Genomic DNA, 144,179 nt, shown 5'->3' with positions numbered 1-144,179 from the left:
CCCTCTGATTCTGTCTGCATGTCACTTTCTTTCCAGTCAAGACTCCATCTGACCAACACAGCCACCCCCCTGGAGAAGTTTGAGTAAATAGAAGAGTAAACGGAGCCTGATCTGTGTTTCTGCCTGGTAGAGGGCCTAACATCGAGGTGCTTTTCCTATAACATACAAATATCTATGTGATGTCTTATCAAATAGGAATGGATAAGTCTAGATTTCCTTCTGTCATTAAGCCCTCAGATGTTAAAAAATTAAGACTATTCATATGTTAGCTACTACAATACAGTGAAACATGACAGTAGGAGCAGAGCACAGTACCATGATGTGTGGCACCCAGTAACGGCAGGCTAAACTGTATAGCAATAATCTGGTGAAAAACAGAATATCAAACCCCCACAACCCTCCTCCCACTCCAAACCCCCAATCAGGTTGTAGAGTACCCATCTGAAACCTCTTAGAGAATAAAACAACAGGCGGGAACTCTCCTATGGGGGCGTAGTACCACCAGCGTACTCCCCTGCCTGCACAGAGTGGCCAAGAGAACTGCGGAGAGCTGTGCCTATCCCACTAAAATTGAAAATATCCCAGCACATCATAACCAGCAATTCCAAAACAAATTAAGTCAGTGCAGGTTCAAACAGTTGGAGGAACACAGGTCCCAGCCCAACTCAGCACACTGTGCGGGCCGCTATTAAAAATACTGAAGGAAGACAACCACATATAACAGAGAAAAAAGAGACACAGAATTATTCAACACCTCTTCGGAGCATAGTAGGATTCCCATGGGTTCAAACCCATCTCAGTTATAGCAGTTCCAGCAAGGAGCCATGCAGGGCTTGAGTCTCGTCAGTCATTGTCACTTATCCGGGCTTCAACAGAGTCTGCAGAGTTGGAATCATGTTTGGACTTCTTCCCACCGATGTGTTTAGCAAATTTGAGGGCGGACTCAGCATCCATGAAGAAATGTGCGGACCCCTCGTGAGTAACCTTGAGCTTTGCGTGATACAACAGCGAGTAGGGAATCTGGGCCTGCAACAGCATTCGTTTAGCATGGAGAAACTCACACCTCGCCAACTGTACAACAGGTGTGAAATCTGGATAAAAGGAGATGTTGTTACCTTTGTGCGTGATCATCCCTTTCTCTCGGGCCAAGTGCAGGATCAGGTCCTGGTCCTGATAGCTCAAATTTCTAGCCAGGATTGGTCTGGGTGTAGGGCCGACCAGAGGTTTGGGGCCCAAAGCATGGTGCACCTGTGAAAACTGCTGAGAGATTTGGGTCAAATAGCTCCCGAAGTAAGTCTGCTATACAGGTCTCCATCTTAAGGATGGCTGTTGCATCCGGTACACCAGTAATTTGCAGGTTATTGCAGCGTGACCTGGCTTCCAGGTCTTCATTCTTGGTGCAAATTATTCCCAGTTCTCTATCCATATGCTGTAGCTGTTCCTTGGTTTCAACTTGGAGCTCATGGAAGTCTGAGGCCCGGTTCTCCAGCACATCAAGCAGGGTCTTGTGCGAGCTCACCTGCATCTTGACAGCATCCATTTAGGAGGTCAGCGTATCCAACTTGGCGACTATATTACAGAGGCTAGACCTCATCTCGAGCATCAGAGTGAGCAGATCTTCCCCTTGGTCCACCGTCTGCGACTCTGGCAGCCTCTGAGCGCCAACATCTGGCTCCGACTCCGTGAGACTCATGGTCCTCCTCTGGTGGAAGGTCAGCTTCGGTTGTTTCGCATCTTGCTTGCCCATAATTCTCTCAGGTGCTGTCAGGTGCTCCTGCGAGCCCCTGTGGGTAGATATTGAGCAGTTAATCTACGTTGAAGGGGTCCCCAGCGACACTGGTGTGCCAATGCTTCGTCTAATTTACACCGTAGGCATGAAAAGACCCCACATGCAACCCATGCGCCCAGTTCTATTTTGGGAGCAAGCCGCTGTCCAGCTTTCAGGTCCCGCCCAGCTCAGGGCAGCCACCTCTAGTCCAGCACTTCACGTTCTTCCACTTCACCTTTCAGGGACCCAAGACAGCGAGAGCTCCAACAAACAACAAGGACACAAAATGGCGCTTAGGCTTTTATTGCCGGTCGTTCAGAGGCTTCCTCCACCAAATCTCGACATCGCACCCCGTCCCAGAGCACAGGTTCATTTCTGTGAGCTGCCCTCAATTAAATGCCCTGCTCCAGGCCCACAATATTCGTTCCATACATGGGGGTCCCAGAGCAGCGCCTGTTGAGGTGTACAGCGAGCTGATCCCAACCTTGGGAGCCGCTCCCTCCTTGTCGTCTGATTGCCCAGGCTCTCCGTTTACCAGGTGCTCACTCGCCTGCCTTTAAAATGGTGCCCAGACTACGCATTCAGAATCAACCTGGTCCGTGGGGGCTGACGTCGCCCGTGAAGCCGCCATCGGGGATGGTGCTAACACACTCAGTTACACTTAGCCTGAGGTCGGTCCCCTGGTCTTCCGACGTCGCTGCAGTGAGTTTCCCTGGATTCCTCCTGTCCACCTGATTAGCTACACTTGTAGCTGTCACAGTACACCGGATAATGTGTGCCCGTTCTGCCCTACATTCTTTGGCACATATCAACTCAGCAGCTCCTCCCCTCCGGGGCCCCAGCGCCGCACAGCAGTACTTTACTGAGGTTAAGGGGTTGTCCGGCCGATCACTTCATGGCCTGCTGCCCACACCACGGGTGGCGCCCCGGGCTTGATTTTCAAGCCCTCCGCTCTGCCCTCCAAGGGCATAGGTAAGCCTTGCCTCACTCTCCCTCGCCGGAACCTCCCGCTCGTTGCTGGCTCAAGTCCGAGTTCAGCGAACAGATCGCCTGGATCCTTGATTACTAGGCAATGTCTGGGAATGGTATTAGCACAGCAGTGCCTCTCCAATCGCACAAATAAGTGTAGGATTTTGTCTCGGCTGGCAGAGCTCGCTTAGCTAGCGGCGATTCCTCAGCTCAGCAGGCCATGCCCCCCATGTCTCTCCCTTCATGGCTCAAACAGCAGGGTTTTGTAAGGATGAGTGGGCTCATGCATACTCACTGCCATCCATCTACGTGCACACTCACTCACACTGATGCATTCATAAGCACGCTCACATACATCTAATCAATGGAGGGAAGTCTTAGAGGTTCCTGGAACATTGGGACTGCCTTCCTCTATCACTGGCTGACTAGTTCCTTACTCATCACAGAGTGGGGGGGTAGTGAGAATTGCTGACCCCACCCCAAGCTGTGACGAGAGCCTCTGATGGACACTCGTTCTTGGACACTTCATCACATAAAACTGAAGTGCCCAGGTTTGAGTCTAATAGTGACGTGCCCCCTCCAATCTCTTTGCCCGACTGAGGATTTCACGCCCACAGGCTGTGAAATCCTTAGCCCAGCAAAGTTCAGCAGAGGCAGCCAGGCGTCTGTGCATTTAGTGCATGAACATCTATGGCTACCTGACCTGAATAGGAATAGTGCCTGTCAGGTTGACCTTTGCCCTCAGCCTGCCAGACACCCTTCATGTTTTCAAAAAGATAGGGGGCAGGACCTCTCTGCCCTTAAGGACTGCCTGCACCTGCATTTTGCCCTGGAGCTTGTCCGATTACGCTGGCTCATAAAGAGCAAGTGGGGCAAGTACGTCAATTGCAACAAGTCAGATGTCATCTAATCCTGCTAGGTCCAAATGTACTTTACAATGCATACTAACAATCTTATCACCCCCAAAACGTGCTTCGGCTTGAGTTTTCTAAAAATTATGATAAACCATCCTGGTTTAATCATCTTGATGCCAAGGTTCAGGAGGGCCCAACGTATGGAGGCCTTTGAGGACGTTAAATGGGGAACATACATGTTCTTTGGAAACAAGGTCTTGCGTAACACCCACAGCCATATTCGACATTGCACTTACTATTTTTCTCAGGTCTTTCAAAAAGAGACCAGAGACCCCTGTGCCCCTTTCTCTAATACACATTGCACAGGCACAATCTTAGTGTTGGTGCAATTAAAAGTGGATGTACCCTCGTTTACCTTAGGTCATGGTCACATTTAATGAGCTAATCGACTTGCCTGTGAAGTGAGCCATGTTATAGATGCAGATGCTGTGGTGAGCAGTACAGCCTCTTGGGGAATCAGTTTATTGTCCATAGGTGCAGTTCAGGGACTGGGAAGCAGAAAAGGGCTAAAGGGGTCATCAAAAGGATTGAGAGAGCAGTGCCGGGCCCATGGCGAGCAGAACAGCCCACTGAAAGAAAGGTGCAGGGCCCAAGGAGGAGTCATTTGGGGCAGGCAATGTTGGGCCTTGAGGAAGATCCAAACACTGGGGGAGAGGGCTGTGGAGGTGGGGGGATGTTGAGTTGAGCATGCCACATCTTTGCTTTTCCTACATTTCATTCTAGGTCTGTGGTGTTAACTTGCTCCTTTTCTTAATAAAAAGTATAGGATAACATATATTTGTCTCTGCATAGCAGTTTATCTGCTAGTGCGTCTTGACTCCACGTGTGAATGTGACGCACACAACGGAGCAAGTGCAGGGATGATGAACTATATGAGGTGGGTAGAACATAATATTCTCATCAGAGGTGCTTCTACGGGCTCGACCTGCAAGCACCCTTGGAACAAGCTTGACCTTTAAAAATGCGGTCATTTCAAGCAGGCTTGCCATCCCCATTTGATTTCTAACATGGAGGAGGCCTCCAATTCCCAACCATCTTGGCTTACTTGAGCCCTAGATGTCATTATCCCTGCTAGGCAGGTTCCCGTAAAGAAGAAGCCCACTCCTTCCTGGTTTTGTAAAACTTTGGAATGCACCCGGAGGAAAACGTATGACCTCCTACTTAAAGCCCACTATAGATCGGATATTAAATATTACTTATATGAAATCCAGGGCTGACTACTATGACAATACAATCAGTAATAGCAAGAAGCCGATGAATACATTTTTTATCTAGTGAACAACCTTATAAAGCCTGTGCTTTCTGCTGATCCCATTGAAGCATCTAGCCTTCATTCTGAGACATTAGCTGAATATTTTACTAGTAAGATTGATGATATTTGTTCTCACTTTCCTTTGGTGGTTCCAGACATTTGGTCAAACTCCATAATGCAACCAGCAGTCAGCACCCCTACAGTCTTGTTGCATACACTGCCCCGCTGTGCTCATCCTCCTTTTTAGGTTTCGACTGCAAAAAGCTGCGCAAGCAGCTTTTGCGCAGGAGAAATCTAATGATTACAGTATGTTGCTCGGGAATCCGCCCTCTGTTCCATTGGCTAGCTCCACAAATGGAGGCTAGCCATTGGAACAGAGAGGTGTCCGTCATGGCCGGACCAGATTCGGGGGCGTTCCCGAGAACTTTTGGCTTTTGGCTACGTCATGCTACGTCAGCCAAAAGCCGGGAACGCCCCCGAATCTGGTCCGGCCGGGCCGCAAGCAAGCCGGAAGTCCCGCCGCCGCTTGTTCTTTGCCAGGGGAAAAGTGCCCGGGAGAAAGGAGTGCGGCCGCCAGCGAGGCCCCGGTGCAGGAGAGCCCCGCCCGCGGCACCCGAGAAGAGAGCCCAGGCCCCGGCAGAGGAAGGACACCGCAAGCTCCCCCGCCGCCTCCTGGGAGCAGTCCGGTGAGTTTTGAAGTTGATGAGCGTTAGGTATTGTCCTCTGGTGAGTGCCTGCTGCTGTCCTGCCTTCCTCCGTGTCCCTCCTCCTGCCCTCCCCCCTCCCGCTCTCCCCCCTCCCGCTCTCCGTGTGATCGTGCCTTCCTCCGTGTCCCCCCCTCCCGCCGTCCCCCCTCCCCCCCTCCGTGTGCCCGTCCCCCCTCCCGCTCTCCGTGAGCCCGGGGCACATTCTTGTTGTAATATCTGTATATGTGCATCACGTCGCTGCTCAGATTGCTCCATAATGCCTATAATGAGGAGCAGTGAGAGCTAGGTAAAATGTACCCCACCCTTCTGTGTTGGTGACCCCCAGATGTGCAAAGCATGATTTTGAAGGAAGACTTGCATAGTATTAAATGTAACGGCCCACATTGTAGAAAATCTGTGCCGGTTTATACTACAGAGGCCTGAACGTCGCCAGTTTGAACCCCATCAATCTTGCGACATTAGCCAATCAAATGATGATTGTTATTTGCCTGGATACACAGAATACTGGTTATTAACGGGGCTATGAAGGCCCCGACGTGTGGTATGAAGCGCTATATCAAAAAGCAAGTTATCATAATTAGCCCTTATATCGCCCTATTGGAATATCGTTAGCCGTTAATCGGCTTCCGGAAAAACATTTTTAGCTATAATTTTCAGTTCGCACATGTTTCCGTAGCACTATGTATTTTTTCCGTTATGACAAAGCACGGCATTTTTCATGAACTGTAACTGAGAATAGGATAAAAATTATCGAGAAGGGCTCATGTTTACCTGCATTACAGATTTCCCCACATATGCAAGTTGGCCTCCTAGATCAGTGGTCACACCTGACGATATATAGGGTGACCAGGTGTCCCGGATTTGCCCGGACAGTCCCGCATTTTCGCCAGCTGTCCCGGCAAATGATGGCAATTTTGGCTCGTGTCCTGGTTTTTAGAGGGACTCGACTGAATCCAGTGAGGGGCAGTTATTGAATGTTCTATAGTGTGCTACTAAGCAGCTGTTACAAGTGAGCAATTAAATTAACAAGTATGATGCTGGTTTTAGAAATTTCATTTTATTTATTTTATTAATGCTTCTTCTGTGTTCCTATGTTGATAATAGTTGTCATTCTGCGCAGCACCGTTGATGTAAAATTGTATGCCTTCTATTTTTGCAGTGTCCCTGTTTTTGGTTGTCCGGATCTGGTCACCCTAAGTAGGTAGAAATTGTGATCCGCAGCCATGAGGGTGTTTGGTGGTTTACAGCCAAAGTACCTCTTGGGAGCTTGCAAAGCACAGTTTGGCATTAAATGGCTCTATACATTGAGTTTCCTGTGATCCCTGATGCATTGAATGATGCTATACATTACGTTTCTTGTGAGCCCTAATCAGCTTTCGAGATAGGTTCGAGCTTTTACTGGATTTTTTTGTGTAAATGAGATTCTGTGCTTGTGGTATTATGTTAGTAATTTCACAACATCTTATCTAAACATATTCCATTGTGATTATTCGGATCCCCTCCTGTTATTTAGGCAACAGGCAGAAAACGAGGCGTCGGGGACCACCCAGCGGGGCCATCCGGAGCCTGGTAATGAAAGCCTACGAGGTTGTGAAATGAGGCCCATGAATCTGCTACGATATCATGTGAATCTGTCCGGGTGAACTAGCAGAGAACAAGCTTCTCGCATGTACAGACGGAGGACGCCAGGTGGCCTTTATGGAGATGGCGTTTTAATGAAATGTGCAAAATTATAATTGTCGGACCGCAATGAAGCGCAGCCTGTGGGACAGGCAGCCGTGAGCTCTCGGGTGCAGTGTACTTGGTAACGCATTTGCATTTGCTTATGACCCAAAGCGCTATCCTTCTGCAGAGCAGCTCTCTGTGGCCGTGGCTGTGCTTAAATTACTGCCGTCATTATAGACTCTGTTAGTGGTACATGCGACATCGGATGGATCCTGTGTTTATCGTTCCTGCTGCTCTTTCGGGTATAAAACGAGCACTGGTCTGGCTTTACCGTGCGAACGTCGGTTTGGACAGATGTACACAGACTATTGTGGAGTCTCTGTTTGCAACTTACTTCGTTCTGTGCCTCATACCTCTGTGCTCTTTGTTTTAATCATTTCCCAAGTTTGCAGTGCTGCACATGTATTTGAAAACGTTGAGAAATCCACACCTATTAGCTTTACCAGTGCTTGTTACCTGTGCTTGAGCATGTTCTGTCAGGGATTCCTGGAGTGCTTTAGTTCCCCATCTAAGAATGAAGTAAGCAACGCGAGGTGTTAACATGGAAAAGATGCTGCTCAGAGTGACGTGCCATTCCATCCTCCAATCCCAGCGTGGTGCTTCTTTCTGTCAGTACAGCCCGGAATCACCACCTCCGAAGCGCTAATACCTCCTACGTGTAAAAGCAGCACCACTAGAACTAGAGTGACATACGCAGAAGCGAGGATGAATACAACCGGACTTCAACAATAAGAAGCATAGACAAAGCCAGTAGGCCTCACTATTTTAAGAATGTCCACCATTTATAGAAACCGTTACTAACATTCTGCCAATACAGGCATTTCATTGTTTTTGTGAGTGCTACAGTGCTTGGTTGCCTCATTAAAATAGGTTTGCTTTATTAGGCGAATTTGTACTATGCACCTCTATTTATATTAGAAAAGTGTGTTTCCTACTTGGTGTGCTTCAGTAGTGATGGGTGTGAGTGTTGCCGGTAGTGTTATTACTAATCTGTGTGGGGTGTGAAGGTAATGTGTGAAGGTAATGTGTAAAAGTACTCCTGGTAGCGTGTGGATGCTAGCCGGTGAGGGGAGTGAAAATGCTTCCAGTTGTGTGTGACTGCTAGTCTGTGGTGGATGGGGGGGCTTTTAGTTGCATGTGACTACAACATTCGGAGGGTTGTTAGCCCTGCTGGTAGTGTGTTGTGCTAGTCTGTGAGGGGTGTGACTGCTACTCTCGGAGGGCTGTTAGCGCTGCTGGTAGTGTGTGGTGCTAGTCTGTGAGGGGTGTGAGTGCTTGTGATAGTGTGACTGCTACTCTCGGAGGGCTGTTAGCGCTGCTGGAAGTGTGTGGTGCTAGTCTGTGAGGGGTGTGAGTGCTTGTGATAGTGTGACTGCTACTCTCGGAGGGCTGTTAGCGCTGCTGGTAGTGTGTGGTGCTAGTCTGTGAGGGGTGTGAGTGCTTGTGATAGTGTGACTGCTACTCTCGGAGGGTGGTTTGCGCTTCTGGTAGTGTGTGGTGCTAGTCTGTGAGGGGTGTGAGTGCTTGTGATAGTGTGGCTGCTACTCTTGGAGGGTTAGCGCTGCTGGTACTGTGTGGTGCTAGTCTGTGAGGGGTGTGAGTGCTTGTGATAGTGTGACTTCTACTCTTGGAGGGTTATTAGCGCTGCTGGTAGTGTGTGGTGCTAGTCTGTGAGGGGTGTGACTGCTACTCTCGGAGGGTTGTTAGCGCTGCTGGTAGTGTGTGGTGCTTGTCTGTGAGTGCTTGTGATATTGTGACTGCTACTCTGTTAGACTTTTAGTAGAGTAGGGTTGCTGTTCTTTGAGAGGTGGGAAAGTGCTATTGGTAGAGTAGAGAGAGTGCAGAGTAGAGAGAGTCAGAGTAGAGAGAGTGCAGAGTAGAGAGAGTGCAGAGTAGAGAGAGTGCAGAGTGACTAGGGAGTGCTAGGGACTGCAGAGTGACTAGGGAGTGCTAGGGACTGCAGAGTGACTAGGGAGTGCTAGGGAGTGCAGAGTGACTAGGGAGTGCAGAGTGACTAGGGAGTGCTAGGGAGTGCAGAGTGACTAGGGAGTGCTAGGGAGTGCAGAGTGACTAGGGAGTGCTAGGGAGTACAGAGTGACTAGGGAGTGCTAGGGAGTGTTAGGGAGTGCAGAGTGACTGCAAAGTGACTGCTAGAGATTAAGCTAATGGCAATGTAAATGACAATGCCATTTATTTATCTGTTTTCAAAACCAACACATAAATACAAATTTTGTCATTTACAATGCCAATAGCTCTAACTTTTCCAAAGGCGAAACCATTGCATTGTAAATGCTTGTTATTATCTTTTTGTAATTAAGTGAAATTTGGGTCAGCTGAGGACCCTATTAATCTGCATCTTTTAATTAAACTCCAGGAGTTTTTTTGCCTTCTGCCATCGTGCCTACTCTCTGGAAGCACACTAAAGTCAACCCCCTCCTTAAGAAACCAGCTCTGGATGTTTCTAAGCCAGAGCATTTCCATCCTATTTCCCTTTTACCTTTCCTTGCTAAAGTTACGGCGAGACATGTTAACGGCATTCTCACAACGTTTTTGTAATAGAATCATATCCTTGGCTGGCATATAGCACGGAATCCGCTCTTTTTTCAAAACATTGGCTGAGCAGGAGGGTGTGCTCTGGCCTGGTTTGAGGCTTTTCTATTGGGCGCTCATTCCAAGTCTGCTCTTCCCCTCGTGGCTCTCATCTACACACCATACCCCATGGCGTCCCTCAGGGCTAATCTCTGAGCTACACGCTGTTCAATTTATATGTCCAACCATTGGCTAAAATCTTCAGGACTCACGCTGAAGTCGTATGCTGGTGCCACCTAGCTTGTTTTTTGAATCTCTGAAGAAACCAAACAGGATATGGCTATCTTTCGAAAAGGTATTCTTGCGCTGGGAGAGTGGAACTGAAAACTGAAAATCTGATATTGGTAAATATGCTCAATCCTGGGATGTTCACTGGTGGCCTTCTTCTCTTGGTTTTTCTCCTAAGGCCAAGTTCTCTGTAAAAAACTTGGGAGTTTGGATGGACAGCCCTTTGGCATTTGGGACCCAAGCTATAACTGTAGCAAGCACTTGCTTTGGGCTCCTGAGAAGCCTCAAGCCCATGTTGGGCTTCTTTGATTTCTCCACTCAGCAAACCATTATTCAGGGTCTGACTTTGACCCGCTTGGATTATTGCAATGTCCTACATCTGGGAGTCAATACGTCAGTGATCAGAAGACTGTAGCTGGCCTAAAATGCAGTCGCCAGACTGTTTTTTTCACTCCCCAAATATTCATCCGGATTGGGCCTTCTTTGTAAGCTACATTGGCACCCTGTGGATAAACGTATCCACTTCAAGACTTTGGGCATTGCTCATGAGACCTGATACTGCAAGGGGGCCCCCATCCAGTCTAATCTTATTTTTCCTTACCAGCCTTCTAGTTCCCTACGCTCTTCTTACCTTTATAAAACGTTAACATAACATAACATAACAGAGTTCTGCTGTTCATAGTCACAGCTTTTCAACCTCAACCAAAGCCTCGGGGGCCTCCTTTATGAGGCTGTGTGTCACTTTTACGCCGCCGGTACGTCACTTTTTGTGACGCATCAGTGGCGTAAAAAATGTGCCTTGTTGCGCCATATTTACAAAGTGACGCATCTAGGTAGATGCGTCGCTTTGTAAACCCCTGCGTCACATTATACCTGCGCCAGGTATAATGTATGCAAGGGGGGCGTTTTGATGCAAGAAAGGGTCATGGAAGTGACGCAGTGAAATCTATAAGACTTCACTGCGCCGCTTCTAGGACACAAATGCGTAATTTCTTACGCCTGCCTCACAGCAGGCGTAAGATTGACGGCGGCCCTTTCACATGGGGCTTGCCCCATGTGAAAGGACACATTGCTGGAGTTGCGTCTCTTTTGTGACACACTACAGCAATGCGTTACTTTTGCGCCAAACAGATACCTCAGAAATACTGACAATGTAATGCTTGCGCCATGATGATTCATACTGTAAATATGATGCATCATTGGTGTCGCAAGGAGGGCGCTGTGAAAAGTGACGCATCTCTGTTTTCCCTTTTCATAAATGAGGCCCTTAGCGCCTAGCAGCATGGGAGGCTAAGTAGGAAGGCTGACAAGTGAGCAGGCGCGAGATCTTCCCCACCCCAACCAGATGTCACCCACCAAAAACAGGTGAGTTTTGGAAGCTGTGCTAAATAGTATCTGTGAGCCACCTTAACACCTGACAGATGCTTTACCATTAACCTACTGCATGAGTAGTTAAACTCAGGCACCCAACTGGTGTCGCAAGGGATGTAACGCATTTACGAATAACCCATCAGCTACTCCCTGAGTTGTTGGGCACCTCTTGCAGGACACACTGCAAAGTCTCTTTTGAAGCGATGAAAGAACACAATGCAAAATATAAAACCTAACACAAACAGGGAAAACGAGAAGTGGGTTTAGAGCATGCCTTCCTAGATTCGCTGACTTTGTTGAATGAGTAGTTATCTGCTGCTAAAGATCTGACAGAGTGGGGCTGGATGCTCGCTTTAAGAGGCATATTTACAACCTTCTATTGCCGCAGGAACGTCACTTCGTTTTGCTGTTTCCATGTGTGGTGCATTGTGCAACACACATAGAAACAGCAAAAGGCCATTGATTGTTTATGTGCAGCAAGGTGTCTCATCCAGCACATAAAAAATCTTTTAAAAAGTGACATTTTGTAACTTAGAAGTGACAAAACGTCTTTTAAAGTTTGTTTATGTGCCGGAAGGGACACCTTCCGTCACATAAACAATCTTACCTTCAACACAGAAATCCTTGCACTATGGTGAGAGGGTGTCTGCGCTGGCGCTAGGCTACTAAATTTAGCGCCAGGCAGGGGTAAATGCAGGACTGCCCCATATTCTTGTAAATATGGTGCAGCTGTGCGTTTCTAAAGCGACGGAGCGGGTTGTTAGCCTCCTTGGCTTAACCCGTTAACCGCAGCGGTAATTCCGCCGCGGTGCGGGTGTTTTCGTGCGCGGGTGGGGTGCCGTCGGCCAATGGCCGATGGCAGCACTGGGCAGGTAGTGCTGTCGTCGGCCATTGGGCGAGGGCAGCAATTAAGGGGTTAACAACACGCTTCCCCACATTATTTGTAAATATATCCTTAAATTTGCTAGATAAGGTGGACACTCAGCCATACCGAAATACAGGATAAGGCGGACTTCCTTCAAATTTGCCGTTTGCTTATAAGAGCCACCTGTTTCCATGAATATCTTCGTTGCTGTAGTTTTTGAGTGCTGTTCGTACATTAGAATGACCACCGACAGGGCTAGATATGGGCTTTTGCAGTAATCGTAGCAGAAGGATGCCACCACAAAGAGTGGATGACAACAACGTGTTAAAAAATGTAAGTATATAACAGGAAGAAGCGTGTGGGTCTAAACACGTAATAGAGACCGCTTACAACTGCACCTCATAAGGCTCTATACGTTGCAGGTAAATTATATTAGAAGTGACTCAAAAGCACCTGTTCTTGAAAGAAACCATGCACCCTGTAAGCTGCCGTGGAAAAATAACCATGTTACATGAAACAAACTTGAAATTACAACCTTTGTCTTTAATCTAAGCAAACGGTGCTGTTGAGGTTAACAATCACCATCTGTGTGCTGCCTCGGGAAAAATGTGAATAACAGTTAAACGAAAGAAAGCCTCTATTTATTTTTTATGACAAATCTATGTTGTGTCTGCATCCTGCCTCAATAAATAGTATACAGTGCTTCACCTCTATAGTATTTTGTTTGATCCGTTTGACTATGTATTGACGTGAGGTAATGGACAGAACTGCCAATCCTGGAACTGGGGACCAGGTTTGAGTCCCAGCGTCCGCTCAGCATCTTGTGATTCTGTGCAAATCTCAGTCTGCGAGTGGCTAAAAAACACCTTGGGGCAGATTTACAAGCCCCTTGCGTCACTTTTGCAGGGCCGGACAGGCTACCAGGCGGTTGTGTGTGCTGCCGAGTTGGGGGCACATTTCTCTGCGGTGGGGGCGGATTTTGTTGATGGGGACCTGCATGCGCTTTGAAATAAAAAAAGCAAAACGAATTTTGTTCAGCACAGGCAGGTCCCCATCAACGAAATCCGCCCCCAGCTCGGCAGCACACACAACCGCCCGGTAGCCAGTCCGGCCCTGCACTTTTGCGTCACTTTTAAAATGGGAAACGTGACGCAAAAGTGGCGCAAGAGGCTTGTAAATCTGCCCCCTTGTGTGTTGTAATCTGATGCTCATATAAATAGCTCTAATGTTGTTTGCATAATTTAAACCTGATATATACACACACGCACACACATACGCACCCGCGCCTGGGGTGCTTATTCTTCCGGGCTTCATTCGATTGTGAAGTGAATTTATTAACCAGAGCGCCGGTTGGAATACATGTGTATAATTAGCTTCTCACTACAAAAAAATGCGGGGACTTGTTTACAAGCCCATTAAACCGAAACTTGGGCACCGGAGTAAAGCACGTTTGACGAGAAGTGCGAACTGCTCTTTCCTTATCACATGCTCTTTGTGAACCCAAATAGCCTGCTACTATTCGTAACAACAAGATGTAAATCAAAGCTATTTGAAAGAGTTTTTATATTTTCTTTTTGTAGCTATAGGAAAGGGATATTTAAAATAATTTGTGCACCATATGAAAAAATTGAACCAATCAATTTTGCATAATTTTGCCCCGTGTGGAATAGAGCGTGAGTGGCCCAGCATTCGGAGCATTGTAATTACGGATGTGGATGTTTTGCAGCTGGAATGCGGTGTAGTAATATACGAAAATAAGTGTTTCCTTTCCCATTTGCACATATTGCTCCTAATTTTTGGCCAGAATTGTGCCCCCCAGTCATTCATTCATTTAGGTTCTTTATTCTGCATTTTCAGTTAACACCATAAAAGTACATTAACCCGTTCAGTGCTGCGAACGTTCAACGGTCGTCGCGTGCACTACCTCGCTAGTGCTGCGCACGACCGTTGAACGTCCGGATCCCATTAGCGCAATCGAACGTCCGCACTGGGCGGAATTTGCGGCGCGCTTAACGGGTTAAAAAAGTACAGATATAAACAATTTTAAAAAACAACAAGAATAATTACATCGGGGAAAAAACAAGACCTGTTAAGTACACAATCCATATATAATACAGGTACTCGCCCCACCTTCATTCTGTCAGAGTGGCGGTGTATGCTCAGCAAATTCCTCTTGTGTCCCTCAATTTAAGCAATTGTCTTAAAAAATTTGTCACAGCAAATAAAGTCAGGTGATCTTGGGCCATTTGTAAGTATAAAAGAGCTTCCGTTGCATGTCTAAAATTGGCCTTTTTAAGCAGGTTTATTAAAAAACGACACCTGGGAATTACATAAAATGGGCATAGCAATACAAAATGAAGGGTGTCCTGCGGAGATCGTTGATCGCAGCCGCAGGGACCCTTTGACTCAACTGATTTAGTAAAACCTGCCGGCTCAGCGAGCAGGTGATGTAAAAAGTTGAGCCTAAAACGCGTTAATAAAAATCTATCATGGGCATTGTGTATAAGGGCTAGGTAAGGCTCCATTCCCACACAGGACCTTACAAGGGCATGTGCCGTCACTGATTGTTTTTTACTATCCCTCACTTCTCGTGCAGTGGCTTTTTTTGTGAAAAACATATTCTTTACTCTAACCTGGTCCTGTTTTGTTATACAGGACGGTGTCAAAAACAGTTCCTTACATCCGATGCTTTTCAAACCTTCCTTTACGTACTTGAGCCAAGGGATAGTCATTCCCTTCTCCCTTCCCATATAGTCCGTAATAATCTGTTTAGTCATACTGGCTTCTGGGTTGACCCAAATCTTTAGCCATGCAATCAGTGACCTACTCCCAACCCTATCTACTAAAAAATCACAGCCCAGTTCATCATGGATAATAAGAGAGGAAACACATTGGGGGATTTTGAGGAGCCTTCTCATATATTTGTTTTCCTCGATTTGGAGTTTGGCACATCCACCATCCCCCACAGTTCCGCCCCATATGCCACTTTTGAGTAACAGTAATTTCTCCTACTTTATGAACCGATCTGGTAAAAAAAGCCCAACCTGGAGTGTTCCAAGGGGACTTTTTGATCAGGGGCGGCTCCTCCGTAATGGCGGAGCACCACCCCCCTGGTAAAAGAGGCAAAATAAAATGGTAATAAAAGAACTTTATTATCATTTTATTTTTCCTTGTCTGGCAACTGACGATGTGAGTCTTCAGCAGGGCAGGGCCAGGCAATCTTGTGTGACAGGCTTGGCAGAGGGAGGAGTAGTGGGCACTTTTGAGTGTGCATGTCTGTTTGGCCAGATGTTTTAGGCCGACCAAAAAGACATGGGCACTTAGGTTTCTCCAACCCAGCTGTGTTACACTGCAGGGTTGAAGAAACCCCACAGGCTCCCAAGCACTGCCTGAGCGGTAAACAAAGCCACTCAGACCAATCCTAGCACTTCTTTCATGCTGGGAATCCCCAGCAAGAGAGAAGCACTGGGATTCGCATTTGGGAGCCTGCGCAGTGTGCAACCAGAGTCCAGGATCGGAGGAGAGAAGCAATATGGCGCCCGTCGGAGTGGCAGGTCAGTGTAATTTTAATAATTTTAATTGTGTGTTTTGTTTTGATTGTTTCCCCCCTCACCGGTAAGCAATGATAGCAGCCACCACTGCTCATAATCCCAATTCAACTTCTAACTTGTGTTCCCACAGAGTCTGGATTAGCAGCCAACTCATGATGAACCCTGTGGAGATATTGGTAAATTGTAACTGCTGCTTATGTGACATATTTATGGATTTCGAAGGAAACCAAGGGGCTTATTTACAAGAGCTTCCTTTGTTTTTAGACTTTCTGGTGGCGCAGGACTCTCAATCATATGCAAAGCCACTCTGTGAGGCTTTGCATGACTCTAAATTGAGAAAGGATCTCGCACAGCAAAAAGTGATCCAAGCTAGAGGATTATGAAGAATTGTCGTGTGCTGCTAGGGGGAACCACTGTCTGGCCAGGCAGTGTAAAGGGAATAGCTGAAAGAAGGCTCCCCCGCCTAGGGAGAGAACACCCCTGAGCACAACGTTGTAAGGACCAAAGGGTCTGATTCAATAGACATAAAGTAATCAATAGTTCATGTTGAGGATAAAGATCCAGTTATCCATATTTATTTATACATGTAGATGAGAAGAACTCTTTTTGAAGCAAGTATCAACGAATGTAATCCACATGAATGAATTAAGGTATGTTCAATTTCACACATCCCAATGCATTTCGGGCGGAGCCCATCGTCAGGGGATTACTCTACAACAAAAGCAAAAAATCGGGCTGTAATGGCTTAGAATTACAGTAATGCAGCAAACAAAAATCATTCCATATTCAAAAGCATCATAGTAAAGCAAAAGTGGAAGAGAGAGGGTGGAACCCTGAAACTAGGAAAAAATTGTGAATCCCACAAAAATGTGAGACTAAACACTCAGAATACCCAAAAGCGAGTTAGGTGAAAAAAGAAGAGTGGAAAACTGTCCGGTGTTTAGATATTCATGTATCCGTAAACATATCCACGATATGCAAGAATGGAGCGTGAACAGCGAAGAGTGCCAGAGAAAGAGACCAAGTGAACGTGCAGGTAAAGACAGTAGTGCGGTCCCAGACTGGGTACTTACATGTGCGAAAAGACTACGCGGGGACTCCGCGGAGTTCCGTGACATTCAACAGCGGAGTTGTGAAAGGTCAGGCTTAAAAAACCGGGTTAACAAAAGCTAGACAAAAAGAATGGACTGAACAATCTTGGTGAACGAAAGGAAGAGTGAGAGCCATATTGAAAGGTGCAGTGAAAAGGTGAATACTAAAGAAGTAGACAGAAAAAGTGAACAAAAAGGCATCAAGATATTCACAACAAAAACATGGTTATAAATAACAAAGAAACTCCATACGATCATTGAGCCCGACAGGGACCATCGTGGACAAATAACGAATCCAGAAATTCTCGCGTTTCAGTAGGTAGTTCTTATTGTTCAAAGTAATCGAGACTTGTTCCAATATCTGGTATTTCAGCTGTGCCACTGTATGTCTATTTTCCAGGAAGTGCATAGCAACTGTAGATTTTGAGTTCTGAGTGCGAATATTGCTTTTATGTTCTAAAATCCTTGTTCTGATCTTTCTCTCGGTGTGACCGACATAACATTTGCCACATGGGCATTTTAGGACATAAATTACGTTCTTGCTATTGCAAGTGGCATTGACTTTGAGTTTAATGGCATTGCCTTTCATCGGATGATTGATGTAATTTCCTAGGATACAGTTATTGCAATTGCTGCAATTATGACAGGGTTTGAGACCCGTGTAGTTGACAATGGTCTTGGGACCGCTGGAATGGCTCAAGATTTCCTTGATGTTTTTACCCCTGGTGAATGCAAAGATGGGCATCTGGTTGAACAATCCCTTAAAGTCAGGTTCCAAAGACAGGATAGGCCAATGTTTACGGATGATTTTTTGAAAACAATTGGACGCTTTAGAATATTTTGAAACAACTACCATGCGTTCAGAGGTTGTATGCACTTTAGGTTGCAGCAGAGAAACTCTAGTACATTTCTGGCTCCTTTGGGTTGCCAAGTCTAATATGGGGGTAGGATATCCACGTGCTCTCAATTGTTCCAATAGAATTTTTATTTGAGCTTTGCTTTCTTCTTCTTTGGACACAATTCTTTTGACACGGAGAATCTGAGCATAGGGTAGGTTGTTTTTCAATCCCATGCGATGAAAACTTTGGTAGTGTAGGGTAGAATTCCTGTCTGTGGGTTTTCGGAAGATGGTAGTGGACCATTCTCCGGGTTCTCTCAATATCTTCACGTCCAAAAAATGGACACAATGTTCACTGTAATCCCAGGTAAATTGTATCCGCTGGGTGATGTTATTCCATGTGTTTAGAAAGGTGACCAGAGTTTCGGTGGTGCCCTCCCATAAGAGGAATATGTCGTCAATATAGCGTAAGTATAGTCGACCATGGTCTCGCCAGGTGTTTTGGCATAGGATGTGGGATGACTCAAAAATTCTCATATAAGTGTTTGCGTAGCAAGGCGCAGCAGAATTCCCCATGGCCGTGCCGTTGAGTTGCTGAGTTGCAGGAACCATTTGTCGAGGACAGAAAAATAACTGTGGTACAATGTAAATATGGTGAGTTCCATTAGGAACACTTTGAGGTCATGGTCAAGGTCAGACTGTGCCAAAACTTGTTCAATCGCTTCGATTCCTCCGTCATGAGGTATCGAGGTGTACAGCGAACAGACATCCACTGTACACATGATCAGTTGGGAATTTTTAAGTTGGTTCATGACCGGTTCCAATTTGAGTAAAAAATCGGTGGTGTCTTTGATAAATGAATCACTGGTAACAACAAATGATTGGAGATATTTGTCCAAAAATTTGCCCACGTTCTCGTGGATGCTGCCTCTCGTCGACACTATAGGTCGGAAGGGTGGATGTGTCGGGTGTTTGTGCATTTTCGGTAGCATGTACATTACCGGAGGTCTCGGGTTGTTGGGAGTGAGATATCTCTTAGTTTTCTCATTGACCGTGCCATTTTCAAAGGCCTTGTTAATGATAGTTGTTAATTGTTTGGTATAATCCTGGGTGGGATCCCCCGGGAGGACATCATAAATGTCGGGATCCCCAACATGTGTAGTGACCTGTTGTTCATAAAAAGTGGTGTCCATGATGACAAGAGCACCACCCTTGTCAGCATTCTGGCAGATGATGTTCGGATTGTCTGCAATTCTTTGTAAAATGTTTCTTTCTTTGCGGGTCAGGTTCCCACGGGTTGCGGGTTGTAAGAAAGGTAATTTGGAAAGTTCTTGTTTTACCAAATTCTCAAAGGCATCAATGATTTTGCGGCTTTGAGGTGCCAGAAAGGTACTGTGGGGTCGTAATCCTCGAAGCATATCTTCCTCGTTAGTCGAGAAAGGACTGATGTTTTGAAAGTAGTGTCTCAAGCGAATGTTTCGGATAAGCTTAAAGGCGCTTACTTCAAGTTCCAGTGAGTTGGTACCGGTGGTAGGAACAAATGATTGTCCTTTCTGTAAGGTGTTGATCTCATCATCAGACAGTGTAATGGAAGAAATGTTGATAACAAGGTTATCTTCATTGTTTAACGTCTCCCTTTCGGCTTTTTGTTTTTTGTAACTGGCGGTGTTTTTTCTATTTCCTCGGCGGGTTTTTCCCGTCCGGGATCTTTCTGTTGGTCTGGACCTGATCCTAAAAAAGGAACCGCAGGATCAGAGGAGGTGCTTGGAGTCTGAACATCAGTTTCAGGTCTAGCCGGAGTCGGTTGTGGTCTTTGTTCCTCTTCCGAAGATGAAGTTTCATTGGCAGAGAAGGGATTGTAGGGTTTGTTGGGGCGTCGGCGGGCGTACACCTCTGCCCAGGTGTACACCTCGCCGAGCTTATAGTCTATGGTGTCTCTTTTAAACTTTCGTAGTTTTCTCTCTTGTGTTTCTCGAGTGTGTTTATCAAGCTGGGTATTCACATCTTCCAACATTTTTTTAAGTTCTTCCTCGGTCATGGCGTCTTCTAGCTCCTTTTTTACGCAGATAATTTCCTGAGACAATTCATCTAATGTTTTGGCTAATTCTTCCACGATCAGGAGGATAAGATCGAGGGAACATTTATTTAAAATAGCATACCAGCGTTCAACAAATTTGGTATTGTTTTTGCACAATAAAGGTTTTAAGGGGACCCGTAGGCCGCGAGGGATCCGTTGGACACGATGGTACCGGATCAGGGTACTGGCGTGTAGCTTTTGATTCGACTGTTTCTTGAGTAAGTAGAGTAATTGCCGTAGATTGCTCTCCACGCTGCGAGTGTTACCGGAAGCAGTGATGTCATCATGTATCAATTCGTATATTTTGTCTGCATCATCAGTAGCATAAGCAAAGGTACTGGCTTTTTGATCAGTCATTCCTGAGACCGAATCGAAATTCATGATTGAAGCGTGCTGAGGTCCGTGGACAGAAACGGTAGAAATCTAAATTGAGAAAGGATCTCGCACAGCAAAAAGTGATCCAAGCTAGAGGATTATGAAGAATTGTCGTGTGCTGCTAGGGGAACCACTGTCTGGCCAGGCAGTGTAAAGGGAATAGCTGAAAGAAGGCTCCCCCGCCTAGGGAGAGAACACCCCTGAGCACAACTTTGTAAGGACCAATGGGTCTGATTCAATAGACATAAAGTAATCAATAGTTCATGTTGAGGATAAAGATCCAGTTATCCATATTTATTTATACATGTAGATGAGAAGAACTCTTTTTGAAGCAAGTATCAACGAATGTAATCCACATGAATGAATTAAGGTATGTTCAATTTCACACATCCCAATGCATTTCGGGCGGAGCCCATCGTCAGGGGATTACTCTACAACAAAAGCAAAAAATCGGGCTGTAATGGCTTAGAATTACAGTAATGCAGCAAAAAAAAATCATTCCATATTCAAAAGCATCATAGTAAAGCAAAAGTGGAAGAGAGGGGGTGGAACCCTGAAAGTAGGAAAAAATTGTGAATCCCACAAAAATGTGAGACTAAACACTCAGAATACCCAAAAGCGAGTTAGGTGAAAAAAGAAGAGTGGAAAACTGTCCGGTGTTTAGATATTCATGTATCCGTAAACATATCCGCGATATGCAAGAATGGAGCGTGAACAGCGAAGAGTGCCAGAGAAAGAGACCAAGTGAACGTGCAGGTAAAGACAGTAGTGCGGTCCCAGACTGGGTACTTACATGTGCGAAAAGACTACGCGGGGACTCCGTGGAGTTCCGTGACATTCAACAGCGGAGTTGTGAAAGGTCAGGCTTAAAATACAATGTAACAGTGGTACAATGTAAAATATTTACATTGTACCACAGTTATTTTTCTGTCCTCGACAAATGGTTCCTGCAACTCAACGGCACGGCCATGGGGAATTCTGCTGCGCCTTGCTACGCAAACACTTATATGAGAATTTTTGAGTCATCCCACATCCTATGCCAAAACACCTGGCGAGACCATGGTCGACTATACTTACGCTATATTGACGACATATTCCTCTTATGGGAGGGCACCACCGAAACTCTGGTCACCTTTCTAAACACATGGAATAACATCACCCAGCGGATACAATTTACCTGGGATTACAGTGAACATTGTGTCCATTTTTTGGACGTGAAGATATTGAGAGAACCCGGAGAATGGTCCACTACCATCTTCCGAAAACCCACAGACAGGAATTCTACCCTACACTACCAAAGTTTTCATCGCATGGGATTGAAAAACAACCTACCCTATGCTCAGATTCTCCGTGTCAAAAGTATTGTGTCCAAAGAAGAAGAAAGCAAAGCTCAAATAAAAATTCTATTGGAACTATTGAGAGCACGTGGATATCCTACCCCCATATTAGACTTGGCAACCCAAAGGAGCCAGAAATGTACTAGAGTTTCTCTACTGCAACCTAAAGTGCATACAACCTCTGAACGCATGGTAGTTGTTTCAAAATATTCTAAAGCGTCCAATTGTTTTCAAAAAATCATCCGTAAACATTGGCCTATCCTGTCTTTGGAACCTGACTTTAAGGGATTGTTCAACCAGATGCCCATCTTTGCATTCACCAGGGGTAAAAACATCAAGGAAATCTTGAGCCATTCCAGCGGTCCCAAGACCATTGTCAACTACAGGGGTCTCAAACCCTGTCATAATTGCAGCAATTGCAATAACTGTATCCTAGGAAATTACATCAATCATCCGATGAAAGGCAATGCCATTAAACTCAAAGTCAATGCCACTTGCAATAGCAAGAACGTCATTTATGTCCTAAAATGCCCATGTGGCAAATGTTATGTCGGCCACACCGAGAGAAAGATCAGAACAAGGATTTTAGAACATAAAAGCAATATTCGCACTCAGAACTCAAAATCTACAGTTGCTATGCACTTCATGGAAAATAGACATACAGTGGCACAGCTGAAATACCAGATATTGGAAAAAGTCCCGATTACTTTGAACAATAAGAACTACCTACTGAAACGCGAGAATTTCTGGATTCGTTATTTGTCCACGATGGTCCCTCTCGGGCTCAATGATCGTATAGAGTTCCTTTGTTATTTATAACCATGTTTTTGTTGTGAATATCTTGATGCCTTTTTGTTCACTTTTTCTGTCTACTTCATTAGTATTCACCTTTTCACTGCACCTTTCAATATGGCGCTCACTCTTCCTTTCGTTCACCAAGATTGTTCAGTCCTTTCTTTTTGTCTAGCTTTTGTTAACCCGGTTTTTTAAGCCTGACCTTTCACAACTCCGCTGTTGAATGTCACGGAACTCCGCGGAGTCCCCGCGTAGTCTTTTCGCACATGTAAGTACCCAGTCTGGGACCGCACTACTGTCTTTACCTGCACGTTCACTTGGTCTCTTTCTCTGGCACTCTTCGCTGTTCACGCTCCATTCTTGCAAATCGCGGATATGTTTACGGATACATGAATATCTAAACACCGGACAGTTTTCCACTCTTCTTTTTTCACCTAACTCGCTTTTGGGTATTCTGAGTGTTTAGTCTCACATTTTTGTGGGATTCACAATTTTTCCCTAGTTTCAGGGTTCCACCCTCTCTCTTCCACTTTTGCTTTACTATGATGCTTTTGAATATGGAAAGATTTTTGTTTGCTGCATTACTGTAATTCTAAGCCATTACAGCCCGATTTTTTGCTTTTGTTGTAGAGTAATCCCCTGACGATGGGCTCCGCCCGAAATGCATTGGGATGTGTGAAATTGAACATACCTTAATTCATTCATGTGGATTACATTCGTTGATACTTGCTTCAAAAAGAGTTCTTCTCATCTACATGTATAAATAAATATGGATAACTGGATCTTTATCCTCAACATGAACTATTGATTACTTTATGTCTATTGAATCAGACCCTTTGGTCCTTACAACGTTGTGCTCAGGGGTGTTCTCTCCCTAGGCGGGGGAGCCTTCTTTCAGCTATTCCCTTTACACTGCCTGGCCAGACAGTGGTTCCCCTAGCAGCACACGACAATTCTTCATAATCCTCTAGCTTGGATCACTTTTTGCTGTGCGAGATCCTTTCTCAATTTAGATTTCTACAGTTTCTGTCCACGGACCTCAGCACGCTTCAATCATGAATTTCGATTCGGTCTCAGGAATGACCGATCAAAAAGCCAGTACCTTTGCTTATACTACTGATGATGCAGACAAAATATACGAATTGATACATGATGACATCACTGCTTCCGGTAACACTCGCAGCGTGGAGAGCAATCTACGGCAATTACTCTACTTACTCAAGAAACAGTCGAATCAAAAGCTACACGCCAGTACCCTGATCCGGTACCATCGTGTCCAACGGATCCCTCGCGGCCTACGGGTCCCCTTAAAACCTTTATTGTGCAAAAACAATACCAAATTTGTTGAACGCTGGTATGCTATTTTAAATAAATGTTCCCTCGATCTTATCCTCCTGATCGTGAAGAATTAGCCAAAACATTAGATGAATTGTCTCAGGAAATTATCTGCGTAAAAAAGGAGCTAGAAGACGCCATGACCGAGGAAGAACTTAAAAAAATGTTGGAAGATGTGAATACCCAGCTTGATAAACACACTCGAGAAACACAAGAGAGAAAACTACGAAAGTTTAAAAGAGACACCATAGACTATAAGCTCGGCGAGGTGTACACCTGGGCAGAGGTGTACGCCCGCCGACGCCCCAACAAACCCTACAATCCCTTCTCTGCCAATGAAACTTCATCTTCGGAAGAGGAACAAAGACCACGACCGACTCCGGCTAGACCTGAAACTGATGTTCAGACTCCAAGCACCTCCTCTGATCTTGCGGTTCCTTTTTTAGGATCAGGTCCAGACCAACAGAAAGATCCCGGACGGGAAAAACCCGCCGAGGAAATAGAAAAAACACCGCCAGTTACAAAAAAAAAAAGCCGAAAGGGAGACGTTAAACAATGAAGACAACCTTGTTATCAACATTTCTTCCATTACACTGTCTGATGATGAGATCAACACCTTACAGAAAGGACAATCATTTGTTCCTACCACCGGTACCAACTCACTGGAACTTGAAGTAAGCGCCTTTAAGCTTATCCGAAACATTCGCTTGAGACACTGCTTTCAAAACATCAGTCCTTTCTCGACTAACGAGGAAGATATGCTTTGAGGATTACAACCCCACAGTACCTTTCTGGCACCTCAAAGCCACAAATCATTGATGCCTTTGAGAATTTGGTAAAACAAGAACTTTCCAAATTACCTTTCTTACAACCCGCGACCCGTGGGAACCTGACCCGCAAAGAAAGAAACATTTTACAAAGAATTGCAGACAATCCGAACATCATCTGCCAGAATGCTGACAAGGGTGGTGCTCTTGTCATCATGGACACCACTTTTTATGAACAACAGGTCACTACACATGTTGGGGATCCCAACATTTATGATGTCCTCCCGGGGGATCCCACCCAGGATTATACCAAACAATTAACAACTATCATTAACAAGGCCTTTGAAAATGGCACGATCAATGAGAAAACTAAGAGATATCTCACTCCCAACAACCCGAGACCTCCGGTAATGTACATGCTACCGAAAATGCACAAACACCCGACACATCCACCCTTCCGACCTATAGTGTCGACGAGAGGCAGCATCCACGAGAACGTGGGCAAATCTTTGGACAAATATCTCCAATCATTTGTTGTTACCAGTGATTCATTTATCAAAGACACCACCGATTTTTTACTCAAATTGGAACCGGTCATGAACCAACTTAAAAATTCCCAACTGATCATGTGTACAGTGGATGTCTGTTCGCTGTACACCTCGATACCTCATGACGGAGGAATCGAAGCAATTGAACAAGTTTTGGCACAGTCTGACCTTGACCATGACCTCAAAGTGTTCCTAATGGAACTCACCATATTTACATTGTACCACAGTTATTTTTCTGTCCTCGACAAATGGTTCCTGCAACTCAACGGCACGGCCATGGGGAATTCTGCTGCGCCTTGCTACGCAAACACTTATATGAGAATTTTTGAGTCATCCCACATCCTATGCCAAAACACCTGGCGAGACTATGGTCGACTATACTTACGCTATATTGACGACATATTCCTCTTATGGGAGGGCACCACCGAAACTCTGGTCACCTTTCTAAACACATGGAATAACATCACCCAGCGGATACAATTTACCTGGGATTACAGTGAACATTGTGTCCATTTTTTGGACGTGAAGATATTGAGAGAACCCGGAGAATGGTCCACTACCATCTTCCGAAAACCCACAGACAGGAATTCTACCCTACACTACCAAAGTTTTCATCGCATGGGATTGAAAAACAACCTACCCTATGCTCAGATTCTCAGTGTCAAAAGAATTGTGTCCAAAGAAGAAGAAAGCAAAGCTCAAATAAAAATTCTATTGGAACGATTGAGAGCACGTGGATATCCTACCCCCATATTAGACTTGGCAACCCAAAGGAGCCAGAAATGCACTAGAGTTTCTGTACTGCAACCTAAAGTGCATACAACCTCTGAACGCATGGTAGTTGTTTCAAAATATTCTAAAGCGTCCAATTGTTTTCAAAAAATCATCCTTAAACATTGGCCTATCCTGTCTTTGGAACCTGACTTTAAGGGATTGTTCAACCAGATGCCCATCTTTGCATTCACCAGGGGTAAAAACATCAAGGAAATCTTGAGCCATTCCAGCGGTCCCAAGACCATTGTCAACTACACGGGTCTCAAACCCTGTCATAATTGCAGCAATTGCAATAACTGTATCCTAGGAAATTACATCAATCATCCGATGAAAGGCAATGCCATTAAACTCAAAGTCAATGCCACTTGCAATAGCAAGAACATCATTTATGTCCTAAAATGCCCATGTGGCAAATGTTATGTCGGCCACACCGAGAGAAAGATCAGAACAAGGATTTTAGAACATAAAAGCAATATTCGCACTCAGAACTCAAAATCTACAGTTGCTATGCACTTCATGGAAAATAGACATACAGTGGCACAGCTGAAATACCAGATATTGGAACAAGTCCCGATTACTTTGAACAATAAGAACTACCTACTGAAACGCGAGAATTTCTGGATTCGTTATTTGTCCACGATGGTCCCTCTCGGGCTCAATGATCGTATAGAGTTTCTTTGTTATTTATAACCATGTTTTTGTTGTGAATATCTTGATGCCTTTTTGTTCACTTTTTCTGTCTACTTCATTAGTATTCACCTTTTCACTGCACCTTTCAATATGGCGCTCACTCTTCCTTTCGTTCACCAAGATTGTTCAGTCCTTTCTTTTTGTCTAGCTTTTGTTAACCCGGTTTTTTAAGCCTGACCTTTCACAACTCCGCTGTTGAATGTCACGGAACTCCGCGGAGTCCCCGCGTAGTCTTTTCGCACATGTAAGTACCCAGTGTGGGACCGCACTACTGTCTTTACCTGCACATTCACTTGGTCTCTTTCTCTGGCACTCTTAACTGTTCACGCTCCATTCTTGCATATCGCGGATATGTTTACGAATACATGAATATCTAAACACCGGACAGTTTTCCACTCTTCTTTTTTCACCTAACTCGCTTTTGGGTATTCTGAGTGTTTAGTCACACATTTTTGTGGGATTCACAATTTTTTCCTAGTTTCAGGGTTCCACCCTCTCTCTTCCACTTTTGCTTTACTATGATGCTTTTGAATATGGAATGATTTTTTTTTGCTGCATTACTGTAATTCTAAGCCATTACAGCCCGATTTTTTGCTTTTGTTGTAGAGTAATCCCCTGACGATGGGCTCCGCCCGAAATGCATTGGGATGTGTGAAATTGAACATACCTTAATTCATTCATGTGGATTACATTCGTTGATACTTGCTTCAAAAAGAGTTCTTCTCATCTACATGTATAAATAAATATGGATAACTGGATCTTTATCCTCAACATGAACTATTGATTACTTTATGTCTATTGAATCAGACCCTTTGGTCCTTACAACGTTGTGCTCAGGGGTGTTCTATCCCTAGGCGGGGGAGCCTTCTTTCAGGCTTTGCATGACCTCATAGATTTGGAGTAAGGCAGCCCTTACTCTGCAATCAAGGAGGCGTTCCATGGGCATTGCCTGGGTGTTCCCAAGCAACACCAATGGATTTTGATGCTCCTCCAGATTTACAAACCACGTAAACCTGGGGCAGGGCCAAAACCTTACCCCTCCCTAGAGCAGACATAACAAGGAAAAATGATTTCATTTTTCCTCCCATGTGTTCTGATCTGCAGTACACATAGAATGCAGAAAATGCCTCTTGGGATTGTTTTTGTGCAGGAAGGCGCCCCTTCCTGCACAAAAGCAGTCCTGCCAACAGTGCAGACACCCTTGCATCATGGTGCAAGGGTGCCTAAATTGTTGGTAGGAAGCAAATTATGCACTGGCTAAAATGACAGGAATGCACTGTATTTTGTAAATATGGTGCATTTCTGCCCTTTCAAGTTTGCATAGGGCAACACAGCAAAAAGACTTGCAGAGCTGCCCTACACCCATGTCTTGTAAATTAGGCCCCAAGACTGGTAAAACCTATTTTGAAAAGCCCTTTGAGTCAAAGCAATTCACCTTCTCCTCCTCCTGCTGTTCTCTTCTTCATGATTTGGTGCCTTGTTTCAGTTCAAAATATTTTTTAACACCCCATGCCTCTCCCTCTTCGTATCCCCACCACTTTTCATGTGTTTGTGGATGGCTCCCTTTTCTTAACCCTTGCCCTTTCCATGTGCACCTTGTCTCTCTTGTCATATCCCCCATCTGCCTTTTGCTTTGCCTACTTACCCTTAGAGAAAAAGAAATACCAATGCGAGGTAGTACACATGCACTTGGCTGGCACCTTTATTGATGTAAAAATATATACCTGCTACATTTTGCATATTATGAAATGCTTTGGGAGACTTACTTACCTGCCGCCACCGCCGAGAGTCATATCCTGGGACTTGCCTGCACAGATCTGCCAGCCGCCACCGCCGAGAGTCATTCCAGGCCAAAAACAACTCGCCTGAGCTGACGCCCAAGCCGCCACCGCCAAGAGTCATATCTGGGCATTGGTAACCGCGTCGCCGCTCCGGGGGGACTACAACTCCCGGCAGGCATCGCGGCGGCGCGCGGAAGTGACGCGAAACGCGCCAGCAGAGCGCTCACAGGAGAATAAAGGGAGAAGGAGACCGGCAGAGCGGGGGAGACTTACTTACCTGCCGCCACCACCGAGAGTCATATCCTGGGACTTGCCTGCACAGATCTGCCAGCCGCCACCGCCGAGAGTCATTCCAGGCCAAAAACAACTCGCCTGAGCTGACGCCCAAGCCGCCACCGCCGAGAGTCATATCTGGGCATTGGTAACCGCGTCGCCGCTCCGGGGGGACTACAACTCCCGGCAGGCATCGCGGCGGCGCGCGGAAGTGACGCGAAACGCACCAGCAGAGCGCTCACAGGAGAATAAAGGGAGAAGGAGACCCGCGTCGCGGGACGCGAGTGGGACGCCCGGGGCGAAGCCCGGGCAAAGGGCGGGCCGTCTGAGGCCGGCCAAGGTTGGGTTTGGCCAGGGACTCTGCCCAGCTTTCTGCAGGCCTACAGACGGTCACAGTGTTCCTGATCCATCGACCTTCAGGTAAAACAATCACCTCTCATTTTGTTCTGAGCCACGATTATACACCAAGTTCTTAATCCATCTGCATACATGCCTGGTAGAAGGTTAACCCCAGTTACAAACACCATGGAGAACTACCTTGTCCAAGTAGTGGCGAAAATAAATAGCGATAGAAGGTCTTCTCTGGGCTTAGATTCATCTACACAATCTCCACTAGCAGACAAAGACACAGAGGATTCCTTTGATCTGTTAAACAGCAGCCTCTCTGGTGTGGCACATGCTTCTGCTCAGGACACTGTTACCATCCAGCCCAGTGGTATAGTAGCTAGTACTGAAGAAAACAGTGACAATGAAGTAGTGACTGTGACCCCTACGAACAGTGAGTCCATCATCCCTACTACTGTCCCTATTCCTGCACCGAGGGTTACAGGGGGTAAAAGAAAAGCTATACAAAAATGGGTGGGACTAAGGTCAGCTAAAAATAAAATTGCAACGCCACCAAGGAAAACTCTTGATGAGGAGGAGGACGATTTGTCTGGGGAAACTTACGTGACCTTTTCTAATGTTCAATTCCAGAAATTTTGCAGTTTGATGGACACAAAAATCAAAGGGATAGTCAAACCTTTGATAAGTAAAATTGACAAATTATCCGCTGAGGTAATCAAACTTGAAGGTTTACTTGGAAAAACTTTGGGGGAAGTGGCGAAACTCCCAGAAGTCATTACGTCCAGTGTTCAGCCTTTGGTGAATGAAATTCAATCGATTAAATCCAACGGACTGATTCCTACTGTTGTCTCTAACCTCCCAATGGCTCCACTGATAAATCCACCGGATAATACCTTTGGTGCTGTACCCTCTGCCCCTCTTAATGGTGAAACTAATACTTCGAAAGGGTCTTTTGAGCTTGTGGTGGAAGCCTCGCCACTAGTTCTTGTACTAGCAAATGTGCCCCCTCTAGCTCCCGGTGAAGTTGAATCAACATCATCACTTCTAAATAAATCCTTATCTTGGCTAACTAATAACATGGCCATATCTCCGTGGGGCAAACAGCAATTAGCTGAAGAACTGGTAAATGCAAGAAGAGTTGAGTGGATTGGGAACAGGGAAAAAAAGTTCAAGGGAGATTGCGTTGTGCTCAATCTTTCTGACCCTGAGGTTTTACCAAACATCTTGCCTAATATTTTTACTCCACAGAGACGATCTACTTCTATTGTTCCATTGACTCTAGACTTTTTCTCTCCCCGGAAAGGCAGAGGCCCCAATCCAAGCACCCTAAGAACAAAATGGAACGTTGTAACCAAAAGGGGCAGTAAGAATTTTGGCTCCGTAGAGTGGGGTCTAGGTCTGGAAAACAGATTTTCTGCCCTTTCCAATCTAGATGCTTGTGATTGACAAACAACTAATTGCATGCCTCTGCTGCAAATTCCTTCAGTTGCTTGTATAATAGGGGAACATAGTCGAGTTACAGGTACACCAAATGAGTTATGTAATCCTGATGTTGCAGTAGGACTACTTTCTGCAAATGTAAATGACAATGCTAATGTTGACGCAAAATTGAATGGGTCTGATCACAGTTCTGAAATAAGTGCGGTATATGTCTCCGGGAACCTATTATCTTGGAATGTAGCTGGGCTTTGTTCCAAAATGGACTGTGGAGAATGGTTTGAGTTTGTCAGCAAGTATGATGTTTGCATTTTTCAAGAAACATGGGCCTGTGATCCTGTTTTTGCTTTGGGGTATTTGAATTTTTATGTACCGGCCACTAAGGGCCCCAAAGGGAGACCGATGGGGGGACTCACTATATGGGTCCGCCAGTCCCTGAAGATCGTAGTAAAAAATCTGGAGCTTAATCAAAAAGATATTCAGCTCATTAGACTTACGAGGGACTTATCCACCTCCATTGACATCTATAATATATACACTAGAGGAGGAAGTGCAGGTAAATCAGTGGTCCTATCGTCTCTGTATAATTTCCTAGACATTCACTCTTCTGGGAATAACATTATACTGGCAGGAGACCTAAACCGTACTTTTGAACCCCTTGACACGGGTGAGGCTTTTTTAGGTGCGGAGGAAGATAAGATCTGGGACATCCCTGCACTTGATTTAACCCCAATAACTCGCTGGACCGAGGATATTCTAGGTTTGAATGCTATGTGCCTTGAACATGGGTTAAGGGCTTTGAATGGTCGTACTAAGTCAGACAGAGTACCAGCCATGACTTTTAATAATGGGAGATCCGAGAGCCGCATTGACTACGTTATATGCAGTATGTCCCTATGGTCATCTATTACTGATATGGCGGTCAAGGATAGGCCAGAGAGTGACCACAATCCTCTATGCGTTCTCCATAAATGGTGGCTGTCTGATGCTATTTCTCCTAGTATTTCTGCTGATTCCATACCCCCGCTGATTGTGCCAACTAATGACTTACGCAGGCTGAGGTGGACTAGCGTTAAAACAGATCAGCTGGTTTTAGATAAAATAAGCATGGCAACCGATAAGGCTATCATGGTCCTTGAGGGTGAGGCTGGGCTCCCTCCTAGCAAAAACATTGTTACCAAGGTCCATGAAGTTCTTTTTATCAAATGCCACTTTCTGAAACCGGTAAATAAAAAGAGGATCTGTGCCTACAGAGCCGCAAGATGGTACAATCACGAATGTAGGGTGGCAAGAACCTGCTTGGGTGATGCAATCAAGAATAAAAATCTAGAGGCTATTAGATTAGCCAGGAAGCAATATAAACAGTGCATAGCAAAAGCTCAAAAAGATTGGGATGAGGCACACTGGAACAACTTAAAAAGTGCAAGTGACCGAAAGGACTCTAGGTTATTTTGGCATATAGTCAAATGGGGACATGACAGGTTAGAAGAGGCTAGTACTAACAATGTCCCCCAGGATGCCTGGGTCAAGTTCTTTAGTGAGCAGTACGCCTCCAGAGATCAGGCAGTAGATAGAAGATGCCTGCCTTTTTTACCAGCAGAGGATGACATCTTCACGCAAAACGAAATAGTCACTGCCCTTAATACTGTACGAAGTGGGCGCGCCCTTGGTATTGACGGGGTTCCGGCAGATTTTTTTTTGAATGATACTGAAAGATGGTGCAAATACATTCATCTGTTAATAAATTATATCACCAGAGGGGCAGATATCCCAGTAACCTGGCGGGGTGCTGTAATCATCCCTGTATACAAGAAAGGAGATCGAGCTCAGCCCTGTAATTATCGCCCCATTAGTTTAATAGATACTATTCAGAAAATAGTGGGGCGAGTAATTGTTAATAGGTTGCTCGATTGGGCTGGTGATAATAACATTCTATCCCCCTTCCAGGCTGGATTTCGCAGGGCAACCAGTACTGTGGATCAAGTCTTCCGTTTCCAACTGATACAGTGGAAGACCGTAGTGCTAGGTGGAGGTAGCCTGTATGCAGCATTTGTTGATCTGCGTGCTGCCATCGACCTGGTACCTAGGGCAAAACTGTGGGAAGTGCTTGAGACACTAGGGGTCCCTGGGGACTTGTTGACTTTAATTATGCGATTGCATGAGGGCAACTATGCCAAAATACGATGGGGTGGGTATGGAAATGACACTGCTGAATTTCCCGTTGAGCGCGGGGTTCGGCAGGGATGTTCAATGGCCCCTACTTTGTTCACCCTTTTTATTAATGGTATTGTTTCCCGCATGCAAACTCGGGCTGTTGATGCCCCTTCTCTTGCAGGTGAGAAAGTCCCTATTTTAATGTTCGCCGATGATACCTTAATTTTATCAAAAACCCCAAGTGGTTTGCAAAAAGCATTGGCAATATTTGATGAGTTCTGTGTTGATCACGGACTGGAGGTGAATGCGTCCAAAACAAAACTCATGGCTTTTTACCCACATAGAAATTTTAAATCAAAAATTTCCATGAGTGGTCTAATGACAATAAGTGGCAGCAACATCTTAATATTGCTACATTAAGGCACAAGCAGATAGCTGGCACTATTATCAAGGAACATAGGAAATCACTGACAAAACCTATCAAACCACCCTTGATAATATTTGAGGCAAAAGCAAGTGGGTCTGCTTTGTACGGTGCAGAGCTATGGGGGCATGAAAATCTCCAAGAACTCCAAATATCAGAAAATAATTTTTTTAGGTCATTGACAGGTACCCCACAGAGCAGTCCGCTACTGCCCTTGCGTTATGAGCTAGGTAGGAGAGAAATTTCGGAAAAGGCTAAATTACGTCCGATTCTATTCTGGCGTAGACTCTGGACTACGCCAGAGCTCTCCCACTACGCGGACGGGTTCATTGATGTTATTAAAGCTGACCATTATAATAAAATCAGATGGTTTAAAACATTAAAGATTGCACTGTTCGATTTAGGACTAAATGCTCTATGGACCGATCCAGCTGGGGCTTAATTTCCCACTAAGTCCGTATTAAAAAACATTTTTTGGGAATATGTTGTCAACAGGAGTATGCTCAGTACTAATAGTGGGACCATGACCACCAGTTTCCTAGAAGTCAAGATGTACCCAATTTATGAAAAGTATTGGGATTACATCACGAACCCCATGGACAGAAAACTGCTATTCCAATTGAGGGTAGGCTTGCTCCCCCTCCGTAATTTAACATCTAAATGGAAATCTGGGGGTGTAGCAATTTGTCCAGCCTGTGGGGTAGGAAAAGAAACTTTAGGTCATTTTTTGTTTTGTTGCCCAGCATATTCTGCCCCAAGGCGAGCCTGGTTGGCTCCTATGTGCAGGAATTTAGGCACAAAAAGTAGCATGGTGGCGCTGCGTATTGTAAAATCCACTACTGAAGATTGGATCAACATTGCCACTGCAAAGTACTTGGGGTGGGCGTGGGTCTTAAGGCAGAGACTGTTGGTAAGTTAATTACTCACTGCCAAGTTGATCAGAGACTGCTAGACAATTGTCTATTCTCTGTAACTGCTTATTAATAGCTCAGAGACTGCTAAACTAATGTTTATTCTCTGTAAATCTTATTTAGCTGATCAGAGACTGCTAGACTTATGTCTATTCTCTGTTAATGCTCATTTAATGTATCATCGGTTTGAACTTTTAATGTTATGAATTTTTGAGAATTTTTATACTGTCATTGTGATTATCATCCCTCTGGTATTTTTAATAGTAATGATCTTTGCACCTGTATATATGATGTGTCATAGTTTTTTAAATTGTCTAAATTATGTAATGTGCTTCGTCTAATTGACTCTGTAAATTTAATCGCTTTTTAATATATGTTTGTATGTCTGCTTTTATGAGTAAATACTCGAATAAAGCACTTTTGATTGATTGAACTGCTTTTGCATAAGGGATATCCCACAATCTGTGAAATAATTACTCTTAGGAAGCTGCTGTTATAGGAGCTATCCTGAAGGTCAAGTCTGAATGGAGAACTACCTTATTCTGAAGAAAAATCTGAAATACTTTGTGAAAAAGGAGAGCCCCTATCTCTCCTAATCCCTACACAGAGACTAAAGTGACTCGAAATAAAAATCTTCAGAGTTAGAAATTTTAAAGAGGCCAAGAAGAGAGACTCAAAGGGAGAATTGCGAAGGCAAGTCAAACCGTATGCAAATGAGGAGGAAAACAAGTAAAACAAAGAACTTTCCATGTTGGCTCGTAGCCTAGTAACACCCACGCAGTAACTCAGGAACACGTGGGATGCCTCATTATGAACATTAACAAAAAAGTGCACTCCCTGCAGTCCAATTTATATTTAAAAGTGGAACCGTTGACACTGGCAAGATAGCGTGGCTGTTCCATTGGCCAACAAAAATCATGAGGAATCCACAAATAAATAGAAATCATCTCTGTCCACAGAGAAAACAAACAGCAACCATAAATCTCTAGCAGAACCGATGATAGAGCAGACATGACATCAAATGGTTTTATTGATAAAAGTAATGATTATGACAACTTCTGTGCCAACCACAAAGAGCGCTGGCAAAGTTTCAAATATATATGAATTTTAGTTACTGAATCGTAAAAGCATGCAGAAGAAAAGATAGATTAGAGATATGTTAATCATTCAATTAACATTCAATTAACATAGATGTGGCAAGTAATCTTGTTAATGTTATTGTTAGTGGGATTTATAATGCGCACAACTACATCAAGCTGCAGTTCCACTAGTCGTTGCTAGGTGTCCCTCAAGACAAATGCTTTTGCATTTGACTAGTGAGGGACACCTAGAAACGACTAGTGGAACTGCAGCCTGATGTAATCATTTCAAGCTTTTGAATTTGACTTATGAGGGACACCCAGTAACGACTAGTTGAACTGTAGCTCTTTGTAGAATTATTTTGATATTGAAAACTATAATATTCACTGTCCACTGCTAATCTTGTCCAAAAATGCTTTGCAGGGTCTTTGGTTGGGATTGTATTTTTGCCCATAATTGTGCTTCGGGTGGTCCTAAGAGGATGGGACCACCACCGAATCGCTCAGCAAGATGTGCTCTTTCAAGGCATCTGCTTGGTTCTCTCCCTAGGTTAGGGAGGATCCCAAAATCATCACCTCTCTTACTGCTTGCTAAATTTTCCTTTTCACTTTTGTGAAATGACTATATGCATTTCAGCATGTAAAGACACAGATAATCATTATTTTACTAAAAGTATATGAGGTTTCTGTTTTATGAATTGGGAGTCTGACGGAGCGAAGTCGCAGAATTCACGGAGGCGTAGTAGTATTCTGCCAACTACGCCCACCTTTACCTGAAACCCTGGGAGTTCAAAGGACCAGAAGGTTTGGCCCTGGGCCCGGTCCAGGCGTGGTCAGGTGCAGACGGGCTTGCCTTAGCCGCAGCCGCATCCGCACTATCTGGCCTCTAAATGCAGTAGCGCCGGTGCAAGACTGGAACGGGACCAGCCGGATTTGCCTGATGGCTCCGCCCTCCAAGTAATCGCACAACAGCCGTGGAGGAATTGGGTCAGTGCCAACTCAACCCGAGAGGTGCAGCGTCGTGCTGCAATTAAATCAGGTGAGCAGAGAGTAAGTGCAAATACTATTTTCACTCAATTATATGTGTTAGATAATGTAGGAGAAAATCTTATGTATTGGGTTTTATTGCTAATTGATTTGATTTTTTATGTAATGAATATAAAGTGAACAAGACTAAAATAAATGTATTATAATTTAGTTTGGTTTTCATGTGAAAACTAACTATAATATAATTTCACGTAATAACGTGTGCACCAAAAATGACAAAAGAAAAATAGGTGCTACACTATTATTTTTAGATGTGCTCTCATGGAACTTCTTTGGCATGTATTTCACACATGTAATAGTCAAATGACATGAACAACAAATATTTATAAACATTTTCTTATATGATTATTGTTGACAGCAAAAATAATTTTTAGGAGTGAGTTATGCGTTATGCTGACATGTATTCATTATGTTCAGAATGAAATGTTTTCTAAAGTATTTCTGTCATATTTTGAATTCACATAATAGCCTGAACTTCATGCATGCCACATTTCTCTTTCAGTGAAGACATAGACTGAACATTTCCAAGCATATGATGATTTCTTTCAGTATCACAACTTCTATTGAAATGATAAGTGTTTTCTTTGACATCTCATGGGCTTTATAATGCACTTGCAAATATTTTGGCTACATTCTGGAACAGTTGCTTGGGAAAGAGACCTTTTGAACCAATATGCTTTCTTTTTAATGCCCTATCCTTGAATGTGCAAAAACAACAGTTGATGGACAGAATGCAGAACAATGTCATACATTGACCCCAGTACAGCGATCTGAGCCTAAATCCATTGTTTTTTTGCTCACCATGCCATTCCAGTTTCAACCCAGCCATATGCAAATCAGTCTTGACCCTGTGCCCCATGGGAACAGTCCAGCCCGAACTGCCAAGCCAGGTCCTCCCTGGACTGGAAACAAGCATCCTAGGACCGGTTTCGGGCTTTCAGCCCTCATCAGCCAGGATAGCTTGATTCCAGTGGCATGGAGAGCACAGGACTCACGTCTGAGCATACCGGTCCCACTCGGGGTGACAAATGCAAACACAGAGGTTGTTGGACAGAATGCAGAACAATATCATACATTTACCCCGGTACAGAGATCTGAACCTAAATCCATTGTTGTTTTGCTCACCATGCCATTCCAGTTTGAACCAAGCCATATGCAAATCAGTCTTGACCCTGTGCCCCATGGGAACTGTCCAGCCCGAACTGCCAAGCCAGGTCCTCCCTGTACTGAAAACAAGCATCCTAGAAACGGTTTCGGGGTTTCAGCCCTCATCAGCCAGTATAGCTTGATTCCAGTGGCATGGAGAGCACAGGACTCACGTCTGAGCATACCCGTCCCATTCGGGGTGACAAATGCAAAAACAACAGTTGATGGACAGAATGCAGAACAATGCCATACATTCAAACCAGTCAGAGATCTGGGCCCTAATCCATCCATCCAAGTTGGCAGGGTATGCCCAGACGTGGGTCCCTTGCTCACTTTGTCACTGGATTCAAGATAGCCTGGCTGATGAGAGTCATGAAACCGAAACCGGTCCCAGGATGCTTGTTTCCTGTCCAGGAAAGACATGGCTTGGCAGTTTGGGCTGGACTGTTCCCCTGAGGCACAGGGTCAGACTGATTTGCATATGACCATGTCTGAACTGGGGTGGTGGAGTGAGCTAAAGAATCATGATGGATTAAACGCAGATCAGTTGACTGGGGGTGAGTGATTGATTTGCTCAAAAGCTCCGTCCATCATCCCCTTTGGTATCGCTTTGTTCGCCCTAAGTTGGCAGGGTTTGCCCAGACGTGGCTCCCTTGCTCATTTTGCCACTGGATTCAAGATAGCCGGGCTGATGAGGGTTATGAACCCAAAACCGGTCACAGAATGCTTGTTTCCAGTCCAGGGAAAACATGGCTTGGCAGTACGGGCTGGACTGTTCCCATGAGGCACCTGGTCAGACTGATTTGCATATGGCCATGTCTGAACTGGGGGGGGGGGTGGAGTGAGCTAAATAATGATGATGGATTAAACCCAGATCAGTTGACTAAGGGTGATTGTTTGATTTGCTCAAACGCTCCGTCCATCATCCCCTTTGGTATCGCTATCCTTGACTGTGTCTTATGCTTAGACAACCAAAGAACTGGGTAATTGATAAACCTAATTTTTCCAGATTTGTGTCTTCTTTTGGCCAAATCATAACCACCCTGTTGCGGTTTAACTAATTAACTGAATGGCCTGACAGATTTGAGTTGATGTCAAGGGGTGTCACCCCGGAAACTGTTCCAGTACAATTGCACATCTTAGGAGGAACAGGGTGCCCTTCTTTGGCTGCTGCTGGCTTGCAACATTGGACTTTTTGCGCTACTGGTTCCTGAGACTTCTTGAATTTTGATTTGTTGCTGCTTACGAAGTCTTGATTGCAGATCAAACATTTTTGGATGAAGAATTGAGGCCATTTCACTGTGACTTTTGCTGCTATAGCCGTGAACTGAGACAGATTGTAGTCTTGACGAACTGGAATGTCTTCTTGGAACCTTGCTGAACTCTCCTGAGGGTCTTTACACAGGCTCTTCCTGGCTACCTACACCTATGAATACATACGCTGTATGTGATCAGAATCTGCCGCAGCTGAGGACGATTTCCCCATCCTATTCTCCCTTAATCTCAGAGGTTTGGTATATTTCAGTAAATCCTTCACTAACCTAATAATAGAGTTGCATGTTATTTTATCAAATGCAAATGTTCTTCAACTATTAGATTGAATAACTGAAACTTTAATTTTAACCTGATTCTGCTGTTCTGCCTCATCATTCCTTGAGAATGAACATGAATTGTGTCATCTATGTATTGGGCAAATGTAATCTATGAGTTGTGGAAATTAGATTAGATACAATTGACCAATTCCTGGTCCTCATCGGGTAACTGTTCATTCCCCGAATATCCAACCCCTTTCAGCATAGAGCAAAATCCATCAGAGGACCAATTGAATATATGTGTAGCATAGGATGAGTGGAAATTGCGTAAGGGCCCAAAAACGCTACAGCACCAGCAACCCAGCTGAAGCAAAGCAGTGGTTCACATTACTAAAGCAGGAGCTGCCTCCCTATTGCTCAGTGGGACAGACAGCATGCAAACACAACAGCATAGAAGCAGAACCGGGAACCCATGAGATGAAGTGACAGTTTGCAAATATAATCAGCTGCTCAGCAATCTGAAATGGAAAATACACATAAAAACAACAAAATAATAGTTAATTGAACTTGAACTGTGTCATTTATAGTCACTTCCTGTGTGGCCATATTGGTAATAATCTGTAAAGGTTCGTCTTTTTTTATTTAGCGGGGGAATTCTACCCTTGAGCCACAGAGAATCTCAATTTGTAAGGAATGTGGCGAAAAAGCTTACACGTAAGTAACCAAGGCATTCCTCTAGTCAAGCCATTCTTTCACAAGGAAAGTATTCATTCTCTAAGCATTCAACCCTGCCAATAGCGAACTCTCCTATAAATAAAATATTCCTTTCTCTGCTAATCTTCTCCTAACACTTCAGTGACTGCAGAAAGATATAACTGCTTGGCCGTACAAGTTATTCAAACGTGAGTAGACCTGCGTAGATCATCACATCAGGGTCAGATAAAATACAGTGTGCATTATGTAATCCATAGGGCAAATGTGTGTTGCCTTGTTTTATGTGCTAGCATAACAGAAAAGGAGCATACAGCATTTGCTTCTGTCTGCTTTGGTGCAGGGCAAACATAGAGGACACTGAATGAAAAAATGGGTAAACATATATTGCACATCCTTTGACTATAAATCAATATAAGCACATTGTTAAGGTGACATAGAATAAAACCTAATCAATGAATAGAATTAGTTATAAACATGAAGCAAACAGTTTTGCAATATGTGTTCCGCCTGTGTTATAAGAAATGGACCAATCTGCCTTTGCACCAAGCTGATGATAGATGAATGGCTGAGCGGATGGAAAACAGTTGCATAGAGCTCACCACGCATAGCATTGCACTGCATTGAAAAATGCATATAGTGTTTGCTATGCCTATATGCTACACCATGTAGCAGGGCAGGGTTTAGGGCAGTGCAAATGGTGCATCCACACTGGGTGCTAACCTGCGGAGTGGGGCGTTAACCTCAGGGGGTGTGCTGTGCTTAGCAATAACTTATGATTAGAGAGATATGGGGCACTTTTGCCTGGTGGTAGTGAGAGAATACGAGGTGGAGGTCATGGGGTGGGGGCGCCAAAAATGATTGTGGCACCATTCGCTACAAGCGCTAAAGCCGGCCCTGCCATGTAGGGTGTGTGATTAGTAATTGGTTGTCTTCATTTTGATCCTATGTGGTAAGTTTTTCCATGTCATGTGTGATGACCACCGAGGTGCGGTTATTGTAATATTGGATGCAGCCCTTAGCAGCGTGATGACTGAAGAGATGCGAGAGAGAGGCACAGTTTATGATTTTCTGTAAGCTGGCAGCTATTAGCAGTTCTGCAAGCGGTCTGCATTACTAAAGCAGCAGCTGCAACCCGTTCACTCAGGTATTCCCAATGATCATGGTCTGCTTAGCTGGTTACATCACCAGTTTGCCCATTCTGAGATAATTTCTTTCAAGTTCATGGTCTTGGGCAGGCAGAGCTTGGAAGGAGAAATGGTAGAGAGTTCTGCTGTTAGGGACTTTGGTAATATAATCCTGTACCTGATGGTCATCGTGAGCTTTCTAAAGTGGTCATAGTATGTAACCCATTGGGACTTGTAGTGGTGGACAAAATTAAAGCTGTCTGTTGGCCACCAGCATGTGGCAGATTTCTTCAGTTCTTTCATGTCTGTTTAGTTGATGATGCACAGTTTAATACTCTGAACTGGTACACTATTGGGTGATGGACAGGACCTATAGCAATCTATGCATCCTGTATGAACTTCAACTGACTGTCCAGCCACAGAGTCTTCTGGAATTAATGTGGGCCACGAGAGCTATACATTGTATTGTATTTGTATTATAGATCACTCACTGCCCCTGACAAAGCTTTACCGTGCTTTTTAACAGGTAGCCCGCAGCTCCTGAACCATGCTTAGCTTTTTACTCCAATAATTATTGTTCCATATTGACATTAGTCTTTTGCTCTTAAAGTAGCCATTCCCTCCATTCACTCAAGTTTGTATGTGGCCGATTAAATTAATCTGGAATCCATGCACCTGGTTGGCAGTATTATTAGATGGGCAACGGAGGATTGGTTACTGTTAGGTTGCAAGGGTTTGACTTTTTAAACGATAGCTTGTGATCTTTGAAATGAGGCGTGGATAGTTTACAGAACTACAGTGATGGTATTAAGTCAAAAATTCACGATGTGTTTTAGGTTTCTGTTTCATCGTTTTAAAGTGGACAGAACAGAGCTTGTTGAAGTAAATGTTAATCGCTACAAAAAGCACACAGCCAGTTTGGTTCACTTTTCCCTCCTGCAAAGGTCTGAATGTAGGAATCCATTCTGTGTTAGATAGGCAGAGATACTCGATGTGCCCTGTAGCCTTACAGTGGTGCTACATTGCTCTTAAACTGGTATATTTAACTTCTTCCTTATTAGCTTATAGGTTCACGCCGTCTTATAGGCAGTAATTTCACATATCTACACCGATATTTTTTTCATATTAAAACTATTTCTTGGTTTTTGCACAGCACTCCGTCCTGTATCTTGTTATTTTCCTAACTCTCTTCAAAACAGTCTAAGCAGATAGCCTTGTGGCAAGGCACCTTTAGTTTTTTAACTATATACACACAGCAGGCAGTTTGTTTTACTTGTTCCTGCTTTTTGTAAACCATCTATGCTTCTAATTTATTTTGTTACTTAACTCTGCACTCTCTCAAAATATTATATATAGTACGTGTCAGAAAGTTATGTTCAGACCTTTGCGTTAATGTATCCTTTGAACTTTCACATTAACAGAGACATAACGATCCGCGGACAGATGTTCTAACAGAAGCGAGCCAAGACTAGCCCTAGAATTTTAATGTGTGCAACAATAAGTATTTTTTACGAAAACTCATTGGCGACTCACATGGCAACTTTCTAGTGGATGTCAGTAGCCTCCCACTAGGCTGAAATTCCTTATGCCGACTTGTACTACCCAATGTCACCCACACAGGTTTGTTCCTGTACCATATCTGCTGCTTTGCTGACTGAGAGGAGATAAGGGCACCTTAAAATCCCCCCTTGCTCAATATAAGTGTGGTCTTCAACTCTCCTCTATCACTACTGCATCCAGAACAAACACATGCAATTGTTAATTAGTAAAGCAACGTAATGATGGGCGTCATTTCGGGGTCCCCTAAAGCCCCTCACACTGCCTTTGTGACGCCTGGCATCAGAGATAGATAAATCAATGCCAATAAGACAGAGGCAGCTCACCTTTATGGTCATTAGTAATCCACACTAGTTTTCTTCCCATTTTTATTATTGCTCTAATAGCTATTATTTGTTATTTGTGTAATAAAAAGTGAAGCATGAGGAGCTGGAATGAGACCTCCAGTTGCAGATAATGTAAATGAAAACAATTGTTAAATGTATATTAGGTGTGTGCTTGTGTACAAGAGAGCGTGTGTGTTTGTGAAAGTGTGAGCATCTGAGTGTGTGAGTGAAAATGAGTGAGAGGCAATGACAGGTAGTGAGTGAGAGTCAGTGACAGAAAGCAAGTGACAATGAATGAGATTGAGTGTCGGTGAGCTTGAGTGAGTCAGAGTGAGTGAGAATGATTGAGAATGAGAATGACTGCACACAAATGCATGTGGGTAAGTGAGAATGAATAAGAATGAAAATGAGGAAGTATGAGTGACAGTAAGTGAGAATGAGTGAATCGGAGTAAGTGAGAATGAGTGAGGATAGGAAAGTACACTTGTGTGAGAAAGTATGAGAGAATGACTGATTGTTGTGTGAATGAAGGAGAGAGAATGAATAAGTGAGAGTGTGTGAGAATAAGTGAGAGTGAGTGAGAATGAGGGATTGAGAGTAGGTGCAAGTGATGATTAGGTATGATTGAGTCAGCATTGGCCATGGCGTACTGAAGGTAATTCTTGGTTTTAAGAGGCATCCCTGGGAAAATACTGTCGGTGGCATACCAGAAACAATTGTTAGGGTGACTGATACCTGTGAAAAAACACTAGCACTGGCATGCAAGAGGTAATCCTTGGCATAATGGGTACCCTTGGTAACATAGTGGTACTCAGCCCCTTTCCACATCCCTGTGATTATCGGCACTAACAGAATCCCTAAAACTGTCCACTCGCCTAGACCTCATGCTCAATACTCCTCTATCCACCTAACTCCCCCCATCATCGAGGCTCCCCGCCCTCTCTCTTGCATGCTCCTAAACTGCAGATCAGCAGTACAACACGCCACAGACAATGCTGAAGCTCTACTCGCTGAAGAATTTGACATTGCTTTCCTCACAGAATCCTGGCTCAGTGTCCACTCCACCCTCATTCTTGACATTCTCACCCCTCCATCGGTACACACTCATCAGACAAGACAGGCCGATCAAAACCGGATGTGGACTAGCCATCATTCACAAAGCTGGAATACAGATTACCAAACTCAAACCTGCAGAATACCTATTGTTTCAATACCTGGGTATCAAACTCACTGCAAAGGGCTCCTCACCCATCAAATTCCACACCATCTACCATCTTCCTGGAGAGCGTACCCTTTTCCCCGAAGAACTAACAGACCTAATAACACGGTTCTCCTTGAATGACACTAAAGGCGTGTTCCTGGGTGACCTCAATATCAACTAGAATGACCCAGAAGACTCCACAGTCCTGATCAAATCCAACCAATTGGAAATATATAACCTCAAACAACTCTGCAATAAACCAACTCACATCAAAGGTGCAACACTGGATGCGATCATTACCAACAATGAACTGGTCTCTCTGAGAGCGATCTCTCCCATTGACTGGTCTGACCACCACCTCATTCTGTTCAAGATTGACACACCTGTCAGCCACCAACCTATTTGTGATGTCAAACCTAAACTCTTGACCAGAAACATCAAAGAAGTCCCTTTATCTGAACTTTAATCCAGGATTCATGCCCATCTTCAACTCCAACCCTCATCATGGATGGCTGATGACCTCACTACACACTTTAACTCAAAAATAACAGACGTTTTAGACCAAGTAGCTCAACTCAAACTCAAACAACTGAAGCAAACCAAATCTAAACCCTGGTTTAACATGGATCTGAATGATGAAAGGCGTCAACTCAGACAAACGGAAATGTCCTGGAGACTAAACCCCTCGACCTTACACCTAGAGCAACTTAGATCTGCTCGGCGGGCATACAAAAAACACATTTTCAGTGAAAAGGCGTCTTTTTCCGCAGCCAACTAGATCTGGTAAAAAACAGACAGAGAGAAATCTTCAACATTTTCAAAAGCCAAACTAACTGCACTCTCTCTCAAGAAATCAAGCCACCAATGAGCGATGTGAAGAAATTGATCAATCCTTCATACAAACCGCTAACCCTCCTTCTCTCTTAACCGGCCCCCCTTCAACCACCCTGACCATTCAGAAAGAGTTCTTAACAAGGACACGCAGACCTGCCTCCAGCTGAAAAACAATGCGCATTGGTCCGACTTTGAGCAAATGTCGCAAAACAAGGTCTTCAGTATAATCTCCAATCTAAAACCTTGCTCCCACACTATGGACCGCCTCCCATCCATAATTTAAAAGAACTCAACCAATCAATCAATCAATCACGGCATTTGTATAGCACGCTCCTCACCCGGGAGGGTCTCAAGGCGCTGGGGGAGAGGGTTACGTCACTGCTCGAACAGCCAGGTCTTGAACTGCTTCCTGAAGGAGAGGTGGTCCAGGGTCAGCCGAAGGTGGATGGGGAGGGAGTTCCAAGTCTTGGCTGCAAGGTAGGAGAAGGATCTTCCTCCGGCGGTGGCTCAGCGGATGCGTGGTACAGAGGCGAGGGCATGGCTGGTTGAGCGTATAGCTGACGGGTGGGTGTGTAGAAGGTCAGGCGGTCGTTGAGGTACTTTAGGCCCAGGTCGTGGAGAGCCTTGTGTGCATGGGTGAGGAGCCTGACTGTGATTCTCTTGCTGATGGGGAGCCAGTGCAGGTCTCTCAGGTGGCCGGAGATGTGGCTGTGTCATGGGATGTCCAGGATGAGTCGTGTGGAGGCGTTCTGGATGCGTTGGAGTCTTTTTTGAAGTTTGGCTGTGGTTCCGACATAGAGGGTGTTCCCGTAGTCTAGTCGGCTGGTGACGAGTGCCTGGGTGGCGGTCTTCCTGGTTTCGGTGGGGATCCATCGGAAGATTTTGCGGAGCATGCGCAGGGTGTTGAAGCATGATGAGGAGACGGCGTTGACTTGTCTGGTCATCGATAGGGAGGAGTCCAGGATGAAGCCGGGGTTGCGTGCATGGTCCGTTGGTTTGGGAGTGGTGCCCAGGGCAGGGGGCCACCAGGAATCGTCCCAGGCAGAGGGCGATGATCCCAGGATGAGGACGTCCGTCTTGTCTGAGTTCAGTTTCAGGCGGCTGTTCTTCATCCACTCAGCGACGTCTTTCATCCCCTCATGTAGACTACCTCTGGCAGTGAAGGGGTCGTTGGGGATGGAGAGGATCAGCTGGGTATCGTCGGCGTAGGAGATGATGTTGAGGTTGTGTTGGCGTGCGATGTCTGCGAGGGGGCTCATGTAGACTTTGAAGAGGGTTGGGCTAAGTGATGATCCTTGTGGTACGCCGCAGATTACTTCGGTGGCTTCGGATCTGAACGAGGGGATGTTCTTCCAGCGAGGAACGAGATGATCTACTCTAGTGCCTTCTCTTGGATTCCGATGTTGCTGAGGCGCTGTATTAGCGTGCCGTAGCAGACTGTGTCGAACGCTGCGGAGAGGTCCAGGAGGATGAGGGCCGCTGTTTCCCCGTTGTCGAGCAGGGATCTGATGTCATCGGTGGCTGCGATCAGGGCTGTCTCGGTGCTGTGGTTGGCTCAGAAACCGGACTGTGAGGGGTCGAGGGATCCGTTCGTCTTGAGGAAGGCGGCGAGCTGTCTGTTGACGGTCTTCTCGATGACTTTGGCAGGAAAAGGGAGGAGCGAGATGGGGCGGAAGTTCTTGAGGTCGGTGGGGTCCGCTGTGGGTTTCTTCAGGAGGGCGCTGAGCTCGGCGTGCTTCCAGCTCTCCGGGAAGGTGGCGGTGAGGAAGGAGGCGTTGATGATGTCCCGCAGATGGGGTGCGATGAAGGCGTCAGCCTTGTTGAAGACGTGGTGGAGGCAGGGGTCGGTGGGGGATCCGGAGTGGATGGAGTTCATCGTGCGGGTGGTGTCTTCGGTGCTGACCGGGGTCCAGTTGCAGAGGGTGGTGGTGGCAGGCGTTGGTTCGGTGGTTGGGTGCGTGGTCTGTGCGCCGAAGCTGTTGTGTATGTCGGCGATCTTGCGGTGGAAGAAGGAGGCGAGTGAGTCGCAGAGGTCTTGCGAGGGGGTGATGTCGTTGTTTCCAGCGATGGGGTTGGAGAACTCTTTGACAATGCTGAAGAGTTCCTTGCTGTCGTGGGCGTTGTTGTCTAGTCGTTCTTTGAGTGCTGTCTTCTTGGTGGCGCGGATCAGCTGGTGGTGCTTGCGGGTGGCGTGCTTGAGGGCGGTCCTGTTGTCTGTGGTCTAGTCGTGGCACCAGGCTTTCTCGAGGATGCGGCAGTTCTACTTGGAGTCCTTGAGTTCGTTGGTGAACCAGGGGGTTTTCTTGCAGCCGAGTCTGCTGGGAGTGTTCTTTAGTGGTGCGAGGTCATCGGCGCAGGCGGTCAGCCACTGTGTGAGGTTGCTGGCTGCTTCGTTGGGGTCCCTCCGGGTGATCTTGTATCCGTCCGGGATGGCGTTCGCGATGTCGGGCGCTGAGGAGGTGTTCATCCAGGTTTCCGTGAGGAAGGCGATGTCTGGTGCTGTTGTGTCGAGCAGGTTCCAGAGTTCGATGGCGTGCCTGTATACGGAGCGGGTGTTGAGCAGGATGCACTTCAGGTGGTTGTTGCTGGGCCTCGGTTTGGCGGGAGCTCTGCGGTCTGGAGGCAGGAGAACTTGCAGGCATGGCAGGTGAAGGGTCCGTGGGACCGTTTCGGGGTAGCTCGGTAACAGGCGGGGTTTCGGCCGGCGTTGAGTACGTTGAGGGTGGTGGAGTCGTAAGTCCGTCGTGTGGGCTGGCATCTATGGGGGCCAGGGGTCATGGCGCTGGGCGCGGTCCAGGCACGGACGGGCGCAGACGGGCTTGCCTTTGGCGCACCTTCGGCGCACAATCAGCGCACCCGCTGCGCGTCCGAGCGGTCTTCTTTTAAGGCAAAGTGGGAGGGAGGAGCAGCTGGGAGGCGGGAGCGGGGAGGACACGGAGAAAAAGGGGGCGGGCCGCGAGATCACGGTGGCGGGAAGCGGGGAGTGGGCTAACACCAGGGGAATCAGGCAATACAGGTTACAAATGCATAAATATTACAATGAGACAGCAGGGGAAACAGTGAGGCAGTACCAGGAAAACGATCTAGGGAAAACAGGCAAAAAACAGTAGATCGTGGCAGTGAGCAGCAGCGAGGGGCACACACACAGCTGGGGGGCCGTGCAGCGCGGGGGTGTCCTGAGAACAGGTCACCATTTCCCCTTTCTGGACAAAAATCATCAATGCCTCTCGCACCTCAGGCTGTGTCCCAGACTCCCTTCAACTAGGTCAAATCACACCCGTTCTCAAGAAACATGGGGCCTACCCTAATGATCTTAACAAACTCAGACCTATCTCTAACCTCCCATTCCTTGCAAAAACATTGGAAAAATTTGTTCTACACCAACGCAATAAACACATTGATGAGTTCAGCCTCCTCACCACCTTTCAATCAGGATTCAGGAAAGGCTGTGGCACAGAAACAGCTATGCTCAACATCTCTGATGACATTCACAAGGTCTTAGATGAACGTGATGCCTGCCTACTCATCCTTATTGACCTATCTGCGGAATTCAACACAGTAAATCATCTAGCTCTTCTGGAGACCTTGTTGAAAAGCTCCGGCATCAATTGCACTGTACTAAATGGTTCACCTCCTTCCTTCAACACTGCTCGCAACAAATTAAAATCAACTCCTGCCTCTCGAAGCCAACAAAAGTCACACTTGGGGTCCCACAAGGCTCGATCCTCTCCCGTCCCTCTTCAATCGCTTCATGGAGCCCCTCACTGTCATCTTGAAAAAAGCTGGAATAAATTTCCACCTTTATGTGGATGACACCCAAATCTATTTCAAAATCAAGTCTCCCAGCAACATCCAACAACTCAATGCCACTCTAAAGGAGATCCAAACTTGGTTCAACGTTAACCACTTAAAGCTCAACCCAGATAAAACAGAACTAATCCTATTCTCTCCAAAAAACAACCATCGTCCAATCCAAGAGTGGCTCAAGAATCTGGTTGCCCCAAACTGCCCCCTCGTCCTATCCGACTCAGTTAAGTCTCAAGGATCACCCTTGACAAGAACTTATCAATGGAGGCCCACATCAAAAGCTCTGTAAAAAGTGCTCTCTTCTCTCTAAAACACCTCAAGAAATTGAAGCCTTTTCTTCCCCATGAAGACCTCAAGACAGTAGTCCAATCCTTAGATCTCTCTAAAATTGACTACGGGAACGCCATCCTAACAGGGACTCCAAAAGCTCACCTAGCCCCTCTAAGGGCAATGCTGAACATGGCCGCTCGACTTGTATCTGTAGTAAAAAGATTTGAACACATCACTCCTGCTCTCAACTCCCTTAATTGGCTTCCCATGGAAGGGAGATGTATTAACAAGCTGGCCTGCATTACACACAAAACCCTCCACTCTCCGGCCCCCAACTACCTGAACAACAAACTGGTAAGAGCAGGTCAATCCAGAACACTGAGAAGCTCCAAATCACTCCTTCTTATTCCTCAGAAACAAAAAAAAGAAAACCACCCAATACCGATTATTTTCTGGCAACGCTCCCAGGATGTAGAACGCTCTCCCTAGAGTCCTCAGATGCAACCCCTCCTTCTCCTGTTTCAAAAGGGACCTGAAACCCCAACTCCTTAACAAATACTTTCCTGACCAACGTCAACTAACCTAGACTTCATTATCCAAGTTGACTCCTCTCTCTCTTGACACTCAAGGATAGTTGGTGACCAGACTATGTTAATCTCCTTTTCTGTGTTACTGTTCTCTCCCCCTCGGATGCACTGTTTATTTCATTTCTCCTGCTGTATTTTTTTCTCTGGTTTGCTTCCCTACTGCTGGCCTTCTATATAATGTAATGTCTTTCTGTTTTTTACAGTGTGTATGTAAAGCGCTCTGATACCTAGGAGTCAAGCTAGCGCTATATAAAACTTTTAAAATACAAAATACAAAAATAAAAATTGGATGTACTTCTTGGTATTAGGGAGGAAAGTCATGGAATGTGGGAGGCGGCAACTCTGACAAAATACTGGTCCTGAGATACTAGAGGTGATTTTAACATAAGATTAATTTAACGCATTTGCATTGTACAGTTTGAAAAATCTATCAAGTGGCTTATTGAGCACCTATGTGGCGAATTAGGGGTCGATTACGTTTGAGGTAGGCCTGTCACCACCAGCCATGCGATGGTGGTCCTTCCACAATCGTACTGCGAATTTCCCCCACCACATTACGATGGCAGAGGGAATCGCACTTGGACCACCGTGGCGTGCGTAAAGACCGTCCGCCACGGGTCCACCAAAAGCAATCCTACCGATTGCCGGGCGGACGGTCCCTATAGCCAGAAATGGTGACGGTGCCCAGCAGGCACCGTCCACCAAATCATGATGCTGGCTACAGCCGGCCTTTCTATGGCGGCAATGCAGCCATGGAAAGGCTGGTGGGGATTAGTGACCGGTGCACATTGTGGGCCCTCTTGTGTTGGAGGAGTTGAGGGTGCACTTGGGAGGTACCCAGGGGCACCCCCTTACATCCCATGGTACCCCCCAACATTTCACAGCACTAACTGGCAGGCAATGTGTGGTGCCTGCCACGTAGTGCTGTGAGATGCACAACATGGCATTTTAACATCGCGGCGGGTGCTGCTGTCAGCAGCACCTGCCGCAATGTTAAAATGCAGAATCCGTCCGCCATGGGGGCGGTCGCATCCTGATCGGGTGTGAGGGACCACCGCATGCAAGGCAGACGGACGCCTGCACTCCATCTCCACTGATTTCATCGGCCATTGACTGATGCTGGGGAGGGCTTTAAAAGAAACTCTCCTGCTCACACCAAGGGTTTCCTTTCTGTAAATTCAAAGGTGGGGTCGGGACAGAATCCCTTGCAATGCTCATTTGTGAAGTCAGCAGGCCACAAGGTCCTCATGAGTGAGTAAACATCTCTGTGGCCAAAAAATATGAAAGTGACCCTCTGTAATATAAATGGCAAGCATGTAAAGCACATCAATGCCTCCAGGTCAAGATTGTGCTACATAAAACTGCAAAAAAGAAAAAAACAATATAGTGTAAGGGGCATGGCCCTTCTTCATTGGGGCAAGGAGGGCAAGATTGCTCTTCAAAGGGCAAAAAATTGCCCTAATCCAATGGATAACAGGGAGTGTTTAGGTCCAGGTAACGGGGATGTTGTTTGTGTTTATTTGCCTGCTATTACTACACATATTGCCTGCAGCATGCAAAAATGCATGCAGTCTTCTGCACCGTGCCAAACATATATACTACTTGTCTTTTCCCAATCAAAAATGCCTTAATGTTACAATGTGGGCTACGTTTTAGGTGCGGCCTTTGATTTCAATCAAATGAACAAAGGCCAGGCTTACAAAGATTTTGTGTCATGTTTGCATGACATTTTTCATGAATACTGTTGTTAGAAATGGGATTTCTGGCTAGCTGACACTTGCGTCACAGCGAGGCAGAAACCACCACTCTAGTCAGGATAAGAGAGTTACACTTCTAAAATAACCCCTGCGGGGGCGTGGCCAAGATGGTGACGTGGTAGGATGCAAGTCTGTGTCCCTCTGGTGCTGCTTTACTTAAGCCTTGTGATAGCGCCGATCCCTGGAGCCATTGACCCCTTATATGTACAGTGGAGCCCCCGGGGGTGTGAAGGGTACCTGCACAAGACTCGTGGACTGCAGTAGAGGCTGCACTACGGACTTTGAGCCTCGTGGACTGTGCGTCCTACCTGGGGCTTGGCTGAGCCTGGTGGAGCGTGGGCCCCATTAAGTCCGGGAGCTGCGGCCGAGAGACTGCTCCATGGTGTGAGAGGCAGGCCCGGAAGTGTGTGGGAGGCGACGGTTGAGCCATGGAGGCGGGGGGCAGAGGAGGTGCCCGATGAGGACCGCTGTCTGCTGGCAGAGGCGGTCGCGAGGTGGGAGCCAAAACATGCAGCCTTCAGTGATCTCTGCTGAGCATGGCCTTGGCATTGGAGCTGTGCCTGAGCCAGGTACTCCCCTGCAAACGGACCCTTTGTAAAAGCACTGCAGCTTGGTACCAGCGGGGGCCGTGCGGCGGGAACCGCAGCACGCGGCTTTCATTGATCTCGGCTGCGCGTGACCTGGGCTTTGGAGCTGTGCCTGAACCCGGTCCTGCCTCGCGAGCGGACCCTATGTGAACGCTCTGCAGCCTGATACAAGCGGGGGCCACCGGGTAGAGTTGATCAGAGCGGCCCTCAGGGACACGTGGCCATCTGAGCCTGAATTTGGGGCTCCTGTCAGGACTGGCTCTGCCTTTGCGGGCTCGTTGTGGAGGCATCGGGAGATGCTGTGCAGATGTGGGTGAGGTAAGAAGCAGCGGAGCTTTGCTGGTGCTGAGCTTCTTTGGTCCGCAGTGCGGCAGACGGTGTACGCCCACAGGCGGCTGCTGAGGCCAGGAGCTCCTCCCGGGGCCTTGGAGCGGGCGGTCCTATGCAGAGCATCGGGCCGAGGCCGGTGGCCTCATGGGGAGCAGTTAGGAGTGAGGGAGGCTGGGCCTGGGTCACAACTGGCAGACCTGGAAGGAGTTAGCCCACTAAGAGGTGAGGAGAAGTGAGCGGCGTTATCGGTCTGCATTTTGGCCGGCAGTGGGCGGGCAACGCTACTGGTGAGGAGGGGACTGTACTGTGATGCAGAGCGGCGTTTGGTGCCTAAGTGAAGAAGCCGCCATTTCAGGAGTAGATGCTGACTTGCACCCGGCAGGACCATGGGGCGACTGTGATGCAGCTTGTAGGAGGAAAGGCTTTGCTGTTGCTGTCCACCGGGGCTGAGGTCGCCTACAGTGGCTGGGTTGTGTGCAAGGCTCGGGGAGTAGACCTCTGTCTGTGGAACATCTGTCTGACAGTGAATCCTAGTGTAGAGCCCTGAAGTGGAGCGGGGGATATCGAAACAGTGTCTGGCCGACAGGGTGTTCCTTGCGCTGACCTAACACAGAGTGTTGGGCTGGCGGGCTGATTGGTGTGCCCTGTGACATTTCCATTGACCCCGTTCCCCGGGGTAGCTTCACTGGTCGGTAGGTGCGCAATGGCCACAGTAAGAGCACACAAAGAGAAATCCTTAAAGGAGCTACTTTTGAAACAGTCCGATCAATCTGCCACTCAGGGCGAGAAGGGTGCTGGCCAGCTGGAAGGCAATGACTTCCCCACAACCAAGGCCTTTATGGTAGATGTATTCAAGGCCATAAAAGAGGACATCCAGGAACTAAAGTCCCTGTTAGAAGCGGATCTCAAAGAGGTACCGCAAGATTTGGATGAAATAGGGGAGAGAGTGGCGACTCTGGAGGAGCATGACGTCAGCAGGGATGAAGAGATGCACCTCCTGCAGCAGGACATGTTGTGCCTTCGGGAACAGAATATTGATCTCCAGTCACATGCGGGAGACCTGGAGAACCACTCTAGGCAGAACAACGTAAGGATCAGGGCCGTTCCCTGGAAGGAGGAAGGCAACGATCTTCGAGCTTATGATCTTGCTTTATTTCAGCAAATTCTCGAGGTTGAGGAAGGAACGGATATCCAGATTGACCGGGTCCATCATGTGGGTCTCCCATGCGGCAACAAAGCACCTCCTCCGGACATACTCGTGTGTGTCCACGATTTTCAGTTGAAGGAACGCATCATCCGGAGGGCCCGAGCGGCCTCCATCCGGTTTAAATGGCAAGCTTTTAAACCTGTTACCAGGGGAGGCGTGGGCAAGATGGCGGAGTGAGCGGTCACACATCCAGAGTGCTCCTCCAAGCCTGCCCAGCCCGGACCGTTAATCTTAGCACTTCTTCCCCTTGGAGTTCTAGCAGGGGTGAGAGACAGAGGTGCAACCCCAGACGGCTTGGGGGGGCCATAACAATCGCGCCTTGAACGACGGCAACCGTACCTTGGCAGAGCCGGCGGCAGACGGGTGAGGAGACGGAGGCTGCAGGCACTAGCGGCAAACAGACGGAAGCCCAGGCGGGGCCTGTGGAGGGCCTCGGAGGCAGCGCTGACACCTGCATTGCCTGTTGCGGTGCTCAGTGACCCCGTAGCTGCCTTGGAGAGGCTGAGGCCGGAGGCGGGAGCTGTACAAGGCTCTGATGGCGGTGGCTCACCCAAGCGCCGGTGGCGCCAAATCGAGGCTGGGGACGCGGCCTAGAGCCAGGTGAGATCGGGACGGCCCATAACAAGTGGCTCCACGGGTGGGCCCGAGATACGTCGGCGGGGGCTCCGAGGTGCACGGCCAGTCAGTGGAGCGGTGCCATGCAGCGGCCTACCCACCCCAAGCAGCACACCCCAGGGGAGACTTTAGCGGCGCCCGGAGGGAGAGATCCGAGCCCTGCGGCCACCACAGACCACCCGACCTCTGCTGTAACTCAACTGCAAACCCACGCAGGCCAACCCGCGGCGTCAGCGTCTGGGGCGCTCCGGAGCTCCGGCGGTGCCAAAATCGAGGTCAGGTCGCGGCCTGGTGCCGGCGGTGGTCCGGCTTACGCATGGGGTGCGGCCTGGCGAGCGGGCCTTCACCGCATGGATAAGACACGGGAGGTGTAGTGGCAGAACGGCGGAGTGACCCGCCCATAACAGCTCGCCCCCCCCCCAGCAGCACAGAGGCGAGGAGGGCCTCGAGATCACCACCGAAGGGTGAAGCTGGAAACTGATGCCGACCCGAGAGGCCTACGCCACATGGAGAGAGGGCAGCACCCTCGGACCGGACCTGCTAAGAGCCCTATTACCCACGGGCTCGGAGCAAAGTGGAGGTGAGGCGCAGCGAGGGAAGCAACAGCTTGGGTGACAGACCCTACATCAACGACACAGGCCGGAGACCAGGGGGTGCCCACCTGCAAACACTGGGGGGCCCCACACCCCCCCGTCAGCAACACCAGACGCCCCGGGGGGACCAAACGCCGGATACCCCGGTAGAGACTGACAATAGCGGTCGCAAAGACCCCATCGCACACAGCGGAGAGACTGGTGGTCACAGGGGCCAGGGCCGGAGCTCGAACACCGGAGTGAGCTGTGCCCCTCGGGAAGTGGCCCATGGCGGGCCAACGCAAGAAGGGGGAGTGCGCCCTCCTGGAGATGCTGAACAAAGGACAGACAAAGGTAGACAGAGGACTGGCATCCCCAGGAGCGTCCAAGCAGACTACTGACTCCACAGAGGGCGAGGTGCCCATAACTAACTCCTTCCTTGAGGCTCTTTTTAACTCTCTCCGGGATGACTTTCACGCACTAAAACAGGAAGTCGCCGGGGAAGTTTGTGAGATCAGTAGGTAGGTGGACGGCCTAGGAGAACGGCCGCCATAGAGGAAAAGGACCACACTTGTAGTGAAGAAGTGGAGCAGCTACAGTAGGAGGTATTGCGCCTGAAGGAGCAGCACGTAGACCTCCAAGCCCATGCGGATGATTTGGAGAACAGGTCCAGGCAGAACAACATAAACTGGGGTGAATGTGTGACATTGATCCACATACGGTCCATCACCTGTTTTGTTTGCAATACCACCATAAGTGCGCTGGGGATGCTCAGACGTGGGTCCCAGGCACTCCACACCACTGGAGTCAAGCTAGCCGGGCTGATGAGAGGTGTTACCTCGAAACCGGTCCGGTCCTCGGATGCTTGATTCCGTTCTGGGAAGGACATGGCTTTTGTAGTTCGGACTGGACTGTTCCCATGGGGCACAGGGTCAGAGCTGATTTGCATATCGCCATTGTCTAACCCAGGGTGGTGTGGAGTGCAAAAAAATGATGGATTTGGGCCCAGATCTTTTGACTGGGGTGAATGTGTGACATTGATCCACATTCGGTCCATCGCCTGTTTTGTTTAGAACAACATAAGGGTCAGCGGGGTGCCATCAAAAGAAGAAGGGTCGGACGCGGCCAGTTACCTGCAGACCCTCTCCTGGGATATCCTAGGGGAATCGACCAACTTTGAAATTAGAATTGATAGGGCATGTTAGACCTGACATCATTGGCTTGAGTCTCTCCTCCATTTTTTCTGTTTGCCTCTACTGTGTTACGATGTTTTGCTGGTATATGCTTTGGGCGCCGTGTCACTGCTGATCAGTGCCATAGCGCAATTGCTCCCGATGTTAAATTGATGTATCTATTGTATCCATGTTTGGCCTATTTTGGTTTACTGTCAGTCCCTAGTCTAGTGCACCAGGCGTGCCGGGGCTTGTAAATACAAATGCCGCTCGTGGGCTTGCAGCACGTGTTGTGCCACCCACAGGAGCGGCCTCGTAAAAGAATGTCTACGGGTCGGTCATTGCGAGACCCACGTGCAGTCTTGTGCTGTCACGCAGGCTGCGCAGGTATACCTACTTGCCAGCCCCTCCAACCTCCCCTTAACTTCATGTTAGTCACCCCTATGGTAGGCCCACGGGCAGGGTGCATTGTACGTATAAGGTAGGACACGCCTGACCAAGTTGGCATGTCCTGATAGTGAAGTACCGCCATCTTCGTGCTTCACTATTGCGAGGTAGCCTGCTCTCCGTTGGATAGAATGGGCCGCCGGGATTGTTAACGCTATGATCCTAGCTGGCCCGGGGAGCATGGTGCAATGTCGAGTTTGGTATCCCTGAACTCGGGGTTTAACTACGCATCCGTTGGTGTGGATGGTTTTTGGACTCTGGGTTCGAAAATAGTACTTTTAGAAAGTGCCTATTTTCTTGTCTAATCATATCTGGTTTCTGCTGGTCTTGCGTGTGTGTGACAGGAGCTGGGTGGCTCCACAGGTCTGGATGAGTCAGTGTGGGATGAGTGGGACATTTGCGTTGAGAGTAGGGGGAGAGTAGTTGCTGATAGCCTGCCCTGCCTGATACAATGCTGGCTCCACCTCCTGCAAAGCGACTGATGGCTCTGTGCCTGCCATGGACGATCCTAGCCCCACCTCCTGCCAGGAGGCCGATGGCTCTGCTCCTGCCAGTGTCAATGCTGGCTCCACCTCCTGCTGGGCGTCTGAGGACCCAGCCCTGCTCAGTGAATAGGCCAGGTGCTTCTGCCTGGCTCCACCCACAACAGACCCAGGATGTTGGGAAAGCCCCCGGCATGGACAAAGGGATCAAAGCCGAAAAGGGGTATAAGAGAAAGACCCCTGAACTAAGAAATCAGATCACTTCTGACAAGGAACCCTGTAACCAAGGACAAGAGGCCTGCTGATCTAAGGACTGCCTACCCCTTCTGCCAGTGTGCTGTTGTTGGGGGAATCCTGCAGTGCTTCTTTATTTTTGCCAAGGAACCAGGAAAGAGGAACTGTGTGTGTACTCTCACGCTTGCTAAGAAAATCTCCAAGGACTGGAAGAGTGCCAGTCTCCTGCTGAAGTCACAGGGCTAAAGGACTTCAGCTGCTAAGGTGCTATTTGCTGGAAGTGTGAATCCAGCGCCTCTGAAAGAACCAGCAATCACGACGACCGGACGCCGGGCCCGACCGACGCCAGCAGCAACGCAGTGAGTGGGAGTACAGCTCTAGCTCCAGAAGACCTCGTGTCTGCACCGCTGCTGACCGCATCAACCGTGTGCCCGCCGACGCCGTGAGCGCTGCTCACTCTGTGCAACCGCACCATCGACGACGCCTGCTGAGGCCTGCTTGACACCGAAGGCGCGACGCCGGATCGTTCGACGCCGCTGATCATCGTGTGCTTCATTTTCCAAGGTACTGTGTTGTTGGGGGTCCGTGTGACTCCGGGCTCGACGTAGCGCTCCGTGCGGTCGACGCCGAAACCCTTGGATTAACTTTGCCTCCACGTCATGTAGCCCCCGTGTGGGTTACCCTGTTGCTAAGAACTGTATTGCCAAGAAGAAGATCGCTTGATACTAAAGACTTTTTGTGCTAAAGAAGAAACTACCTTTGAACTATCCTCTTTCCTTCCCAACGTATTTATTCCGATTGTGTACAGTTTTGTCGTTATTTGGTCTTGTGCTAAGCCTTATATAAAAATACTTATTTTTATAATACTACGGTGTCGTGTCCATTTGTAGTGTTTTCACTGTATTACTGTATGTGGTCATAATTGCTTAACACACAGCCTCTGAGATAAGCCTGTTCTGCTCTGCCAAGCTACCAAGGGGGTGAGCAGGGGATATCGAAGGGTGTGATCCCCTTGCCCTGACTAGAAAAGGAGTGTCCCTATTTGTCAGAAGTGTATACCTCTGCCAACTAGAGACAGCCGGTTCTAACATTGGATGCAGCGGTGAGGATTTTGGACCTTGCATTTATGACCCATGTACAGTGATTAGTGTGCGCTACGTAGTGAAAGCAGACCATAACGCAGTCACAATCTAATTCGGAAGGATCCTACTTTTGTTCTCCGCTTTCCTGAAACTTGATTTTTTTTTAACACTGCCAGTTTTAACCATGAGTGACAACGGAGTCACTGCCCCTGCTATCGTTGTTGTGGAGGAGTTCGAGAGGAACAAGCTTAAGAGATACAAGAAAGATGAGCTGAAACACTTTTGCGACCAGTTTAAAGTTCCTACCACAGGCCTCTCGAGAAAAGATGATTTTCGTAAAGCATTACAGGCCTGGTGGGAGTCCAGAAATCCCTCTGATGTGGTGGTGGTACCCACAGAGGAAGGGGATGAGGAGGTGCCAGTGAATGGACCTGTGCCCTCTCCCGGAAGCAGTGTTTCCTCCAAAGGTCTTTCCCCGGAAGAAAGAGAAGAAAGGGCGAAAGAGCGAGCTTACAACATGGAGATGGCAAGGCTAAAAATAAATGGGCAGTTGGAGTTAGAAAATGCCAAAGGTAGAAGGGAAGCTGATTTAGAGATCAAAAAGTTGGAGTTTGAACGAGAGAAGTTAGCCTTGGAGCGTGAAGCCAGGTTGAGGGAACTGGATATCCAAGCTAAGAAGTTAGAGTTGAATCCCTCTGGTGGCAGCAGTCCATCCGAGCCTGCAGAAAGTAAGTTTTACTTCCCGAAAGATGTGATCAAAGATTACAATAGGAATGAAGATATTGGTCAATGGTTTAAAGCATATGAGTTAGCATTGTTGGCCCACCAGGTCCCTGAGAAGAATTGGGGAGCGGGGTTGTGGGGTCGCTTTGTGAATGAGGGGAGAGATACCCTGTTAGACATGCCTGTTGCGGATAGGATGTCGTATGCTCATATGAAAGATGCTTTAATGTTGCGATATGGCTTAACCCCCGAGAAGTACAGACAAGCTTTTAGAGAATGTAAGAAGTTGCCTGGTACGACGTGGGTGGAATATGTGTCCTATTTTTGCAGAGCCATGGATGGTTGGGTAAAGGGCAGCAAAGAGGAAAGTTATGAAGCTCTTTATGATTTGTTTGCTTGGGAGCACTTGTCTAATAACTGTTTTCCAGAGCTGCGCCAGCACCTGATTGATAGCAAGATATCTAACCCTAGAAAACTTGCTGAGGAGGCGGACCGCTGGGTCAGTACCAGGGTCCACAAGGGTCCAGTGGGAGACTCAGCCAAAGGTGGGCAGGGTCCCCAGCAGAAGAGTGGGGGGACAAGGGTAAACAGAAGGAGTCTCAGAAAGGGCCCCAAAGTAATCCCCAAGGGAACCAAGGGAAAGGTTCCCAGCCTCCCCCTGAAAAGAAGCCAGGGGCCCCGACGGGTAAACCTGTTCATAGGGGCCCCCTAACCTGCTACGGTTGTGGGCAGGTGGGACACCGGTTTTATGACCCCCAGTGTCCCAAAAAGGATTCGAATGCACCGCCGCGTGCACCCCCTCGTCAGTTGGCGAGTGTAGCCTTGGGAGGGGAGGAGATGGTTGTCCATGGTGGGAGGGGTCCCGCAGAAATGTCCCTGGTCTCGCTAGGAGACATGCAAATGGTCCCTCCACCCCCTCTGCCTAGTAACACTAGTAAATATAGGCAGTGGGTGACCATTAATGGCCATAGAGTGGAAGCTCTCAGAGACACCGGAGCGAGTGTGACAGCTGTCAAGTGTCACTTAGTGTCCAGAGAGCAGGTGGTTCCCCACGCATTCTACCCCATGATAGCTGCCGATAACTCCCAGAAAGAGTGTGAGGTGGCTCAGGTTTCCTTTGAATGGGGGGGAGTTTCAGGTACTCTTCAGGTTGCTGTGAGGCCCGCCATGCCTGTCGATTGTCTCCTGGGCAATGATTTAGAAGACTCCCCTTGGTCTAAGGTGGAGAGAGCGGCGCACTTGAAAATGTTCGATGACAGCGAGTAAGGGTGTTGATGGGGTCCCGGAGCCTGAAAGTACGGCCCAGGACCCAGCTGTGAAGAGAAGAGGCAGGAGGCGCGGGAAACCGGCCCCCGTAGTTCCCGTGGTCCAGGAGGAGGTAGACCCTGAGGGGGATGCCCTGGAGCCCACAGGGGAACAAATTGCCGAACTGGGAGACCTGCCCGAGCTGACCCATTGGCAGCAGGATGGTGGTCCCTCCAGGGAGGAATTCTGTGCGGAACAGAAAGTGTGCCCTTCTCTTGTGGGTATGAGGCACCAGGCCTCAGCCCAATCCTCAGGTGATCAGTCAGGATCACATTTTGTGTACTGGGAGAAGGACCTCCTGTATAGCGAGCCTAAGGCTGCTGAGCCTGGGTCAGCCCGTGTGCTGGTGGTACCCCAGCGCTTCAGAGCCTTCCTACTGGGGTTGGCTCATGACGTACCTTTAGCTGGACATCTGGGGCAGGACAAGACCTATGACAGGCTTGTCACCCATTTTTATTGGCCTCAGATGCGTAGGGATGTAGACATCCATTGCAAGACTTGTCGCACTTGCCAGGCAAGTGGGAAAAGTGGGAGGAAGCAGAAGGCTCCCCTCCAACCTTTTCCAGTAGTCAGTACCCCCTTTGACCGGGTGGGTATTGACATTGTTGGGCCCCTGGACCCCAAGACAGCCCTGGGCAACAGGTTCATCCTGGTCTTGGTGGACCATGCCACGAGGTACCCGGAAGCCATCCCTCTCAGAACAGTGACGGCCCCCGTGGTGGGACGGGCGCTGATGGGTGTTTTCTCCCGGATGGGGTTCCCCAGAGAGGTGGTGTCCGACCGGGGCACCAACTTCATTTCGAACTACATGAAGTCTCTGTGGAAGGAGTGTGGGGTAACCTACAAGTTCACCACTCCTTACCACCCGCAAGGACACGGGCTGGTTGAGAGATTCAACCGGACCCTAAAAGGCATGATTATGGGTCTTGAAGAACCAATGAGGCGGAAATGGGACGTCCTCTTGCCATGCCTGTTGTTTGCTTACCGTGAGGTGCCGCAGAAGGCTCTAGGGTTCAGCCCCTTTGAGCTCTTTTACGGTCACCCGGTAAGAGGACCTTTGAGTCTGGTCAAGGAAGGCTGGGAGCAATCTCCCAGGAAACCTCCCCAGGATGTATACAGCTACATGCTGGCCTTTCGGAACCAGACTCAGCGCTTCAGAGAACTTGCTCAGGCAAATCTGGAGGCCAGCCAGGCGGAGATGAAGCGCTGGTACGACCGGAATGCCACTCTGGTAGAGCTTCAGCCTGGTCAAGAAGTGTGGGTCATGTCCCCTGTGGAACCTTGTGCGCTCAAGGACAGGTGGACTGGACCGTTTAAGGTTGTGGAGAAGAAGAGCGATGTCACCTACCTGGTGGACTTGAAATCTCCCAGGAACCCCTTGCGGGTCCTGCATGTCAACCGTTTGAAGCCCCACTTAGAAAGGCCCGAAGTGGGCATGCTCCTAGCTACAGACGATGGAATGGAGGAGGAGAGTGAGCCTCTTCCTGACCTCCTGTGTGCTAAAGAGCAAGACGGGTCAGTGGATGGTGTGGTCCTCTCTGACACACTGACTCTTGAACAGACACAGGATTGTCGCCACCTGTTGGGACAATTCCCGGATCTGTTTTCCTTGGTTCCGGGTGTCACGCATTGGTGTGTCCATGACGTCGACACCGGAGACAGCCCTCCTGTGAAGCACAAGGCTTACAGGGTGACTGACAAGGTCAGGGCGTACATTAAGGAGGAGGTCTCCAAAATGTTCGCGTTAGGGGTGATTGAGTCCTCTAGCAGTCCTTGGGCCAGCCCAGTGGTCTTGGTCCCGAAGGCTGCAGCGCCTGGTGCTTCCCCAGAACTCCGGTTCTGCGTGGATTACCGAGGGCTCAATTCAGTCACGTGGACTGACGCGCACCCCATCCCCAGAGCTGATGAGCTCATATATCGGTTGGGGGCTGCCCGGTACCTTAGTACGTTCGATTTAACGTCCGGGTACTGGCAGATCGCCTTGACTGATGGGGCAAAAGAGAGGTCAGCATTCTCCACACCAGACGGGCTGTACCAGTTCCGGGTGATGCCCTTTGGGATGAAGAATGCCCCTGCCACCTTCCAGAGGTTGGTCAACCAGGTCTTGGCTGGACTGGAGGATTTCAGTGCCGCCTACCTGGACAACATCGCAGTGTTCAGCGCCAGCTGGGAGGAACACTTGCGCCACCTCCAGGAAGTGTTGTTGGCCCTGCGCGGAGCAGGCCTCACAATCAAAGCCAGTAAGTGCCAGATTGGGCAGGGTTCTGTGGTGTACTTGGGGCACCAAGTAGGGAGCGGCAAGGTTGCCCCCCTGCAACCCAAGATTGATACCATCCTGGCTTGGGCACCGCCCAAAACCCAAACTCAGGTGAGAGCCTTCTTAGGTCTCACGGGTTACTACAGGAGGTTTGTCAAGGATTATGGTAACATTGTGCACCCCTTGACTTCGCTGACTCCAAGGAAGAATCCGCGAAATGTGATCTGGACTGATGCCTGTCAAACGGCCTTTGACACCCTGAAAACTGCAATGTGTACAGCACCCATTCTCCAGGCACCCGACTTTTCGAAAGAATTTATTGTTCAGACGGACGCTTCAGAGCATGGCGTGGGGGCTGTTCTAGCTCAGGTAAATGAAGAGGGCCGAGACTTGCCTGTAGCCTTCATCAGTCGGAGGTTACTTCCCAGGGAAACAAGGTGGAGTGCGATAGAGAGAGAAGCATTTGCTGTGGTCTGGGCGCTGAAGAAGCTAAGACCCTACCTGTTTGGGACTCACTTCCGGGTTCAGACAGACCACAGGCCCCTCAGATGGTTGATGCAGATGAGGGGTGAGAATCCAAAACTGTTGAGGTGGTCCATTTCCCTACAGGGGATGGACTTTACGTTGGAACACCGCCCTGGTACAGATCACGCCAATGCTGATGGTCTGTCCAGAGTTTTCCGCCTTAGTGCTGAGGACTCCCTAGGTCAAGGGTAGTTCTCCCCACATTTCAGCTGGAGGGGACACGTGTTAGACCTGACATCATTGGCTTGAGTCTCTCCTCCATTTTTTCTGTTTGCCTCTACTGTGTTACGATGTTTTGCTGGTATATGCTTTTGGCGCCGTGTCACTGCTGATCAGTGCCATAGCGCAAGTGCTCCCGATGTTAAATTGATGTATCTATTGTATCCATGTTTGGCCTATTTTGGTTTACTTTCAGTCCCTAGTCTAGTGCACCAGGCCTGCCGGGGCTTGTAAATACAAATGCCGCTCGTGGGCTTGCAGCACGTGTTGTGCCACCCACAGGAGCGGCCTCGTAAAAGAATGTCTACGGGTCGGTCATTGTGAGACCCACGTGCAGTCTTGTACTGTCACGCAGGCTGCGCAGGTATACCTACTTGCCAGCCCCTCCAACCTCCCCTTAACTTCATGTTAGTCACCCCTATGGTAGGCCCACGGGCAGGGTGCATTGTACGTATAAGGTAGGACACGCCTGACCAAGTTGGCATGTCCTGATAGTGAAGTACCGCCATCTTCGTGCTTCACTATTGCGAGGTAGCCTGCTCTCCGTTGGATAGAATGGGCCGCCGGGATTGTTAACGCTATGATCCTAGCTGGCCCGGGGAGCATGGTGCAATGTCGAGTTTGGTATCCCTGAACTCGGGGTTTAACTACGCATCCGTTGGTGTGGATGGTTTTTGGACTCTGGGTTCGAAAATAGTACTTTTAGAAAGTGCCTATTTTCTTGTCTAATCATATCTGGTTTCTGCTGGTCTTGCGTGTGTGTGACAGGAGCTGGGTGGCTCCACAGGTCTGGATGAGTCAGTGTGGGATGAGTGGGACATTTGCGTTGAGAGTAGGGGGAGAGTAGTTGCTGATAGCCTGCCCTGCCTGATACAATGCTGGCTCCACCTCCTGCCAAGCGACTGATGGCTCTGTGCCTGCCATGGACGATCTTAGCCCCACCTCCTGCCAGGAGGCCGATGGCTCTGCTCCTGCCAGTGTCAATGCTGGCTCCACCTCCTGCTGGGCGTCTGAGGACCCAGCCCTGCTCAGTGAATAGGCCAGGTGCTTCTGCCTGGCTCCACCCACAACAGACCCAGGATGTTGGGAAAGCCCCCGGCATGGACAAAGGGATCAAAGCCGAAAAGGGGTATAAGAGAAGGACCCCTGAACTAAGAAATCAGATCACTTCTGACAAGGAACCCTGTAACCAAGGACAAGAGGCCTGCTGATCTAAGGACTGCCTACCCCTTCTGCCAGTGTGCTGTTGTTGGGGGAATCCTGCAGTGCTTCTTTATTTTTGCCAAGGAACCAGGAAAGAGGAACTGTGTGTGTACTCTCACGCTTGCTAAGAAAATCTCCAAGGACTGGAAGAGTGCCAGTCTCCTGCTGAAGTCACAGGGCTAAAGGACTTCAGCTGCTAAGGTGCTATTTGCTGGAAGTGTGAATCCAGCGCCTCTGAAAGAACCAGCAATCACGACGACCGGACGCCGGGCCCGACCGACGCCAGCAGCAACGCCAGTGAGTGGGAGTACGGCTCTAGCTCCAGAGGACCTCGTGTCTGCACCGCTGCTGACCGCATCAACCGTGTGCCCGCCGACGCCGTGAGCGCTGCTCACTCTGTGCAACCGCACCATCGACGACGCCTGATGAGGCCTGCTTGACACCGAAGGCGCGACGCCGGATCGTTCGACGCCGCTGATCATCGTGTGCTTCATTTTCCAAGGTACTGTGTTGTTGGGGGTCCGTGTGACTCCGGGCTCGATGTAGCGCTCCTCGCGGTCGACGCCGAAACCCTTGGATTAACTTTGCCTCCACGTCGTGTAGCCCCCGTGTGGGTTACCCTGTTGCTAAGAACTGTATTGCCAAGAAGAAGATCGCTTGATACTAAAGACTTTTTGTGCTAAAGAAGAAACTACCTTTGAACTATCCTCTTTCCTTCCCAACGTATTTATTCCAATTGTTTACAGTTTTGTCGTTATTTGGTCTTGTGCTAAGCCTTATATAAAAATACTTATTTTTATAATACTACGGTGTCGTGTCCATTTGTAGTGTATTCACTGTATTACTGTATGTGGTCATAATTGCTTAACACACAGCCTCTGAGATAAGCCTGTTCTGCTCTGCCAAGCTACCAAGGGGGTGAGCAGGGGTTATCGAAGGGTGTGATCCCCTTGCCCTGACTAGAAAAGGAGTGTCCCTATTTGTCAGAAGTGTATACCTCTGCCAACTAGAGACAGCTGGTTCTAACAGGGCACATAGAGTAGGACCGGCGCGCCAGTCACCCGTCCCTCCCCCGGACATTTTAGCTTTTCTGCCAGACTTTCCCCTCAAGGAACGCATCCTTACAGAAGCTCAAAAGCAGCAGCCCCTGAGGTTCTGCGATCACCCGGTGGCGCTCTATCAAGACTTGTCAGCAATCACGCTTCAAAAACGCAAAGCTTTTAAAGTTGCCACGGACTTCCTGAGAAGTAAAGAGGTTCCCTACTCATGGGCTCACCCATTCTGCATCATTTTTAAATGGGACGGCGCTCAGCACCAACTGCGTTCCCTTCAGGAGACATGCGCCTTGCTTGGCATCGACCAAAAGGAGGAGTGCCCACCACTTAAAGCCTCCCAGAAACCCACCGGGGATGGATGGCAGCAAGTCACCAGGCGACGGTCATCACCGCCGAATTTGAAGCCAGACGCACTGACCATTAAGAGGGAGATGGTCAATGCCATTCCAGAAGTTGTCAAGGACACTGCATCTGCAGATTGAGCATCTTCAAGGGGGGAGCTTGTTACAGCTTTGTTCTAGCATGGGTCCGGGGGGGGGGGCGGATGGAGGGGCTACGGGCAGCAATGTGACTGCGTGTTTTGTAAGTACTTTTCCACAGCCCTGCGCTGCGGATAGTCAGGACTGGGACAATGCCGTTTTTCTGGGACATGGAGTTGGGAATTGGGAGGAGGGAGGAGGGGAGGATTGGGACAAGTTGGGGTAGTGGCTGGGACGGGGTGGGGAATGGGGGCAGAAGGGGAGGGGGTTTCAGTTGGGGGATCTGGGAAGGGAGGGGAGGGGACGAGGGGAGGGGGGATCAGGAGGGGTATGAGAGGCGGGGAGGGTGGATAGTCCAGTGTTCCATTTTTGTCTCTTTACTCTAGGCCTCATTCCCACACAGGCCAATAGGCGTCATCTGGGGAACCCTTTTCCTCGGCCCTGCCAGAGGTCACCTGACCGACGATGCAACCATGCCCTATTCCACTACACACGATGACGCCCAACACCCTTAAGATAATGACCCTAAATGTGCGGGGTCTTAAAAACCCGGTCAAGAGACGGGCGGTCCTTTCCTACTTGGAAAACGCGCAAGCGGACATTTGTCTGCTTCAGGAGACACACCTGTTGGCTCGAGATTGCCATAGACTCCATTCACACAAATTCCCGGGACAATACTTCTCTTCTGGCCCTACTAAAACTGCAGGGGTGGCGATTCTGGTGGCACGACGCTTAAAGGGAGAAGTCCTTCATAAGAGTGCGGAACTGCGAGGCAGACTGCTGGCATACCGCGGTGCTTTGGGCGGCCTCAAGTTCACGATTGGCTCCTTGTACTGCCCTAACGAGGGCCAGGAACGTTTCCTTCACTCAGCCCTCACCCTTGTCACAGCCACATCAGATAGGCATATCATTCTGGGAGGAGACATGAATATGGTCTTTGACGCGGTCCTTGACAGGTCAGGCCAATGCACTCACCAGGCAGGGACACTATCCTCCACTTGCACAGAGAGACTGAAAGACCTCGACCTTCATGATCTGTGGCACCTAAGCCATCCACACGAGAGGGAGTACTCCTACTAATCCAACGCACACAAAACATATGCCCGATTAGATAACTTTTTAGCTACAGGACCGGTGTGCACTCTTGCTACATCTACAGAAATAGGGGTCATTTCGCTGTCGGACCACGCACCAGTCATCACAATACTCAAACTACCACCTGCATCATACCCCCCTAGAGTGTGGCGACTCCGCAATACTTTACTACACAGGAAAGACATAGTAAAGCATATTCAGACCACTATACAAGATTACCTGACCCACAATGTCAACTCAGATACCACTCTCGCGACTCAATGAGCTGCCTTGAAGGCAGTACTCCGTGTCAAATCTATTGCTCTCTCCTCCGCGGAAAACCGAGCTAGGCAAGACAAGCGGGATGAGCTTACTCAAAGGGTGCAAGATTTAGAACAAATGCACCAACGGACTAGGGCCCCCAGAATCTGGAAACAACTTAAAGTGGCACGGCAACTTCTAGCGGCTCTGGGTATGGACCGTGCAGAATACGCTGCGCTGAGACTCAAACATGCCTATTATACCGGAGGAGATAGATGCGGCCGCCTGCTGGCCAATCGGGTGCGGGTGGCGCGGCAACAACAGAAAGTAAGGAGATAGCCCGGCCAGATGGGTCCAAAGTGTCGGACGATGCGCAGATTGCGGAGACATTCTGCGATTTCTATGCCGAGCTATACTCCGGCGGCCCCCCGAATGTGCTGGCCGCGGCGCATTACTTAGACTCGGTCACGCTCCCTTATCTCGCCCCGGTACAGACGGAGTATCTGGAGAGAGATATCCGCATTGAGGAGGAGGTTGCCGCTATTGCCCGGCTCAAGGCAGGGAAAGCACCAGGGCCGGATGGTTTTTCCGCCATTTCTTAGCACCACTCTGGCCCCACTCCTCGCCCACCTTTTTAGGGGTTTGAGAGGGGGGAGTTTCCTTTGGGTAGTTGCTAAATATTATGTTGCATATTGTTGCTTTCTCCCAGACTTTGATAATAACGCCAGGGCCTTTTTGAGCCTTTTGATTTCCTTATTGGGCCCTATGGGCATCGACCTGTATGGTAATTGTGAACAAGGTACCTTGTTGCACTGTCTTTCAATAAAAAGATTTAAACCTAAACCTGTGACCAGCTATCTCCTCGAGAAGAACATCCCTTACTCCTGGGGCCACCCATTTCAAATCATATTCCAAAACCAAGGAAAATTCCTACAACTCTGATCCCTAGAAGAGGCGCTGGAGACCCTGGGCCTCGGTGGCGGCTCACCAGCAGAGGGCGTTGATCTGCAGGGCCCTTGGCAGGTTCGCCGCACCTCTGGTTGGCAGCGAGTGGGGAAGGCATCACCCATTCAGAAGTCCGCCAGGCCGCACGAGAAAAAAGAGAGAGAATCTGTGCTGTCCTCCTTGTCGCAACCTGCAGTGAGCCCTGTACCACGGTGACACTACCTGTGGATGGCCCGGTGAGGTATGCTGCGGGAGGCGTCCTTGTGGATTTTGGCTGATTGTTACAAACTGGTTATTGGTTCCAGCCACGATTCCCCAGACGTTAATTAATATGACGAACTTGGGTCATGCTTTTCTTGTTGGCTTTTTCTTTTCAGTTCTGATATGTTAACTGCTTTCTGGGGCTGGGGTTTGTTTGGGGTTTATTTTGGGGTCTCCGCATCAGTTCTTAGGACAGAAGTGTGAGCGTTAGGGAGATACAGAGCTTCTTGCAAAGTTATTTCATGGATTAGATGGGGGTTGCCAATCCGCATATTGTCCTTCTGGAAGTTTAATGGGTAGAGATTTGAAGATAGTCAGTTTGAATGTTCGGGAGCTGAATAATCCTGTGAAGCGCGCTGCTGAGCTCTCCCTCCTGGAAAATTCTGATAGTGATATCTGCCTCCTACAGGAGACTCATCTTCTATCCGAAAGACACTGCACGCATGCGAGATAGGCGTTTCCCGCGACAATTTTGGTCCACTGGACCATCCAAAAAGAATGGAGTGGCTATCTTAGTGAGCGTGTGCAGCCCGTGTAAAGTGTTGTCAACTGTGACGGAATAAAGGGCAGGTTGTTTGTCATCAGGGTATAATGGGGAGAATTACACCTTACGCTAGGCTCCTTATATGCCCCTAATGAGAAGCAAGAACCCTTCCTGATATCCGCTCTATCTGAGGTCCTCACCTCTCCGGATGCTGGGGTTATGGTGGGGGGAGATTTCAGTCTTGGTATGAATGCGGAACTAGACAGATCGGGGCAGCGATCACACCAGACCAGAGCTCTATCTTTGGGGGGTAAGGAATGGTTGGATGACAGTGGTTTGCATTATGTGAGCGGGCTCAGCATCCAGGTGAGTGAGACTATACATATTTCTCAGCAGCACATAAAACCTATGCGCATCTAGATCACTTCTTTGCAACTACTACTCTCATGAATATCCTACGCTCCTCGGAGATTGCTCCATGCTCTCTCTCTGACCATGCCCTTATTTCTGTCCTTCTGCCTGCACATCGATCGCGTACTCTCCCCCCAGCTAGAGACTGCACAACAGCTTGCTTCACTGCGAGGCAGTGATCAGTGGGTGTGCGATTCTATAGTGCAGTATTTTCAGGTGAACGATGATGAGTCCACTTCACTTTTAGGGGTGTGGGAGGCTCTGAAACTGGTGGAGCGAGTTTATAGCAATAGCGGCCACATACAATACCATGCTTTGGGATAAACGGGCGGAGCTGGAGAGGAAGGTGGGCGAGCTGGAGGCGATCGACAAGCGTACAGGGGCCCGCAAGTGTCGCACGATCTAGTGAATCATAGACGAACGCTAAAACATCTATATGTAGATAGAGCGGAACACACCCTTCTCCGGCTGCATCATAAATTCTTCCCTAGCAGTGACAAATGTGGGAAGATGTTGGCCTGCAGGTTACGAGTTCAGACACAGGAGTCCTTAATTTAGTCAGTGCAGGATCACTCTGGCATAGATCAGACTGCTGACGACCGAATTGTTGATACATCTCGGCGATTTTATCACCTACTTTATCTGGAGCAAAATCCACCCTCACAGCATCCCTCAGTATATCTGGATACTTGCAATATAACTCCTCTCCCTAAATCCGTTTCAGAAGACCTAGACTCGGTAATCCGCATTGAAGAGGTGATTTCGGCCATCTCCAGATTGAAGGCAGCCAATTCGCCGGGACCGGACGGCTTCTCCGCCATATTTTACAAAACGTTTTGTGTGGAGCTGGCTCCCTTTCTGACCCGGCTGTTTAACTCAGTTCTTGAAACTGGAGAGGTGACACCCTTGATGTCGGAGGCCGCAATTTCGGTTATTTTGAAGCCTGGGAAGGATGCGCTCTTATGTGGGTCCTACCGCCCCATTTCGCTTCTTAACACTGATGCAAAGTTATTTGCAGGCATTTTGGCATTGCGCCTTAGCCCCTTCATGGTGGATATGGTCGACCCTGATCAGTCGGGTTTCATTCCCTCTCTACAGGGGGGAGACAACTCCAAGAGATTGTTGCACCTTGTCGATAGTATTCACCTCTCACAGAAGCCGGCCTTTCTGTTGTCCATAGACACAGAAAAAGCCTTTGATCATGTTAGTTGGGAGTATCTGTTTGCGGTTCTGCGGGTGTACGGGCTTGGTGTTAACTTTCTCCGGTGGATACAATGCCTATACTCCTCCCCCAAAGCCTTTGTCCGGGTTAGTGGCTGCAGGTCGGCCTCCTTTACAATTGCCCAGGGTACATGGCAGGGATGCCTCCTGTAACCCCTTCTATTTGCGCTCTACATGGGGAGGATAGCGGCGGTGAAAATGACGGTGCTACCTCGCTTCTTGTACATTTTTCAGATGCTTCCACGGGCATCCCCCACCGGGGCACTTAAGAAGTTGCAATCCCTCATTACCAGGTTTGTCAGGGAGAGGAAGAAGCCTCGCCTCTCCCTGACACAAATGATGACCCCGAAAGCACAGGGCAGCCTGGGGCTCCCGCTCGTTGGGTTCTATTATCAAGCGGCATGTTTACGCTATATAGTGGAGTGGAACAGACCAAACTGTAGCGGGGTGAACATCTGGCGGGAGCTGTGGTTGCCCCGTAAACACAGAGCATGGGGGCTATACTCCTCTCCGGTAACCTCACCTACTCTTAAGGTGTGAGATCGTGTATCTCAACAGAAGGGGTGGATGTCATTCCCCTCACCAATGACACCCATCGTCGACACCCCAGATTTTGCCCCGGGCCAGGCGTAGGCCGTGTTTCAGAGGTGGCGGGAGGAGGGGTGTAAGAGGGTTGGATCCCTTTTTGATACTGAGGGCCTGATTCCCTTTGCACAACTGCGAAAGGATTACGATTTGTTACCCGTGGATGCATTTCCCTACAGTCAAATCTCTCACTGGGTTACTAGGCCCGCTAACTATTCCTGTATGTCCTGCCCCCTTGCAGCGTTTGAACATCGGCTAGTACGTAAAGTGGACGACCGCAGACTTATATCGGAATTGTGAGCCATGCCCATAGCGTGCCCCGAGCGTCCTCATACTAAAGCTCAGGTGCTTTGGGAGACTGAATTGGGCAGGCCCCTGAAACCCAAGCAGTGGGAGCAGGTACTATACAGGGCATATCATACTGCACATAATACAGCGGGGGCAGAATCTGCTTTTAAGGTAATTACATATTGGTACTACACACCTGCTTGGGTGCACTGCTGGAGCAAAAGCAAATCTGATCTCTGCTGGCGGGGATGTGGTGCTACGGGCACACTGGTTCACCTATTGTGGCACTGTCCGAAAATGGTGCGCTCTTGGATGGCGGTCCATGATGATATTGATGATGCGTCCCAGATTGCACTGACTCGCTCCCCAGAATATACGCTTGTAGGTCTTTCCCATCCAAAGCCTTCCCACTGAAATCTATCAGAGGCAGACAGATTGCATTAGCATTGCTTGCTGCGCTGCAGCTCATATTGACAAAGTGGGGCCCTTCCACCATTCCTGAGCGGCTGGATTGGATACACTGCATGCGGCAGCTTCTGGCCATGGAGCTCATGTCATTCATTGTGGAAGGAATTTGTGAATCTATGGGCCCCTTATTTGCGAATACTCATGAAAGATCTGAAGGAGGTGGCGTGCCCGAACTATCTGCAGATCCTTAGACTTCTGCCGCTAGATCACCTTGGCAGTTTTTAGATTCCTGCACACTGCACTTGACTCCTACATTGAGTATCGCCTTACACGAAGATCTCAGAGGGTAAAAGGCAACTGGTGCGTAGAGGGGTGGGGGGCAGGCAGAGGGTGGGGGAGGTGTTTGTTTTAATTGTTTATCCTATTTTGTTGTTTTATTATTATCCTTAAAAGAGAAACAGTACAGCTGTCTTTACGATTGCCTCTTCTGCAGCCGGCCCCCGGGTTGTATGCCTGAAAGCTGTGTATCTTTGAGTTTGTCCTGCTCTGCCGGCCTTGGGATATAGGCAGAAAGCTGTGTTCATTTCATCTGAATCCCACACAAAAAAATGATTGATTCTAAAAAAAAAAAACGCTCACCTCCTTGGTAGCTTGGCATGAGCAGCTAGGCTTATCCTAGAGGCAGTGTGTAAAGCATTTGCACATAACCAACACTGAGTGGTAGGAGTTATGTTAATTCCTGCTGATTCCAGAAGTCTCCATCAAAGCAGTGTAAGGCAAATGTGTGATTTAAGGCAAAGTTGAGGTTTGCAGTGCATTGTGGTTGAGAAAATGTAATTGGATCCACACAAGGCACACCATGCTGGAATTTCTCGGGTGCCAATGTTTCATAAATGCCTCCCATAGAATTCAGAACTTTCTATCACAGAAATGTGAAGAAAATGTGTATTTTTGCAAAGTTTGAGGTTTGCAAGGGTCATTGGGTAAAATACCAGGTGGGAGCCATGCAAGTGACACTACCCTGGTTTCTTCTAGGTGCCTTATTTTCAGAAATGTGCATGCTTGGTAGATTTTCCAAAGTGTTGGCAGAGCTATGGTCCAAAAGTCACAACTACCCATATTGCATAAAAAAAATTGGTTTTCAGTATAAAATGTTGATGTGTCCATGTTGTGCTTTGGGTCCTTTCCGGTTGCAGTAACTAGGCCACCCACCCACAAACGTGAGGTACCTATTTTTCTTAAGATTTATGGGAATGTGTGTTTTTAACCAAAGTTTGAGGTTTACAGCGTCTTCTTGGTAAATTACCTGGTGAGCGCCATGCATGTTATCCCACCCTTGACACCCTGGTGTGTATTTTTCATAAAAGGCTGGGTATAGTAGGTTTTTCTAGGTGCGGCTGAACTAAGACCCAAAATCTGCAGCTACCCACATTATACAAAATTGTGATTCTGCTGGGTAAACAATGATGTACCCAGGTCTCATTTCGGGGTGTATTGTGTCGCAGGTGCTAGGTTCAGCCACACAGGTGGAATGTCATTTTTATTGGAAGATGTGTGGAACTACAGAAAATTTTTTACTAGTTGGATTTCTCAGCATTTTTGCCTCCAAATGTAAGCCAGTGTGTAGGAAAGAAGACATTTTGCAAAATGCATGTGAATCACATCGTAGTATGGGTACCCCCAAATGCAGAGATGTACAAATAGTTACTGCTCCTAAACTCAGGATCTGGTGTACCTTTCAGAACTACAAAGGCTTCCTCCATACCAATGTTTTATTCTTTATATTTTTCCATATGACGATCTATTATCAGGATGCAATGAAAAAGTTGCAGTTCAGCTGTTGGCTCTGGGTACCTCGTGTTCTTGGAGAACCTGCAAACCCTATATATATTTGGGACAGAAAAGGTTTATTGGACGTAATGTTATATTGCTATTGTAAATTTGCCATTTTGACCAGAAGTTACAGATAAAAAGATTGTGAAAAATTGTTGTTTTCCATATTCACTTGCAATTATTTTTTTATTTCAACTGTTTATTTTCTTTGGAAAAGGATCCACACAAACAAACCCATTCTGAATTCAGAATTGTATCTGCTTTTCACAAATGTATAGCTTTCCGACATCACTAATGAGTTTCACATCTTTTCCCACCACAAACTGGAAGTAGGTTGAAAGCCCAAAAACAAGGAAAAATAGACTACTTAATAGAAAATGCCGAAACTGTGGTAAAATGTTTTGTTACAGCTCCACATGTTTCTGAAAGCTGGGAAGATCCTCATTTTACAGAATGCTTTTTGTTGATGATATTTTATATTTAGCCTATTTTCTTGGTACACTCCAGGGGAATCCACAACACCAGAGCACCTTTATAATCCCCATGATGTTGGAAAAAAGAACATAAATTTGGTATGGATACCAAACGTGGAAAAAGGTTTGTAGGAGTACGGGCAACGTACTCATAACAGCCAAAAATGGCTCAGCTCTGGAGTGAAAAAGCTTTCACAGTTAAGGGGTTCATGATAGGCAAGACATCGTAAATGCCATAATTCTTTCATCGTTACACCAAGAACTAACAACTGTTCATGCCTTTTCTTATTATAAAGCTGTTAGGGTCCCACAGTCCACTTCCCTCCTTACCCCACTTTCCATTGATTGAACCTCCATTTGCCCTGTCACCTCTTATGATGACTTAATTGATCAGGTTGCAGTCAGCTTGGATACGGAACCTTTCAGGTCGGCAAAACTTTTGACTTCAAGCGTGGGCAAGTGTTACAAAACAGAGATCTGCAAAAGAAAAGTAAGACAAAAAACACATCTTTTATTTTTGACTTTTTTTATAAAAAGTCATATACATAGGTAAGTTAAAGGCAGAAATGTGTATCAGAGCACCATTATTCAACGACAAGTGCACAATATAGCTAATCAGGATAACAATTACTGGGGGACAATAAGGAAAGTTAAAAAAAAAATTCGGGTAAAATTTCCTTTTAATGTTTAACTGTTTTAACAATAAAAACGATTACTGTAAAGAACTTTTTTGGTAAAGAAAAAATAACTAACAATTTTTAGAACCCTTAAGGAATTCATACGGTAAGAGGAATCACAAAACTAAGAGGGATACATACGAAAGAAAAATACTTAATTATGTTCATATTTTGATAGCTCAAAGTTTTCAATAAAAGAGAAACACCATTCTAAAGACCTTCTATTTGGTGAAGAAAGGTATCTGTCATGTCCTGTGTTTGTGTGTATGAGGCCACTAGTGGTCTCAGCAGACTTCTTACAAGTATTATGTAATCTTGTAGGTGTTGCTGGATGTGAATAATGAAGTTTGTGATGCACTGCGTTCAGTTAGCGTTTGCATTTTGAAGAATAAAGATGAAACCAATACTATGTGTGTGGCTACAATTTGCAACAAGATAGGAGATAAAAGACTGTTCTCCCTGAGAATTGGATTTGGTCCAGCAAACTGCTTGTGCGCCACTTGCGCATGAAGAATCGTTCTAAAGTTGGTGTCTGTCGAGTCAAAGTCCAACTCCAGCTTTTGAGAGGCCCTCGAAGAGGGTGAAAGCCCTACGGAGGAGCACAGTCAGTAAACCTGACAAAGGTCTACTGGTAAGGCCAAAATAGGAGATACTGTGCCACAGAATAACTCAGAACCAGCACCCATACAAAGCAGAAAACTGAAAGACAGGGACAACAAAGAAGCGCTAATGGCAGAGGCAGCTAGGTGCAGGAAAGCGCTAAAGGCAAAGATGACCAGACACAGAGAAACTCTAAAGGTAGCGACAGCCAGGTATAATGCAGAAAGTCATTAGCAGTAAAGCGCCCATGCAGTGCGTCGTGTAAGCGCGTCGGATGGTTATGTAGCGCGATCGTATGCGCTCAAGTGCTTCCGGGTGCGCTTACGCCGCGCGTATCACTCGGACGCGGCTACGCAATACGGCATGGTGATGTTTTCGTTCGCGGCAATAGCGCTAACGGGACGCTCACCTGTACGCGCCCCGGGGCGCACCGCAAGACTGCGCTTACCGGTGCGCTCACCGGGACGCGCACTGGGAGCGCTCCAGGGCAAAAAAAAAAAAAAAAAAAAAAAAATGAACAATATACATAAAAAAAATAGTATTACATAAATATACAATATAGGATTCAATATAAAAAATATTTCATTTCATAGCTGTCGAAATTTGCTATTAAAAAACCTTTGAAATTCACTGAAAAAAACATAGGTTTGAGGCCCTATATATAGTTAGGAATTAGCATTTAAAAAACCTATGAAATTCACTGAAAAAACCATAGGTTTCACACCAGTTATAGATAGGAATTAGCATTTAAAAAACCTATGAAATTTACTGAAAAAACCATAGGTTTCACACCAGTTATAGTTAGGAATTAGCATTTAAAAAACCTATTAAATTCACTGAAAAACCATAGGTTTGACACCAGTTACAGTTAGCTGGAAATTTTACTCACATAAAACCATTGAAACTCCCACGTTATAGTTAGTTGGACTCACTATAACTTGCGCGCCTGCAATGCACTGCTGATGACGTCACATATTACATCAATCATGACATGGTCAGTGACATCACTCATGACATCACTGATGACACCATCCTTGTGACAGAGTGACAGACCTCCTTTCAGTGTAATGTAACCCTTGAAACACATATTCAAAAATAGAAACTCAATTTATTTTTAAAATGGAGATACCCATACCAGTTACAACAACCAATTCAGTAATTCCACCATCTATATACACATCCACTCATTCACCAACAGTTCTATATAGTCACTCATACATATACTCACTCATCATATGTAGTGATGCACCTATACATCCTGTTACACAACGACAGTCATCCAAAAGTTACTTACACACATACTCACACATGCAAATAAACTATTGAACATCCATTTATTTGCATATACAGCTATACACACACTACCACCTTACTTCTAAGGAAACTTACACATACTTACTCTCTTAAACAGTCACTTATAGAAACACATACTTATTTAAACAGGAACTCTTACAATCTCTCACTCTCACATATACTCACTTGTATAAATCAACACTCACATATACTAGAATAAAACATATTTAGTTACTGATAAAGACACTAGTGAGACAGTCATTCACTCACTAACACACACCTATACATAGTCATCCACCCTTACAATCCAACACATATGCTGTTTTCAAAACACATACAAACAGTGAGTCAGTCATTAATGCATCTATGTGCTAAGTAATACCCCCAGGAAACCATACAGACACTCATACTGATACTAAAAAAAACATCTAATAACCCATACACACACATGTAGCTACTCACCAACCCATGCAGCCATTTATACACAAAGTGAAACACTGATACATATATTTAAATATTTTAACATTACTGGCTAATATATGTATTCACTAAGATACACTTAATAAGCCAGTTAACCAATCAATTTTTTTATTAAAAAAAACATCCATTTAGACACTTATTTAAAAATGTATTCTTCCATCGACCTTTACAAATACATATTTAAAACATATTTATTTTACTAAAAGACGCACATTCACTGGATGGTATCATCAGTGATGTCATGAGTGAGGTCACTGACCATGTCATGAGTGATGTAATAAGTGATGTCATCAGCAGTGCATTGCAGGCGCGCAAGTTATAGTGAGTCCAACTAACTATAACGTGGGAATTTCAATGGTTTTATGTCAGTAAAATTTCCAGCTAACTATAACTGGTGTCAAACCTATGGTTTTTTCATTGAATATATATATATATATATATTCAATGAAAAAACCATTGGTTATAGAACATATATAGTTAGGAATTTGCATTTACAAAACCTTATTTTACTCGCATAAAACCATTGAAATTCCATATATAGTTAGATGCGCTAACTATATATCGCGCACCCGCAATCCACTGCTGATGATGTCACATATTACATCATTCATGACATGGTCAGTGACATCACTGATGACATCACTGATGACAACATCCAGTGACTGTATGTTTCTGTAAAGTTAAAATATGTCTTACATATTGAAGAATGAGTGGATGTATAAATGTCTGGATGAAGGATTTAGTAGGTGCATGACTGATTGTATGAGGGAGTGATTAAATGTGTCTCACTGAGTGCATGGGTTAGTGATTAAACTGTATTAATTTGTGCATCATTATATCTGTTGTTCTGTAAACTGCTGCATGTGTTGATCAGTAGCTATATGAGTAACTATATGGGTTATTGATTGGTTGCTCAAGTATTTGTATGGGAGACTGAGTATGTGTGTGAGTGGCTGGGAGGTGTGTGACTCTGTGCATAGATGTGTGAACAGCTGATTCACTAGATGTATGGGTTCAAAACTGTATGTGGAAACAGCTGTATGGGTGGTTGACTGTGTGCATGAGTGTATTGGTGAGTGATTGGATATCTCAATGCTACATGTCAAAGTAAGTACATATGTAAAACACAGTACATATGTAAATTACTGTGTTTAAGAGCCAGTGAATGTGTGAGTGGCTGCATGGATCATTGAAAACTTTTATCAGTGATTGTATAAGAGAGTATATATGTGTTAGAATATGTTTCAATAAGTAAGGTGTGTATAACTGTATAGTTGAGGAATTGGAGGTGTGATTGATTCTTTGCATGACTGTCTAGGTGTATGAGTAACTCCATGGATGAGTGACAATCTGTGAGTGTCTGTTTTCACTGAGTGTATCTAAGGATATATCAGAGTCTGTAGAGGTTCATCGTATTAACACATGAATGATGTCATCTGTGATGTTGTCAGTGATGTCATTTGAGTTGTCATCAGTGATGTCATCAGTGATGTCATTTGAGATGTCATCAGTGATGTCATTTGAGTTGTCATCAGTGATGTCATCAGTGATGTCACTGACCATGTCATGAATGATGTAATATGTGACATCATCAGCAGTGGATTGCGGGTGCGCGATATATAGTTAGCGCATCTAACTATATATGGAATTTCAATGGTTTTATGCGAGTAAAATAAGGTTTTGTAAATGCAAATTCCTAACTATATATGTTCTATAACCAATGGTTTTTTCATTGAATTTTCAAGGTTTTGTAAATGCAAATTCCTAACTATATATGGACTATAACCTATGGTTTTTTCATTGAATTTCAATGGTTTTTTGAAAGCTAATATCTGTATCTGTAAAATGTATTCTTCTTTAAATCTTAAAATATATTTTACATGTTTTTTATACATTTAAAAAAAAAAAATTTTGTTGCGCTCCTAGTCCGCGAACCGGTCAGCTTCCTGTTAGCTCAATTTAAAGCCGCGACTTGGTGCGCGAACCGGTAATCGTTCCTTTAGCGTAACTGTTACGTTATCATGATGTTTTGCGTTGTCGCGTAATACGTTATCCGACACGCCAATTTAGCGGACCCGGAAGCGGTCCGGAAAGCGGCGCAAAGCGCGAAACGTAAAGACAGCACGTCATGTGACTTTTCATTGGTTCATTTCACTTTTGGTTTCCTAATGATGTAATACTAGGTCATGTGATCTAAAATTAACACTTTTCATTGGTTTAGAACTTTTGCTTTTCCCAAATGATGAAAACCCCTCCTTCTTTCCTCACTCTGACTTTCATCTTGGTGAGAGAAAGACCCTTTTACATTCTAGAGAAATGGCTTCAGTTGTTGCTTCTGGTAGTGTTCCCCCACCACCACCTCCACCTCCTCATGGAAAGAAAGGACCACCTACTCAACCAATCTTTGAAGAAGAGGAAGATCAGGAAGAGGAGGAAGAGCCTGAATTTTTGCCTGAGGAGCCCAGGAGGTACAACAGAAAGGAACATTTCCTCTGGCAATTTTTTTAATTTCCACCAGGGCAAAAGAAAGTCAATGCAAGATATGTCTTTTGCCGTATCTGTGATGAACGCCTTTCAAGGGGGACGGACAAAAAATATAGTTTTGGAAATTTTACAATGCACAGGCACATGAGTAGGTGGCACCCAAATAATTATAGTGCTGCTCAGCTTCGCAACGAACAACAAAATCCCCCGGCAATAGCAAGAAGATCTGTCGTGCCGGAAATATCGGGACCAGAGGCAAGGGAGTTGATCCCGAATATTCAAATGGACATGGGGAAGTGAAACAAATGTGCGTGTGGTGCAATCAAATATTATGCTACCGAGAAAGTAGCATTACTCTTATAATAAGAGCAATCAAAAATCATGTATGTCCAAAACGCCCCAAAAATAAATTCTTCTTTTTTTTGTTGCTCCTGTTGAGCCCTTTTCAATGAATCATTTTTGTTTCCCCCCTCCCCCCAAAAAATAAAAAAAATTACAAAATGTTCAGAAAAAAACAAAAAAATATAAAAAATGTTCAGAAAAAAAAAAAAAAAAATTAAAACAACAAAAACCAAAAAAAAAGTTCTTTTCAGAACTACCTCCCCATTATAAAAGAAAATTCAGAAACAGTAACATTAATAGAGACAGAATGAGTGAATAATAATGAAGAAGTATGAGAAGAGAGGGAGTGAGAAAAATACTGGAAGGAGTAGAATAATTAAGTAATAGAGAAAGGAATGAGAGAAGAAGCAAACACAGGAAAGTAAAGATTAAAGAAATGAAGCAGTAGAACTAATAGATGTTAAATGTGATAGAGTAAATGATTGATTGAGGGTGACGATAAGGTGTGTCCTCTCTAAAAGTTTGTTTAAGATGAAGCGTACTCAGGGTTGCATATCAAATTTATGCTTGTTGAAGAATACAGAGGAGATAATACATGTGAAGACCTACCATTGTAGTAAAACATGCCCACTTATTACATCATTCATAACATAGTCAGTGACATCATCAGCAGTGGAATGCGGGTTAAAAAAGTAGAAAACATTTACCTTATAATTCTTGTTAACTTTTAAAGAAAATTTTTCATACTTTCAATCTGTAAAAGAGAGAACAAACATTTCCAAAAATATTAAAACATGTATTTAAAAATTAGAAAAAAGAAGGGAAAAGGTTTAAGAAGAAACAGTTTTTAAACAACTTTGACACTTACAGAAGCCTCTGCTTCTCTACGACCCCTACACAATCCTAAAGATATTTATTTTAAACAAACAGTATCTTCATGCTGATGAAATGAGGCCTATTTTGCAACATGGTGCTTCTTTTGCATTGCTGATGTCTCACAATAGTGATGCAATAGCAGCGCAAAAGAGATGTAAAGCCATCATAAAATTGTGTCTAACATTTTAAATGATTGTTTCAGGATGCAAATAAGATGTGTGCTTTCAAGAGCTTTCTTTGAGGTGAGGCCTATTACTTTTTTAAAAAAAAACCAGTACCCAGAAGTACAGCACTGTAAGCATTAAAATTGACACTTACAGAAGACTCAGTTTCTCCATATCTACCTCACATTTCTAAATGTATATCATAAGTACAAAAAGCAGAACATTAATTATACATGTTAAATGGTTTATTTTTGCTGTTCTCAGAATGTATCAAATTTCACTTAAATCAGTGACTTGAAGGTATTCATCATGTAACAGCGGGGCAAAAAAAACACAATCAAAATGATTGTGTTTAAAAAACCCATACAACCTAAGAAATCTGAATTCAAAACTCCTTAAAATTAACTTACTTTCAATGACGTCGAAGGATCACCTATGAACAGCGTCCACTCTGTTGTGCTATAAATATTTTCAGTCCGCCACTTTCTGAAAGAAAACCTCCATCGTTTTGAAAAATATGTTACATACAAGAAAAGACTTCTCACATTCTATCACATGTTTCCACTAGGCCAAATCATGTTGCAGCGATTCGCAACTCTTGTAATTCTTCCAATCAAATCCCGTCATTTTCTATTTTCGCAACTTTCAAAAAGAAAACATTTGAGATTATTTTCACAATCCTGGACTACTAACATCTTACTCTTCTTTGTCACTCATGTTCTCCTTTTCCTATGACACTGATACTGCTTACTATGAAGCAGACTTACTTGCATCAGGTTTATATAGTTGGATTTTTAAATTGACATTATAATTAAAAGTTTTGGACCAATAATCTAGACAGCATTGCAGACTTACATTCCCTCTACTTGATGAACCTTTTGCAATTCCTCACAGGAAATCCCAAAATTCTTTCTTTAAAACTTTGGTTTTAAAAACACCAGGTAACAATTTTTAAGGTCAAACGGCAATTTTTTTTTGAAAGTTACAACAGAATCATTGCAGAATGACCAGCCGTTTCGAGACTTTAAATAAGCTGTATAATGTCCTGATGTTGTGGAAGGACCATCGTGATAGATAATTGCTACAGTTACAAAAGTCCTTCCTGATATTGACAGCTGAGAAGCCACAATTTTTTTTATTAAAGTTGACAATTTTGATCCATCAGGCCTACATCGTTGGATCATTAAAATGACATACTGGCCATATCTACGTATAAATAATGTTGACATCATTTCAGATTTACATTGACTACATCCGCTGCATTTACTAGCTTATTAAAGGACACTGATTTACTGTCTGGCAAAGTTAAATATATAAATCTTTCTGAGTCTACACTAGTAGTACTTGATACCATACAGTTCTCGCAGTCATGCTGCCATTGATAAGAAAGCCCAAACAGGTGATCTACATCTACACCCTCATCTTGCAATACATCAAGCATATACATTAAAAACTCCTGACAATCTTGCTGATTATTTTCAGAGAAGTCTGTTTGACCTGAACATTCATCTAACAGATAACGAACTTCAGACACACTTTCTACTTTTGTTCGATCAGTGCTACATTTTTCGAAAACAGAATTCAACAAACAGCATAAAATTTGTTCTGAATTCAACAGAATCTGTTCTTTTAAACTCTCTAGTGAAAAGAGATCATTAACCACTACATTTGCATAGCAGTTGACACCAGAACTGTTTTCAAATTGAAAACCGACAACATCTTCAACAGAATCCACTTTCTTTCTGCTAACAATTTTCGGTTCATCGACTTTTGGTCTTTTTGCTACAACCTCCCTACTATTACTGATATTTCTACGTTTCCGGCCTACCACACGTTTCTCAAACAAAGGATATTGAGGCAAATGTGGCGCATACTCTCTTCTTAACCTATTGTATTCCTTAACACAATCTAGATCCGCACAAATGTTTGTGACATCACAGTCAATCAAGTACAATCCCGATAAAGTTCTAACTCGTGACAATGCCACATATGCCATACCCTCCTTGAACACAGAACTGCCAATATTCACCAATGCACTGTCTACACTTAAACCTTGAGATTTATGGATTGTCACCGCATATGCCAAGCAAACAGGAAACTGTTTACGGCGAACATATAAGTCTTTAACAAGCAAAAACCTAGCAGAACAACGACCAATTAGCTGTACTTCCTCAATGCCATCAAATTTAATTTTTAAAAATTCTATTCCATCTCTATTTCTGTATTTCTCAAAATCAACAACATTACCCATTGATCCATTTACCAGACCTCTTTCAACATGTAAATTCCTTCTCAAAATAATTCGGCAATTTAAACACACATTCAAAGTCTTTTCAAAACCCGCTGTTTTAGATATAGTCTTCTCTAATGAATCCAATTTTGATTTCAAATTCTCTGACAAAATAATTGTTGATCCCATATGCTCTATTTTGTCAATAGCTTCAAGTTTCACAATCTCTTGCTTTTCTAAATTCAACATTTTGTTGTTGAAGATGGCACATTCTGCAAGAGTTGGCATCAAACATATTCCGGATTTCTTCTCAGTAATTTTCTGAAAAATATTCTCAGCCACAATCTCTTGTTCGGGATATAAATTTGAAAGTAATCGTGCATTTAAAGCTTCTTTTCCATGCTCGGTCACTTTTCCAATTCTAATATCTTGTAGAATATTCTTGTAATCTTCATCTTTTGCCTGACGCATATTTTCATGCAGTTCAGCATAATTGAAGTTTAACCATATATTGACGTTGCCAATGCTCCCTAGGCACTTCCTGGTATCTTCATGCGTGAGTATTTTGAACACAGGTTGTCCTTTTACTGGTGTCAGCTGCAGAAGATCTCCGAAAACAATGATGTGTTTGCCACCAAATAACACATCATATTCAGTTTTAAGTACTTCTTGCATTCTCAAATGCACAAAGGCAAGCATGACATTGGAAACCATGCTTACTTCGTCAATGATAAGTAGTTTCATTTTCCTCAAGACTCTTGAAACTTCACAGCAAGCATCCCCAGATAACTTGTGGTATTGTAATTTGTTGTCATGCTCCACCGGCAGCATCAGTAGACGATGCAAAGTAATACCTTTAATGTTATGTGCTGCAAGTCCAGTAGGAGCGGTGACAACACAAGACAGCGATGACTCAGTCCTTTCCTGCAGATAGCATGAAATTGCTTTAATGAGGAAACTTTTTCCAGTTCCCGCTTCTCCACTCACATACAGTCGGACAGGCTTCAACGATGTACATGAGCACTCTTTCTTCTCATGACTTAATCCATGCTCAATTTGCTTGGTAACTTCATCATATATTTTCCTCTGCTCAACGTTGAGTTGTTTTTCCAAGTCTTCTAAGTTAACTGAATACTCCTGAGCATGTGCCATGGCTCTTTCCACTTCATTCATAGCAGTGGCAGCTTCATTTTCGATAATAGGTCCTCCAAGTGGATCTTGACTCAATGAAACAGAACTCTGACTGTCCTGAGAACTGTCTCTGGCAATCTCGGCTGCAATCGTTGCTTCCTGCTCAATTTCAAAAGTTAGCATTTCTTGATATTTGGGAAAAGCAGGACATTCTATGGTCTCCTTTGCAGCAGTGAAAGAGTCTTCGTAACAGAGGAAATCTCCAAGCAGTTCCTCTTCTGCACGCCAAGGCTTGAAAAGTTGCAAAAGTACTAAATAGAAAAACTCCTTTTTTTCTGGAGATTCGCCACTCAATTTTCGATGGTTTACTAATTGGCATTTTCTTTGCTTGACCAGGCATCCCTCACTTCCAATTACAGCATACACTCCTTTCTCAATATCTTCTTTGATGTTCCTCTTGAATATATAATTTTGTAGAACCTCATATAGACAAACATTCTCAAGGTGACTGCTTCGATTTGGATAATATGTATCCAACATGTTGGTCTTCAAAATGTCGGTACTGTTTGGTTCCTTTTCTGCCAAATATTCAATTTCCCGGACAGGTTTTAGAACTCGATTTCGCGTTGCAGCAAGACCAAGACTCACCCAAACAATACTCCTGGATTTGGCATAGAGACTTGCTGAAGACAATCGATCTGAACATTCGTAAGCTCCGATTTCCCGATGCGACAACATCTTCAGACTGAAACTGTACAACTTCTTGCTGAGGCTCTTTTCATGGGAAATGTCCTCCCACATATCCTTCAGTTCTGTCTTTTCTTTTTTGGTGATGTAAGATGTCACATACCGAGCCACAGCCATACAGTTGTCACCCACAAACTGTATATCCATGTTAGCATTCCACATGGACAAAATCACTGGGTTGTAGTCGTTGATGTACTTGGACTCTTCGTTCCTTTTCAAATTGTATGTATTTTTGGGTGATTTCCTCGTCACATTATGTCGCAGTGAAGACATCAAACTGTTCACTCTTCCTTTAGAAATCACCGGTCGTGGAAAGTTGAAACGACATTTGGTGTAGAACTTGTCCTTGTTTCTGAATTTACGACGACAGTACTTTCCACAACGATGGCTTTGGAAACGTAGAACTTGTTCTTCTAGGCTTTTCTTCTCCGTTGCGTTTGGAACAGCACACGTAGAATACTGTTCTATGAAATTCATCACTAAGTCATCCGGATCTGTTCCAAATTTAGGTGCATCCTTGATCCACAACAACATATGTATATGAGGAGCACCTCTTGCTTGGTACTCCTTTCTCCAGAAGAAATCCAACACCTCTCCAAGAGGTGGATTCTTCTTATTTGTGATGAAAGACATCATAGCTTCAAATCTATGATAGAAGTACCTGCATACATTCACAGGATCCAAAGAACACAGTTCTCCAGGTGTCTTGAATTCAATGTTTTCAATATTTCCATTTGCCTCTCGTAGAAATTCAAGTAAGTCTTCCCAGCCATACTCGGCACAGCTCAGAGTGAGGAACCATGTCGGAGTTCCTAAGTTCCTCAGCATACATTTTAAATCACCATGACGACGGTACCAATACTCATTAGTATCACGCTGACACGCCATGAGATTAATTAGGTGAGAATCCAAAATACTGTCTTGGACATTGACTTTATGCATAAAGTCCCTTGCCGAGATATTTCGCATCTGTATACCACTTTTTAAGATGTGGTTCACTGCATATGACAGTCCAGACAGATCGCTTTCAAACAGGAGATGAAACAAATAGGGAATGCATTGACGAAACCTAGGATCATCTGCATACAATCGTAAAGTCCGGTATTCAGACGCAGGAATTTGATGAGATCGCTCATCATATCTTCCTACTCGACCTGTGGGAAATAGCTGTGGGAAACACCGAGCTTCCAAACTTTCCTCCCAAACACTAATGGGACTCCCTTTGGCTTGTTTCATTTGAAACAACTCAATAGCATTCCCCATGACTTCCTTGGAATGCAAAGGATGAACACTATAATGTTCATATATTTCTTCACTTTTAGAGGCCTCTACTTTCTCAATTTGGCCAGCACACAAATCGCTATCCTCTTCATCACTTACTTCCTCTTCTGCAACATATACATTCTTATAGTACTTATTATTTTTCTTCAAATACACTGTTGCCTTTTTGACTTTCCTAACATCCACTAAATCTTGCCATATTTTCTTATTCTTTGTCGGAACCCCATTAACCAAGATAACCAGAGGTTCCTCTTCCACTTTTTCTATTCCAATTGTGTTAATGTTTTTGTTCAAATCTAGAGGCAAATAAACAACTCTTCCCTTTAATCCTCTCTGTAAATCTGCTGGAGGCAACTTCCCTGTCTTTGGCTCCATTCTTACAATAGCCTGAAAGGGATGGATACTTTGAATCAAAATAGATTCATAAGTATTTAAATCCTTCAATTCAGAAGGAATCTCAACCAATTCCAGATTATTATGAACTGCCCTAGCAGGCATCTGGTTTTGGTTTAATTTATTACAACAATAAGTACACACACGTTGATCCGATCCCAAATCAAAATAATTTTCTACCATCAAGTATGTGGCAAAATCCTTCCATTCACTATTATTTTCCCTTTCACTTTTTGCATATAAATCCACTACCTTAGTCTGATTCTTATAATAAGTGCGTCGACAACATACACAAGTGAAATTAGGCCTCTCACTTGATTTCATCTGAAACGTGGCAATTTCCTTCTGAAAATTATCTTTACTGGAAACCTGTACATTATCTTCAACATTACCCTCTACTTCAGGGTCAATTTGAACATTCTCATCTTTACTACTAAAGTAACAAAACTCAATTTCTTCACAAATATTCTTCACATCTATTTCAGAACCATGCAAAAGTGCAGCACATAATTGTTTAAGCATAATTGCTGGACTCTTAGCATAATACAACATTCTCACTAATTTTCTCACTTTATTATGATGCACTGCTAGCATCCTGAAATGATGAAAAACACTCTGGCATACTCTCCTGGAAATACAAGCCAGTGAATGACCACGCAAACCTGTCATTTGTCTCACTCTGCAAGGATCTAATTCTTGCAACAACTTCATTTTCTGCTTCAAACTTTTCTTATTAAATGTCCGTATAAAATCACAAAGCAAATTGATGGAAACCTGTCGCACACTGCAAATAGAACTACACTTCCAAATGTACACAGGACCCTTAGGACGTCTTCCTAAAACCTCATCACTTAGCACCTCTTCTGTCTCTGTTGCCACAAGTTTTTCTTTTTCAACTGGACAACCATCCTTCACTTCATAAGCTCGACCACTGGTGTCAACTGCAAACACCAAATCATTATCCTGAAAATAACTCTCCTCATTAAAAAATGCCTCAGAACTTGAACTATGCATCCATTCTCCGGAAAAAACTTCACAAAAGTTACTACGATTTACTACTCTCTTCCATCTACTGTTTGTTTTGAAATCAGAAATGACCTTGCTTAGTTTCCTAATTCTATTGATTACCAAAATAAACAACTTTCACTTAATTTCAAAAGCATGATCAATAATTTTCTCTACATTTTTCTTCTTCTTATAAAATGCCGCTTTCCGTTGGCCTTTCTTAATATTTTTTAATAAATTAACTATTATCCTGTTACGGAACATTCGTTTTCGAATGTCCCTAAACTGTTGTTTCCTTCTACTATCATGCAGAGTTATCTCTTCCTCTACCAGTAACATTTTTGATGGGTCTTTCCTTTCCATTTAAATTGCTCTTCTTTTTGTAAACTGAAACATTTTTGCGATAAATACTTTTTTTACTAAAAATATTTCTTAAGAATGATTTTGTGCTCTTACCCGGAGCTTTCTTGGTGTTTTGATTTGGGGAAGAGGACTGCTGCAATAAAAGATCATCCTGCTGTCTTTGACGTTTTCTAGCCTTTCTAATTCTATTTTTCGTAGGCATTTTTCAAAATATGAAAAGATCTGCAGTTGAATCTGTGGAAAAATATAATAAAAAAAGGAATTAACCACTATTACCAAACAGTAAATGAATAACAGTCATCAAAAACTTAAACTTGCGTCATATTTATAAGGCATTTGAGTGTCTTTGATGTTATTTTTCCCTTTTTAAATGGAAAGCGTTCTTCATGGTGCAAGTTTCTTGTAAATACGCTCCCACTTGCGTTTGGCAAATTTAGATTTTGATTATGGGAGTTACATAGCCATGTTAATAATGTCAAAAAAATGGTGCTAGGGCATTCCAGAAAACGCTTTCATGTGTCTCGAGGACATTTTTAGTCATTTCCTCTTGAATGCAGGTATACAATTGATTTATATGCTGCCAAAACCTGACCTGTTAATAGTGCACTGTGGAGGTAATGATTTGGGCACTTTGACTGGGGTAGGTCTGGAAATGCTTTTAAAGGACACCTTTGAGCAATTAATGGCACTTTTTCCTCAAACTGCCTTGGTATATTCCAATATATGCCAAAGACAGAAATGGAGGTGGTCCAACCAATTTTGTCCACAAATTGAGAAAGCGAGGAAGCATGTAAACAAATCTGTTTCAGCTTACATGAGAGACCATGGAATGGGCTCCTTGTACAACAATAACTTGCGTTACTACATGCAAGATATCTACAGAGGAGATGGAGTTCACTTCTCAGATGAGGGCAACAGAATTTTCATTCTGAATTTAAGACTGTGCATTGGTACCTACTTATAAGTACCTAAATGTACCATAAACCCAAAAGCTCTTCTCAGAGCTACCCTTCATCTGATCACTCACAATTAATATTTTTCTCTAACTTATTTCTGTAATTTTCAACAAACTACGCTCAAAGAGCGCTACCCGGTACGCGAACTGAAAGCTAACCGCGCAAAATTTTTTAAAAAATGTTTTTTCTCCGCACATATGGTCCTCCTCAGCCACCCTCAGCCACCCTCAGAAAACCTAGGGGGTCAAAATACTTGTACCGTGTCCCCTTCTACCCATTCTGAACATTCTTTACCCTCCATTTTATATCTTAATTCGACCGAAACACAAAATGGTGGACTCCCGTTACGCTCCTAGTTCGCGGACCGGACCGCTTCCCAGGAAACGGTCCAAAAAAAAGGTGGGAAAGTAATTCACAGAAAAAAGACTGGAGACACTCTCACCAAATATAGATTAGCTTATACTACATAACAATCCCTTTCTTTTTCACAAATTTGATTGAAATTCCATTTAGCCATTAAGTCTATAGACCTCTCTAAATACCGTGAGGTAAATTACTTCACAAAACACATCTGAAGTGTTGGAATTGACAACCAATGAAAATGTTACATTCATTTTCTACTTTTATTACCTGACATTTGATTGGTTAAATACCTGAATATATATAAAGGAAGAGAAGAAAACACAGCCATTTTGACTACTACTTCTTGTTGTACATCACATTTCAATAGCTTCCAAAAACTTCAACTTCTTTGTGAAGGTAAGTTATAATTTTTAAAAATGAAATATATTGTGCACTATAACTTAATATAGTAGACTTTTTCTGATATATATACACTATCCCTCTGTTTTAGTTATGGATTTAGATAGACTTCTCTGTTATAGTTATGAATGGAGTTAGGCTTCTCTTGGTTAAATCACATACACTTTTTTATAGTCCTATTTCCACTCTGATACTATACACTACCAAAAGAAGAATTCACAGATAAAAACTGCCTATCTAACATTAATCCCAACAGTGCCCTGTCTCTACTAATATATATTTTTTTATTAAAAATTTCAGGCAAAATGGAAGGCGAGACACAAGTTACATTTTCAATTGAACTGAAGGAGAGCAGCCAAGACAAAATTGATGATTTTATGGATCAAAGTAGAGACCACGAACTTCTACAATGTGTTGAAGCAGTGGATAACCTGCTTCAAAATGAAAAAGAGTTACACCCTATATTCAATTTTGACATTTCTGACAGTGAAATGTTAGAAAGTTTAATGAAGTATGAAACACAATCATAATAAAAAAAAAATTAAAAATAAAGAAAACAAAAAACAAAAAAAAAAAAACAACAAACAATTAACATTCAGTATTAAAAAAGTCTATCATCTATTATCCTTATAGTACGCTGTCCAGAACGCTTTCCGGTTCGCGTACTAGGCGCTCACCACGCAAAAAAAAAAAAATTTTTATTGCCCTGCTGGAACCTTTTACAACCTCCACATAAAACCTAGGGGGTCAGGGAGGATCTACTATGCCCCCTTATGGAAATTTCCCCCTTTGTTTTGGCCTCCTCTGTCTCTCGATCCTACCGAGAGACAAGATGGCGGCCGCACCGGACTGTTTAGAATGTTGACAGACACCAGAGAGCCAATCAGCTTTCCGTACGCAAAGTTCCGTTACGCGAAAAGTACGCGAACCGGATCGCTGCCCGGACCGCTGTTACAGATATATATCTTGTTTTAAACGTTAATTTCTCAAAATCCACTGGAGCACATATATTGAGACCTAGCAAAGGCACATCGGGCTAACAGTCCCTACAATTTTGCCAAGTTTCGTGCAAATCCATTCAGCCGTTCGGGCTAAAAGTGAGGCCAACCGCCCTATGGAAATTAACATGGGAAAAACGCGTTTTGGGACCCCCCTTTTTTCTCGGACCCCCCTTGCCGAACACCCCCAAATTTTCAGGGGCTGCTCAGAAACAAAATGTGCCATTTTCCTGAAAATTTCAGCCGATTCCATCCACAAACGCCAAAGTTATTAGACATAGAATTTTCAGAAATCCCATAGGGAAAAAATCCTAACTATATATACCTACTGGCGACAGCCAGTAGGTAATATATATATTCCAGACAGCTTGGCGAAGTTCGTGCCTGCGCCTCTTAGTTTGTGGCGGGCCTCGACGGGGTTTCGCCTCGCCCCGTTAAATCCAAAAGTTTACCGTCTTTGATTATTGACAGAGAGTCGAGGCCCAGGTCAGCTTGGTTCAAGTGCTTTTTATTCGGCAACAACAACACCCAACGCGTTTCGCAGCCTCCGCCGCTTTCTCTCGTGAGAAAGCGGTGGAGGCTGCGAAACGCGTTGGGTGTTGTTGTTGCCGAATAAAAAGCACTTGAACCAAGCTGACCTGGGCCTCGACTCTCTGTCAATAATCAAAGACGGTAAACTTTTGGATATATATATATATATATATATATATATATATATATATATATATATATATATATATATATATTGGATTGATTAGTCACAGGAGGATGCACTTTGCACTTTATTGTTTCTTTATTACTGCATTTGTATGACCATGTAAAAACTGCCAAAGTCTGTCATTTATGTCTACTTGCACAGCGATCAGTCAGCCTAATTTTTTATGGCTAATTGTGCACACAGTTCACTTTAAATACGACATACTTACGGAGACGCATCATGTGATCAAGCTCCCAAGAGGAGCGAAACGCGTCATGGAGGACACTGGTCTATACATTTGTATGCTGTAATAAAGATTTGTACTAAGGAGCTGTGGGAGTCTGTAATTTGCTTGGAAAAACTTTTGAGAGGTCCGTGCCTGTGTTGTCCCGCCTTGCAATTTTTGGCGGACAGGACGTGCTTGCATATAGATATATATGTATGGAAAGAAAAAGTTGCCGCTAGGTGGGCTTTACTTGGGCAGCTTTCTGTGGTACAGGAGGTGCCTTTACTTGCGGGGTGCTTGCGGGGACAATGGCAATCCATTTAACACTTTTTTTGCATGCAAATGACGGTGGCGACCCTGCAGCTTGCCGTCATGTCACATGTGCTGCCACTGAAGAGGGCGTTGGCCCGAAACGCGTCTGGCAGGAAAGGGACTCTGTTCGCAGCTCGCGCCCTTGCGCTGGCATCAATTCCTACCTGTAGGTGCAACTTTTTCTTTCCATTTTTTGCGGCCTGCCCGGTCGCTGGGTTGCACTACCGCTTACAACTGCGGGTCCACAGCTGCCTTACTTGGGCAGCTTTCTGTGGAACAGGAGGTGCCTTTACTTGCGGGGTGCTTGCGGGGACATTGGCAATCCCTTTGACACTTTTTTTGCATGCGAATGGCGGCGGCGACCCACTTGGGTTTTACGGAACCACAAGTCCCAGAGAGCATTGCTTCAGGTTTTACATTTGTGCATAATTACTGAGGGTATTTACTGGTGCCTGCAGCTTGCCGTCATGTCACATGTGCTGCCACTGAAGAGGGCGTTGGCTCGAAATGCGTCTGGCAGGAAAGGGACTCTGTTCGCAGCTCGCGCCCTTGCGCTGGCATCAATTCCTACCTGTAAGTGCTTCCCCACCTAGCAGCAACTTTTTCTTTCCATTTTTTGCGGCCTGCCCGGTTGAGGGGTTTCACTACCGCTTACAACTGCGGGTCCACAGCTGCCTTACTTGGGCAGATTTATGTGGTACAGGAGGTGCCTTTACTTGTGGGGTTCTTGCGGGGACATTGGCAATCCCTTTAACACTTTTTTTGCATGCGAATGGCGGCGGCGACCCACTTGGGTTTTACGGAACCACCAGTCCCAGAGAGCATTGCTTCAGGTTTTACACCTGTGCATAATTACTGAGGGTATTTAATGGTGCCTGCAGCTTGCCGTCATGTCACATGTGCTGTCACTGAAGAGGGCGTTGGCCCGAAACGTGTCTGGCAGGAAAGGGACTCTGTTCGGAGCTCGCGCCCTTGCGCTGGCATCAATTCCTACCTATGAGTGCTTCCCCACCTAGCGGCAACTTTTTCTTTCCATTTTTTGCGGCCTGCCCGGTTGCCGGGTTGCACTACCGCTTACAACTGCGGGTCCACAGCTGCCTTACTTGGGCAGCTTTCTGTCGGTTATATATTATATATATATATATATATATATATATATATATATATATATATATATATATATATATATATATATATATATATATATATATATATATCAATTGCGGTTCTACGCCTGCAATTCAGCAGCAGTTACTTTTATTTTGGCCACCGTCTGTTTAGTTAAGCTCCCTGCTACCCATGAGATATACAAGTGGCGGTTTGTTTATGCAGCCGTGCACGTTCTCTGGCCATGACATAGTTCAGTATTCTAGCAGTTTTTATTTTAACTCATTTTTGACTTAGGTGTGGTCCGTTATATTTATATTTAAGTACTTGCAATCTGTTTGCTGCAGTTTAAACCCTCCATATTCTCACATTTCCTGCCACATTGCTCACACTGCTCCCATTGAACTTTTATCGGGCACTTATGCGCGCTGTTCATCATCAGTCACCATAAGACTGACAGCTCCTGTGTTGTGAGACTCCCTGCTGCCCATCAGTTTCACGAGTTGCTTTCTGACATTCTAGCCGTGCACGTTTCTGGCTATAACACAGGTCTGGTTTCTTAATAGTATGTAATGAACATATGTTTACTTACGGGTGGTGGTATCTTTTAGATACTCATGTATGTATGCGATCTGCTCACTGTGCTTTAAACTCTGTATCATCTCGCACACACTGCCACAGGGCTCATGCAGATCTGCTAGGGCAATCACTGTGTATGAGAAACACCATTAATCTATAGTCTGTTTACCCTGTGTAATACTTCCGACAGTAAATTTGTGATGTCATGAGATTGTTTTACAGCACATGAGTATTTTACCATAAGTCATCACATGTTGCAAAATGACCAGTCACTATGAACAACATAGTAAAAATACTGCCACTATCACATGTGTATAAATGTCTCACTCACCTTCAAGCGCCATGTGAACAAGGCTGCATGTCTGGTGGCCGAAACGCGTCATTTGGACATATGATGTTTGAATAAACCAACAAATCAAATCAAATCAAAGCAAGCTTTATTCGATTTTCAAAGTAAAATCATAAAAGCACAATAATACAATAAATACATTTTGTATATTTAAAAAAAAGCGCAAAGTATAATCCATAATAATCAGAATAAGCTTAATCAATCGAATGTTAAAAGAACATCATGGGTTGACATGTAAAAATTTATACTTAACAAGAGGTAATTTAAAACGTAATTCATTAATACATAGTACTTTAACCGACACAAGTTAAATACGAGGGCTTTGCATGGTATTCCTGAATTTAATAACAAGTTTTAAAAAGCTTGAGACTGCATAAATAACATTATCATCTTCTTACTGTTGTAGTGTCACGTATGCTAATCTACAAGTACGAATCCCCCATGCTTTGAGGACGGTTATCAGAAAGGCCCTACATTGTCTCTTGAAAAATGTACAGAAAGCACACAATGTATGTTAGATTGCGTTGAGGTATCATCTCACGGGCAGGATTGATTTTCCGAGGACCAGTCGTTACAGGTGGGAAAGGTGACCAAACGGAAGAGGGTACCTAATCTCAGGCGAGTCATCAGCGTGCGGGCATAGGGACTTAGGTCCAAAGTAAGATAATGTTGAAGGCCCTAGTGTTGAGTAATTTCCTGATATCTGAGAACTGTGTGTTTCTTTTTCTCGAGGTTCCATCTGTCAGTTACTAGATGGTCGAGGGCCATCTTTTTCAGCGCACCTCTTGATATCCTCTCCATACTGGACTGTTTGTCGAAGAATTCAGGATAACCTATCTTTGTGAGGATGTTTTTCACATAAAATAGCCATCTAATGTTAGCTGTCCCGTCCATTGCGAGACAATCAGTTATTACCTCTCTGAAGAAAAACCTGTTGCACACCAAATAAAGAGAGTACAGAAATGATGTCTCAATGGACATTTAACAGTTCAAGTGTCCACAATTGAAGAAAAAGGAGGACGATGGGTAGTATGGCTCCTCTTTTATTGTTAATGGATAGCCAGTCGACACGTGTTTCGTCGTCAAGTGATACACTACTTTGGCGACTCCTCAGGGCTGGGGAGGATACAAAATACAAGATGGAGTATAATGTAACATTTCATGGGCATAACGTTTCTATTTGTGGCTACTACTAGTGTAAGTATAAAGTGAAAGTGAATACAGTGACAATGTGCAGCGACAAATTTGTGAAGGCACACAACACCGTCCCCGCCTACGTTAGTGTCTGTCATAAAGAGTGACCGCTAGTGTTGGCGCAGGCAGGATGTGAACGATAGTGTTGACGCTGGTAGGATAGTGATTCACAAGTGCGTGTGTTTGTGCCAAAGTTTCCAGTGATGAGTCGGTGGTTGTTTATAGAGAGTCTTTATTAGAGTGGCGCGAAGTAGAGTGAAGGAGAAATACAAGCACTTGGGATTATACGGCAAGTACGCGTGAGCCAAGTCTTAATGGTTCACAGCGAAGGGACAAATCCTGTACCAAAATATAAGTGGTGATTTTCCTACCTGTAGTAGGTGGATATAAAAACCACAGGTCTGTAGTATTACCAAACAAGAAGGGAAAAAGAGAGGAAAGGTGATATCAATGGACACGTTAATGCACGGGAAAATAAAGAGCATATTTGCCAGGAGTATTAAAGAGAGAGAATAAGAGAGAAAATAGGTACTTTACAGGTGAGTAGTAATAAAATGTAGAGCTCACCGTAGTGCTGGTGAAAATTCCAACCGGGCTCCACTCGAGACCAGGTGAATGTTTAGAATTGTCAAGAAGAGTAATCCAGTCAGAATTTTTGTTCTATAAAATTTCTTGAACTATAGGGTGAAAAAATAATAATGGACTCTAGATCAAGGGACTGTATCTAGTGCGCAGATCATTGTTTGAGTGGTGTTCCAATCTCAACATGTACTGCAAGTCAATAACTGAAATCTCACCTTGAAAGTACAGTATATGGTAGTTCAAGTCCACTACTGAAGCGAAACGACTGATGAAGTTAGGAGCATCCACTATAGCCGAAGTTTCACAGTTGTGAAGGCTCATCAATAGGACTCCTGGATGCCGGTCGGTAAACCCAGGAAAAAAGGGGGGGGGGGAGAGAAAAACGGGGGCAAGAACATTAGTTTACCCGTTTTTGTCAAAGGAAAATTAATATCTCTAACTCCAACGTAGATCACTAATGACCATTATTTTATATTTACTAACGTCCAAAACCGATGGGTTGTTGGAGCACGGCTAGTAGTACGGCTCCTCTTTTATTGTTGTCCATTAACAATAAAAGAGGAGCCGTACTACCCGTCGTCCTCCTTTTTCTTCAATTGTGGACACTTGAACTGTTAAATGTCCATTGAGACATCATTTCTGTACTCTCTTTATTTGGTGTGCAACAGGTTTTTCTTCATTGATCTATTGTGTGACTTGGCACATGAGGGGTTTAGGGCCTTTACCCCCTCACCTGTATGCACCCTTACCTACTTGTATTTCTGTTCACCTAGTATTTCCCTCACCTAAAAACCCTGGTCTAATTTGTTTCACTGTTGTGAAGAGGGGGGGCTGCCGCCGCGCACCCTCATACATAAAGAGGGAAAAGTACTTCTATCCCACATCATGAATAGAGATAAAGCTGCTGAGGAACTCTTTGACAACCTTGCTAAGGGTATGTCATCATATAAAGCAACTACTAGTGGCACTTCTAGTGTTACTAAACCAGAAGGACTTAGAGATAAGTTTATAAGACTGAAGAAACTCAAAAAACTAGAGAACTCAAAGTGGTGGGATGGCACCACTTTGAAACAATATGCTAGATTAAAACGCATACCGAGAGGCCTAAGGGCACAGATCTTCCCCACCTACGATGATCTGGACACCGATCTCCTGGGTAAATGGGAAGAAGCACTTACTACTAACTCTAATATCCTCATGGACATCCTCATTGAGAGCTCTGATCGTAAAGTCTCCAAACTCCAAGCCGAAATTGCCACCTTAGAGCAGGAGATAAAAGATTTGAACCGTCCCGAATCCACCATCAAAAATTATACCATACTAGATGAGATCCTTCTCAAACATCAGAACGAGATTAAAAATCATAAAGATAGACAGTTAAAAAGAGATGAGGCTGACTACACCGAGGGTAGAATCTTTACATATGCCAAAAAATACGACTATATGATAACCAAACCATCACAAAAAAGAAGAGATAAACTCAATCTAACTGATGCTAGTTCTATTTCATCCAGCAGTACATCACTTAGCACAGTCAGTGTTAGCGAGGAAGATGCCAACAGAACGGATAGCGAGACTACACCTTTTTTATGCGAGATACAACGAATCAGGAGAGGCAATCGCATCCCAGATCAAAAACCCGCAGGGGCAGGAGGGGGAAACGTGGAAGACTACAGGAGAAAACTGAGATCCGGGAACAACCAGAAGTAATTGATACCCAGGAGGGGGATGTTCAGGTAATTAATCTATCCTCGAAAACTCTAACCCCCAACATGATCTCCCTTCTAAGCAAAGATCTAAACTTTAACCCTTTCTCTAACACTGGCATTTGCAAACTAAAGATTGATTTGTTTAAATTTGTACGTAAGCTTAAACTAAAAAAGCACTTTTCCAACAAGATTGTGTCTAATAAAACTACTACGAACATTCCTACTAAGTTTGAACCTGGTACTTTAACCATTAACGATATTCAAGCCACACATCTTTTACTGTCTTTAACTGATCTTAAACAAACTCCTCACGATATGGAAAGACTGCTTGAAGAACTTAACATTGAGTCAGACTTTAGCATCGTGAGTGGGCTTAAGTCCAAATCCAAATGGATTCCTACTCTACCAGGGGGTAATTCTATAGACAACTTCTACAAACGTGTTTTGGAAGACATTGACAAACTAGACCACAAGAGTGATCTACGCACTTTTAGATACAAGGATAACTTAGCAACAGGAGAACGTTCCGCCCTTAATACCCTCACCAAGGATAATGATATAATTATCAGAGAAGCAGACAAGGGAGGCAACGTTGTTGTTATGAACAAGACAGACTACCTAGATGAAATACTAAGCCAGTTACAAGACACAACCTGCTATGAACATAATCCCATAACATTACTTACCACTGACATTAACAGATTTTTGTTGACATGCAAAGAAAATGGCCTACTCAATGAAGATGAGTATTTTTACTTGAAAGTATTCAAACCTTCTTACCCTTGGCTGTATACCTTGCCAAAGGTACATAAAAACCTCCCCTTTCCCCCTGGAAGACCCATTATCTCGGGCATAGGGGGCCCAATAGAGAGACTAGCTGAGTATGTGGACCTATTTTTAGGGCCTCTGGTACGTAATCTACCTTCATTTATCCAAGACACTAAACATGTACTAAGCATACTCTCCGATCTTCAGTGGCAACCGGGCAATTTTCTATTAACCATGGATGTGGTGGCGCTATATACTAGCATCAAACCAGAACTAGGATTGGAAGTAGTGACCAAGACCCTACACAACCGAACTGCCACTATGTGGCAGCACACTAACATGCTGGTATCCATGATGGAACTCATTAAAAAAAATAATGTGTTCATGTTTAATAATTCATGGTACAGACAAATAAAATGTGTCGCCATGGGCTCTAAATTTTCCCCTTCTTTCGCAAATTTGTTCATGGGTGCACTCGAAAAGGACCTCATTTGGGGAAGCAAAGGGTCAAGATTTGTAGACTCTATAGTATTTTGGGGAAGATACATAGACGACTGTCTATTGATCTGGTCCGGTTCACATGAACTCTTGATGGAGTTTCACGAGCATTTGAATCATAACACTTGGGGCATGAGCTTCACCATGGCAGCCAGCCTGGATAGAGTGGAATTCCTTGACTTAGAAATCTATATTTCTGACAACAAATTACATACCAAACTCTTCAGAAAAAACACTGCCTGCAATGCAACACTGCACGCGAATAGCGCTCACCCTTCCCACCAGATAAGCACCATTCCATTTGGAGAATTTTTAAGAGCTCGCAGAAACTGCAGTGATGACAAAGATTTTAATGACACTCTCAGGGAAATGCAGACACGTTTCAAGAAAAGAGGCTACTCGGATGACCTACTAAACAGAGCAACCACCCGGGTCAAAAAAATCAAAAGAATAGATACACTTAAGAACAAGCACACAGACACCAAAACTGAATCCGGAACTACTCGCATGATTACGGACTTCAATAGCCAACACCAAGCCCTACGAAAAACATTCACTAAACATTGGCACATTCTCAGGGCGGATAAAAGTATCCAAGACTTTATAGGAGAATACCCACAGCTAACCTTCAGGCGAGGTAGAACCCTGAGAAGTAGACTGAGCCCAACAATTCCCCGCAGTATGGCTACTGACACCTGGCTAACCAAACGCAATACAGGTTTTTTTAAATGTGGTTTTTGTTCCATGTGTCGGTGGGCTAAACACAAAACAAATGAATTTTATGATACAAATGGAGAGAAATATGTTATCAGGACAAACATCAATTGTACTACACGTTTTGTAGTATATGTTATTGAATGTATTTGCAAGAAATTTTATGTGGGCAGCACCATCCGCCCTCTCAAGGAAAGAATAGCTGAACATATTAGGGCTATTCACAAGCAAGACCCGAGGTACCCAGTTTCTCTACATGCGGCCGCATGTTTTGATTAAACTGTGGATAAACGTATTCCCTTCTTTGGGATCAACACTGTAACAAAGGGAATACGGGGCGGAAACAGAGAGCTTAAACTGAGACGCTTAGAGGCTATGTGGATACTCCGCCTTCGCACGGTGGACTACGGTTTGAATTTTGATCAAGAGATGCAATATTGCTTAGGCGACTAGTCTTTGGTTATTCTCTTGTCATTTCCCTCTGACACATGAATCAAGTAAACACTGATTATGGACTCTACTGTATATGTTAACATCTGTCATCCTTGGTAACTGCGAATCTTTTTTACCCTGTGACACATCGATTGTAATACATTACTTAGATTCTATAATTTCTCCCATATTAATATATACCCTCAATGAGGCACACATGATGTGATGTTGTCTTAGTATGAATAGAATTTTCTGTGTAGACATTTTCTATAACATATTATATATTTATTGTGGATATATTGGTACAGCTTTCACTACCATGAATATGAATGATATATGTTTATCAATGTGTTATGCCAATCATATGAACCGTCCCACAAGTACAGTTAATTCATAATGAATGCTAACATGATAGATTTCAAAATGACCGATCTGTAACAAATGGTATACTTGTGTATAGACTACTTATGTACTTTAATTGCGTAATCAATAATACTACACCGCGTAGATCCCTGCATGACCTCACTCACTATGGATCCGCATGTGATGCGCTTCAAGCATGACTATGTGATCATTTATTTATTTTATTTTTGCACGTTTTTATGCTTGTCTTTAAACACAATTATGCTCGGGCATTGCTTGCATGTTGCGCCGATTCACTACTAGAGGTAATGCACCCTCTTCCGGCAAAGTTGCCGGTCTAGTCTTCTTCAATACGGGCCGCTTTCACGTTACTTAAACACTTCTGGGCCGACATCACGTGTCCGCACCCGGAACCATTGCAGGAGCACTCGTCCTGCTTGTTTTTCCCCGCAACTCGGGTAAGAAGCTTGTAACAGAAATTTCGATCCATTGGATGACTCTTTTTCCATCTCATCAACCAGATTTAATCAGCGCACATCACAGATCGAAGTTCGCGACTGATATATAATGTCCAAAGTGTTTTAAACATTAGGGTTTCTCTCAAGTTGACGCTCCAACAACCCATCGGTTTTGGACGTTAGTAAATATAAAATAATGGTCAGTAGCGATCTACGTTGGAGTTAGAGATATTAATTTTCCTTTGACAAAAACGGGTAAACTAATGCTCTTGCCCCATTTTTCTCTCCTCCCCTTTTTTCCTGGGTTTACCGACGGGCTTCCAGGAGTCCTATTGATGAGCCTTCACAACTGTGAAACTTCGGCTATAGTGGATGCTCCTAACTTCATCAGTCGTTTCGCTTCAGTAGTGGACTTGAACTACCATATACTGTACTTTCAAGGTGAGATTTCAGTTATTGACTTGCAGTACATGTTGAGATTGGAACACAACTCAAACAATGATCTGCGCACTAGATACAGTCCCTTGATCTAGAGTCCATTATTATTTTTTCACCCTATAGTTCAAGAAATTTTATCGAACAAAAATTCTGACTGGACTACTCTTCTTGATACTTCTAAACATTCACCTGGTCTCGAGTGGAGCCGGGTTGGAATTATCACCGGCACTACGGTGAGCTCTACATTTTATTACTACTCACCTGTAAAATACCTATTTTTTCTCTTATTCTCTCTCTTTAATACTCCTGGCAAATATGCTCTTTATTTTCCCGTGCATTAACGTGTCCATTGATATCACCTTTCCTCTCTTTTTCCCTTCTTTTTTGGTAATACTACAGACCTGTGGTTTTTATATCCACCTACTACCTACTACCACAAATCTTATATTTTGGTACAGGATTTGTCCCTTCGCTCTAAACCATTAAGACTTGACTCACGCGTACTTGCCGTACAATCCCAACCTTTTAGGCACTTTAGAAAGAACCGAGTGCTTGTATTTCTCCTTCACTCTACTTCGCGCCACTCTAATAAAGACTCTCTATAAACAACCACTGAGTCATCACTGGAAACTTTGGAACAAACACACGCACTTGTGAATCACTATCCTACCAGCGTCAACACTATCGTTCACATCCTGCCTGCGCCAACACTAGCGGTCACTCTTTATGACAGACACTAAGGTAGGCGGGGACTGTGTTGTGTGCCACTGTTAAAATCTGGTTTGCGATGTCAACATTATCGGCGCCATCTTGTCCCTTTTTAGGCCCCTTCGTGCGCGTAAGTGGCAACCTTTTTGAAAACCATGGACTCTCTGCCCACTGCTGGTAGCCAGCGCGTCTCTCTTTCTCTCCTAACCTCGCTAGCATCCCCCGCGCGCTGACAGCCCCCGCTCTCACATGCTTGGGCCATAAACCCCTCTCCAGCGCCACCCTGCCTCGGAGCCCCATCCTGTTCTCAGCTCAACACCTCCCTTCATTCCTTTCATGGGCATCCCTCCTTTGATAACCCCTTCCTCTGTGCCCGATTGTCCGGGCCGACCCCAGGCCGTCACCTAGCCCGCGGATGCTGTTTATTGCCCCCCATACAGTAGGAAGCTCCCCCCATCAAAGGATCCAACTGATCAAAGCCCCCACCCCATGAGATCTGATCAACCATACGCTTTCCGGGAATTGCCGGAACAGCCAGCTGCGTGACAATCGTCACCTGTTATGACCAGGGTGGGGACTTCTACTGTGAATATGTGTGTGAACGGGCTTGAAGCGGGATTCTGAGAGTGTCTTTCCATACATCAAAGTATTAACAAGAATGTGTTTCATGCAATAAAGCCATAAACCTGTGTATAAGAGGCCAGGCCTCGAGGATGCGTGTAGAACACCTCCCGAAGACATTCTGTGTGTGTGTCCGAAATGACAGGCTCTCCTCATGAGAAATAAAACCTGTTCTTGCGTTCCAGCTTCCAGCGCCTGTCTCTTTATTTTGGTAACTACTTCCTATGGGAAATTAGAGGCGTCTTGCGCCAGCAGCCTGGGCACTCGTTATTAGTTGGCTGTTTTTCCTCAATTAGCGTCCCAATGCGGGGCCCATCAGCGACATATGGGTTCAGTAAGAGAGGTCCTGATGACGGGGTGAACATCTGAACGATCAGAGTATAACTGCCTTGAAAGGACCCTCGTCTGGCTGCCGATCGAATGAACTTCACCGATTCTGAACGGACCTCTCTTGAGTGACCTGCTGTCCTGACTGGGATCCCACAGGAGTGCTGCGGTAAAATTGGAGTAAGAGGACGATCGGGCTCTAGAAGGGGAAGGCGAAGAACTGTCCAAATGGTCCGGGTAAGGTTAAGTAGGACGTTTATACGTCTGATTGCTAGGATGGTTTTATCCATCTGATTGATTAATCGATTGATTGTTTGTATTGGAATTGTTTGGAAATACTAGTATTATTCGTTGGTTGGTTCGTTTAGCCTTGGTCGCTACTTGATACATTGGTTGCTCTTGGAGAATTCTCTGTCTACAATCGGGGAAGAATAAAAGTATTCTATCCTCCTTTGCAGATAGTGAAGGGTAGGTAACGCAGACTTTTGTCTCCTGTTGTAACCCGCTGTGCCTATTTTTTTCTCCCCACTGATTGATTGTTTGCCCGAACATTGTTTGTTCGAGGATTGTTCTCTCGAGAATTCTCTGTCTACAAACGGGGAAGAATAAAAGTATTCTATCCTCCTTTGCAGATAGTGAAGGGTAGGTAACGCAGACTTTTGTCTCCCGTTGTAACCCGTCGTGCCTATTTTTTTCTCGCCATTGATTGTTTGATTGTCCGAACATTGGTTGTTCGATATTGGTTCTTTGGAGGTATTCTCTGCTTACAAATAACGTGGAATAGAGATATTCTATCTAGTCTTTGCAAGCAGTGAAAAGATAGGTAGTGCAGACTTTTGTCTCCCGTTGTAACCCGTCATGCCTATCTTCTCCCCACTGATTGGTAATTGGTTCTACCCGGACCATTTATTAGAGGTAGCTCATCCGGCTCCACCGGAGGGCACCCCTAATAAAGAGGACATATATATAAAATACGGATTAGCCGCTGTACCTTCCTAGCAAATTATGGCATAAAATTCGCTAAGAAAAACAAAAGTAATCGAGCAAGATCAGTAGGCCACTGATGGGATCCTTTTGACCCCGCTAAAATAGAAACACTAGGAACAGCCCTTCACGAGAAATATGAAACTAGTGGGAGGAATCGATATCGACACCGTGATGGCAGCAAGGTATCTCGGCTCCGCCGCCCACCCCGCCCAATAACAACAAACCCTATACAAATAAAAGTCTGCTGATACTCAGTGTTGCCAGATTGGGCTAGATCACGCACAATTGGGCTATATTTTTCCCTGGTTACGCGGTAACATTTTTGTGCTAATAGCCAGATTATGAATATATATACAACACTCCAACAAAGTAGTATGTCAAAACGCTTTATTAAACAAAAACAAATATTTACATGGCAGCCCGCTGCAACATCAACACCAATGCATTTACCGTCTGCTTGACGCTGTCCCTGCCCCTCCTTCCTTAGGGTAGCAGCAGTGGGCTGCTTTTGGGCTACTTTTTAGTCGGCTTTGGGCTATAGAAAGCCTACAAAATCCATCAGCCGGCGAGGTGGCATCAGTGATGGCCTAAGGTGGAGGACCATTGTGCGAATAGGCCGGAGGCAACACAACGCGCTGAGGCCCGTCCCCGAATAGCCCAGAGGTGGTGTCCAGCAAGGTGTGCGGGGGATGCCTTGATGCTGGCTCCCCCCTTCGTTGCCCGGTCCAGCCATCTCATATACCTGCGCCAGGAGATGGCGTGGGGCGCCCCGCGAAGAGGCGGCGCGGACGACCCACCCAGGTGGAGGTTCCTCTCCTGCACCAAGATTGCCCTTAGTGTTCCACTCAGTGGGCCCCCGCGGTTGGCTGGCCGGGGGACCCACTCCGGTGGCCATGGTGAAGGGCAGCTGCTGCGGGACTCCTAAAATGGTGGCCGGCTCCCCGGATTTGGGCCTGGTCCACTAGGATGGCTCTGGGCTACCATGAAACTCGGACGCTTGCCTGCTCGGGCATGGGCCCCACTCTTGAAGACGTTCTCTCAGCTTTGCAGGTCATTGGCCCTCGACTCCCGCGGACTTCCGGTGGGGGCAACCGCCACAATTGCTCGATCATTCCCCGTTGACTTGCCTCTGCCCCGGGTGATCGCCGCCTTATCCCCATCTGGTGCCGTGAGAGAGGCTGATTCAGTGCATCGGTGTTCAGTGCATCGGCGGAGGGATATGCCTGCTGTCCCGCTCTCTGGAGATGCCGCGAGATGATGGTGCTTTCATGCTGATGCCAGCTTCTGTCTGAATTACCAGGAGACACTGTAGACTACCAACTCAATCGGTTCCGGTGGAACCTCAGCGTGACCCGGTAGGGAAGATTTTGCTTTCCCCACCTTTGAGTCACGGCTCATGCTGCCTGTCCTTTCTGTTGGCGTTAATGAAATTTTTGAACTGCCGAAAGGTGTTCTGGTCCGGCCGCTAGTTGTTGGAGGCATTTGGACAATACTCCGGACCAGCCCGGCCTCGCCCCAAAATGGTGCCGATGTAGGCGGGACCTGCAACTCCTTATGATGTTCCAGTTACTTAGCATGGATGTTAGGGGATGTGTATACGGTCTTTTTGCACATGGCGGGCGGGGGAAGGGTACTGACTGGGCAGGCGAACAACCCTATTGATGTTGGTCTTTCATTATTGATTATTGTATTATCGTAGCTTCAAAGTGGTGTTACTCATGATAGTAGCCAGCGGTGTTTATCTGGATGACTGTATTTCAGCTGATCCCGTTATACTTTCAATTATAAAATTAACGTTCACGGATCCTACAACTGTTGGTCACATTTAATTTATCACAATCAAATGACTCGCCCGTAACGTATTCTTATACTACAGTGTAATCTCTCCTTACCTTATGCGCTTCCAGTATGCACCGTGGCCGGCCTATATGGTTGCAGGCCCATATTTGTATACTGACACTTTCACAATAAAGGTTTTCAAAGAAATTGTGGAATCAGCATCATAACAGTTGTCTAGGTTGGTAAGGTTTTGAATAATGGCTGTTATTACCAAATAGTAAAGAACAGATAATGCAGACCCTTTGTCTGAATTTAGGATTGAATGAGATTTTTATCCATCGTGCCTGTCTTTTCCAGAGTTGTTAGAAAATGGTTGGCTTTAGCTTAAATTATTTTCCGAATATAAGGTATGGTATTTTGTCCCATAATGTACGACTAATTGAGAAACAAATACACGAAGGAGGGTCTCGAATTTTGGGACAAGTAAAATGAGGCATTTTTTTGATTATAAAAGGAAAAAAGATATAGTACGCAGAAAATAATGCGAAAAGGATAGTCAAGATCTGTTGTATTCTACCTTCTTGCAGCATCAGCAACCGGCAAAGATCCTGATATCTAAATATATCAATGAATAGGACAGTAGATCGAACCTCTTTCTTAGCAGCCCCCTCGTGGGTCAAAAGCGCCCCCCCCTTTTTCAACCCAGGAATCTCTAATTACGCTACAATTGTAAATTCCCCGGAAGCATGTAATAAACGGCCTATCATTGGTTATCTTGGCCACACTACCAGTTCCTCTGGGCTTCAAGGCCGAAAAACCGGGAACTGCATCCCAGAGAGATAGGTTGGGTACGTGGTAAGTAGAACTTTTTCGTGTTTATGCGCGCTGATGTGCTTTGAATGCTGACCCCTCCCCCCTCTTTTCTTTTTCTGTAGGTTACATCGGAGTTCCGACTGAAGAATGGAGTAGACATGGATCGCACCGTGTTCCATGCGGGGAAAGATATAGACTAGCGCTATGAGATGGTGCGTAGAGCGCAGAGACTATCTCTGGGAGCGTGAAAAATTGTATGGTATGACCATGCATGCGTGCCCTGATTGTACGGTATGAATATGTATGTTTTGCATATGTCTGGGTCGATGAAGAGAACATTTTTGTATGACTGAAGTGTGGATCTAACGGTCAATGGGATGGGAAAACAAGCCCGAATATGGTAAATCATAACTTAAAGAAACGACTCTCCATCTCCCGGAAGCTAGTAAATAGGAGGGTGGCTTACACCAGAGAGTTGAAGGGTCATTGCAGTACGACAACCCGACTCCAACTGATATTACAAATGTACAACCACAGTAATGCGCACCAGCGAGTCAATTTATGTGCTGACTAAATAAGAGAAGTTAAGAGTACCCCGGGTTGGGGTTCATCCGAAACCCCCCCCTCAACCCAGAAATTAGGGATATTGTCATGTTTTAGATTTACCCCTTCTTCCCTCTATCCTCATAGAAAAATCAGAATTGTACCAATGCACGCCCGACTGACACCCCTCCTTTACCTCAACTTGGATCATCATTTTCCTAGAGGTTGGGAGACCCCACCGTGAGTATAAGCACGACTGGACTAGTGTCCGAACAATCAAAAGGGAGTGAGTATTTTTTAAATGAAGCCACCAACAAAATGTCTACTATTAGGAAGGAAGGAGAATAAAAGAGCTCGATCCCCAAATGAATTAAGTAGAATACTGAGAATGCGCAGCATGCATGAAAAAGTCCTTTTGCCCAAAATAGCTCTTTGTTTTGTCTTAGGTTCTCGTACTTGATGTATGTACTGTCACATCCCATCCGGTATTCAGGTGTACGTAAACGTTGAATTTGTGTTTTCCCTCAACTTGTGTTCCTATACGTGAAACTGACCCATGCTGTTCTATGTTGTGTGTGCACAGGGTAGCCTATTATCATACACGTTTCTCTCTCTCTCTCTTTATGTTGTACCTGTACCGAATAGCCTACCTGATGCGCACGACTCTCCCTCTCCCCTTGAGGGCTCCCTTGTTCTCTCTCTCTCTCTCTCTCTCTCTCTCTCTCTCTCTCTTTCTCTGTCTCTCTCTCTTTTTGAATAAAGGACGACATTGTACCTCGCCGGTACATGTATAATTGGCCTAAACACGACAGTGTTCGAACAAATTGACAGAAACGAAACGATCATATTTTGCCATATTACTACCTCTCCTTTCTGTAAAATGATGGAACTTAATTGGCTGAGAAAGAAAGGACAGGTATGACGACTGATGTCTCCTAATCTGGCCCACCCAAGGAGCTACATGCCAGTGGTTTTTGTTTTAGTGTTAATGACACCACCTTCACCGTTCAGATCACCTCACCCATTGCACAAGAATAGAGTGTCTGAAAACGTCCCTGTTTTTCCAGAACAGTCCCAGTTCTGTACTAGCCATCACAGAACATTTTAAGAAATATAGCTGATGACCTTGTTTTCAAAGATAAATCATCTACATACTTCTCATAAAATTAGCAGGCCCTGAAGAAAAAAATTGCTCAACAGGATTTGTTTTAGAAAAACGAGTCTCTACCGGAGGAACCGGTTTAAATTTGATAGACCATGTAATTGATAGATATCAGACTTCTTGCCACAACATTAAGGTAACAGGAATCAACACCTAACAAACATGATGATGGAAATTTGTAGAAATGCTTGCAAACCTGCACCACAGCACTGGTTTATGAGTGAACAGCAGACCCCGATGTAAGGATTAATGGACATCCACCCTAGTGTGACCGATAAATGTTCCCCCGACTACTTGGGGTTGGGAGAGAGATCGAAGTGTGTAAACGTATTCCCCTGCCAGTTCCCTAAGTCTTGTTTCTTTGTACTTATTTAAAGATAACATACAGTTGTCGGAGGAGAGGGATCGGACGTGAAGCACAGCCAGGCTGCAGATCATGGAACATCTATAACCTCGACCAAGGTGGAGCCACGGAGCAAAGAGGTACGGGATGAGGCACCATTCTCAACATGGAAAGTGATGGAAAGAGGGGCTGTCCAGAAGCCCCCTGCTTATTGATCACCTCGTGCCGGAAGTCCCAGCCCATTGAGCCCGATTGATGGGCCCACTTGCTTGAAGCTTCTGCTCCCCTTGGTCCATTTCAGATCTAATCCCACTCCACCCTCTCTTCCCTCGGCCTCCCAAAGCACGCCCCCCATTCCCCCTTTTTTCCATACGGAATTTTGAATTTGACTTGAAGAAGAGACACAGCACAAAGATAGAATTGGGTTTGCCACGAAAGAAGAACGGAATGCGGGTACCCCGCCTAAAGGTACCTATGATAGATTAGTTAGGGAACAGGACAAACAGGACTGTGGTCCGAGAGCAAAGATTGGCCACACCCTGCAACGTGAAATTTGGATTAGAGCTGGACGCATAGCTCCACCGCCGGTGCTCAACAGTGCCAACGAAAGAAGAAGAACTATGAGAGCCTACCAGTGATAGCTCGCTGTAATAAGACACTGGAAAGAAGAACCCATTTTGAACATTGCACCCCCCTGACTGTCACTTGTATTGTATTAAGATGAATTCCTCTCCCAACCACCTTGTATTGACTATCACCCAATCGAGTTTTCGAAACCGTGCATGGGTCACTTTCAGCCGTACGTGGATAACTGAGAAAAAAAAAAGGTTAACTCTGTATAATAATGATTGTAGAGCGCCAGTCGTGCACATGAATATACTGTCTAGTTTGACCCCCATGGAGTCTAGACCTCAAGCGATGTACTTAATAGCCCTTATTCTGCCAGAACATTTTTTTGTATGACATCATGTTTGTATTCGAACGAGCTTCCTTCACCATCTAAGTAAGGTCCCCATCTGCGGGTCTAACGTATGACACAGCAAATGTGATTTTGTATGCACTGCCTCCTCACCTATCACATTGACTACATATGGTTATGTACGATTCTGTCAGCATTAATAGCAGGATTATTTCCATCGGCCCTAAGACTCTGAACTTTGAAAGAGAACGCCTGAAAGCATTGTACGATATCGAGGTTAAGAATTCGATGAGGATAGATATCGGCTAGGCAAGCTGGCTAGATATGTTCAAAAGGGAGGACTGTTAAAATCTGGTTTGCGATGTCAACATTATCGGCGCCATCTTGTCCCTTTTTAGGCCCCTTCGTACGCGTAAGTGGCAACCATTTTGAAAACCATGGACTCTCTGCCCACTGCTGGTAGCCAGCGCGTCTCTCTTTCTCTCCTAACCTCGCTAGCATCCCCCGCGCGCTGACAGCCCCCGCTGCTCACATGCTTGGGCCATAAACCCCTCTCCAGCGCCACCCTGCCTCAGAGCCCCATCCTGTTCTCAGCTCAACACCTCCCTTCATTCCTTTCATGGGCATCCCTCCTTTGATAACCCTTTCCTCTGTGCCCGATTGTCCGGGCCGACCCCAGGCCGTCACCTAGCCCCGCGGATGCTGTTTATTGCCCCCCATACAGTAGGAAGCTCCCCCCATCAAAGGATCCAACTGATCAAAGCCCCCACCCCATGAGATCCGATCAACCATACGCTTTCCGGGAATTGGCGGAACACCCAGCTGCGTGACAATCGTCACCTGTTATGACCGGGGTGGGGACTTCTACTGTGAATATGTGTGGGAACGGGCTTGAAGCGGGATTCTGAGGGTGTCTTTCCGTACATCAGAGTATTAACAAGAATGTGTTTCATGCAATAAAGCCATAAACCTGTGTATAAGAGGCCAGGCCTCGAGGATGCGTGTAGAGCACCTCCCGAAGATATTCTGTGTGTGTGTCCGAAATGACAGGCTCTCCTCATGAGAAATAAAACCTGTTCTTGCGTTCTAGCTTCCAGCGCCTGTCTCTTTATTTTGGTAACTACTTCCTATGGGAAATTAGAGGCGTCTTGCGCCAGCAGCCTGGGCACTCGTTATTAGTTGGCTGTTTTTCCTCACCTTCACAAATTTGTCGCTGCACATTGTCACTGTATTCACTTTCACTTTATACTTACACTAGTAGTAGCCACAAATAGAAATGTTATGCCCATGAAATGTTACATTATACTCCATCTTGTATTTTGTATCCTCCCCAGCCCTGAGGAGTCGCCAAAGTAGTGTATCACTTGGCGACGAAACACGTGTCGGCTGGCTATCCATTAACAATAAAAGAGGAGCCGTACTACCCATCGTCCTCCTTTTTCTTCAATTGTGGACACTTGAACTGTTAAATGTCCATTGAGACATCTTTTCTGTACTCTCTTTATTTGGTGTGCAACAGGTTTTTCTTCATTAATCTATTGTGTGTCTTGGCACACAATTTTGGAGGGGTTTAGGGCCTTTACCCCCTCACCTGTATGCACCCTTACCTACTTGTATTTCTGTCACCACCGCGAGCAGTGCGCCAAGTATTTCCCTCACCTAAAAACCCTGGTCTAATTTGTTTCACAGTTATTACCTCTCTATTTAAAGTGGTCTCCTCAGTCACCCAGACCTTGTGCCACAACATCTGGTGCTGCGCCGTTCGGTGGATAGTTGTAACTTTGGGATGCTATTGTGAATATATATATATATATATATATATATATATATATATATATATATATGTCCGGTATCCCTCGTCAAGTGGGGGTGGCGCGCTGCCGGTGAGGCATCCGGTAATCAATATGTAGTCCAAAGCGGCGTTCCAAGCGTGCACTCAGGTACAAAAATGATCCACACTTACACTGCAGGTCTGTCAAAAAGGTTGGGTTTATTCACGCCATAAGCCCTACGTGACGCGTTTCGCACTCCATGAGTGCTAGTTCACACAATCCCTGGTTAGTGGGGATAGGATACATTGTGCAATCCTGCCATGACATAATGTGACACCATCGACACACATTCATTTACCCTTCTCCCACTAACCAGGGGACATAAACATATTGAGGGGTGGAGCGGTGGTATATACTGACTCTACGCTATCGGTGCACACAGGGCAGTCATTGACATGACGGATCAGCACAGTACAATCTGCCAGTGCAGATTGCGGAGTGTTGCCCTGCCATGGCAACCGCCTACGAGAGCGAATTCTAATGCCGGTTCTAGCTACCATAGCAACCAGTTCATTGTGATTCTGATTGGAGAACAATGACACGTGACCCGTCACAAACGCCGGCTTACGATAGTTTTAATCTTAGCTATCACAGCCAGTACACAGTACGTAGACACGGATAATGTACACGGTACCATGCTAGTCCATTACCTTTGTTAACATGGCGCATATCGTATGCTTTAAAACCACACATGGGATGTATACAAATTGATTATTAATTGTTTGTATTACCTTATTAATAAGCTACGACAGGTATTAGATGACAAACAGCAATGTGAGACACTACTGTATATGAGTACCTGTACATACTTGGTATTTTTTCATACAATGTTATCATGCCTGACTAACTCCAAGATGGCGCTTTTAATTACAACTTTATGTTTGTTAGTCCGTTGTTTATGTTTACATGTGTACACACGGTAAAAACGGCATACTTTCTGAGTACTATTGTGTGAACAAGCACTCATGGAGTGCGAAACGCGTCAAGTAGGGCTTATGGCGTATATATATATCCATACTAATATAATAAAGAGAGAGCTCAAACCTTTGAGGCGGGTAATCTCAGGAACCACAGCACCAATCACAACACCCAATACAGCGTTGGAAAGGGCAGTTGCAGCAGAAGGACATAGACTATGCAGACGCCCACCATATACATTTAAAAGGTAAAAGAACCGTGCCAACAAAGTAGCCCCTTGTGGGTGTGTCTGCGTTGTGCTGTGGGCATGTGCTTGGGGCGTGACAAACGCTGGGGGCATGTGATACGTTCCGCCCTTCATGCCATGTCTCATATCGTGTGCTAATCCTACCCCGCTCCCTTTAAATACTCCTGCACCCCATAATCATAACCCACCCTTACTCCTTAAAATACACCAACACCCATAAAACGAACCCATCTTAACCCTATAAATATACCCTGTACCCCAAAACCCAAACCTATCCCTAAACCCTAAAAATAGCACTCTACCCCAAAACCCAAACCTAGCCCTGAACCCTATAAATACCTATGTACCTCAAAACCCAAACCTACCCCATAACCCTAAAAATACCCCTGTACCCCAAAACCCAAACCTAGCCCTGAACCCTAAAAATACCACTGTACCCCAAAACCCAAACCTACTCCTGAACCCTAAAATACCCCTGTACCCCAAAACCCAAACCTAGCCCTGAACCCTTAAAATACCCCTGTACCCCAAAACCCATACATATCCCTAAACCGTAAAACTACCCCTGTACCCCAAAACCCAAAACTATATCTGAACCCTTAAAATACCAAAACCTACCCCTGAACCCTAAAAATACCCCTGTACCCCAAAACCCAAACCTAGCCCTGAACCCTAAAAATAACACTGTACCCCAAAACCCAAACCTACCCCAGAACCCTAAAGTACCCCTGTACCCCAAAACCCAAACCTAGCCCTGATCCCTAAAAATACCCCTGTACCCCAAAACCCAAACCTATCCCTGAACCCCTAAAATACCCCTGTACCCCAAAACCCAAACTAACTCCTGAACCCTAAAAATACCCCTATACCCCAAAACTCAAACCTAGCCCTGAACCCTAAAAATACCCCTGTACCCCAAAACCCATACATATCCCTAAACCGTAAAACTACCCCTGTACCCCAAAACCCAAAACTATATCTGAACCCTTAAAATACCCAAACACCCCAAAACATATACCTCAGTACCCCAAAGCGTATACCCCTATACTCATACTTACCTTATCCAAACATTAAAAAAAATGCTTTTACCATTCATGCATTTACAACGAATTTCGTTGTAAATGTATGCATGTTAAAAGCATATAAAATGTAATGCCATGCGTTATAATGGCATTGCGGTGTCATGGTACTTTCGTAATGAAAGTATGCGGAGTGATGGTATGCTGAAAGAAAGTTGCGGAATAATGGGTGTTTACCCTCCCCCGGTAAGTACATTGGTGGCACGGCGGCCCACATCTCCAGCAACATACTCATATTTTTTCACCACCCATTTGAAAAATGCACAGGTCTCTCTCATTGATGGCCAGCACCGACATACGCTTTTAGACATACCTCCCGCCACAAGTTCTAGAATTGCGAACTTTAGAGCTGGGGAGCTATGTTCGAATCTCGGCATCAGCTCAACATCCTGTGATTCCAGGTAAATTGCTTTGTCTCCCCGTGCCTACCACAAATTAATGTGTTCTTCTGTAATGTAAATTGTGCTCATGCCATGTTTTTGAGTTCGCGCTATATAATATTGCAAGGAAAAATAAAGTAGGGAAACTTGAGTTCACACACTACTGAACGCGGACTCTTAAGTGCATCAGCAGTGCACTGTGAATCGGAGCGTTTCACAGACCTGTCACAGATAAGAAATGCTATCAAAACGAAATCCTACAAAACAATATACCACTGACCGGCAGCAATTCATACCCGGACAACGTTGGGCGGGCTGCTAGTATATATCAATGATGACTGAAACGCGTCAGGAGTACTGAGCAAATAAATAGATTTTTCTCACAGCTGAGAGTGCGGCTCGTTTTCCCTTTCTCAAGGAGAAGGGGGTTGGTAATATAATTACGGCGTGGTTCAGCCGGAGGATCGCACCACCAGCACAGCGCGCCATTGCTGCCCGAAAGTGAACCGCTTTGGAGGACTCGTGCAAACAAAAAGGGTTCAGCAGGCGACACTGAAGACTGACTTCGGGATGGTGTCGAAGCAGCCTTGCAAAGGAGGCAATGCTACAGAGTCAGCTGTGTGAAATGAACAAGAAAAGAACTGTCATTGAAAGCAAAACACCACGGCATCACCCACTGGAGGGTATTTAAAGAATCATGCAACAGTGAACCACAAGTCCCAGCAGACACTTCACACTGAGTGAACCCATAAAAAAGAACAGGGTGGAACTTGTTAATCAATCTAAGGGTTTGTGGAACGCTGTTACACGGGATGCATCAGGCTCAATCCTTTGAAAAAAGTCAATGATGACTGAAACGCGTCAGGAGTACTGAGCAAATAAATGGATTTTTCTCACAGCTGAGAGTGCGGCTCGTTTTCCCTTTCTCGAGGAGAAGGGGGTTGGTAATATAATTACGGCGTGGTTCAGCCGGGAGGATCGCACCACCAGCACATCGCGCCATTGCTGCCCGAAAGTGAACCGCTTTGGAGGACTCGTGCAAACGAAAAGGGTTCAGCAGGCGACACCGAAGACTGGCTTCGGGCTGGTGTCCAAGCAGCCTTGCAAAGGAGGCAATGCTACAGAGTCAGCTGTGTGAAATGAACAAGAATAGAACTGTCATTGAAAGCAAAACACCACGGCATCACCCACTGGAGGGTATTGAAAGAATCATGCAACAGTGAACCACAAGTCCCAGCAGACACTTCACACTGAGTGAACCCATAAAAAAGAACAGGGTGGAACTTGTTAATCAATCTAAGGGTTTGTGGAACGCTGTTACACGGTATGCATCAGGCTCAATCCTTTGAAAAAAGTCAATGATGACTGAAACGCGTCAGGAGTACTGAGCAAATAAATGGATTTTTCTCACAGCTGAGAGTGCGGCTCGTTTTCCCTTTCTCGAGGAGAAGGGGGTTGGTAATATAATTAAGGCGTGGTTTAGCTGGGAGGATCGCACCACCAACAGAGCGCGCCATGGCTGCCCGAAAGTGAACCGCTTTGGAGGACTCGTGCAAACGAAAAGGGTTCAGCAGGCGACACCGAAGACTGGCTTCGGGATGGTGTCCAAGCAGCCTTGCAAAGGAGGCAATGCTACAGAGTCAGCTGTGTGAAATTAACAAGAAAAGAACTGTCATTGAAAGCAAAACACCACGGCATCACCCACTGGAGGGTATTGAAAGAATCATGCAACAGTGAACCACAAGTCCCAGCAGACACTTCACACTGAGTGAACCCATAAAAAAGAACAGGGTGGAACTTGTTAATCAATCTAAGGGTTTGTGGAACGCTGTTACACGGGATGCCTCAGGCTCAATCCTTTGAAAAAAGTCAATGATGACTGAAACGCGTCAGGAGTACTGAGCAAATAAATGGATTTTTCTCACAGCTGAGAGTGCGGCTCGTTTTCCCTTTCTAGAGGAGAAGGGGGTTGGTAATATAATTACGGCGTGGTTCAGCCGGGAGCATCGCACCACCAGCACAGCGCGCCATTGCTGCCCGAAAGTGAACCGCTTTGGAGGACTCGTGCGAACGAAAAGGGTTCAGCAGGCGACACCGAAGACTGGCTTCGGGATGGTGTCCAAGCAGCCTTGCAAAGGAGGCAATGCTGCCGAGTCAGCTGTGTGAAATGAACAAGAAAAGAACTGTCATTGAAAGCAAAACACCACGGCATCACCCACTGGAGGGTATTGAAAGAATCATGCAACAGTGAACCACAAGTCCCAGCAGACACTTCACACTGAGTGAACCCATAAAAAAGAACAGGGTGGAACTTGTTAATCAATCTAAGGGGTTGTGGAACGCTGTTACACGGGATGCCTCAGGCTCAATCCTTTGAAAAAAGTCAATGATGACTGAAACGCGTCAGGAGTACTGAGCAAATAAATGGATTTTTCTCACAGCTGAGAGTGCGGCTCGTTTTCCCTTTCTCGAGGAGAAGGGGGTTGGTAATATATTTACGGCGTGGTTCAGCCGGGAGGATCGCACCACCAGCACAGCGCGCCATTGCTGCCCGAAAGTGAACCGCTTTGAAGGTCTGTGAGGAAGGGTGGATGCCCGAAACGCGTCAGATTCTGTTGGACTCAAGCTTTTAGTAAACTCTGTGCCTTTATCTACGCTGGATTAGTGTGGCTTTCCTGGGTCGTGTGATATACGGAGCTTCGGAAACTGCTGTTGCTGTATATATATATATATATATATATATATATATATATATATATATATCCAGATTTTTGCCCTGTCTGGCTGTTGTTTTCTTGTGATCCTTCATCTTCAAGTATATATATATATATATATATATATATATTACCTACTGGCGGTCGCCAGTAGGTATATATAGTTAGGATTTTTTCTCTATGGGATTTTTGAAAATTCTATGTCTAATACCTTTGGCGTTTGTGGACGGAATTGGCTGAAATTTTCAGGAAAATGGAACATTTTGTTTCTGAGCAGCCCCTGACAATTTGGGGGGGTTTCATCAAGGGGGGGCCGAGAAAAAAGGGGGGTCCCAAAACGCGTTTTTCCCATGTTAATTTCCATAGGGCGGTTGGCCTCACTTTTAGCTCGAACGGCTGAATGGATTTGCACGAAACTTGGCAAAATTGTAGGGACTGTTAGCCCGATGTGCCTTTGCTAGGTCTCAATATATGTGCTCCAGTGGATTTTGAGTAATTTAGGTTCAAAACAAGATATATATCTGGGCGGAGCCTAACCACACATCTGATCTGATTGGCTGTCAGCACTTCATCCAAGAAGTGTTGGCAGCCATCTTGGGACCAATATACATGATAGCACCTCATTAAAAAGCATTGTAGTTAATAGAGGGTTTTAGGACTTTAGTTACATTATAAATCATTTGTTGATGGTACCATACTCGTTTTAGGAATTGTGGTGGGTTCTAAGGTGATTTTACCATGTGAAAAAACCTTCTGCTGTGATATCATGAATATTGTTTGAAAGAAAACTAATATCTCATGATTTTCCCACAGTGGTTTGGAAGGGGATCTATAAGCTAAACTGAAAGCATATTTTCTGTAAATTCACATTATCTTTCTCAGTCATGTGAAAATGAAGTCTAACATTCTCAGTAAAACATGTACATCCAACAAGGACAGAGACTGTCAGTTGATTCCTTTGTGTTCTACTGCAGCCTCCTAGAGTGTTCTAAAGAACAACTAGAGAGCTAACAGTCCTACTTATTACAAAGGTATGGCACACCTGAAGCCATCTTGATTGGAATAAAGTGGTAACTCTTAAAACATTTAATTTAAAAAGAAACAACATGAGGGGGTATATTTTGCCATAGAAAGTATGATTAGTGCTGCAGAATTAAAAATTAGGGCACATTTTGAGTGACTTCTCAAATCCTTTTCTATTTCATTAAAACATTCTGACATGCAGTCTCCCAAAATGGCCACCAGAGACAAAAGAGCCCAAATGTAGCCCAAATATCACCCAGATGTAGCCCAAGTATAGCCCAATGACAGAATGTCCCAGAGTGTTCTAAAGAACAACTAGAGCGCTAACAGTCCTACTTATTACAAAGGTATGGCACACCTGAAGCCATCTTGATTGGAATAAAGTGGTAACTCTTAAAACATTTAATTTAAAAAGAAACAACATGAGGGGGTATATTTTGCCATAGAAAGTATGATTAGTGCTGCAGAATGAAAAATTAGGGCACATTTTGAGTGACTTCTCAAATCCTTTTCTATTTCATTAAAACATTCTGACATGCAGTCTCCCAAAATGGCCACCAGAGACAAAAGAGCCCAAATGTAGCCCAAATATCACCCAGATGTAGCCCAAGTATAGCACAATGACAGAATGTCCCAGAGTGTTCTAAAGAACAACTAGAGCGCTAACAGTCCTACTTATTACAAAGGTATGGCACACCTGAAGCCATCTTGATTGGAATAAAGTGGTAACTCTTGAAACATTTAATTTAAAAAGGAACAAAATGAGGGGGTATATTTTGCCATATGAATTATGATTAGTGCTGCAGAAAGAAAAATTAGGGCACATTTTGAGTGACTTCTCAAACCCTCTTTAATTTCATTAAAAAATTCTGACATAGTCTCCCAAGATGGCCACCAGAGACAAAAGAGCCTAAATGTAGCCCAAATATCACCCAGATGTACCCCAAGTATAGCCCAATGACAGAATGTCCCAGAGTGTTCTAAAGAACAACTAGAGCGCTAACAGTCTTACTTATGACAAAAGTATGGCACACCAGAAGCCATCTTGATTGGAATGAAGTGGTAAGTCTGAAAACACTCAATTTAAAAAGGAACAACATGAGGGGGTTAATTTTGCCATAGAAAGTATGATTAGTGCTTCAGAAAGAAAAATTAGGGATCATTTTGAGTGACTTCTCAAATCCTCTTCTATTTCATTAAAAAAATTCTGACATGCAGACTGAAACATGCACTTTGAATACCAGCAGCAGACGTCCCTGGTGAGCAGTGGCTTTACTACAGTGATCTAATGTGCAACTAGAGTGCTAACATTCAGAATTTATGGCAAATGTGTGACACATCTGAATGCCTTCTTGATGGAACCAAAGTAAACAAGCATTGAAAATGCAATAGATCTCGCCCTCGTTTAAGTTAAAGCCATTCTGTTTGTAATGAGGTGGCTTTTTAGCTTTGCTTTTATTAGTGTTTTTTTAACTTTCATGTAAATAACGCACCGTTTTCACCAAATCGACTTTGCCCAAGCACACCCTTCCCTTCAGCCAACAAATCCCAAAAATTCGGCACACCTGCCGATCCACTCTCCCTACAGCTCACCCAAGCCCCGTCCCTCTAGCGCAACTGGAACACCCCAAATTCACCTTCTCCATGCGCACCAAAAACTCCCATTGAATAACATAGCAATTCGCTACTCCGCACAAAAATTGCTCTTTAAAGCACTTCCACTGCTCCGATCCGCTTCAAACTTGGCTGGACACTAGTTCCAGCGATTCCCTAACATCTCACCAAAAATCAGCCCAATCCATCCACTGGAACGGGGACGAATTTCAACCCGAATACGCGCCCACCCGCAAACACAAAAAAAAGCCATAAAACGGCCAAATCTCGACCAAAAACCGCCAAAATCCCTCAAAACCTTGCCAACACCAATACGCACGAAACTGAACCGGCCCCTCAGCCCTAGGCTCCGGGAACCCTACTTAATTGACCCAAAAGCCCTAAAAAAGCAACATAATACACACGAAAACGCCCTAACAACCCTAAAATGCATATAAGTATATGTATGCATGCATTTATGTTTGTATTTATATAGATATACAGATGATATATGTTTATATATGTATGTATATATATATATTCACTGAAAAAACCATAGGCTATAGACCATATATAGTTAGGAATTAGCATTTACAAAACCTTGAAAATTCACTGAAAAAACCATAGGTTATAGACCATATATAGTTAGGAATTAGCATTTACAAAACCTTGAAAATTCACTGAAAAAACCATAGGTTATAGACCATATATAGTTAGGAATTCGCATTTACAAAACCTTATTTTACTCACACAAAACCATTGAAATTCCATATATAGTTAGTTGCACTAACTATATATCGCGCACCCGCAATCCACTGCTGATGATGTCACATATTACATCATTCATGACATGGTCAGTGACATCACTGATGACATCACTGATGACATCTCAAATGACATCACTGATGACATCACTGATGACAACATCCAGTGACTGTATGTTTCTGTAAAGTTAAAATATGTCTTACATATTGAAGAATGAGTGGATGTATAAGTGTCTGGATGAAGGATTTAGTAGGTGCATGACTGACTGTATGAGTGAGTGATTAAATGTGTCTCACTGAGTGCATGGGTTAGTGACTAAACTGTCTTAATTTGTGCATCATTATGTCTGTTGTTCTGTAAACTGTTGCATGTGTTGATAAGTAGCTATATGAGTAACTATATGGGTTATTGATTGGTTGCCCAAGTATTTGTATGGGAGACTGAGTGTGTGTGTGGGTGGCTGGGAGGTGTATGACTCTGTGCATAGATGTGTGAGCAGTTGATTCACTAGATGTATGGTTTCAAAAGTGCATGTGGAAACAGCTGTATGGGCGGTTGACTGTGTGCATGAGTGTATTGGTGAGTGAATGGATATCTCAGTGCTACATGTCAAAGTAAGTACATATGTAAAACACAGTACATGTGAGAGTTGACATATATAAATAACTGTGCATAAGAGCCAGTGAATGTGTGAGTGGCTGTATGGATCATTGTGAACTTGTATCAGGGATTGTATAAGAGAGTAAATATGTGTTAGTATATGTTTGAATAAGTAAAGTTTGTATAACTGTATAGTTGAGGAAATGGAGGTGTGATTGATTCTTTGCATGACTGACTAGGTGTGTGAGTAACTCCATGGATGAGTGACAGTCTGTGAGTGTCTGTTTACACTGATTGTATCTAAGGTTATATTAGAGTCTGAAGAGGTTCATCGTATTATCACATGAATGATATCATCAGTGATGTGATCAGTAATGTCAAATGAGATGTCATCAGTGATGTCATCAGTGATGTCATTTGAGATGTCATCAGTGATGTCATTTGAGATGTCATCAGTGATGTCATCAGTGATGTCACTGACCATGTCATGAATGATGTAATATGTGACATCATCAGCAGTGGATTGCGGGTGCGCGATATATAGTTAGTGCAACTAACTATATATGGAATTTCAATGGTTTTGTGTGAGTAAAATAAGGTTTTGTAAATGCGAATTCCTAACTATATATGGTCTATAACCTATGGTTTTTTCAGTGAATATATATATATATATATATATATATATATATATATATATATATATATATATATATATATATATATATATATATATATATATATATATTACCTACTGGCGGTCGCCAGTAGGTATATATAGTTAGGATTTTTTCTCTATGGGATTTTTGAAAATTCTATGTCTAATAACTTTGGCGTTTGTGGACGGAATTGGCTGAAATTTTCAGGAAAATGGAACATTGTGTTTCTGAGCAGCCCCAGACAATTTGGGGGGGTTTCATCAAGGGGGGGCCGAGAAAAAAGGGGGGTCCCAAAACGCGTTTTTCCCATGTTAATTTCCATAGGGCGGTTGGCCTCACTTTTAGCTCGAACGGCTGAATGGATTTGCACGAAACTTGGCAAAATTGTAGGGACTGTTAGCCCGATGTGCCTTTGCTAGGTCTCAATATATGTGCTCCAGTGGATTTTGAGTAATTTAGGTTCAAAAAAAGATATATATCTGGGCGGAGCCTAACCACACATCTGATCTGATTGGCTGTCAGCACTTCATCCAAGAAGTGTTGGCATCCATCTTGGGACCAATATACATGATAGCACCTCATTAAAAAGCATTGTAGTTAATAGAGGGTTTTAGGACTTTAGTTACATTATAAATCATTTGTTGATGGTACCATACTCGTTTTAGGAATTGTGGTGAGTTCTAAGGTGATTTTACCATGTGAAAAAATCTTCTGCTGTGATATCATGAATATTGTTTGAAAGAAAACCAATATCTCATGATTTTCCCACAGTGGTTTGGAAGGGGATCTATAAGCTAAACTGAAAGCATATTTTCTGTAAATTCACATTATCTTTCTCAGTCATGTGAAAATGAAGTCTGACATTCTCAGTAAAACATGTACATCCAACAAGGACAGAGACTGTCAGTTGATTCCTTTGTGTTCTACTGCAGCCTCCTAGAGTGTTCTAAAGAACAACTAGAGCGCTAACAGTCCTACTTATTACAAAGGTATGGCACACCTGAAGCCATCTTGATTGGAATAAATTGGTAACTCTTAAAACATTTAATTTAAAAAGAAACAACATGAGGGGGTATATTTTGCCATAGAAAGTATGATTAGTGCTGCAGAATGAAAAATTAGGGCACATTTTGAGTGACTTCTCAAATCCTTTTCTATTTCATTAAAACATTCTGACATGCAGTCTCCCAAAATGGCCACCAGAGACAAAAGAGCCCAAATGTAGCCCAAATATCACCCAGATGTAGCCCAAGTATAGCCCAATGACAGAATGTCCCAGAGTGTTCTAAAGAACAACTAGAGCGCAAACAGTCCTACTTATTACAAAGGTATGGCACACCTGAAGCCATCTTGATTGGAATAAAGTGGTAACTCTTAAAACATTTAATTTAAAAAGAAACAACATGAGGGGGTATATTTTGCCATAGAAAGTATGATTAGTGCTGCAGAATGAAAAATTAGGGCACATTTTGAGTGACTTCTCAAATCCTTTTCTATTTCATTAGAACATTCTGACATGCAGTCTCCCAAAATGGCCACCAGAGACAAAAGAGCCCAAATGTAGCCCAAATATCACCCAGATGTAGCCCAAGTATAGCCCAATGACAGAATGTCCCAGAGTGTTCTAAAGAACAACTAGAGCGCTAACAGTCCTACTTATTACAAAGGTATAGCACACCTGGAGCCATCGTGATGGGAATAAAGTGGTAACTCTTAAAACATTTAATTTAAAAAGGAACAAAATGAGGGGGTATATTATGCAATAGAAGGTATTATTAGTGCTGCAGAAAGAAAAATGAGGGCACATTTTGAGTGACTTTTCAAATCCTCTTCTATTTCATTAAAAAATTCTGACATGCAGTCTCCCAAAATGGCCACCAGAGACAAAAGAGCCCAAATGTAGCCCAAATATCACCCAGATGTAGCCCAAGTATAGCCCAATGACAGAATGTCCCAGAGTGTTCTAAAGAACAACTAGAGCGCTAACAGTCCTACTTATTACAAAGGTATGGCACACCTGAAGCCATCTTGATTGGAATAAAGTGGTAAGTCTGAAAATTTAAAAAGGAACAAAATGAGGGGGTATATTTTGCCATATGAATTATGATTAGTGCTGCAGAAAGAAAAATTAGGGCACATTTTGAGTGACTTCTCAAACCCTCTTCAATTTCATTAAAAAATTCTGACATACAGTCTCCCAAGATGGCCACCAGAGACAAAAGAGCCTAAATGCAGCCCAAATATCACCCAGATGTACCCCAAGTATAGCCCAATGACAGAATGTCCCAGAGTGTTCCAAAGAACAACTAGAGCGCTAACAGTCTTACTTATGACAAAAGTATGGCACACCAGAAGCCATCTTGATTGGAATGAAGTGGTAAGTCTGAAAATTTAAAAAGGAACAACATGAGGGGGTTAATTTTGCCATAGAAAGTATGATTAGTGCTTCAGAAAGAAAAATTAGGGATCATTTTGAGTGACTTCTCAAATCCTCTTCTATTTCATTAAAACAATTCTGACATGCAGACTGAAACATGCACTTTGAATACCAGCAGCAGACGTCCCTGGTGAGCAGTAGCTTTACTACAGTGATCTAATGTGCAATTAGAGTGCTAACATTCAGAATGTATGGCAAATGTGTGACACATCTGAATGCCTTCTTGATGGAACCAAAGTAAACAAGCATTGAAAATGCAATAGATCTCGCCCTCGTTTAAGTTAAAGCCATTCTGTTTGTAATGAGGTGGCTTTTTAGCTTTGCTTTTATTAGTGTTTTTTCAACTTTCATGTAAATAACATGCATCTGTATGCATATAAGTATATGTATGCATGCATTTATGTTTGTATTTATATAGATATACAGATGATATATGTTTATATATGTATGTATATATATATATTCACTGAAAAAACCATAGGCTATAGACCATATATAGTTAGGAATTAGCATTTACAAAACCTTGAAAATTCACTGAAAAAACCATAGGTTATAGACCATATATAGTTAGGAATTAGCATTTACAAAACCTTGAAAATTCACTGAAAAAACCATAGGTTATAGACCATATATAGTTAGGAATTCACATTTACAAAACCTTATTTTACTCACACAAAACCATTGAAATTCCATATATAGTTAGTTGCACTAACTATATATCGCACCCGCAATCCACTGCTGATGATGTCACATATTACATCATTCATGACATGGTCAGTGACATCACTGATGACATCACTGATGACATCTCAAATGACATCACTGATGACATCACTGATGACAACATCCAGTGACTGTATGTTTCTGTAAAGTTAAAATATGTCTTACATATTGAAGAATGAGTGGCTGTATAAGTGTCTGGATGAAGGATTTAGTAGGTGCATGACTGACTGTATGAGTGAGTGATTAAATGTGTCTCACTGAGTGCATGGGTTAGTGACTAAACTGTCTTAATTTGTGCATCATTGTGTCTGTTGTTCTGTAAACTGCTGCATGTGTTGATAAGTAGCTATATGAGTAACTATATGGGTTATTGATTGGTTGCCCAAGTATTTGTATGGGAGACTGAGTGTGTGTGTGGGTGGCTGGGAGGTGTATGACTCTGTGCATAGATGTGTGAGCAGTTGATTCACTAGATGTATGGTTTCAAAAGTGCATGTGGAAACAGCTGTATGGGCGGTTGACTGTGTGCATGAGTGTATTGGTGAGTGAATGGATATCTCAGTGCTACATGTCAAAGTAAGTACATATGTAAAACACAGTACATGTGAGAGTTGACATATATAAATAACTGTGCATAAGAGCCAGTGAATGTGTGAGTGGCTGTATGGATCATTGTGAACTTGTATCAGGGATTGTATAAGAGAGTAAATATGTGTTAGTATATGTTTGAATAAGTAAAGTTTGTATAATTGTATAGTTGAGGAAATGGAGGTGTGATTGATTCTTTGCATGACTGACTAGGTGTGTGAGTAAATCCATGGATGAGTGACAGTCTGTGAGTGTCTGTTTACACTGATTGTATCTAAGGTTATATTAGAGTCTGAAGAGGTTCATCGTATTATCACATGAATGATATCATCAGTGATGTGATCAGTAATGTCAAATGAGATGTCATCAGTGATGTCATCAGTGATGTCATTTGAGATGTCATCAGTGATGTCATTTGAGATGTCATCAGTGATGTCATCAGTGATGTCACTGACCATGTCATGAATGATGTAATATGTGACATCATCAGCAGTGGATTGCGGGTGCGCGATATATAGTTAGTGCAACTAACTATATATGGAATTTCAATGGTTTTGTGTGAGTAAAATAAGGTTTTGTAAATGTGAATTCCTAACTATATATGGTCTATAACCTATGGTTTTTTCAGTGAATATATATATATATATATATCTATACTACTATTATAAAGAGAGAACACAAACCTTTTGGCAAGGTAAACTCGGGAACCACAGCGCCAATCCACACACCCAATACATGGTTGTAATCCTCACGGTTTTTTCAGTGAATTTTCAAGGTTTTGTAAATGCTAATTCCTAACTATATATGGTCTATAACCTATGGTTTTTTCAGTGAATATATATATATATATATATATATATATATATCTATACTACTATTATAAAGAGAGAACACAAACCTTTTGGCAAGGTAAACTCGGGAACCACAGCGCCAATCCACACACCCAATACATGGTTGTAATCCTCACGGTGTGCAGATGGACCTAGGCTATAGAAAATAAAAATAAAAAACGTAAATTTAAAAATATAACTTCAAAAAAAAGTAGTGCCCTAAAAGTAGCGCCCGCCAGAACGCTGCGCTGGCCGCGACGTAGCGTTGGCCTCAACGTACGTGATGACGAGAAGGGGTGGCGGTGAAGTGAGGAGTGCGGGGAGGAGCAGCAGCTCAGGTGCATCATGACGAGGAGGAGCGGCGGTGAAGTGAGGAGCGCGGGGAGGAGCAGCGGCTCAGGAAAGGCTCTGGGACACGGGAAATGTTGGGGCGGGAGGGAGCCGGTGCGGGAGGTTGGCCCTGAACAAATGCGGCTGAGGTAAGGCTTAGGCTCTGGGGGCAGCATTTCAGGCTTGCGTGCACTCCCGCCCGGCCCCCGCCCGCCACGACATTGTCCGGGACACAGACAATGTCGTGGCTGGCGGGGGCCGGGGCGGGGGTGCACGCAAGCCTGAAATGCTGCCCCCAGACCCCTTCTGCCCCAGGCAACGCTGAGGCGGGCTGCTAGCACATATATATATATATATATATATATATATATATATATATATATTACCTACTGGCTATCGCCAGTAGGTATATATAGTTAGGATTAATTCCCTATGGGACTTTTGAAAATTCTATGTCTAATAACTTTAGCGTTTGTGGATGGAATCGGCTGAAATTTTCAGGAAAATGGCACATTTTGTTTCTGAGCAGCTCCTGAAAATTTGGTGGGGTTTCGTCAAGGGGGGGCTGAGAAAAAAGGGGGGTCCCAAAACGTGTTTTTCCCATTCATTTTTCCATAGGGCGGTTGGACTCACTTTTAGCTCGAACGGCTGAATGGATTTGCACGAAACTTGGCAAAATTGTAGGGACTGTTAGCCCGATGTGCCTTTGCTAGGTCTCAATATATGTGCTCCAGTAGTTTTTGAGAAATTAACGTTTAAATCAAGATATATATCTGTAACAGCGCTCTGGGCAGCGATCCGGTCCGCTTACTTTTCGCTTATCGGAACTTTGCGCGCAGAAAGCTGATTGGCTCTCCGGTGTCTGTCAACATTCTAAACAGTCCGGAGCGGCCGCCATCTTGTCTCTCGGTAGGATCGAGAGAGAAGAAGAGGTGAAAAACGAAGGGTGAATTTAATGAAAGGGGGCAAGGTATCCCCCTCTTGACCCCCTAGGAATGCTGTTCGGGTTATTAAAGGGACCCGTGGGGAAAAGAAAAAAAAAATGATTTTTCACGGTAGAAGCGCTTCACGGGCCGCGAACTGGGCCGCAAACTGGTAGCGAAACGGGAATTCGCCATTTTGTGCTTCGTAAATTAAATTACTAGTTATAAGTGGGTACGGGAGACGTATCCTAATCCCCTATGTTTCCTGAGGGTGGGTGAGGAGGCTGATATATGTTGATACATCTCTTCCAGCGGCTGTGCGTGAGCTTTTTTTTTTTTTTTGCTGCGTGACAGTCCGGAGCGGCCGCCATCTTGTCTCTCGGTAGGATAGAGAGAGAAGAAGAGGTGAAAAACGAAGGGTGAATTTAATGAAAGGGGGCAAGGTATCCCCTTCTTGACCCCCTAGGAATGTTGTTGGGGTTATTAAAGGGACCCGTGGGGAAAAGAAAAAAAAATGATTTTTCACGGTAGAAGCGCTTCACGGGCCGCGAACTGGGCCGCAAACTGGTAGCGAAACGGGAATTCGCCATTTTGTGCTTCGTAAATTAAATTACTAGGTATAAGGGGGTGCGGGAGACGTATCCTAATCCCCTATGTTTCCTGAGGGTGGCTGAGGAGGCTGATATATGTTGATACATCTCTTCCAGCGGCTGCGCCATCTTGCCTTTTTTCGAATGCCACAATTTTGTCGTGCACGGCAGCCATTTTAGATGCCAGGCTGGTCCCAGGCTATCACCTACCCCTGCGGATGTAGTTTATGGCCCCAGCTGTAGAGAATTCAGACATGCCAATCCTCCTGATTCAGGCGTGTGAGTACTGATTTCAGTGCTAGTCTCCCGCCTCCCGATTTCTGCAAGCAAAAACCCGGGGGCATATTACTAACAACTAGCGATAATTTTTGTCTCTAACTTGTTTAGAGACAAAAATTATCGCCGCACATCGGCGATTTTTATCGCAGATAAACCTTGCTATTATCGCAGAAAAGTCAGCGATATTCATGTATTATCGACCTAATGCTCTTAGCCATGTTATCCACCTCCCATTGGATAACATGGCTAAAACCTGCTCAGGGCAGGTGTTAGCTTTTGGAGATATTCGCGCTTAGTGCGAATATCTCCAAAAGTTGGTAATAGAAGGTAGCGATGTTAGGGACTGTTTCCAGTCGCTAACATCTTGGCACGCCACTTTGCATGTCATTAGTGATAAGTATCACTGACATGCAAAGCCGGGCCCAAGATGGTCGCTATCTCCTTTTAGGTGTCACTAACTGGTGTTAGCGACAGCTTGATAATAGGGAAATAATTTTATCTCCGCTTTCATGGTTTTTAAAGCCAAAAAAGGGGAGATAAACCCCCTTGCTAATATGCCCCACGATTCCTTGGGGGTTTCAGCTGATAGGGCTTGGTATTGTGTTACATGGTAATTTTTCCATGAAACGTCAGAGGGTCGATGTAGGGGTTCTAGAAGAGGTGATAAACCATTTAAGCCTCATGAACAAGCGCATGGTCTTTTAAAGATTTCTGAAGTACTCGGGGCGGCGGTGTGTGTGTGCCCTCTTTCAGGAGCGGGCGGGGGGGCACTGCCAGCAACTTGCCAGGTCAGGTAGTGTTCAACACGTGCATCACCCTTTCTCTGCTTGCTATTGCGCTCCATGCTTCGGAAAGGTAAGAAAAAGAACGTGCATTTGAGTTTGAAATGTCCGATCCTGCAGCAGCACACTTCCAAAGCCCACACATGACAATAACCCGATTCAAGGCCCCATTCACCCGTTTTTCAAAAAATAGATAACACTCCAACAAAGTAAGATTATAAAACTTTATTAACTTTTAACGATAATGAACAGAACAAAAACTAAAAACATTTAAACATTTATTAACACAAAAAGCAACAATGGTTAGAAGCTGTCTTTTGTGCGAATAGTCCCAAGGCAGCACAACGTGCAGAGTTCTGGACGGCACCCAGGTGATGTCGCCTGGGTGCCGCACTGGTTTAGGGATCCTACAATGCTGCTCCGAAAATTGGCGTGGGGCGTCCCGGGTGGGGCGGGGGGAGGCCTCGTCAGTAGCGGTCTGTTGTGCGAATAGTCCCAAGGCAGCACAACGTGCAGAGTTCTGGACGGCACCCAGGTGATGTCGCCTGGGTGCCGCACTGGTTTAGGGATCCTACAATGCAGCACAGAAAAACAGCGTGGGGCGTCCCGGGTGGTGCGGGGGGAGGCCTCGTCAGTAGCGGTCTGTGTCCAGTGTCACATGGCTGACACAACATGTACGACAGGCACCCAGGTGATGTCCAGTAAACTGCCGCACTGGTTTTGGTATCCTACAATGCTGCTCCGAAAATTGGCGTGCGGCGGGCCGGGGGGGGGGGGGGGAGGCGGCGTGAACGGGTCTCCCCAGGTGGCGGCCATCTAGCTGAGTTGCGCTCGCTCTTGCGGCCACAGCGTCTCGCTCACCATGTTGTGGAGTTGCTCCCACTCTTGCAGTGCAGCGATAGGCGGCTGCCACATGGCTGTCAAAATGGCGGACGGCTCTTCGGTTTTGGGCCTGGTCCACTGAAATGGCCCTGGGACACCTTGGAAGTCGGACGCTTGCCTGCTAGGGCTTGGGCTCCATTCTCGAAAAGCGTCCCCTCAGCCGTGAAGATTGTATAAAAGTCTTGGGGGCCCCCGACTCCCGCAGGCTTCCGGTGGGGAGCGGCTGCCATGATTGCTCGCGGAATGACCACGACGGAGCCACGAGATGGTGGTGCTCTCATGCTGACGCCAGCTTCAGTCTGAATGATCCAGAAACAAGGTGGGGCTTTCATCGTTTGGGAAAAAAAAATGTTCTAAACCAATGAAAAGTGTTATTTTTAGGTCATATGACCAAGCCTTCCATCTTTAGGAAACCAAAAGTAAAATGAACCAATGAAAAGTTTTATAAACAAGTCACATGACCTGTTATGCGACATAGGGCTACAAAAAGCGTAGAAAATCCGTTGGCACGTGAGGCGGCGTCAGTAGCGGACCGATGTGCGAATAGGCCGAAGGCAGCACAACGCGCCGAGATCCGGATGGCACCGAGGTGGTGTCCAGCAAATTGCCGCACTGGTGTGGCCATCCTACAATGCTGCGCCGAAAGACGGCGTGTCCAGCTGAATTGCGGTCACTGTTGCGGTACAGTGACTCGAACGCGCCGAGATCCGGATGGCGCCGAGGTGGTGTCCAGGAAATTGCCGTACTGGTGTGGCCATCCTACAATGCTGCGCCGAAAGACGGCGTGTTCAGCTGAGTTCCGGTTACTCTTCCGGCACAGTGACTCGAACGCGCTGAGATCCGGATGGCACCGAGGTGGTGTCCAGCAAGTGGCTGCACTGGTGTGGCCATCCTACAATGCTGCGCCGGAAGTCGGCGTGGGGTGCCCCGTTGGCTTATGAGGTGATGTCAGTAGCGGACCGATGTGTGAATAGGTCGGAACCAGCACAAGGCGCCAAGATCCGAATGGCAAGTCCTGGATGTTGAGTGCCTCAGTTGAGATTTCTGAGAAGTGCTTGTAGAACTGTCTGAAGCTTATTTGCACCTGCTGCAGCTTCACTAGGTCCGGCGGAACTTGTTGCCTTTTCCTTTGTGCTTCTTTTCCTACAATGCGTTTCTTCTGAAGACACGACCAGGTCCCTGAATGTGTGCAGGGGGACGCTATTGAATGAATGAACGCGCCGAGATCTGGATGGCACCGAGGTGGTGTCCAGCAAATTGCCGCACTGGTGTGGCCATCCTACAATGCTGCGCCGAAAGACGGCGTGTCCAGCTGAGTTGCGGTCACTGTCAGTAGCGGACCGATGTGCGAATAGGCCGAAGGCAGCACAACGCGTCGAGATGCGGATGGCACCGATGTGGTGTCCAGCAAATTGCCGCACTGGTGTGGCCATCCTACAATGCTGCGCCGAAAGACGGCATGTCCAGCTGAGTTGCGGTCACTGTCAGTAGCGGACCGATGTGCCGAGATCTGGATGGCCAAGTTTCAAGTTTCATCTGGCAGTTTTTCTCCATCCCTCCTGGATCAAAGAAGGTGAATGCTAAATATGCCACCTGCCTCATCTGAACATATGAAGTTAACTTGTATACACTGTGGTGCTATGCTGTCCTATGGCAACATGAGCATCAACCTGATGAATACGGCATTCGAAAATCATAAATGCCCTAATGCACCCAAGAAGTAATTTTTTTTTTGCTCCAGTTGAGCCGTTTTCAATGCCTGTTTTTTGTTGTTTCCCCTCCATCAAGAACAAAACAAAAATACAAGGCGCTAAGATCCGAATGGCAAGTCCTGGATGTTGAGTGCCTCAGTTGAGAGTTCTGAGCAGTGCTTGTAAGACTGTCTGAAGCTTATTTGCACCTGCTGCAGCTTCACTAGGTCCGGCGGAAATTTTTTCCTTTTCCTTTCTGCTTCTTTTCCTACAATGCGTTTCATCTAAAGACACGACCAGGTCCCTGAATGTGTGCAGGGGGACGCTATTGATTGAATGAAAATGGCGGCTTGACACAAAGCTGACTCAAGCGTTACTGTTGGTGCTATACAGACAAAAATTGGTTTTCAGTTTGTACATTCTTCAGGTTTTTTTTCCATCTAAGTCTGATTGAGAGTTTGTAGAAAAATGGCTTCAGATTTTCCACATACTACTCTTCAACATTCTTCCTAAATGTAACAATGTGAAACTCACTAGGAGAACGGCTGTTTCTGTTTCCTTTCAAAATGCTGCCACCAATATTTTCTGAATAGAAGACACCATCTTGTAACATAAAGGGCCGAAAGGGGTTCTGGTCTGGCCGATGGTTGGTGGAGACATTTTGACTATATCTTGGACCTGCCCGGCCTCGCCCAAAATGGCGCCGGTATAAATGGGACTCGTAACTCTTTGCCCGCAAATGTATATCTAGAAAATGTTATTGTAAGTGGCCCTGTCGTATTTTAATTACAAAATGTACGTCCACCGATTCCGCAACTGTTAGACACCTTTGTTCTTGTCACCTAATGGCCCGCTCGTTACGTTCTTCTACAGTGTAAATGTCTCCTCATCATATACGATTTGAGTTTGCTCCGTGGCCGGCCCACGTGGTTATAGGCCCGTATTTGTATACTGACATTTTCACAATAAAGGTTTTTAAAACAAAACACGGTAGTAGTATTTTCATTTGTAAAGTTTTTACTTTTAGTGACTGTTTTGGAATCAGTAAAAGGCAAGTGAAATAAAGCAGTCCAATTACATGACGGATAAAAGGTATAATATGTAGGAACGCAGTAAAGATAAATGGTCAAGGGCAGTTGTGTTTTTCATGTCTGCAACATAAAGTGATCGATAAGAATCTGATAATCAGGCGTATCGGCGACTAAGACAGCAGGCCGAATCTCTTTTACTCAACGGCTCCGTCATGGAAGGAAGAAACGCCCTTTTTCTCGAAAAAGGAATATATTTTACTTGCAAGACAGTTGTAAATTTTCCGGGAAAGTACATTAGCCTGGAATATTATAACATATGTTTGAAAAAAAAATATTGTTCGAAAATAATAAAAAGCGTAATTTTTAGGTCATAAGACCAAGCTTTTCATCATTAAATTAACAAAAGTAAAATGAACCAATGAAAAGTTTTATTAACAAGTCACATGACCTGTTATGCTTACGTTACGCGCTGCGCGCCGCGCCTCGGATCACTTCCGGGTGCGCTAACGCGGCGTGTCATAAAACGCATTACGCGACAACGTAGGTCAAGAATATAGTCTAAATGTCTCCACCAACCAGCGTTCAGAACACAACCCCTTTCAGCAGTCCAAAAAGTTCTGTTAAATGACAACAGAGGGGACAGGCAACAAGAACCATCAGTCAAAGAGGGGAGGGCAAGTTCTTCTCTTCCGGGTCATGTTGGGGCGCTACCGGAACTGATCGAATTGGTAGTCTACAGTGTTTCTGGATGTTTCACACTAAAGCTGGCGTCAGCATGAGACCACTACCATCTCGTAGCTCCGTCGTGGCCATTCCACGAGCAATCATGGCAGCCGCTCCCCACCAGAAGCCTGCGGGAGTCGGAGGCCCCCAAGACTTTTGTAGAATCTTCACGGCTGAGGGGACGCTTTTCGAGAATGGGACCCAAGCCCTAGCAGACAAGCGTCCGAGTTCCAAGGTGTCCCAGGGCCATTTCAGTGGACCAGGCCCAAAACCGAAGAGCCGGCCGCCATTTTGAGAGTCCTGTGGCAGCCGCCTATCGCTGCACCGCAAGAGCGGGCGCATCTCAACTACATGGTGAGCGAGACGCTGTAGTCGCAAGAGCGGGCGGAAAACAGCTGAATGGCGGAAGAGGCACAGTGTAGCAAAAGCGGGCGGAATGGCAACTAAAACGATAAAGGGGCGCCCCACTACAGTTTGTCTTCAGGTCAAACGGATTGTGGGACAAGGTCCAGAATTGAAGAGTCATCAAAAGGCAAAAAGTACCGCCGGGAGCCGGCCGCCTATGTCGGGGGCGATCTCAGGCTACACCACTGCTATAAGACTTGGGGAGGGTGTCGGAGCCAAGCGTCTTCTCCGAGTCCATGGCCATCACAGCGTCCCTCAGGGGCCTCCGTCAAGCTGTTTAGGAAGGTAACATATCACATTGTTTTCTAATGCAGTCAGGTCCACAAACGACACTCACTTACTTTGAGAATAGTGAAGCTGCAGTAGGTGGAAATAAGCTTCAGACAGTGTTACAAGCGCTGCTCAGAACTCTTAACTATGGCACCCAACATCTAGAACTTATGCTATTTGAGAATGGTAGTGACATCGAAGCATCTCAGGGACCAAAACCATTAACGTACTTTCACGTATGAAAATCTTACTTGGGGAGGGGGCAGGAGCGAAGCGCCCCCTCCCAGTCAGCGCCACCACACCGTGTGTTGAAAATCTGAAGCCATCGTTCTACAAAGTCAACCAAACTTGGATTGAAAAATCTAGAAAAATGTACAAACTGAAAACCAGTTTTGGTCTGCATAGCATCAGTAGCAACGCTTGAGTCAGCTTTGTGTCAAGCCGCCATTTTGATTCAACAAAGCACAGGCATTGAAAAAGGCTGAAATTCAGAACTCTAAACTATGGCACCCAACATCCAGGAGCTTGCTATCCGGATCTTGGAGCCTTGTGCTGTTTTCGATCTATTCACACATCGGTCCACTACTGACATCATCTTATAAACCAACGTTATGTAAATAGTTTTTTAATAAAATGTTTTACCCTGTTTCTTTGCTGGTGTGTTGTCTATATTTTTAATATTTGCATAGGGTTTGTCATTATTTTGTGCGGGATGGGTGATGGAGCCGAGCTGTCTTGCAGCCCTCATGGTGTGGAGCTCAGTTCATGTCACTATTTTCGTATTTCTCAAGAAGGGTTGTTTCTAATATTTCTATTTTAGCGAGGTCAAAAAGAGATCCAATTAGTGGCCTACTGATTTTGCTCGATTACTTTTATTTTTTTTACACGATTTTTCACTATCTGCAAAGACTAAACAGAGTATTGCGACTTTGTGCTTGTTTGTAAATAGAGAATGATCCAAAGAGAACCAATTCTAAAACAGTAAATGCTTGGACAACAATCAATCAAATGGAGAGACAAGGAGGTACGACGGATTACAACGGAGGGGAGGGGGGGGGCAGCGTTCAAAGCACATCAGCGTGCATAAATACGAAAATGTTTTTATCTATCACGTACTTGACATTTTAAAGCTTTTCATATTTGCTATTAAAAAACCAATGAAATTCACAGAAAAAACCATAGGTTATAGTGGATATATAGTTAGGAATTTGCATTTACAAAACCTTGAAAATTCAATGAAAAAACCATAGGTTATAGGCCATATATAGTTAGGAATTAGCATTTACAAAACCTTATTTTACTCGCATAAAACCATTGAAATTCCATATATAGTTAGCTAACTATAAGCGCTAACTATATATCGCGCACCCGCAATCCACTGCTGATGATGTCACATATTACATCATTCATGACATGGTCAGTGACATCACTGATGACATCACTGATGACATCTCAAATGACATCACTGATGACAACTCAAATGATATCAATGATGACATCTCAAATGACATCACTGATGACAACTCAAATGACATCACTGATGACATCTCATTTGTCATCACTGATCACATCACTCATGTGATAATACAATGAATCTCTTCAGACTCTAATATAACCTTACATACACTCAGTATAAACAGACACTCACAGACTGTCACTCATCCATGGAGTTACTCACACACCTAGTCAGTCATGCAAAGAATCAATCACACCTCCATTACCTCAACTATACAGTTATACACATCTTACTTATTCAAACATATAATAACACATATTTACTCTCTTATATAATCCCTGATACAAGCTCACAGTGATCGATACAGCCACTCACACATTCACTGGCTCTTATGTTCAGTTATTTATATATCTCAACTCTCACATGTATTGTGTTTTACATACGTACTTACTTGCACATGTAGCAATGAGAAATCCATTCACTCACCAACACACCCATGCACAGTCAACCGCCCATATAGCTGTTTCCACATGCACTCTTGAACTCATACTCCTAGTGAATCAACTGCTTACACATCTATGCACAGAGTCACGCACCTCCCAGCCACCCACACACACACTCAGCCTCCCATTCAAATATTTGGGCAACCAATCAATAACCCATATGGCCACTCTTATAGCTACTGATCAACACATGCAGCAGCTTACACAACATCAAACATACTGATGCACGAATTAAGACAGTTTAGTCACTAACCCATGTACTCAGTGAGACACATTTAATCACTCACTCATACAGTCAGTCATGCACCTACTAAATTCTTCATCCAGACACTTATACATCCACTCATTCTTCAATATGTGAAACATATTTAAACTTTACAGACACATACAATCACTGGATGTTGTGATCAGTGATGTCATCAGTGATGTCACTGACCATGTCATGAATGATGTAATATGTGACATCATCAGCAGTGGATTGCGGGTGCGCGATATATAGTTAGCGCTTATAGTTAGCTAACTATATATGGAATTTCAATGGTTTTATGCGAGTAAAATAAGGTTTTGTAAATGCTAATTCCTAACTATATATGGCCTATAACCTATGGTTTTTTCATTGAATATATATATATATATATATATATATATATATATATATATATATATATATATATATATATATATATATATATATATATATGTATATATATATATATATATATATATATATATATATATATATATAGCTGCACGTTTCTGTAGTCCCATGAAGGTATCAGAAAAAGATTGGCTGGCACACTGGTATCCGGTTCACAGATTTTATTACACCAAAAAAAAACCTTCACCCCTTACAGACGCGTTTCGCCTTTGCAGGCTTCGTCAGTGTAACGTTAGTGCAAAATTGAAGTCGCCATTTAAAGCAGTTGGCCCGCTATACATGTCATAAACATAAAAGGAGGACATTATCTGTTTAACATTTTGGCGGCCATCTTGTAATGTGCAAATTGCATTGAAATATCAGGCTATAAAATGGTGACTAACGTAAAAGTGCATTGTGCTCATTAAAAACCATTAACGTTGCATTATAAAAATTTATTTTTTTCAAAAATTCATTGACACAGCAAAATTCATATAATCAGCAATTGAAATATTTATAACAATTGTTTTTTTCAATATGCCTAATGTTAGATATTCAGCCCTGAACGGGCAATTTCATTGACAGTGCAAACAGTGCTATTCAGGCATGACAGATTTGTTGGAAAAAATGGAGATGTTATATGATTTCAGTTCATCTTCTTCCCATCTTTTCTACACACCCCAGACAAATCACAGATTATAAATGAACCCAAAGTTCTTCATTATTATTCAAACACCACGGAGTCATGGTTTTTAAGCTAATGATGTATTTGGACTCCAAAATACGTAGGGACTTGTCTCTGTCACCTCCTCGTTCTAATTTGGGGACCTGATCAATGCAATAGAAACTAAGTTTTTCCCACTTGCTCTGATGGTATTCGGCAAAGTGTCGGGCAACAGGATATGCTTTATCTTTGTTTGTAATCGCCCACATGTGTTCAAGAATTCTTAGTTTCGCTGGTTTAATAGTGCTGCCGATATATCGCAGCTTGCAAGGACAGGTGAGACAGTATACAGTATACTCTGAGTTGCAATTAAGCAACTGCTTGATCTTTATGTTGGGTTTGTTGTCGCCTGTGCGATTTGGGTATTCAGATAATTTACCACTGAATCTGCGTGCCTTACACTTAAGGCAGGGAAAGAAACCAACCGATTTTGATATTTTGATGGGTTGAGCCAAGGATATAAAATGGCTATGGACCAAATGGTCTGCCAAAGATGGACATCTTTTGTAAGTGATTAAAGGTCTCTTTGGCAGATTTTTCTTAAGGACCTTGTCAGCAGAGAGAATGTGCCAGTGTTTCTGAAAAATACTCACTATTTCGCCTGATTTGATGTTAAATTCCGTTATCATACGGACCTCATCAGGTGCCTCAGTTTTTTGTTTGGGAACAAGGAGATCCCTCCTATTTGTCCCAGAGGGTTTCACACTGGCTTGTTTCAAAATGTTGCTGTTATATCCCCTACTCTCAAATCTACCGAGAGCTTCAATTGCTGCCTGTCTGTAGTCTTGTTCAAGAGAGCAATTTCTCTTTAGGCGTAAAAATTCGCCGTATGGTACATTTTATACAAGACTTTTCGGATGGTATGACTTGGCATGCAAGACCGCTTTCCCCGCTGTGGGTTTTCTGTACAGGCGGGTTTGTAAGACGTTATTATGTACAAATATTTCAAGGTCTAGGTAATTGATGCTACTGGTACTGATCGTGCTGGTAAATCTCAAATTGAGAGTGTTGGTGTTTAGGGTTGAAATGTACTCTTCTGCTGACTGACGATCCCCTTTCCAGATTATGAACAGGTCGACTATATACCTAGTCCACATCAGGATTTTCTCAGTCCATTCCTGATTCGAGTCTCTCCATGCCTCGTGCTTCTCCTACCAGCCCACGAATAAATTCGCGTAGCTGGGGGAGAAGCACGAGCCCATAGAGGTACCCCTTTTCTGGTTGTACATAGTCCCATCAAATAAGAAAATGTTATTAAACAAACAAAATCTAATCATAGACAAAATCATGGCGTTATGGTTACGGAAATGTTCTGGCTTTTGATCTAGAAACCATTTCACGGCAGAAAGGCCCTGCTCGTGGTTGATGCAGGTATAAAGATTTACTACATCTAAGGTAATTAACAACATTTCGGAGTCCCATGTAATATTGTCCATAATGCTCAGGAAGTCTTGCGTATCATTCAAATAGGATGGAAGGTTTCTAACGAAGGGAGCCAAGTAAGAATCTACAAATCTGGAAGTGTTTTCGAGAAGGCTTCCAATGGAGGACACTATTGGGCGTCCTGGAGGTCTTTTGGCATGTTTGTGCACCTTTGGCAGGTGATAAAATGTAGGTACAATCGGTGCTTCACATTTTAGAAAGAGGTACTCATCCATGGTTAGCATACCTTCTTTCTGCCAGTTGTCTAACATGCCATGGAAAGTCAAAATGCTTTTGTTATACTCAGATCTCTGTATTGGGGTATAACATTCTTTGTCTTTCAACTGTCTATGTGCCTCTGCCAGGTAATGGTCTCGGTCGAAGATCACAATATTACCTCCTTTATCAGAAGGTTTGATTTCAATTGTTGTGCCTTCTTTGAGTGACCTAATTGCTTGCCATTCTCTTTTCGATATATTTGATGTTTTATGGTTTGTTTTGTTCTTTGTTCCAGATGAGATTTTATCTAGATCTTCAAGCACTGCTTCGTTAAAGAGATCAATTGCATCATAGTTTGTGACGGGCAGCTTTTTCGACTTGTTTTTCATATTGCTGGGATCACGTTTTTGCGTGGTGTTGTTCTCTTGTGACATTTCAGCTGTTGTGGTATTGAGCATGGTTTCTTGTGTGGGTGCCAGGAGTATATCAGCAAGTTCTTCACATGTTTGGGTCTCGTTTCGATTTGCACTGGAAACTACAAGGTTATGTTCCATAAGATCACTTTTAGGGTTTTGAAGGAAAATTTTCTTAAACTTGAGTTTCCTGATGTATTTGAATAAATCAACACGTACCTTTACCGAATCGAAGTCACTAGCTGGGCAGAAGCTTAAACCTTTCTTGAGGATGGAAGTTTCGTCATCTGTTAATTTTCTTTTCGAGAGGTTGATGATGTTATTATCTTGTTTGTCTGTTATCTTCTGCGGTTCAATCCGCTCCTGGTCACTCTCTGGGATGCTGCCGCTTGTTGGCCCCCACCTCTTGCTCCTCTTGCCCCTCCGCGTCCTCCTCTTTGATTTTTTTGGGGTGCTGGTGGATGGTTTCTCTGTTGGGGGCGGAGACGAGTTTCCTTGATCACCTCGAACTCGTCGAAAAAAGGATCCTCAGTTGCCCCAGTTGCCACGGTTTTTTCTCTGATGCTCTCCGTTTTTTCTCCTTCCGAGACCTCCGATTCCTCAGTGTCCTCATTTGCCGGTGTTGCATTCGTCTGTGCCATGCGTTTTCTGGTGGCATCGAACTTTTTTGCGAATGTTAGGATCCTTTCTGTGAGGTAGTCTTGTTCGTCTCTGAGGAATTTAGATTGCTTTCTTTTTCGGATGGTTAGTTCATAGTCTTTAATCCTTTTGTCGATGGTATCCCTTAATTCTTCTTTTTCTTTGGAGTCTTTTTCTTTTGCTATTTGCTCTTCGATGTCAGCTATTTCTTTAAGACATTGTTGCTTAATTGCAACTCAGAGTATACTGTATACTGTCTCACCTGTCCTTGCAAGCTGCGATATATCGGCAGCACTATTAAACCAGCGAAACTAAGAATTCTTGAACACATGCGGGCGATTACAAACAAAGATAGAGCATATCCTGTTGCCCGACACTTTGCCGAATACCATCAGAGCAAGTGGGAAAAACTTAGTTTCTATTGCATTGATCAGGTCCCCAAATTAGAACGAGGAGGTGACAGAGACAAGTCCCTACGTATTTTGGAGTCCAAATACATCATTAGCTTAAAAACCATGACTCCGTGGGGTTTGAATAATAATGAAGAACTTTGGGTTCATTTATAATCTGTGATTTGTCTGGGGTGTGTAGAAAAGATGGGAAGAAGATGAACTGAAATCATATAACATCTCCATTTTTTCCAACAAATCTGTCATGCCTGAATAGCACTGTGTGCACTGTCAATGAAATTGCCCATTCAGGGCTGAATAACTAACATTAGGCATATTGAAAAAAACAATTGTTGTAAATATTTCAATTGCTGATTATATGAATTTTGCTGTGTCAATGAATTTTTGAAAAAATACATTTTTATAATGCAACGTTAATGGTTTTTAATGAGCACAATGCACTTTTACGTTAGTCACCATTTTATAGCCTGATATTTCAATGCAATTTGCACATTACAAGATGGCCGCCAAAATGTTAAACAGATAATGTCCTCCTTTTATGTTTATGACATGTATAGCGGGCCAACTGCTTTAAATGGCGACTTCAATTTTGCACTAACGTTACACTGACAAAGCCTGCAAAGGCGAAACGCGTCTGTAAGGGGTGAAGGGGGTCTTTTGGTGTAATAAAATCTGTGAACCGGATACCAGTGTGCCAGCCAATCTTTTTCTGATACCTTCATGGGACTACAGAAACGTGCAGCTATATCGAGGCGTCTCACCAACGCTGGCGTTTGGGCACCCGGAGAGTAGCGGAGCGACGGCGGTGAACGAAACCGTGCTATAAAAAAAAATATATATATCTATATATATATATATATATATATATATATATATATATATATATATATATATATATATATAGATAGATATATATATATATGAAGATGAAGGATCAGAAGATCACAAGAAAACAACAGCCAGCCAGGGCAAAAATCTGGATCCCAAAGGATACAATGAGTCACAAAGAAATAAAATATCCAAGAAAGAAGTGACTCAAACAGATAGATTCACCAAAGAACAAAAATATATTTCCACTACAACATTTCAGCTACCGCCTTCCTCAGGTAGTTTCAAGATGGTAAGCTCAGTGGCTTCACAGATGACACAGCTGAATTTTCAAAAAGCATCATGAGTGAAGATTCCAGTTGGAATGTGGAATCAATGCAGTCCGGAGAGTTTTTGAGATATGCAGTATTCAGGTTGTATTGTCAGTAATGTTCAGTCCATCTGGATGCAATGATTTTAAACGGTACATCCAGAAGTTTTCCCTGGAGTCCAGTAGTTTTTCCTTTGAGACATGTTCCACGGGGAAAATCTTCAAATCTGATAGTGAATGATCCACAAGATTAAAATGATTGGCTACAGGCTAGTCAATTTTCTTATTAATTACTGCTGATTTGTGGTTCCTGAATCGTGTGCAGAGGTCATTCACTGTTTGGCCTACATATTGTTTTTTACAGCTTTGCCGTTGGCACTGAATCACATAAATAATGCATGTTGAGCGACATGTAAGATGCTGCCTTATTGCATAGGTCCTTCTGGTAACATAACTAGTAACAGATGATGTTTGTAAAAGGTATTCACACGTGATGCACCTTTTAGAGTCACAGCAATGAACCCCTGCATTTGTTACAGCTTGCTTGAATTCAGCTCTCACAATAAGAGATCGTAAATTTGGAGCTCTGCGGTAAGCAATGACTGGCGGTTTTGGAAAAACCTTTTGCAATTTTTCACAAGTAAGTGCTTTTTGCATTATACTTCTGTAGTTGGGAGCTGATTGATGATAGTCAACTACAAATGGAGTTCCGTCACTTTTGGTTCTGGCATTGGTATTCCAAATAATTGCTTCTCTGGGTAACTGCAAAGACTTGTCAATTTGTTGCTGTATGATATGCAGAGGATAGCCTCGCCTTCTAAATAACGTAGCAAGCTCCTGTAGATGGCCTTTACAGGTTTCCTCATTGTTGCAGATGTGTCTTATTCTGAGTGCTTGGCTGTAGATGATGCTCAGTTTAGTGTGATGTGGGTGACATGAAGTCCAGTTTAGATACAAATGAGCATCTGTAGGCTTGTGGTACAGATCAGTTGTAATTTTGTGTTCATGAATGGTGACTAGCACATCCAGAAAATGGAGATGATGCTTCTGTTTTTTATTGCTGCTGGTAAATTTGATGGTAGGATGGATATTGTTGATATTAGCTGTGAATTGTTCCAATGTTCTACTTCCTGCATTCCATATGATAAATATGTCATCAATGTATCGTAGCGATACCAGTGGTTTGATGCTAGAAGTAGCAAGTATACTGTTCTCTATTTTGCCCATGAAGATATTTGCATAGGATGGAGCCATCCGAGTACCCATGGAAGTACCTTGTATCTGCAGATAGTGTTTACCATTGAATGTAAAATTGTTGGATTTAAGGATAACTCTAGCAAAGTTGGTAAGCACATTTGTTGATGGCTTTTTCACAGTTATTTTACTAAGAGCTTCAAATAATGCCATAAGCCCATCCTCTTGTGGTATATTGGTGTATAATGATGTAACATCAAATGTAGCCAGAAGAGTATCATCATCAAATGTGTAGGTTTGGTTTAATTTTTCAATAATCTGAAGGAAGTGACTGGCATCTTTAACAAATGATGGAAGTTCCTGTACAATGGGCTGGAGGTGCAGGTCAACAAATAAAGATAGTCTCTCAGTGGCGGTGTCATTGCCAGAGATGATGGGACGGCCAGGATTGTTCATTTTGTGAATTTTGGGAAGCATATAAAAAGCATATATGTATGTATGAAACCAGGATCCCAGTGAACGACTGCAGCGGGCCAAACAAGAGCACAGACTCCAGTTAAAGATACAATGAATCAGTGTATTGCTTTAGCATGTCAGGATGACGCGTTTCGACCACAAGCCTGTGGTCTTGATCACATAGCGCACTTTGAAAATGGACATTGTTTTTATAGTACCTATTAATGACTTTTCTATGTTTATTGTGACATGGCAAAAATGTGGCAATTTTGCAGCATGCTGTAAAAACATCATGTCATCAGCCGCAAACTGGCGCAAAAATGAAAAGCAAACTTCAATGACATGGCAAAAACGTGGTCATTTTGCAGCATGCAGTGAAAACATCATTGCAAAAAACACAGTTGATGGACAGAATGCAGAACAATGTCTTACATTCACCCCAGTACAAAGATCTGGGCCTAAATCCATCGTTTTTTTGCACTCCACACCACCCTAGGTCAGACACTGGCTATATGCAAATCAGCCTTGACACTGTGCCTCATGGGAACAGTCGAGCCCAAACTACCAAGCCATGTCTTTCCTAGACGGGAATCAAGAATCCAAGGACCGGTTTCTGGCTATCAGCCTTCTTCAGCCTGGATAGCTTGACTCCAGTGATGTGGAGAGCCTGGAACTCACGTCTGAGCATACCCAGCCCACTCGGGGTGAAAATTGCAAAAAACACAGTTGATGGACAGAATGCAGAACAATGTCTTACATTCACCCCAGTACAAAGATCTGGGCCTACATCCATCGTTTTTTTGCACTCCACACCACCCTAGGTCAGACACTGGCTATATGCAAATCAGCCTCGACCCTGTGCCTCATGGGAACAGTCCAGCCCGAACTACCAAGCCATGTCTTTCCTAGACCGGAATCAAGCATCCAAGGACCGGTTTCTGGCTATCAGCCTTCTTCAGCCTGGATAGCTTGACTCCAGTGATGTGGAGAGCCTGGGACTCACGTCTGAGCATACCCAGCCCACTCGGGGTGAAAATTGCAAAAAACACAGTTGATGGACAGAATGCAGAACAATGTCTTACATTCACCCCAGTACAAAGATCTGGGCCTAAATCCATCTTTTTTTGCACTCCAAACCACCCTAGGTCAGACACTGGCTATATGCAAATCAGCCTTGACTCTGTGCCTTATGGGAACAGTCCAGCCCGAACTACCAAGCCATGTCTTTCCTAGACCGGAATCAAGCATCCAAGGACCGGTTTCTGGCTATCAGCCTTCTTCAGCCTGGATAGCTTGACTCCAGAGATGGGGATTACTTTGGAAAATTTGGTCCCGTGAGGGATCGCAAGTGCTGGGACTACAGCTGCTGCTTCTGCATTTCTTTTCTGCTTTTCTGCTGCATTTCTTTTCTCGACCTCGCCGCACCCGCTCCGCGGGTGCCGCTTCGTGAATTGGGGCAGAGGAACTCAGGACGGCAGTAAGGAGCTGAGGACCGTGGGCTTCTGTCGGAAGGTCGCAGCAGGGCTGCGAGCGTTGTTGCAGGGACTCCATCTCCCAGGAGTCCCTGCCTGACCTAGAACCATCACCTGGTCCGCTCTCCCTGTTGCTCCGCCCAAAGCCCACTCGAGGGGATTTCAATCACCTGCCTGCACCCTTT

This window comes from Lissotriton vulgaris, chromosome 3_1 (genome assembly GCF_964263255.1).
Source record: "Lissotriton vulgaris chromosome 3_1, aLisVul1.2, whole genome shotgun sequence".
Classification (NCBI taxonomy): domain Eukaryota; kingdom Metazoa; phylum Chordata; class Amphibia; order Caudata; family Salamandridae; genus Lissotriton; species Lissotriton vulgaris.
Note: the sequence above shows the minus strand (reverse complement) of the source record.